This window comes from Ahaetulla prasina, chromosome 4 (assembly GCF_028640845.1).
Source record: "Ahaetulla prasina isolate Xishuangbanna chromosome 4, ASM2864084v1, whole genome shotgun sequence".
In the NCBI taxonomy this organism is placed as follows: domain Eukaryota; kingdom Metazoa; phylum Chordata; class Lepidosauria; order Squamata; family Colubridae; genus Ahaetulla; species Ahaetulla prasina.
The window spans coordinates 131,222,625-131,366,803 of record NC_080542.1 but is presented as its reverse complement, the minus strand read 5'-3'; the positions used below and the strand labels follow the sequence as shown (position 1 = coordinate 131,366,803).

Sequence of the window (144,179 nt, the reverse complement as noted above, 5' to 3'; positions counted from 1 at the left end):
TGGTCATTTATTAATGCCACACAGCTTCAAATGCTGAAAGCAACACAGTTGCTTCTGTCAGTCAATTTGTGCCACATACCTGAGTTTAACAAGTTCTCTAGTTGCCCAAATTTGCTGCTTCAATGCCTGGTTGTTATCAATGTCAGGAAGAAATCAAGGGTTCTGTGCAATCTGCACAATTCAGGAAAAGAGAAGCTGGGACATCATTGAAAAGTTCACTGTGACCACTGTTCGGAAAATAAATGAGAAGATCATAAAAATCTTTAGAAAGTTGGAGTGTGAATTCCCTCAGTCCAGCACACTTAATTATTCAAGTTACATCATTTTTCTTCTCTCCCTCCCTCCCTCTCTTTCTCTTTCTAGCATTTCCAGTGAACAAGAAACCAATTTTGCCTTGGCTGCCCCTGTGCTTAGGTGGGTGTGGAATTCTAGTTATTCAGTTATTTAGAAAGGCTTCCTGTTTATTTTACTGTACATTTATTTGCTCCAATTCTAAAGTTCAGGATAGAATGCAGTAAATGACCCCAAGTGTATATCACGAAGGAAGGTCTTTTTATGCCTCTGAGAATCTATGAACAGAGAATTAATTTGAGTCCCTGCTCTGCATTCTGGCCATTTTCTTCTTACTGGGTTTTACAGCATGGAATTATTTTCCTCCATTGTTTATGTCCATTGAAGTCTGTCACAGGAGTGAATGGAAAAAATGCAGAATACTGTGGAGGGAAAAAAACCCTCTTGGGATTATTTTTAAGTGATTTATTTCAGAGCCTGGAAAGAAAAATAAAGAGCCACCTAATTATTTCAATACTAAATTATGCACTGAGTGTCTTCTGGGTATGGACCCCAGGGCAATTGCTTCCACTAAGATTTCCCTTTTAAAAAAGACATTATATGGAGAGCAAAACTGATTTGAACAAGTGCAACTTAGTGGGAGAGCACATAGTTTCCACAGAGAAAAACCTACATTTGTTGGATCCTAGTAAGTAAGGGCTACTAACATTTCTGCACAAAACTAGAAAAACACTGCTTATCAATGATGACAGTACTGAACTAAGTAGAACAAGGATCTGCCTCTGTTGCATAACACTTATGGTTCATCGCATAAACAGACAGTTGTTCAAATTGGATTTGGTACTACCTTGTCTACCTATCAAGTCCTTTCCAAAGACCTGGGCTGGGCAAAAATGGATATTTGTTGGCATTAAAAAGGTAAAGGTTCCTCTCGCACATATGTCCTAGCAATTCCTGACTCTAGGGGGCGGTGCTCATCTCCGTTTCAAAGCTGAAAAGCCATTGCTGTCCAAAGATGTCTCCGTGGTCATGTGGCCAGCATGACTCAATGCCAAAGGCACATGGAACACTGTTGCCTTCCCACCAAAGGTAGTTCCTATTTTTCTACTTGCATTTTTTACTTGCTTTCGAACTGCTAGGTTGACAGAAGCTGGGACAAGTAACGGGAGCTCAGTCTGGCACTAGGGATTCGAACTGCTGAACTGCCGAACTTTTGATCAACAAGCTCAGAGTCTTAGCCACTGAGCCACTGCATCCTTTTTCTTGGATACACACACACACACACACACACATATGCATATATATACATACATATATGGAGCGAGAGAGAGAGAGAGAGAGAGAGAGAGAGAGAGTGAGTATGGCACATGTTAGCCAGGGATCACCAAAATAGCTGGCTGCCTCTGTGAAAGGGATTTTTTCAGGAAGTGTTACCTTGCACGTGATGCCTGAATGCTGGTAGGCAATTGGGGGAGGCTCCTTTCCTGTTCCTACTCAATTTATTCACTCACGGGAATTGAGCTCCTGACCTCAGTGGAGTGCAGGCTCAGCATCTTACCACGTGAGCCACTGTGGCCCCTGGTATTACAGATATTGTTGCAGGATGTAAGTTGTTCCAAGTAAAGTTGCCTTTTGCAAATGACTGATGGTGAATTTGCCAATGGTGTTCAAAGGGTGTTCCAGTTGTCTTGGGATTACATATCCAAGGCCTCTATTACTTTGCTTTCTTATAGTCACAGTCACTCTATTTCTATTTGCAGGTCTTTGTATGTTGTTATATGAGCCATGGTTTTCTTAAGAGCCATGGCGGCACAGTGGTTAGAATGAAGTACTGCAGGCTACTTCTGCTGACTGACTGCAATTTGCCTGCAGTTTGATTCTCATCAGGTTCAAGGTTGACTCAGTCTTCCATCCTTCCGTGGTGGGTAAAATGAGGATCCAGATTTTTGGATGTGTTTAAGTTGAACAGTTTAGAGCAGTTTACAGAGAGGTATGTAAAACTAAATACTACTGCTATATATAAGCAGTTTATAAGTCTAAGTGTGGTATATAAGTCTAAGTGCTATTGCTATCTTCTCCAGTTCTTTCTCTTCTATTCTGCTGTCTCCAGGTACTGACACATCCACTATCCAGCCGTCTTTGTCTTTCTTGTCAACAATTGTTAAGTCTGGGGTGTTGTGTGACAGATACCTGTCTTTTTGAAATCCAAAATCCTGGAGCATTAATGTGATATAATATCTTATAGCTTATATTTAGTAGTGGGATTCAAGTAATTTAACAACCGGTTCTCTGCCCTAATGATTTCTTCCAACAACCAGTTTGCCAAACTGCTCAGAAAGTTAACAACCAGTTCTCCCGAAGTGGTGCAAACTGGCTGAATCCCCCCACTGCTTATATTGTATTAAGTTTTTTAATAAGATATTATGGTTAAGTAATAGGGGTTCCAGTCTGTTCTGGAGGACCACTCTGTGATGTTGGGTTGATCTTTTGCTGTAGAGCTCAACCTTCCTCAAGGAGTCATGATTACAAGGCAAACTGGAAGATGGGAACACCATTGTAGGCCACCTGGAACTCTATCTATCTATCATCTATCTATCTATCTATCTATCTATCTATCTATCTATCTATCTATCTATCTATCTATTTCTTTATTTATTTTCATCAAGAATGTATTTTATGACATTAAACATAATTATAAACACATGTAAAGGATACAAATAAAAGAAAACATTAGACAGTAGACAGTAGACAGTCTAAGGTTAAAGTTTTGGGGGTTTCGGGAAGAAGCCACAGAGTCAGGTAGTGCATTCCAGGCATTGACAACTCTATTACTGAAGTCATACTTTCTGTAGTTTGGTTGGATCGGTTTACCATGAGTTTGTATCTATTGTGTGCTCTTGTATTTTTGGGTTGAAGCTGAAGTATTCATTGGCTGGTAGGACATTGTAGCAGATGGTTTTATGTACTATGCTTAGATCAGACCGAAGACGGAGAAGTTCTAAATTGTCTAAGCCCAAAATTTCAAGTCTGGTGGCATAAGTTATTTTGTTGCGAGGAGAGGAGTGGAGGACTCTTCTTGTGAAATATCTCTAGACTTGTTCAATTGTATTAATGTTAAATGAAAGGTAGTAGGTAAATATGTAAGTAAATGTTACTGAAAAACGTGAATGCTGTAAACTGTTCAACTAAAACACAAAGTTCAGAACTTGACAAGCTAAACACTTTTATTGAACTTCCATTAACAAAAACTGTTATATATATTTTAGGAAGACTGTTTCATGTTAGTATTCAATGAGGTATCAGATCAAATTTCAAACAGCAAAACAGTGGTCAAGATCAGAGCTCAAAAAGGCTACCGGCAAATCACAGCATCTATTAAATTCTTATTACTTCTTTCTTCCACATGCAATTTTTGATGCCCATCAAAATTCATTGAATGTTTGAAATTCATCTCTCAATTAAAGATTTTAATCCTGCATTCTGGTTTAAATAGATGGGACTCATCACAGTTCAGAATGTTGACAGGTCAATTAAAGCAGTGTTTCTCAACCTGAGCAATTTTAAGGTGTTTGGACTTTGAGTTCCAGGATTCATGGATGGATGAGGAATTCTGGGAGTTGAAGTCCAAATATTTTAAAGTTGCTGAGGTTTAAACATTGGTTTAGAGGAGCTGGTCATGCTGAAGAGATGACAGGCCTGTTCTTCATCTCACTCTTGTATGTCATCATCCAATGCATGAAAGAATCCTATCTATTATGGATATCATATTTAACACTGAAGTGATAAGCTAGAAGACCTCTATATAAATAAATACTCTAATGAGGTGAGTGTTAATTGGATACACAATTAGCCACAAAAATGCCATTAGATTTTCTTTTGCAATATTTTTAAAATATCTGTTTTTATTCCCAGGCTCAGAAAATTCTATCCCATAGTGTACAGTAGCCCTACTGGTGGCGGGGAAATCTAATAGATAAAAGAAACCTGTTTTGTTTTATTTATTTTCCAGGTTCAATTTACAAACTGAGAACTAGTGAGTTGTTTTAAGTAAGCAGGTAAGCGTGTGCTTCTTGATATACAAATAAACTCCAATGTATACAATATAGAGATAAGCTTATAAAATAAAATACAAAATAAGATGCCAATTATAGTAGAAGACTGTATTCGAATATTAGAAGAATATACCAATTATATTAGAAAGCTATCAACCAGATTACATGAACACTTCCTAGCTATCAAAAGAGTGATCCACTATCACTCATGTCAGTCCACAAAGATTCAGAAGGTCACAAATTTGATCTAGGACCACAGTTATAACCCAGGCGAAATCATGGAGAGAAAGAAAATTCCTTGAAGCCTGGTTTTTGACCAATAAGTCAATTATGAGACACATTGACATCCACCCAGTCTACCAATTGCTGAGAACGAAAGAACTTCATCAACCACGATACCAAAGGTAACATTTAAAGTGAACAAACAGGCACCCCACTACAAAATTATAACCCATCGGCTCACAAGAAATAAGACCACATCTCAGTACCAATAGCCAGCCACTCAAACTATGAAACAAGCTGAAACCAGACTATGACTCAGATGCACATAGATAAACAACTCTAATCCTAATCTGCATCACACAGAGATACTGAACTACAGCCCGGCAACAACAGCCAGCCAATCAAACAGTCCAAAATCAAACTATGATTCAGAAAATCCAAACAAACAACATTCAGACTAATTTGCATCTTATAAAAAGGTATTTAAAGACCTGAATTCTGATAGATGAACACAATTCAAAACACATTGACGATGTCTCCTCGAACAGTGACGAAATGTTTGTAACCAAATTGCCAAGCTCAAACCAACAGCCTAACCAATTACATTAAATGTGAATTAAAATAAAGGATTAAAACTAAATTAAAATAAAATACAAAATAAAATAAAGTATAAAATAAGCTTACAAAATAAAAGAATGTTGCTGTTTTTATCTTCCTTCACCTATGGTGTGTATGTGTGTGTGTGTGTCTGTTTATATGTTTATATGAGAAGGAGGGACTCACTGGAGAAGAGCCTAACGCTGGGAAAGATTGAGGGCAAAAGAAGAAGGGGACGACAGAGAACAAGGTGGCTGGATGGAGTCACTGAGGCAGTAGGCATGAGCTTAAATGGACTCCAGAGGATGGTAGAGGACAGGAAGGCCTGGAGGAAAGTTGTCCATGGGGTCGCGATGGGTCAGACACAACTTAACAACAACATTCCACCAGTATCTTGGTAGCATGAATACCCCATAGCAACAACCCTATGAGATAGATTCAGATAACAAATTGACTGGCCCATTGGCCCAAAGTTGACAGAGAACTTATATAGGTGAAGGTTGACTAATACTTTAATTAGTTAATGTCACTTGGATTTTAACTTTGCCCTGCTAATTTCAACCATGTGCCAACATGTAACAGCCAAAGAGTGGGCAGCTCTTTTCAGAAAACCCTTTTCAGCAGTGACTTTTCCATTGTTCAATGGATGGCGAAATTAGTGGAATTGGCTGAGATGTTGAAACTAATTACTTTGATTAAAGAAATATTTGAGAAGTATTTGGACTAGCTTTATTTCTACATGGAAACCACTTCTGGACTTTTTGCTTAAGACGAAAATAAATGGTACATCAAATATTGGGATTTGGTGATTAGAAATACTAATGTGTATTACTGAATATCAGATCAATAGGTTAGTGTGTTTTATATTTTGAACTGTATTGAAAAAAGTTGGAAATTACTGCCGGGGCAAGTAACCAGAGTCACACATAAATGGTCTCAAGCAGAGGATTTATCATTAGTCACCTGTGTTACAAATCAGTTACCAGTCTGACTACATTCCCTTGGAAATGGTCAGATAAGTCTCCAGGGATTCTGCCTATGCCACTTTCTGCAGTGCAAGAATTCTAAGCTTGTCCCCCTCTTAATACCACCCTCTAGTCTAGCAGGGGATTCCACCCTACTGTCTTTTTATTTTCTTTCTCCTCTCTTTTCCCTTTATCCTTTGCAAATTGTTTCTATTTTTTCTTTCCATTTCTTTCCTTTTCAGTTTTTTTTAATATTTTATTCTTTAAAATAATGTATTTAGTAAAAATAGAGATGTAGGAATTTAATAAAAAATAATTTTTAAAAAGTGATTTCAATAGATTAGAGGGTAGATATCTGATATAGTTCAAAGCTGAGGACAGAGAGCAAGGCGCAACAGCTCCATGCACAATAAGTTTTTAGGAACACAGAAGAGAACTAAACTGAGTGGTGTCTTCACTACAATACCAGCTAGTGAAATGAGATGAGACTTAATTGGAGGTGATTAGACTATTTTTTTAAAAAAATAAACCATACATTTTAAAAAATAAACCATACATTTTGATTTTTTTTCTCTCTGTCTTTCTCTATTTAAATCCTTTAAGTACTGAGGCCATGACAAATTGTTTCAAAACGTTGTAATGCTGATCCATGTCATATTTTACATGTGCATCTAATCTTCAGACATGTATTATCCAATCAGTTTTGCATTGAGGCAAATGTTAAATTAATCTGAAAGTAAAAGCTTTGTTGCTATATGCAACTCGATCATGGGTCAACCTCTGAAACGCAATGAATAAAAAACTGTAGGTACAAAAATTCTCTCCTTATATAGTATCATCTGTTTCTTTTACTACAGTTTAACTCCCACTAGGTTGAATGAATGGAATGAAATAGAATAGAATAGAATAGAATAGAATAGAATAGAATAGAATAGAATAGAATAGAATAGAATAGAATAGAATTTTTTATTGGCCAAGTGTAATTGGACACACAAGAAATTTGTCTTGGTGCATATGCTCTCAGTGTACATAAAAGAAAAGATACGTTCATCAAGAATCATAAGTTACAATACTTAATGATAGTCATAGGGTACAAAGAATGAAAAGGAAACTTATTAAAAAGCCAAAATAAAAACCAATGTTGTAAACAGATTAGGGTTAGGAAGAATCTCACATGCCAGTTGTTTAATCTCAATATTAATTCTCCCTTTACTAAAACACAAGCAGGATGTGAACAAAGACACTTATACATTAATTGTAAACGGAAGGAAAAGAATGGTGGAGAGAGGAGATGTTAGAGATTCTGTCACAACCTGTTTCAGGTGATCAAAAGAAGGTAGGGGAAAAGGACAATAAGATGAAACAGGATTAGACCAGGAAGAGATACTCATTTCTTAAAAGCTGTATTTAAAAGGGTGGGAGGAAACTTGGCACACAAGAGTTACACACAAACATACACACACACATACCCTTGCCACCCTCCTTTCAGTTTCATGAACTCTGTTTTCTGCATTTACTGATCTATAATTAAGCATTTCAGACAGTGGCTTGTTTGGAAGAAGCTGTCATTAGAGTTCCTATCAAATTGGCCGGTTGTCTATTAGTCATTATTTTAATACCCCCCCCCAAATAAACAATACCCCATCAATTTAATACAGGTGGTCCCCTAACTTACAACAATTTGTTTAATGACCAAAGTTACAATGCCATTGAAAAAAGTGACTTATGACCAGTTTTTCACCCTTACTACCATTACAGCATCCTCACGGTCACATGATTAAAAAGTCCCATCCAGAAAGCACTGCAGCAGAGAGAAGCAGCCAGGTTGAATCTCCGACATCTCTCAGATCTTGCAACTGCTTCTTCTAGCCCTTGGTATTGGGCAAGCCTCAGTCGATAATGGAGACGCTTCATGTGCTCTCCATGTAAGCAGCTGTTTCTCTCCACCCTGCTCTTTCTGGGGGGGGCATCTTGTGCAGCCCAGAAAAATTTACCAGCAGTGAGCTGTCACTTTGGGTCCTGTAAGTCCCATCTGGAAAGTGTTGTGAGCCTTCTCTCTGCCAGATAGGATTTAGAGGAAAGCAGCAGCTCACGGTTGCTAAATTTCTCTTTGCTGTGCAAGATGCTCTCCCAGCAAGAGCAGCAGTGGAGAGAAACAGCTGCCAACCCAGAGAGCACATGGAGCATCTTCCTGAGTGCCCAAAGCATGCCCAGCACCAACATGAACTGCAAGAAGCAACCATGAGATCAAGCAATATGTTGATGGGTGGGAGGCCTGAGAGAAAATTCCTCCCCCAAGGGCCACCTGCCTGGAGTGCCGCCACCTCCACTCTGGAGCTTGCCCTTGGGATGGATCAGTAAATTCTTGCTTTGCTCCCTGGGAAGGGCTCCATTAGACACTTTCTCTCAGGCATCCCACCTGCAGCAGCAAGAGGAGGAAGTGTGTGGTGGTGAAGGTTGTCCGCAATTCTTGCAATCAAAGCCAGGATGTTTTTATTTATTTTTATTTATTTATTTTATTTTGTCACAACAATATATGTAGGTATCATACAAAAAGATTATATGGTAAATAAACACATATATGGGTAAATATAAGGAGGTATAAGAATATATATATATAGGAATATAAAGGGCCGGAATAGCTTAGGCTGTAAGGAGCCTGTTATTAGAACACAGTAGCCTGCAATTACTGCAGGTTCAAGCCCGGCCCAAGGTTGACTCAGCCTTCCATCCTTTATAAGGTAGGTAAAATGAGGACCCAGATTGTTGGGGGGGCAATAAGTTGACTTTGTAAATATACAAATAGAATGAGACTATTGCCTTATACACTGTAAGCCGCCCTGAGTCTTCGGAGAAGGGCGGGATATAAATGTAATACAAAAAAAAAAAAGGAAGAAGAAGAGAAAAACAATAGGACAGGACGGTAGGCACGTTTGTGCGCTTATGCACGCCCCTTATGGTCCTCTTAGGAATGGGGTGAGGTCAATAGTAGAAAGTTTTTGGATAAAACTTTTAGGATTATGGGAAGAGACCACAGAGTCAGGTAAAGTATTCCAAGCACTGATGATTCTGTTACAGAAGTCATATTTTCTGCAATCTAGATTAAAGCGGTTGACATTAAGTTTAAATCTATTAGTTGCTCTAGTATTATTGCAATTAAAGCTGAAGTAGTCTTTAACAGGAAGGACATTACAATAGATGATTCTGTGAGTTAAACTTAGGTCTTGTCGAAGGCGACGGAGTTCCAAGTTTTCTAAGCCTAGGATTTCAAGTCTGGTGGGATAAGGTATTTTGTTGTTTTCAGAGGAATGGAGAACTCTTCTTGTGAAATATTTCTGGACACGTTCGATTGTATTGATGTCAGAGATGTTAGAGCTTTTTTTGCTATGTAGTTGCAGTGGGCTTTGACACTTAGATCATTTGACATGAAAATTCCAAGGTCTTTGATGGGATGGGGGTCGTCTGTAAGGTAATGTCCATCTAGTATGTATTTAGTTTTTGGGTTCTTTTTTCCTATATGTAAGACTGAGCATTTGCTGGTTGAAATTTGGAGCTGCCAATTTTTAGACCAAGCAGATAGATGATCAAGGTCGTTTTGAATGATAGAAGTATTGTCTGTGGTGTTAAATAGTTTGACATCATCAGCCAAGAGAACACAATTACTTGAGATGTGGTCACAGAGATCATTAATGTATAGTATAAAGAGTGTTGGTCTAAGGACGCTGCCTTGAGGAACGCCACTCTTGACAGGAACAGGATTCGATAAAGCATTGCCAATTTTGACCACTTGTTGTATGTTAGACAGAAAAGCAGATATCCATTTGTGGAGGGGTCCTGAGATGCCATAGGATGTTAGTTTTAGGAGAAGTTTATCATGTACTACTGAGTCAAAAGCTTTGCAGAAGTCTATGTCTGCGTATGTATTAGGTCTTCTGCCTTGAGCAGAAGGTTGAACTATAAGACTTCCAAAATACCTTCTAGCCTGTGATTCTAAAGTCTCCAAAACAAGGGAATTTGCTAAAATTGTGTGTGTGTGAGAGAGAGAGAAAGAGAGAGAGAGAGATGTGGTTTCTTAAGGGTGCATTTCGGATAAGTATCAAGAGAAATGCTAAAAGGGCAATCAGTTTGGGATTAAATTCCAAACGAAACTGGGTCTTCAAGGTAAGGAGATATGAAGAACTTTCAGCTGCAGGTTTCTAAAAATCTTATTAAAATGAATGTCTAGAGGCAGCTCTTTAACTCATTAATCCAGAGGGAGCAAAAGAGATAGGCTATCTCTTAGGCAAAGAAGCAACGTTGAATTGGCCATGCCCACCCAGTCACATGCCCACCCAGCCATGCCCACCTAGCCAGTCCTTAGGGCAGAAAACCAGTTGTTAAAAAATTTGAAGCCCACCACTGTTCTCAGTGCTGTACAGCCCTCTCTAAGAGGTTTAAAGAGTCAGCATATTGCCCCCAACAATCTGGGTCCTCATTTTACCCACCTCAGAAGGATGGAAGGCTGAGTCAACCTTGAGCCAGTCAGGACTGAACTCTTGGTGTTGGGGACAGTTAACCTGCAATGCTGCATTCTGCCTACCATGTCTCCATGAATCATATATTAACAACTGCAGAGATTTCCTTAACACCTGTGGCAATAAAGGTTGAAAATGGGACACAGCTCACTTAACAAGTTTCTTGCTTAGTAGTGGAAATGTTGGGATCAAGACCACCTGTATTCCATTTTTTTTCTTTTTTCTTTTGTTAAACTCTTTTATAAGAGTTTAACAATACTGACCTTGGGGGTTGATGTAGTTTTGTGAAAAGAAAATCCTGCCATTTTTATTTGAGTAATCAGGATTTCTATCAAACTTCTCCTTTAAATCTAAGATATAAGACATTTTAGAAGAGAATTTTTAAAGTCACAGTCTGGTTGTTGGGGAGCCCAAGGGAAGCTGGTCAATAGCACAACTACTATCATGTTATATTATAGCTTATAAAAAGTATAAAGAAGAATGACATGCTGGATGAAGTAGGAGACAGGTTATCTGGAGGACATGTGGTAAGCAGATCTTTTCATATTTAGCACAACAATATATGGTTTTTAAAAATCTGCCATTAACATTGGTGGTGTTCTTAATACTATCACGGGCAGCAGCAGAGCACAAGTGATGCATCGCTGTTCATTATAAACAAGTTATCTGGAAATGAGGTTCTTTTAGGTGCCCTTTGTCTCTCAACCAAAAGCAGTGCACATTCACTGAAATATCACTCTCAAACTTTAACATCTGAAGAGATAGTGGACATTCTATCCATATTGTGGAAAGTACTCCAAAAAACAGTTTGCTACCCCTCTGTATACTTCCATCTTATGGAGAGTGATTCAGTCCCAACAAGTTAGAATATGGCCATATTCAGTGGTAGGATATTTGCTGGATGTTTGGGAACAGACTTATCTTCTTAGAAGTCTCCTTATCTCCAAGAGGCCACAGTATTTATATGGTTTGACTTGTTCACACAGCAGAATTTCTCCATCTTCTACTCTGGAGCTTCTGGAGACTGAGGGATATTGTGGACTTTTTCTTGGGCTACTGAAATGAGGTTTATGGGTTCTGGCTATAGCAGAGAAAGAATGTGAATAGTTTCTACCTTCTAGTATGCAAGCTGAAAGGCAGATCACTTTTGTCAACAACTAACAGTTATCCTGCTCCATAGAGATCAAATATCTATTAAAGCATGGAAAAAATGGAAGAAAAAAGGATCAGAATTGAAGTATTGAATTGAAGGGCCCCTGGTGGCTCAGCAGACTAAGTCTGCTTGCAATTACTGCAAGTTCAAGTCCCACCAGGCCCAAGGTTGACTCAACCTTCCATCCTTTATAAGGTAGGTAAAATGAGGACCCAGATTGTTGGGGGCAATAAAGTTGACTTTGTATATAATATACAAATGGATGAAGACTATTGCTTAACACAGTGTAAGTTGCCCTGAGGCTTCAGAGAAGGGCGGGATATAAATTCAAATAAAAAAAAAGTATAGCATACTAAAATCAGCGATCATTTTACTGACAGAGCCCATACAACTGTTTTTAAGATTTTTTCCCAATCAGGAAAAAAAAACATCTTATTTAGCTGCACCATGTCACCATGTATTTGAAAGCCAGAAACCAAGAACAAATACCCAACCTAGTCAAGACTTGTTGATTTTAAAATTTAAGAAATCATATCAAAGTTTTGGGTGAGTAGTATGAACAGGACACTGCCTTAATTTTAATGATTAATAAAGACAAAGACCCCCTCTTTGGTCATGCTGGTTTACTTTTTACACTGTCTTTTCTTAACTTCTCCATTAAAAAAAGTTGCATCACTGGTTCTATTATGTGATCCATGCAAATTTCTTGATTGGCCAGGATTGAAACCCATTCTATTATAAATATAATTATTGTAAACCACAATTGTTTGCTTAGCATTGTATGTGAACTTAGATTTTTTTTGGTTTATTCAACAAATTAACAAATGGTCATTTAGCTTTAGGGCAGGGGTGAAATCCAGCAGGTTCTAACAGGTTCTGGAGAACCTGTAGTGGAAATTTTGAGTAGTTTGGAGAACTGGCAAATACCACCTTTGGCTGGCCTCAGAGTGGGGTGGGAATGGAGATTATGCAATACCCTTCCCCAGGAGGGAAGGGAATTGAGATTTTGTAGTATACGTCCCCTGGAGTAGGGTGGGAATGGAGATTTTGCAATATCCTTCCTCTGCTACACCTACCAAGCCATGCCCACAGAACTGGTAGGGAAAAATTTTGGATTTCACCCCTGCTTTAGGGTAAAGAATATATTCTTTCTTCTCTTCCCTATTTTCAGTGGTGGGATTCAAGTAATTTAACAACCGGTTCTCTGCCTTAATGGTTTCTTCCAACAACCAGTTTGCCAAACTGCTCAGAAAGTTAACAACCGGTTCTCCCGAAGTGGTGCGAACTGGCTGAATCTCACCACTGCCTATTTTCCCATAAATGTAGGATCTGTGTTTTTGGATCAATCAAGTGATGGTTCTTTGGTTGCAACAGGAACTGGCTTGTCACCTGAGATGTTGTGGCTTGAGACCAAAATCACCCAGCTGGCTTCATGTCTAAGGCTGATCTCGCAGTCTCCTGCTTTCTAACCTGGGATTTTTAGCACTAGCTCTCAGGGTACTGTTGTTGTTAGTTGCATAGTCATGTCCGACCCATCGTGACCCCATAGGCAATGTTTCTCCAGGCCTTCTTATCCTCTATCATCCTCTGGAGTCCATTTAAGCGCATGCCTACTGCTTCAGTGACTCCATCCAGCCACCTCATCCAGCTCTCAGGGTAAAGAATGCGAAATCCTTGTAAGAAATATTGAGCATAGCCCTGAGAAAAGCAATGATTCAGCCAATCATTGGTGAAATTTAACCAGTATTTTGTTTTGCTGACTTGGTAGCTTATTCTTTTATAAAAAGTTTTATTTTTACAATCATATCAAATAATTCATCCAATGTACAGTTATATACAATTAGTCGGGCTTGCCCAGTCACCACCCCCCTTTTTAACACTCTTCCCTCTTCTACCTTCTTCTACTTTCCAGACCTTCCTCTCCTTCTCTTATCTACATCCTCTCCTCCCTCCACCCTACACCTTCCTTCTCCCTCTTCTACCCCTCTTCCTTCCTCTTCTCCTCTTTCCTACCTCCTACTCTCTCTTTTCTCCCTCCCCACCGTTCTAAAATGGTAACTGGGCAGACCCGACCCTGCATTAATTATATTTATACATCTTCAATAATCCCTGTACATTAACCATCACTCCATCTCTACCAAACCCCCAATTCCCTCCCCTTACCCCCACCCCCACCCCGACTTCCCAGAACAAAATGCAGGGTATCAAAACTAACAATCATAATCTAAAATAATTCCTAAATTATAATCTCTAGTCACACCACACTTAGTCACACTCTCAATTCCCTCTCCTTCAAAATATATCTAATACAAAATATTTCCTAAATTTACTCATATGCTATTCGATATTTTTTATCTGATACTTATTTTGAATATAGTCAATCCACATTTTCCATTCTAAAATATATTTTCTAGTGTATAGTCTTTCAAGTAAGCGGAGATTTTTGCCATTTCTGCCAGATTTGATACTTTGAGTGTCCATTCTTCAATTGTAGGTAATTCTTCTTTCTTCCAATATTGAGCAATCAAAAGTCTCGCGGCTATTATTAAGTTCAAAATCAATTTAGTCTCTATAGCTGTACAATCCATAATTATTCCTAGTAGAAAGAACTGCGGAGTAAACTTAATCTTCTTTTTCAAAATATTCTGCATGATCCACCATACTTTAATCCAAAATGCTTTAACTTTTTACAAGTCCACCATATATGATAATAAGTGGCATCTTCAATCGCATCTCCAACATTTAGCCTGTACATTAGGATACATACATGACAACTTTTTGGGGTCTAAATGCCATCTATAAAACATCTTATAAAATTTTTCTCTCATATTTTGCGCTTGTGTAAATTTAACATTCCTCACCCAAATTCTTTCCCAAGTTTCCAACATTATTGGTTGCTGAAAATTTTGTGCCCACTTAATCATACAATCCTTAACTAGTTCGGACTCTGAGTCTATTTCTACTAATACATTATACAACCTCTTAATATGCTGTTGGCCTTGATCTCTCATTTGTTTTAACAAATTATCCTCAGTTTGCTTAACACCTATTTTTTGATCTAATTTCCATCTAGCTTGTAATTGTCCATATTGGAACCATGTATAATTTTTCCCTTCTTCCCCCATCTTTTCTCTGGATTTTAATTGTAATTCCCCCTTTTCCATACAAAGAAGTTCTTTATAGGTAACTACCTCCATCTTTTGATATATATTTATATTTTCTATCATGTGTCTCGGGATTGCCCATATTGGAATCTTTCCATCTAATTTATATTGATATTTTCTCCAAACCCTCAATAATGCATTTCTAATTATATTATTTTTAAATATTTTATCTACTTTCTTATCATATAATAAATAGGCATGCCACCCATATAACAAACCATAACCTTCTATATTCAAAACTCTTTCCTCAGTTAAATTAATCCAATCAGTAATTAATGATAAAACAACTGCTTCATAATACAATTTTAAATTAGGCATTTTAAGACCCCCTTTCCTTGTATCCTGCATTATTTTTAATTTTATTCTTGGTTTTTGCCCATCCATACAAAGTTATTAACCCCTTTGCCATTCCTGTAATTTGATATCATTCTTAAGCACCGGTATCATTTGAAATAAAAATAGAAACCTGGGCAAAACATTCATTTTTATAGCCGCTATTCTTCCCAACAAGGATAGTTGTAACTTCTTCCAACTCTCCATTTCTTTCCATACCTTCTGCCACAATACCTCATAATTATTTTTGTATAATTTAACATTTGAAGCTGTAATATATATTCCTAAATATTTAACCTTTTTAACGATTTCAAAACCTGTAGTTCTTTCTAACTCTTCTTTTTGTTGTATATTCATATTTTTAGTTATCATCTTTGTCTTTTGCTGATTCACCTTAAATCCAGATACTTTACCATACTGACCAATTATATCTTTTAAACCAGTAGCTGAGTATGTTGGTTGAGATACAGTAACAACCAAGTCATCTGCGAAAGCTCTTAATCTGTAATCTTGATGTTTAACTCTAATTCCCTTTATTTGATCGGAGCTACGTATTTTATTCAAAAGAATTTCTAAAGTTAAAATAAAAAGTAATGGAGACAGGGGACATCCCTGTCTCGTCCCTTTCCCAATTTTAAAAGTTTCTGTTAACCCACCATTTACTATTATTTGTGCTGTTTGCTTCTGATATATTGCCTTAATTGCGTGGATAAAATAATCCCCAAATTGCATTTTTTCTATTACTTTAAACAGAAACTGCCAGTCCAATCTATCAAAAGCTTTTTCAGCATCCAAAAAAAAAAAAGCCGCTGAGATTTGGTTGTTTCTTTCCAAATATTCAAGTAAATTTACAATTTGCCTCACATTATATCTCATCTGCCTACCCTTAATAAATCCTGACTGATCATTATGAATTATTTGATTCATCACTGGCATTAATCTATTAGCAAGTATCTTGGCAAATATCTTATAATCAGTATTTAAAAGTGATATAGGCCTATAATTCTCTGCTTTAATACCATCTCGATCTTCCTTCGGTATTAGCGAAATAAAGGCTGTCCTCCATGAAGGGGGAACATCTCCTCCCATTTGAATTTTATTAAATAACTCTTTAAGTGGTTCAACCATCTCATTTTGTAAATTTTTATAATAAACAGCTGTTAAGCCATCTGTACCTGGTGCTTTACCAATTTTAAGTTGCTTAATTGCTAACAAAATTTCCTCTGAAGTAATTAATTGATTCAGTTCTTCTCTTTGATTTTCTGTAAGCTCACAAATATTTTGTTGTTGTAAATATCTTTCTATCTCTATATCATCAATCATATCCCTAGTATACAACTTACTATAATACTCTAGAAATGCTTTTTTAATCAAATTCTTTTGATAAACTTCCTTACCCTATATTCTATTTTATCAATCATTCGTGATTTCTGTTTTTTCCTTATTAAATAGGCAAGCCATCTTCCTGGCTTATTGGCATTATTAAACGTATCATGTTTTACATATTGTAAATTAATTGCTACTTGATCTGCCATCAACATGTTAAACTGACCTCTTAATATATTTATTGATTCTTTTATTTTACTATTTCCTGGGCTATTTATCAATAACTGTTCTTTCTTTTTAATTTCCTCTTCCAATTCCTTTTTCTTTTTCTGCAATTTATTTTTGTATTTAATATTCATTTGTATAAGATTTCCTCTCATATAGGCCTTGCTAGCGTCCCAAATCATCTCTATAGATGTTTCTTTTTTCATATTCATAATAAAAAATTCCTTCATTTGCTTTTTACATTCATTTACATTTTGTTCATATTTAAACAAATTCTCATTCAACCTCCATGATCTCCTAGCCTCCTTTTCCCGATCAATTTCAATCCAAACCGGACTATGATCAGATAGAGTTCTTGAACAAATCTTAGTCTTCTTCACTCTAGAATACAAATCATTAGAAATCAAAATAAAATCAATCCTCGAAAATGATTGATGCCTGTCAGAAAAGAAGGTAAAATCCCTCTCTTCTGTATTATGTTCTCTCCAAATATCTCTTAATTCCAAGTCCTCCATCATTTCAAAAAAAACCTTTGGTAATTTCGCCCTACTTGACATCTTCCTTAAACTTTTTTTATCTTTTTGAGTATCCAACACACCATTCCAATCACCCATTAATATATATGATTTATAATCCCAAAACACTATTCTTTTATATAAAAACTTGAAAAAAATTTCTTGTTGTTGATTCGGAGCATAAACTCCTATTAATAATACCTTCTTTCCCTCCAACAAAAGTTCAATAGCAATGTATCTTCCTTGCTTATCCACCTCAATTAATTTTGCTGATATATCCTTTTTTATATATATAACTAAACCGTTTTTTTTTCCAAAGAGGAGGCAACAAAATGTACCCCCAGTTTTGAGTTTATCAAATATTTCTGGTCTAAAGATCTAATATGTGTTTCTTGTAAACAGGTAATGTCATTTTTAAATTGTTTCAAATAATGAAATACTTTCCTTCTCTTCTGCGGTGAATTCAGGCCATTAACATTCCAAGATAATAGTTTAATTGCCATTATCGGCCAAAGGAAACTTGGAACACCAGCCGCAGATCACATTTTACTTTAGGCCTTGCTCCTCCCACTGTTTCCGTTGTAATAGTTGCCAGTTGTTGTTGTGCCTTCATCTCTTGTTCCTTGCGTTTAGCAGCAGCTCTTGTCAGCCTTTGTTCTTTTGAATCTAAACCCGTCGTAGGTATTTCCAATACTTGTAATAAATCTTCTTCCATCACAATCTGTTCTTGTACCTGCTTCACTTCTCTTTCCTTCACTTCAGCCTCCCTTCTTCTAGCTTCCAATGGGGGAAGACTTCCAACTTTAATGCCCCAACATAAAATTCTCTTGCTTTTCCAACTGTATTGAGACGATGTACTTTCCCTGCATAGTATACTATTATACCAGTTGGAATATCCCATCTATATTCAATCTGACGTTTTTTAAGTTCATTCACCAGGAAGGCAAATTCCTTCCTAGCCCTTAACATTTTGGTGGAATTTCCTTTAATATTAAAATATCTTGACCAGCAATCTGAATCTTCTCCCCCTTATATGAAGCTTGCAAAATCTGATTTCTCACTGTTCTGTTTGTAAAATAAATAACAACATCCCTTGGCAACTTTTTTTGCCTTGCTATCCAAGAATTCACACGATATATTTTATCAATTTGATAAGCCACATCTGCTGGACGAGCTGCTAATATCTCAGCAAATACTTCAGAAAAAATTTCCCTTAAATTCTCTTCCTTATTTTCTTTCAAACCTCGGATTCTAAGAGCAAATTCCATATTTCTATATTGTATCAAAACTATTTCATCCTCTGTTTTTTCCATTTTACTTTGAAATTCATCCATTTTATTTTCTAATTTTAAATTATGTTGCTTAATTTCTTCAACCTCCTCTTCTAATAAAATCACATTCGTTGCCAAACTTCGTACTGCCATTACAAATCCTTCTTTAACTTCTTTATTTCCCACTCTTTCATTTCAGACATCTCATCAGTTATTACTTTAAATTTTTCTTCTATAAAGCCTTTTAAGTTCTCTTGTAACGCCTCTAAATTCAATGTTCTAGTCTCTGCTGTATGAGCTGGAGAGGCACCAACTGATAAAGTTCCAGAGCTCTTTGTTACAGTAGACTTTAATTGTTTGGCTGCCATCTTCTATAAAATTATTTATTTATTTATTTCCAACTTAATATTCACTTTAAATCTTCTTAACCTCTAACTTGGTAGCTTATTTATGTAGTAGTAATTCCCACTGAATCCACTGAAGCGCATACCTGATTACACGTGACTTACACCAACTTTCTCTAGTTTAATGACCTTCAGGTATGTGGAGTTCCTTCTTACTAAAGACTTTCAGTGTAACTCAACCTTTGCAAAATCAATACTTCATCTTGCTAGGGTAATGATTTGCTGGCTTGATTCCTGCAACTTCCTAGATGACTAACAAAATGTATTGTTCTCACTGGTGGTGTGATTAAGGAGGAAAGGGCTGAAAAATGAAGACTTATAACATATTAGCAATTGCCCTGGGAATCTAGCAATTTTTGATCAAGACTGCATTGATCACATCTCCCTAAAAGTTGGGAAGAAGAATAAAATGTATATATTGGGGGTCTTGGATAAATTACTTTATTTTCATAAATGCCAAGGATTGGGATTTAATACTTTAAAATGCAGACAGAGAGCAAGATAAGACCAAGTGATCAAGAACTAACCTTAGGATTTCTTGAATATAAATTATAGGTCAGGAAAGTATCTTAGGCTCGGTGCCAGTTTAACAATCTGGAATACCATATTAATCCCAGTTTAACAATCTGGGATCCCATATTAGAGAATCTACTTTACTTAGCAAAAAAATACAATAATGGTAGTCAAACAAGACAGCTCTGTTCTCTACCTAAGGGTGCAAAAAACAACAAGATCCCTAAAGTTTTACAGATATCTTGTAGTATTCTGAGGAGGAAAACTCCAGTCAATAGAATAGAATAGATAGAATAGAATTTTTTATTGGCCAAGTGTGATTGGACACACAAGGAATTCGTCTTTGGTGCATATGCTCTCAGCGTACATAAAAGAAAAGATACATTTATCAAGAATCATAAGGTACAACACTTAACGATAGTCATAAGGTACAAATAAGTAATCAGGAACCTATCAATATCAATCATAAGGATACAAGCAGCAAAGTTACAGTCATACAGTTATAAGTGGAAGGTGGTGGGTGATGGGAATGATAAGAAGATTAATAGTATTGCAGATTTAGTAAATAGTTTGTCAGTATTGAGGGAATTATTTGTTTAGCAGAGTGATGGCATTCAGGAAAAAACTGTTCTTGTGTCTAGTTGTTCTGGTGTGCAGTGCTCTATAGTGTCATTTTGAGGGTAGGAGTTAAAACAGTTTATGTCCAGGATGTGAGGGGTCAATATAAGTAATATACTGCAAGTAATTTTAATTTTTCAAAACTCGTGGTTGTGTCTTTCTCGTTAATCATAAAAACTGAACTTAGAATGTATTTTTCCAGAATGACTTGAGATTTATTTTTTTACAAAGTCCAAACGTGTAGAGTTTCCTGTTATTAACTTCACATGATAGACAGTTTCAGGATTCTTCACTTCTGCCTTCTCCTTGTTAACCCACCTCCTTTCCTTTGCCCTGTTACACCTTCGATGAGTTCTCCAGGTTCCATTCAGAACAATATTCATCAGTTAGAAACTTCACTCTTAGTATCTCAATCTGAAGACTGGGGGAAGGGAGGAGAGGAAACACAACTTCCTTTTGCTATGGGGGGAAGAAATCTGCAGGGACACAAGACCCGGAGACATCCAAAAACTAATTACCTTGTAGAAATATCATCTTTCATTTCTCTTTACATCAGCTTGGACAAATTATCTGCCTTGCCAGAAAGAAATAATAAAAAAAGCATTAAAAAAATCAGCAGGTTTTGCAGCCAGCAAATCTTGACAGCCTTCCGATACCTGAATAATGGATGAAAATGCTCTGTTTGCAGAACATGTCTGAGGAAGAAGAGAACTGATAAAGCAGATCCCTTTTTCTACTTCCTTTCACTGAACATGGGAATAAGTCTTTGTCTTTATTTCATCAAGCAAAGAGATTCAGGTCGAATCAAACCTTTTATTATAGCCATAACACCAGCAGATAGATGCAAATGACATTAAAATATATAAAGATGAAAAGAAAAGAAATTAGCAGAAATTTTCAAAACCAAGGAGTGTCAGATAGCACATATGGAGGGGAAGAATTGAGCAACTCAGAAATATATATTTGAACAATGGTTGTCCAGGAGAAGTATCAAATAAAAGTTATATTCCCCTCTCTCTCCCTCTCCCTCTCCCTCTTTCCGTCTCCCTTTCTCCCGTTCCCCCATCCTCCCTCCATTCCTCTCTCTCTCTCTCTCTCTCTCTCTCTCTCTCCTTCTCCTTCTCCCTCCCTCACTCTCTCTGCCTCTCTCTCTCCCCCTCCCTCCCTTCCTTTCTGTCTCCCTTCCTCTCTCTGTCTCTCTCTCTCTTCTTCCCTCCCATCCTTTCCCTCCCTCTCCTCCCATCCCCTCCCTTCCTTCCTCTCTTTGTCTCCTTCCTCTCTGTGTCTCTCTCTTCCTCCCTCTCTTCTTCTCCCTCCTCCCTTCCTCTGTCTCTCTCTCTCTTCTTCCCTTTCTTCCTCTCCTCCCTCCCTCCCTCTCTCTCTGTCCCTCTCCTCTTCATCCTCCCTCCGTCTCTCTGTTTCAGTTTGTGTGTGTGTGTGTGTGTGTGTGTGTGTGTCTGTCTTTCTGTCTGTCTGTGTGTCTGTGTGTCTTGTGTGTGTCTCTCTTTCTCGTTCTCCGTCTCACTCACTCTCTTCCCCTCCCTCCCTCCCTTCCTCTCTGTCTCCGTTCCTCTCTTTGTCTCTCTCTCCTTCCCTCCCTCCATTCCTTTTCCTCCCTCCCTCCCTTCCGCTCTCTCTCTCTCTCATCCCCCCTCCCTCCCTTCCTCTCTTTGTCTCCCTTCCTCTGTCTCTCTCTTCCTCTCTCTCCCTCCTCCCTCTCCCTCTCTTCCTCCTCTCTCCCTTCCTCTCCCCCCCTCTCTCCCTTTCCTCCCTTCCTCTCTGTCTCCCTTCCTCCCTCACTCACTCTCTCTCCCTCTCTCTCTATCTTTCTCTCTCTCATTCTCCCTCTCCCTCTCTCATTCTCTCTCTGTCTGAGACATGATTGAATATTGCCACAAGGGAAACTGATAGAAAAACTTAGTGTTCTGCCACACACACACCCCTCTACTTATACCTGAATAATAACAACAATCAGGGCTACACATCTTAGGACTTAACCAGGTCAGGTACAACCAGCAGCTCCCTAGAATGAAATTTTCTTTATGTCTGTTATAAATCTGCTTGGTTTTGATACACAAGATTTATCTACATTAGAAAGCCAAGGTGATTTACAATAACAAATGCTATGTGTAAATGGCCATGGAAAATATCTTCAGACAATGCTGGCTTCCTCAGCCAAAAGAAATGGAGATGAGCACTACACCCTAAAGTTAGACAGGACTGGACAGAGAAATCGTTTCTCTATCTTATGGTAGGGACCTGTCTTCTTCTAGCATAAAAAATGTGATGAGATGCTAAATCTTGATCTTCTTTTGCCCTCATGAATACAAACAGTTAGGGAATCATATTGAAATACATTGTGGTCAACAGAGTCTTATACAATTATGACTTCCTGTTGTAGGCAATAGCCAATTAGAAGTACAATAATGCAACTTAAGCAGGATACAGAAATCCAGACCGTTCGTAAATGGCTGCAAAAAGGAAATTTTACAGGAAAGTCTAATTCTTTTTTGCCTTCTCAAGGTCATTTTGCAGACTGGATGTGCTAGCCCTATCCCAAAACTATCAAGCTGAGGAAAGACAATCTAGTTGTGTATACCTAAAAGGGATGCCTTCCATATGTTCCTTTAAATAATTCCATTTGACAATATTCATTCTTTTGCTGATGCTTTGAGTGGGGCATTTGAACCATGGTTCCATGGTCTAAAATGTGGTTATTCTGATAGACAAATTCAGCCCAATACAGTTTATTTGACAAGCCATGATTAAACATAACCATGTCTTATCACTGTGTTTCATCATAACACCTTGTATTGTGTCCGTGGCTGGACTCATAATACATTCAAGTTATAATAGGTTGTGTTTAGTTTTGGGTGAATAGCTCAACCCAGCCACTCTAGATAGCCAACTGTCTCTGATTTTAAATAAGATTATGACTGCCAGGGTTGGGTTCTACATACATAGGCCTCTGTATGACATCAAAAATTAGAAACCTTTGCTTCCATCTAGTGATCATCCAGAACTTTGTATCCCTAAATGACATGCTAAGCCTATCTGGGTTATTTTGGGTATGACTTAGTGCATTGTATGAACTCTGGTTGCAATTTGTGAACACTTTATGGCTTGGAAAAAAAAATTGGGTCATCACAGTTTCCCATGATGTACAAAATCTATCATTTTATATGTACTTTCTAGAATTTACCTCTTGTTAAGACTTTTGCACTGCTGATATCTCCTTCTCCCTCTCTCATTCTCCCTCTCCCTCTCTCATTCTCTCTCTGTCTGAGACATGATTGAATATTGCCACAAGGGAAACTGATAGAAAAACTTAGTGTTCTGCCACACACACACCCCTCTACTTATACCTGAATAATAACAACAATCAGGGCTACACATCTTAGGACTTAACCAGGTCAGGTACAACCAGCAGCTCCCTAGAATGAAATTTTCTTTATGTCTGTTATAAATCTGCTTGGTTTTGATACACAAGATTTATCTACATTAGAAAGCCAAGGTGATTTACAATAACAAATGCTATGTGTAAATGGCCATGGAAAATATCTTCAGACAATGCTGGCTTCCTCAGCCAAAAGAAATGGAGATGAGCACTACACCCTAAAGTTAGACAGGACTGGACAGAGAAATCGTTTCTCTATCTTATGGTAGGGACCTGTCTTCTTCTAGCATAAAAAATGTGATGAGATGCTAAATCTTGATCTTCTTTTGCCCTCATGAATACAAACAGTTAGGGAATCATATTGAAATACATTGTGGTCAACAGAGTCTTATACAATTATGACTTCCTGTTGTAGGCAATAGCCAATTAGAAGTACAATAATGCAACTTAAGCAGGATACAGAAATCCAGACCGTTCGTAAATGGCTGCAAAAAGGAAATTTTACAGGAAAGTCTAATTCTTTTTTGCCTTCTCAAGGTCATTTTGCAGACTGGATGTGCTAGCCCTATCCCAAAACTATCAAGCTGAGGAAAGACAATCTAGTTGTGTATACCTAAAAGGATGCCTTCCATATGTTCCTTTAAATAATTCCATTTGACAATATTCATTCTTTTGCTGATGCTTTGAGTGGGGCATTTGAACCATGGTTCCATGGTCTAAAATGTGGTTATTCTGATAGACAAATTCAGCCCAATACAGTTTATTTGACAAGCCATGATTAAACATAACCATGTCTTATCACTGTGTTTCATCATAACACCTTGTATTGTGTCCGTGGCTGGACTCATAATACATTCAAGTTATAATAGGTTGTGTTTAGTTTTGGGTGAATAGCTCAACCCAGCCACTCTAGATAGCCAACTGTCTCTGATTTTAAATAAGATTATGACTGCCAGGGTTGGGTTCTACATACATAGGCCTCTGTATGACATCAAAAATTAGAAACCTTTGCTTCCATCTAGTGATCATCCAGAACTTTGTATCCCTAAATGACATGCTAAGCCTATCTGGGTTATTTTGGGTATGACTTAGTGCATTGTATGAACTCTGGTTGCAATTTGTGAACACTTTATGGCTTGGAAAAAAAAATTGGGTCATCACAGTTTCCTATGATGTACAAAATCTATCATTTTATATGTACTTTCTAGAATTTACCTCTTGTTAAGACTTTTGCACTGCTGATATCTCCTTCTCCCTCTCTCTCTCTCCCCCCTCTCTTTCAGTCACACATATCAAATAGTCCTCCATTTACAACAGTTCATTTAGTAAAACATTTGATTTATGACCATTTTTCACACGACCTTTTCAGCATCCCCGTGATCATGTCATCAAAATTTGGATGTTTAGCAAGTGGTTCATATTTATGATGGTTGCATTGCCCCTGGGTCATGTGATCACCTTTTGAGACCTTCTAATAAGCTAAGGGACGTGGTGGCTCTCTGGCTATGACGCTGAGCTTGTCGACCAAAAGGTAGACACTTCAGCAGTTCGAATCCCTAGTGCTGCATAACAGGGTGAGCTCCTGTTACTTGTCCCAGTTTCTGCCAAACTAGCAGTTCAAAAGCATGTAAAAATGCAAGTAGAAAAATAGGGACCACCTTTGTTGGGAAGGTAACAGCATTCCATGAACCTTTTGTATTGAGTCATGCCGGCCACATGACCATGGAGACATCTTCGGACAGCGCTGGCTCTTCGGCTTTGAAATGGAGATGAGCACCACCCCCTAGAGTCAGGAACAAAGAGCACATATGTGCGGGGGGAATCTTTACCTTTACCTAATAAGCTAAGACAATGGGGAAGTCAGATTCATTAAACAGCTGGATTATAATTATCAACTGCAGTTATTCACTTAACAGCTGTGGCAAGAAAGGTCATAAAGTGGGCCAAAACTCCCAACAAATGCCTCACTTAACAGTAGAAATGTTGGGCTCAATTGTGATCGTAAGTCTATCTTATAGACTATCTGTGCAAAGACACCCAAATACAGAGCATGCTGGGTGGAAATACATATAATTTACAAAATGTATTAGTAGAGTCTTCAACCAGATTCAATTATGAAAGAGTTCCCTAAGATAAAATAAGCCATTCTGTTTCTCCTGATAAATCAACTTTTTTTACATTATTCAAAGCACTGGGAGAGGAGGCAAGTTTCCCATTAGCTTCCCTGCTGCTTTGTTTCAGCTTGCCAAAGAAGAGATATCTTTCATGTCAGGAAGTTGTCAATTAGATTCCATTCCCAAGCTTTATCTGCACCAGGAAATCCATTTAGATTCTTTAAAAATATTAAAACCAATCAAAATAATAAATTGTTTAAAATCCTATTCACTCAGAATAAGTAACAGGATGCTAATTCAAATCAACTCAATTAGGAAGGTGTTTAAGCGAAGTTGACTCTATTTGCAATCTCTCTTCAGTCTTGAACCAAAATATGTCCAGTCTGATGATGTTTGCTTGAAATCCCCAAGTCAACTAGTTCTGAGGGGTGGGACAAAGCCAACATTAGGTCTTCAGCATGGACAAAAGATCATCATTAAAAAGTGGCTAGCACCTTTAAAGTTGTTTTCTTCGTTGCAATTAGAGATCACCCCACTTCTGCCGATTTTCTCAATAGCAATATAGGCAGCCCTTGACTTACAACCAGAATTTATGTTAAGTAAGTTTTTCTACATTTTACAACCTTTCTTGACACAGTTTTTAAGTGAATCATTGCAGTAGTTAACTTAGTACCAAAGTTTTTAAATGAGTCTGACTTCCCCATTGACTTTGTTTGTCAGAAGGATACAAGAGTTGATCACATGACCCTGGGACACTGCAACTGTCATAAATATGAGTCAAATTTCTAAGAATCTGAATTTTGATTATCCATTGGGATGCTGCAATGTTCATAAATATGAAAAACGGTTGTAAGTTACTTTTTTCAGTGTGGTTGTAACTTTGTATGGTCACTAAATGAATGTTGAAATTTGTGACTACCTGTAGAGTTCAGAGGCTGGGTTGATTTAATAGTTCCTAAGCCTTATGTGAAAAGACAGCAAATCTAATCTTTCATCTTGAAGCTCTACAGAGCTTCTTGGAAATCCATTCCCATTTTGCTAGGAACTGTCTTTTCATACTATCTCCTAAATAACCTTCCCCTTTTCCCCAAGATATTTGTTGTCATGCCCAGGAGAATGATGGTAAGTTGGCAACTTTATGCTTCTTTTTCACTGGGTAATGGAAATTATGGATTTTGGATGTTCTAAGAATTTAGAAAATGGATGAAGCATGTCTACAATCATATACCATGTATATATCTGCTCAGAAATAAATTTTCAGAGCCCAGTGAACCTTATTGCCAGATATATGGACTTGTCCTATGTAATAGTCTATGTAATAATGTAATATGTAATAATGTAATAGGGGTGCGGTGGCTCAGGGGCGCAATGGCTCAGGGACTAAAACATTGAGCTTGTCAATCAAAAGATTGGCAGTTCAGCGGTTCGAATCCCTAGTGCCGTGTAACAGGTTGAGCTCCCATTACTTGTCCCAACTTCTGCCAATCTAGCAATTCGAAAGCACGTTAAAAATGCAAGTAGAAAAAATAGGGACCACCTTTGGTGGGAAGTTAACAGCATTCCATGAGCCTTCATCATTTAATCATGCTGGCCACATGACCACGGAGACATCTTTGGACAGCGCTGGCTCTTTGCTTTGAAACAGAGATGAGCACCGCCTCCTAGAGTCAGGAACAACTGGCACATAAGTGCGAGGGGAACCTTTACCTTTACCTTTTTTGTAATAGTCCTGTAGAATATCAACTAATGAAAAAACAGTGAGAGTCCTTACTTGTGATTATTGCCTTTTCTGTAGTGTCAAGTCTCCTCTTGAAGGACTCCACAGGAAATTGTAAAGCACATTATCTCTGGAAGTCCTGAGAATGGACACCTATATTGGGGCAAATGACAATCATGAAAATGTCAATATGCAAATGTCATGACTTACATTCTTGCCTTAGGTGCTGGGACACAAGTATTTATGATAAGATATCACCTTGTTTTACTGTGGACATCATTGGCTTTGAGATACAATAGGAAGCACCTGCTCTGTAAAGCAGGGGTCCCCAATCCCCAGGGTGTAGACTGGCACTAGTCTACAACCTCCCAGGAACCAGGCCATGTAAGAGAGCAAAGTCCTACCTGCACATGTGCAGGATTCAGATAAGAAGCAAAAAAAACATGTCCCACAATCCACCTCCCACAGAACCACCTTCCCTGGATCCCAAAAGGTTGGGAGGGTCTGTGCTTATTAAAGGACATCTTCCTTAACTCAGTTCTTCCAAACAACATTTAAACTAATTTGTGATTTATGATTAATATCTTCTAATCTTATCACTATTAGTTTATGATTCCATGAGTTGCAACAACTGGGACAATTAGCTTGGTTCAGTAAATCTTAGTTAAGTAAGCCCTATATTAGCATGAGAGCACAGCTCAGCTGATGGTACAAGAAGCTGTACTTGAAAACCTATCATATCTTAATGCATTAGTCACTAGGAGGGGAAAAATGATTAAATTTTGGAAGATACCTCAAGAATTCAGCTTTAATAGCCTTAGTTTTAGGTTTCTAAAGGAGATTCTCAATCCTCTAGGTCCGGAGTCCCCAACCTCCAGGCTGAGGCGCACTATCAGGCTACACCCTGTTTGAAACTGGGCCATGGAAGAAATGGGCAAGCATGCATGCATGAAGCGCTACTCACACAAGTGGCAGGCAAGCAAGCGCACAAAGCTCATGTGAGTAGAGGGCACATGTGCCAAGTTCCACTTGCATGTGCAGAGGGCATTTGCACATGCACAAGTGCCCTCTGCTCAAGTGCCTTCTATTCACATAAATAGAGCTTCATGCACGGGCTTTGTGCATGAGTGCAAACATCCTCCACTCACATGCAAAGCTCCATTTGTGCAAGCAAGGGGCACACGTGCGCACCACTCACACAAATTGAGCTGTGCACATCAGTAGTGGGTTGCCCCCAGTTCAGACCGGTTCTTGCGAACCGGTAGTAAAACCAGGGGAGGCTCCGCCCACAGACTCTGACATCATCAGGAAGATTCTGCTCATGTGCAGAAGCAAGCAAGCACGATCTCGCTGTGAACCAGTAGTAAAGGTAAGTAGAACCCTTCCCTGGTGCACACACATGTGCACCTGTCATTCACACACCCACCACCAGGCCATCCTGCCAAGCTGGAAAGGTTGGGGAATGCAGATCTAGGTCATAGCTGTTCCAAAAGTGTTTTTCCAAAAGCAACTGGAGCGTCTTGGGTTTTTTGGTGTTTTTTTTCCTTGGAAACGTTTCTCTTCTCTTCTAAGAATTGAAAAAGCATCTTGGATGAGAAGCAAAACATTTTCAAGGAAAAAAACAAGGAAGTCCACTTACCTTTTGGAAAAGCACCTTTGAGTTTCTAACAAATTTTGTCTTCCACTGAACTTTTGATTGTTTGATTAGCTTAGCCCATTACTTTATTGTATTCTGTGTCTGGACTGTTTCTACAGGTACAGTTTTGAACTAAGCAGGACATTCAGTCAATTTATTTTTCAATTGTTGCTGGGGAATAAGAGAATGAGAGTGCGATATTGCCTTCGTTACGTTCCTTATATACCTTCTGGAGACATCTAATTGGGGAAAAAATGCTGGACAATGAGTCTCCTGAATATTTGTCACAACAGTAAACATCAACATAAAACAACAACACATCATAAAAGAAAAACATATATATAAGTAAAAGTATGCAATAACTATATTAATTTGATATAATGAAAGGGAACAATAGGACAGGAATGGTAGGCACTTTTGTGCTCTTATGCACGCCCCTTATAGTCCTCTTAGGAATGGGATGAGGTCAATAGTAAAAAGTTTTTGGTTGAAGTTTTTGGGATTTTGAGTAGAGACTATAGAATCAGGTAGTGAGTTCCAAGCGTTAACAACTCTGTTACAGAAGTCATATTTTCTGCAGTCAAGTTTGAAGCGGTTGACATTAAGTTTGAATCTATTGTTTGCTCTTGTATTATTGTAATTGAAGCTGAAGTAGTCTTTTACAGGAAGGATATTGCAATAGATGATTCTGTGTGTTAAACACAGGTCATATCGGAGTCGGTGGAGTTCTAGGTTTTCTAATCCCAGGATTTCAAGTCTGGTGGTATAAGGTATTTTGATTTTTATGATTTTATTATGATTTTCTTATTTTAGCAAAGCCAAGTAGGTGCTTTGATTCTAACCAATCCTGTTGAATGTTGTTTTTGGCTTAGTTGCTATGTCTATTATCAATGTTCTTTTGTAAGTCTACCATTTTACAGAGGAACTAGAATAAATAATCACTGTTGCCAAAAAAAAAAAAATACCAAGAGCACATCTTCCTTATGTGTTGTTTACAAATTAGTACATTTATCAGGCTCTGATTTACTGTCTGTTAGTTCTAACTTTTAAAACTGCATTTCAGGAAATGGAGACGTGGAAGGAGAAGAAGAAATATGGTTACCAGCCTCAAATGTTTGCCTACTTTGATTTATCAGTTGAAGGCATATGTATCACAGCAATAAATAGGAGAAGGGAAGGCTGGAAAGAAGAGATCCTATAGAAAATAAGTGAGTTTTTCTTAAGTCTAGTCATGAAAGTTTCCATATATTTACAGTGCATGGAAACTTTCTATAGTCATCCAATATCTACTGACCCCTTACATCCTGGACATAAATTGTTTTGACTTCTACCCTCAAAATGACTCTATAGGGCACTGCACACCAGAACAACTAGACACAAGGACAGTTTTCCCAAATGCCATCATTATGCCAAAACTGTCAAACTATGGGAGTCGGGCTGTTCTCCAAAGCACCTGAGGGTAGAACAAGAAGCAATGGGTGGAAACTGATCAAAGAAAGAAGCAACTTAGAACTAAGGAGAAATTTCCTGGCAGTTAGAACAATTAATAAGTGGAACGACTTGCCTGCAGAAGTTGTGAATTCTCCAACACTGGAAATTTTTAAGAAAATGTTGGATAACCATCTGACTGAGATGGTGTAGAGTTTCCTGCCTGGGCAGGGGGTTGGACTAGAAGGCCTCCAAGGTCCCTTCCAACTCTGTTGTTATATTATTTACTAAGACTGTATTACTATTATTCTTCTCATTCATCCTATTACCTATCTCCTCCCATTTATGACTATAACCTTGTTGCTTGTATCTTTATGATTTATATTGTTTTATTTAGTTTCCTAGTATGATTTGATTGCTTATTTAATATCCTATGACTATTACTAAGTGTTCTATCTTATGATTCTTGATGAATGTATCTTTTATGTACACTGAGAGAACCAAAGACAAATTCCTTGTTTGCCCAATCACACGTGGCCAATAAATAATTCTATTCTATATTCCATCCCAGGTTCCCAATTGAAAAGTTTTTCCATTAATTTTTTTCCCCCAATAGTCTTCTTCCAAGATCCCGAATGGCAGTTTTGCCACACACATTTGTCTATTTTAACTTCATTTATTCTAGTTTTAAAAAGTATTTGCTAACTTGAAGATAACTATCAACTATTGCTCTCAAAGGCTGGTAGGATGAATGCTATATAAAGTAACAATCACACCCAAGTAGCAGCTTCCTTCCATTCTTCAGGCACTTCCCTTTGAGAATGTGGGAATGATTAAAATAAAAGTCTTAATATATTAAAACCAAATAAGTAAACAAATAATAAAGCAATATATTTTAAAAATAACACCATTCGAGCCAGATGTTGCTAATCTCAGTCATGGGAAGTTCATTTTGCATATTTCTAGCCCCCAAAGAGTTCTACTAATCTTTCTGAGATGTTTTGACATTTTTCCAGAGAAATCTCCTCTGGAAGATAAGACATCCTTTCCTTAACCACAAGGTCAAAGTCAGCCATGAATTTATTACTTAGATTCTGAAATAGAGGTGGCCTTGCAGAACAGTAGTAGCAATCTCAAGAGCCTTTCTATTAAATGTCCTAAAATGTATCCAAAGTCTCCCAGTTCATTGTACACCAAACGTTTATCAGTGATTCTGAGCAAAAAATGTAAGAGAAATGGAAAGCCAGATTTTTTTTTTCTTAGAGATCTGCTTGATCTCTTCATGGAGACAGCATGGAGAAAATGACAGCTGTCACTACAATCAAACACAAGAGCTTCTAATATGCAACACACTAGCAATGTATCTGGCCAATAAATCCTTCACTGCATTGTCTGAATCCAACCATTGCTATTAGTCCAGCATAGGAAGAACATCTAGGTAACTAATTCAGTTAATTCAATATACCAGGGGTGTCAAACTCAATTTTATTGAGGGCCGCATCAGGGCTGTGGTTGACCTTGGGAGGCCTGGCGGGCATGGCCAACTGGGTGGGCATGGCTAGCTCGACACCATTCCCCAAACTGCTGGCATGTTTCCTCTTTGCATTGTGTAGACCGGGCTGCAGCGACATGGGTAGCAATATAGGTAGACCAGGCCAAAGCATTGCAGGTAGACTGGGCCAAAGCAACACAGGCCAGCCCCTTACATTTTCCATGGGCTGGATCCAACCACATCGCAAGCCAAATCTGGTCCATTGGCCTTGAGTTTGACACCCCTGCAATATAATATTAAATTACAATTCAGATAATGATGGAGGTTGTGTGTGTAATGTGTACAGAGCCCATGGTCTTTATGTTCCTTGAAAGTAGTATCACAAAAACATTCCCTTACTGTATGTGGATTTATGTTTTTTCCCCCACTCCTTTAGACACCTAAAAATATTTTTATGAACAAATCAATTTACATTTGATTAGGAGAAAGAGAAATCTCTACTGTGGTAATGTGGGCAACATTAGGAATCTCTGCTTTCTTTTGTTCTCCGTGTATGGCTCTTTCTTAAAATATTTTTCCTTACTAATTGAAGAAAACTTCCTATTCTCCCTCCACTTTTCTGATAATTTATACAAGAAGCTTTTGATTTCTAACGTGTGACAGGTTGGAATGAAACTGGTGGCTGAATTAATTAAAAACAAAGATGAGAGCTCATCCTTCTCTTCCCTTACTCCACCCCTACAATTATAACCCCAACAAACGCTGGCAGGCAATGTTCCACTTTAGAACTATCAACTTGTTTTAGAGGTTTTTATCACTCCAACAGCAGCTCCTGGCTAAAATCTAGAGTTGAAAGAGAGGTGGGTGGAAAAGAATGAGCAGCCTTGGACAACAGAGAGGAGGGGACAGGTTGGAGACAAGTCCCAAGTACCGTTTTATAAAGCCCTCAATGAAAAACAAGCCAATTTTTCTGTTACTAGCCCTTTGTTTTGTTTTCAGTTGGGAGAAACAGAACAGAGGAAAATCAAATAAGTAAAAAAGGATGTCTTTTTATTTCAGTTCCTTACTGAGGGGGGAAATGTTTAATTTACTTTTAAAGAATTAGGCATGTCAGGTGAGATGAAAGAACCACCAGGGATGATTTGGGGTGGGAAGAATCAGGTTTAAATCCATACATTACTCTTGGGTAATGTACTTGGACCAATTTTTCTCTCTCTCTTCCTCTTGCAGATCAGTCACTGAGTTGTTGTGCCTTGTATGACACGTTGAATGTCCTTTAGAACAGAGTTCTCCAACCTTGGCAACTTTAAGCCTGGTGAACTTCAACTCCCAGAATTCTGGGACTTGAAGTCCTTCAGTCTTAAAGTTGCCAAGGTTGGAGACCACTGCTTTAGAAAGACTGGGACTGGGACTGGGACCGAGGAAGGGAGAGAGGGAGGTAAGAAGGAAGGAAGGAAGGAAGGAAGGAAGGAAGGAAGGAAGGAAGGAAGGAAGGAAGGAAGGAAGGAAGGAAGGAAGGAAGGAAGGAGATAAATGGAAAAGAAGGTGAATTGGTACATTCTTCTAGGGTAGGGTCAAGCTTTATCTTGGTAGTTGCATAATTGTTCTGGGAATCTGACAGGCTCAATGAGCAAGATATTATATAACTCTAACAGGCCTTTATCAAAGAATTAGATTTCATTTTAAAAAAGAAGCTACATTATAGTTTAGATTTCTGGTATAAACCTTGTCTGTTTCCCATATCAACATTGAAAGAAAGTATAATTGGCAATAAAAGAAAGCCTTGAGGAGTAGCTCAATCATGTTCTAAGACAATGAAGAGGCCACTAGTTTTTGGTATTCTAGTGTCTATAAGAGGCATGGGGAGATAAGTAATGCATAACAACATAAAACTGCTTCTTTTGTAAAATGATACTATGACATGCGATCTTTGGGCAGATTAAGGCCTTTAATATCACATTCCTCGGTCTCTTATCTTGAGATACATCTCAATGAACACCATGCAAGATTGCCACTAAGCCAAGCCACTATTGAAGTTTTATTTGATTCTTCCTGCATTACATTTCCTTTCTTCTGCATCCAGTGGATTACATGGCAACATCTAGGAAATTATCTACTATATTGCATTTCCCATAGCTTCCTAACATATTACAGGAATCTTAAAATGGCAAATAGTTGTCCTGATTGTGCAGTGGCTAAGTCATTCATCAATGTGCTGCTAGATTTGTTAGCAGGTGTTGCCACCAACTAGTAGCCTGCCAAGGAATGGAAGAAAGATGACCAATTCAGACAAACAGTAAACAACAACCTAATCAGGAAGCTACCAAGTCCCACCAACACTAAGAGAGCAAGTTACCGTTTATAAAAAGAAAGCAAAACCAACTCCCTTATAACACTGAAGATGTTACCTAGTTGGGTAATAAAATGTCTGCAAGAAAATAACCAAGCACAAAGAGCACCAAGACCACATAAACCAAGGAATACTTGGAATACACTACCTGACTCTGTGATCTCTTCCCAAAATCCCCAAAGCTTTAACCAAAAACTGTCTACTTTTGATCTCACCCCATTCCTAAGTGCATAAGAGCACAAGAGCACAAGCGTGCATAAGAGCACAAGCGTGCCTACCGTTCCTGTCCTATTGTTTCCTTTCATTATATCCAATTAATATAGTTATTACATACTTATATATGCTTATATATTGTATAGTTATTTCATGCTTATGCTTATATATACTGTGTGACAAAATAAATAAATAAAATAAACAAACAAACAAACAAACACTAGTGCCAGTCATGTTAGCAATTCCTTCTAGCAAATATCCATAAAATTAGGTGGTGTTTTCTTAAAGCATTGTCCTTAAATTCATCCTGCATTTTTTGTTATAATACTTATTTTCTATGGAGATTCTCAGTCATCTAGGTCATGGTTATCCCAAAGGTGCTTTTTTCAAGCAGCAATTAGATGTTTCGCTTCTCATCCAAGAAGCTTCTAGAGCTGAAGAAGCTTCTTGGATGAGAAGTGAAACGTCTTCAAAGAAAAACCAGAAAGTCATATAATACTTATTGTTTCAGGAAAGGTGATTCTTCTGACTTATTGTCAAATAAATTATGGTTTATTTTAGCTACTTTCAAAGAGAAATTGAGTTTGAGTTAAATTCTCTTAGTGGTATCCTTGTTCAATGTGGCCAACGTCTCTTTTTTTATAATACAATAATACGTCCCTCAGTCTGCTGTCTTCTTGACTTCCCATGTTTCAGTTAAATCACATTGTGATCAGACCTTCCAGTAGGTTTCTCAGCTAGCAAAGGTGGACAGCCAGAGATCCTTCGGATTAATAAAAAGGATGTGCACCAGGAAATGACACTAACAGTCATATCATCCTCCACTTGTAACAATAAAGTAAGTTCAGGCTTACCACCCAGGGAAGTTGAAAGGGTCCCAAGAATAAGGTGGAAAAACAGAAGCTCCTTTCACAAAAGGAGAAAACTTTTGAAAAAGAGCCAGGCTGATTTTGGCACAACATTAGTTCTTTCTTTGTTCAGGCTCATCTCTCACTCCCTTCCAGCAAGAGTTACTTATTTTCAGATCTCTCAGACTTAGAACCCTTTTCCCATTACAAGACACATCTCTGCATGCCCTTGTGATGGAGATTAGCAGCAAGAAGCCTGCTGCAACATGTTGCAGTTGCCTGCTTTCCTCTGCAGGATATTCCATCGTATTATTTATGGGCAGAGTTCCTGTCAGCTAAGGCGGGTGTGTGAGAGGAGTCACAGTAGTGTAAATATTTATCTTACCATTCCCCGCCTGTTCACTGGCTCCCTCCAGAGATAGTTAACAATCTCCTGACCTTTGAGAATGAGGCCAATGTCTATATATCTCTCTCCACTCGCTTCTCTGCAGGAAGACTTCTCTTCCCAACATGCATAGATATATGTATATATACATACATGGTTAGTTATACTCACCAACATTTCACAAAGGAAAGTGATGTTCTTGTCACCTTCATTTCTACATAGCAAATGTATACTCCTCATCTGTCACCGGACACCTATGTCTCAATCCTTCCATATCAAGGACTCATTGTGAGTTTCAATCCTTGCTGTTCTGATAGACCAGGGGTGTCAAACTCGATTTCATTGAGGGCCGCATCAGGGTTATGTTTGACCTCGGGCGAGGGGGGTATTGCCATGGGTGGTGGTGGTCAGCTCGCTGTCATTCATCAAGGCTACATTTTTGGCTGCAAGGGCCTCCTGCAGCCCTCTGCCAGCAAAAACAGAGCCCAGGGGGCCACATGCTCCACCTGGGCTCCAGGTGACTGCGACAGTCTCCTGCAACCCTCTACTGAACGGTCCCCTAAAACTCTCTACTGAATGGTCTCCTGCAACCTTCTAGTGCAGAAGCACCATGGGCTGGTCCTTCACTGTTTTCAGGATGGCCCCATGGCTCAAATCTAAGCACCTGGATTCAGCCCGTGGGCCTTGACACCAGAGGTGAAATCCAGCAGGTTCTGACAGATTCTGGAGGACTGGTAGCAGAAATTTTGAGCAGTTTGGAGAACCGGCAAATGCCACCTGCAGCTGGTCCCAGAGTGGGATGGGAATGGAGATTTTGCAGTATCCTTCCCCTGCCATGCCCAACAAGCCACAGAACCGATAGTAAAAAAAAATTGGATTAGCACTACTGCTTGACACCCTTGTGATAGAACAGCTTGAATGACAGTTATCAGCCTCATTTGATAGTTTAAGTGTAATTTTTTTTCCCTTTTAGAATTTAGATAATTACCAATAGTCCTCTAGTTATGATTACTATTGGGGTCAAAGTTTCCATTATTAAGTAAAGTGATTCTCAGCTGCCTAATTTTACGAACATTTTTGCCACGTTTGTTGAGCGAATCATCGCAGGTCTTAAGACAATCATGCAGTCATTGAATGAATGCGGCTTCCCAGTAGTGAAATCCATTTTTTGTTTACTACTGTTTCTGTGGGCGTGGCTTGGTGGGCATGGTGTAGCTTGGTGGGCATGGCTTGGTGGGCATGGCAGGGGAAGGATACTGCAAAATCTCCATTCCCACCCCACTCTGGGGCCAGCCAGAGGGTTCTCTGAACTATTCAAAATTTCCGCTACGGGTTCTCCAGAACCTGTTAGAACCTGCTGGATTTCACCCCTGCCCTAAAGCTAAATGACCATTTGTTAGTTTGTTGAATAAACCAAAAAAGCTAAATTCACATACAGTGCTAAGCCAACAGTTGTGCTTTACAATAATTATATTTATAATAGAATGGGTTTCAATGCTACTCAAAATTTCTGCTACCGGTTCTCCAGAACCTGTCAGAACCTGCTGGATTTCACCCTGGCCTTCACACATTGCTTGTTAGAGGCCAGCTGGGAATGTTGCAAATGGGGATCACATGACCCCAGGACACTGCAACCATTTTAAATACATGCAGGTTGCCAAGCACCTGAATTTTGATTGTGTGACCATGGGAAATGCTGCAGTGGTCTTAAGCGCAAGGACCAGTTAGACACTTTTTTCAGTGCTTTGTAAATCTGAACAGTCACTAAATGAGTGGTTGTAAGTCACAAGTTATCTGTAACCAGTCAGGAATGGGATCTCAGTTAAGCACATATTTTGAAAAGGTAAAGGATACAGTCCCATATAGGTGATGAAGGGGGAACATGGGACTAGCAGAATGGTCTATTGCTGTTGAGAATTGTAAGTTAGATAAAGGAATCTTTTCTCCTCTGATCTTTATTACAAAATATGTCTATTTTGGCATTCAGAGTGGAGACTGCTAATAAGTAGATTGCAACTGGCCTTCCTTCCTTGAAGGAACAGCTTTAATAGAGATTTGAGGGAATTTCTGAATGAATTTTATCATGTGGCATATTTCCTGAAAAAGAAAAAAAAGAATGTTTCCCTCAAAATGCGTGTTTAATATTGAACAGCAGTCTCAGACTTCCTGAATTTGATAATGGAGACAGACAAGTATTTTTCTATCTAATCTTCCTTTTGAATGAGGGGGGTCTTAAATTCAGAGTTATCTTCCTTTCAGGTAAATATAGTTGGTGCAATTCAAACGTATAACTTGTAATATCTAATTTTTAATGCTAGCCCTGAGCTAATGCTTCTTCTGAAGCAACTTTTCACTTCAAAGTGGATGGGAAAAGAAGTAAAAAAAATAAAAGTTCATTCTTTTCCTTCCTTGAAAAGATACTTTTTACCCCCCATTTTCCTGACTGTCCTTGGAATGGTGCTAAATCATATTACAGCTTAATTCCTGGAACCTTAGATTGAAGCCCTTATTTTAAAAAATTGGTCATAAACAAATATATTTTAGAGAAGAAGTAGTCCCGCAAAAGTACCCAGTATCCTCTAGCCAAGAATAAGAGAGAGAAAACTATTAAACATGACTTTATATCTACTTTTTCAATCTGTTATCTAACAAATAATTGTAACTCCAAATCCCAATTACTCAATTATCTTGTGATTTTACTGCTAAATAACTAGCAAGCCCTTCAAATCAAGGTGCCTTTGTACAAATGGTTGTCTCCTGAGCAACAGATAAGGATGGAGTAATTATAATCGGAGCTTTAGGCCGCAATAGGGGACTATGATACTATAGGTGCTTGATGGACCAATAAGATATCCTACTCCCCACTACACATCTTGCTCTCTCACTTGCAATCTTTTAATTGTAGTTTTCTATTTTTATTGCTACTAGATATTTTTTAATGGTTTTACTGCTTTTAATGTTGTGAGATGGCCAGAGTTACCTCACAGTAAAATGGGTGGCAAACAAATTTAATAAATAAATAATTTAGATTACCAGCATGCATTCAATGGTTTATCTATAATATTGTTATCTGATTATTCACTCTAGTTATTTTCATCATTAATATTTCCTCCATTCATACCTCACACATGTCAAATGTATTAATCTTAACTTTATAATGTTCTTCAACCAGATTTTCTTTAACTAAATTAAATCTTCTATGATTTGTTGTTGATTATTCAGATCAAGTTCACATCCCACTTATCCTCTGGAACTCAAGCATACACAATAATCCATCTTTCAATTCTTTCTCATAAAAATAACAGCCATATCAAATAGAATTAACTGCCTCAGAGGGAATTAATGAAATTTCATGGTTGAGGGTACATTTAAACCAAGTCTTCATTCTTTGAGCTTGACATCTGAAGCACCATATCACACTTTAGTGAAACCCAACACTTCCTCAGAGTAGGCAGTTTAATGAGTATCCACTCTAACTTCTTCCCTGTGTGTGTGTGTGTGTGTGTGTGTGTGTGTGTGAGAGAGAGAGAGAGAGAGAGAGAGAGAGAGAGAGAGAGAGCGCTTTTGTGATTACACAATAACCTGCTAATAACAAACCTTATTCTACCCTTCCCTAATAAAACCTCTGTGTGGCTTTGTGTTAGTCACAGAAGGCTGAATACAAAATATAATACAAAAATATAAAATTTGTATTATTCTTATTCTTTTAAACATTTCTGTAATAAAAGTGTAAAATTTAATATTCATTTTATAAATTTAATGTAATTAGATGATAGATGAGTGAGAGAGATGATAGATATAGATAGATAGACAGTGATAATTATGAATGATAAGAAAAAATATAGACGGGAATGTTTTATACGTTGTTTTGAGCTCTTGAAGAAGGGGAGTAATATTCCTCTTTTCTAATTAATAAAATGTGTGTTTATTGTCAGGACTAAGTCAAAGCAAGCTATTCTATAGTGTATTTAACAATCTTATAAGATTTATGACAATTTAGAGATGAAGCTGCATCAGTGAAATACATCTTGTGAAATGTATAGTGGCATGTAGTTCCTGGAAAATCTGCCAAATTCTGTTTGGCAAATCTGTCAATACAGCTTTATTCTCAGAATCACTTAGCCTAATTAGTTGATGAGTTTTATGGTTGAAATTGTCAATGGGATGGGATCTTTAGCTGTAACTAGTCAACTTAAGAACTTTTTTAATACTGACCAATGCAATTGAATCTTACTCATGTCTCTTCCTTATTCATTATCCTAGAAAGAACCAACAGCCACTGCAACTTTCTTTAATATTGAGCCAAATAAAATTGACTGCGTCATTTTAAGAACTGGAATATATTTCCTTTCGGGCCAAAAAAGGAAAAGAAATGGTTGGATAGTAAATATCTGATAATAAGGTGTTGCAAAATACAGGCTAAGTAAAAGAATAAATTTCACAGTGATTGAAATAGCCTTAGTGGCAACCCCTTAGTTCAGAAAGTTTGGTTTCTTTGTCTATGCAGCATGAGTGAAACTTATCTTCTTGATCTCAAATTCTTAGTATAAGCAACATGTCTAGCTGTTTAATTTTTATTTACTTCCATTCTGGCACCAATTCCATGTGACCACCAGCACTCCTGAAGAGGGAAATTAATTGCAAAAAAATCATCCCTAGATGTGCCTAACTGATTAGGAAGCTGGAGTGCTGTACAAGGAAAACACATCCAATTTAATGACATTCAAAGGAATGAATGTTTATTTACGGATTTAAAGTATCAGAAATGATTGGCTGCTCACAAAATCCCGACAGAAAGTTTGTTTTGCTTTTTTAGATGTTTCACTCCTCAGAAAGAAAAAGGAGGTTGAAGACATCACTTTGTAAGTTGAAAGTAGGACGAGGGGATCTGCTTTCCACAAAAAGACAGCTGGAATGCTTTGGAGTCTTCCAATTCTGAAAGGGAACATGCAATATACTAACAAAGTCTGAAGTCACTCAAATGTTGCCTCTGATGAAGAAAATGTAGAGTCTTGGAACCACCATCCTGTCGCCTCTCTGATGGGTGCTTCAAATGGTAGGAGAAAATCAGTATGTTTCTCTCTTTGGCTTCCTTCATGAGTATAAATTCTCTTGCTGTTCATTTATCATAATTCATATTTATTCATATATCAGAATTCAAATTATTTCAGATATTATGTAAAAGAAGAGCAGGTAGAACAGAGGAGAGCGGAGTTAAGCAAATCATCAGCTAGAGTCATTACATTCCCACAAAAGGTCTAAATCCAGCCCCTCTTGAATTCCTTAGTAATATCTAGTGCCAATTTAGCACTGAAAGTTAGTTGAATAGATTTTAGTATATAGGCTTGAACAATAAATCTTCTTAACTGCAATTTAATGTATGATTCTTTGTTCCTGACAATTGTCACAACCCAGACTTTGGAGCAACAAGTGCACCATCTCACCTATTATCCTGGATCTCTAAAAGAACAAGTGAAAAGAGATGGATGGGCAAAATTGATATCAAACATTTCTTGGGTTTAGATATTTCCTCAGTCAATGTATGAACACAGGGATAATAGGGCTTGCCTTGTCTAGAAATTGCAAACTCCATTGTTGGTTATTGCTGCTAGATTTTAGAATTGCTTGTAAAAGAAAATCCCACGTTTGTCATGCCAGCAACCAAATATGACAAGTGTGTGGCTGGATATTAAGAGAAACATCTTTACAAAAATAGTAAGCAAAACTTTATGAAGTAGAAAAATGTATGATTTAGGAATTTTAGGATATAGGAGATCTTTTCTCCTGGACATATATCAGGACATATAGCTCAACAATGAAACATACAAAGGGATTTCTAACCTTACATTTTAGTTGTGGTTTAGTAGAGTTCAGACTGGCTGGTCATAGGATGAAGGAACAGCCTGCAAATTCCAGAATGGTTACCTGGATTGAGGAATCAAAAAATATTCCAGAAGAAGAAAATAGCAAATGACTTCCATCGTGCTGCCAAGAATACTTGTCAAGTATAAGGTCACTAGGAGTTGAGTGCAACTCGAAGGACTCTTTCAATTTTAAACTGCCTTGAGAAGTCAATTAACTAAAAAATTGGGATAGTTTTAAAGACCTATATGCACATAAGAAAAATGCAAGTTCTGAAAATGTTAACAGGTTGTCTCAGGCTATGAATATGGACTATTGATAGTCTATTGACTATTGACTATTGATAGATCTAATTCTCTCTGGTGTCCAATGTAATTCTCAATTGGTATGCACACTGTAACTAACACAACATAGTCAGCAATGTGCTCACGTATACATATTTTGGCCCACTACATGCGCCATCTTACCTGACTTTTCATGTCTAGAAAACAGTTTTTATCTTTAAAAATATTAATGGGAAACTGGCTTGGTCTCAAAACAAAGTATAAGGTCCCAGTTTTATTTTGATTTTTCAGCATATTTTTGGTCTCATTAAAAAATGAAAATGATAAATGAGAATACACTATGGAAGATGCCAAGAAATTCTTGTAAACTTCTCCTAACAAACAGGAAGCAGCAGGTGAAGCTAAGCAAGATCACATCAAATATCTGTACAATTAGCATAGGGCCCCCCCAAGGCTGTGTGCTCTCCCCACTTCTCTTCTCTCTGTATACCAATGGCTGCATCTCCAATGATCCATCTGTCAAATTACTGAAGTTTGCAGATGACACAACAGTGATCGGTCTCATTCGAGACAATGACAAATCCGCATATAGACGAGAAGTTGAATGACTAGCCTTGTGGTGCAACCAAAACAATCTGGAACTGAACACGCTTAAAACCGTAGAAATGGTGGTAGACTTTAGGAGAAACCCTTCCATACTTCCACCTCTCACAATACTAGACAACACAGTATCAACAGTAGAAACCTTTAAATTTCTAGGTTCTATCATATCGCAAGATCTAAAATGGACAGCTAACATCAAAAACATCATCAAAAAAGGACAACAAAGAATGTTCTTTCTGCGCCAATTCAGTAAGCTCAAACTGCCCAAGGAGCTGCTGATTCAGTTCTACAGAGGAATTATTGAGTCTGTCATTTGCACCTCTATAACTGTCTGGTTCAGTTCTGCAACCCAACAAGAAAAACACAGACTTCAGAGGATAATTAGAACTGCAGAAAAAATAATTGCTACCAACCTGCCTTCCATTGAGGACCTGTATACTGCACGAATCAAGAAGCGGGCCGTGAAAATATTTACAGATCCCTCACATCCTGGACATAAACTGTTTCAACTCCTACCCTCAAAACGACACTATAGAGCACTGCACACCAGAACAACTAGACACAAGAACAGTTTTTTCCCGAAGGCCATCACTCTGCTAAACAAATAATTCCCTCAACACTGTCAAACTATTTACTAAATCTGCACTACTATTAATCTTCTCATCGTTCCCATCACCAATCTCTTTCCACTTATGACTGTATGACTGTAACTTTGTTGCTGGCAATCCTTATGATTTATATTGATATATTGACCATCAATTGTGTTGTAAATGTTGTACCTTGATGAACGTATCTTTTCTTTTATGTACACTGAGAGCACATGCACCAAGACAAATTCCTTGTGTGTCCAATCACACTTGGCCAATAAAAATTCTATTCTATTCTATTCTATTCTTTTTACCTATGGTAATGTAAAAGATTTGAAATGGACAAGACCACTAATAGTCATATTTCAATATCGCTGGTTTTTGAAATGCTAAAATATCCCAATCAGCGTTAATAGTTCTAACTGATTGTCAACATTTTAACTAAAGAACTTGCCCAGTTTTCTCTCAAAATATTGCAGATGAAATCACAACTCTGTCTGCATTCTCAACCTTTGAACCATGAGTCTGGGTACATATTCATATGGTCATGAGAAATTGTAAGGCATAACTGCCTACAACTGCTCTTGATCATCTCAAGACAAGAAGAGGTTTAAGCAAACTCCAGAGAGATTTTAGTAACCGGAGATGTATAATGTGAATTTATGTGAAAAATAGAATTTGGAAGAGAAGTTACTTGAAAAATACGGCTTAGCAAGACTTAATCCATAAGTACATTTTTTCACATCTTGCTCAAGAATAGAATAGAATAGAATAGAATAGAATAGAATAGAATAGAATAGAATAGAATAGAATAGAATAGAATAGAATAGAATAGAATAGAATAACAGAGTTGGAAGGGACCTTGGAGGTCTTCTAGTCCAACCCCCTGCTTAGGTAAGAAACCCTACACCGCTTTAAACCAATGGTTATCTCACATCTTAAAAACTTCCAGTGTTGGAACAGTCACAACTTCTGGAGGCAAGTTGTAATATTTATTAATTGTTCTGTCAGAAAATTTCTCCTTAGTTCTAAGTTGCTTCTCTCCTTGATTAATTTCCACCCATTGCTTCTTGTCCCACCCTCAGGTGCTTTGGAGAATAGCTTGACTGCCTCTTCTTTGTGGCAGCCCCTGAGATATTGGAATACTGCTGTCATGTCTCCCCTAGCCCTTCTTTTCATTAAACTAGATGTTAGATTCGGGCAATAACGAGGCAGGAGACCAGGATAGTGACAACAGCTCTTTACTATATGGTGAACCCAGCAACCAGTGCTGGGAAAAACCTCTCTTTATATACAGTTTAACTGGGGGCTTCAACCAATCAGCAACGTGCTATTTTCCCGCCAAAACTTTTAAAGATACATTACACTCCTTCCCTCCCAGAAAACACTTTACCACTATTTACATGAAATTAACATCTCATTTGTCAACGTAGTCACGCAAGTAGACTGGGCGTCTCCTGACTCTTTCGGACCTGCGCAATGCATTCTCTGGGAGTGAGTCGAGCTGACCGGAGGGACTGTTCGTTCCTCTCAGCTCCTCCTCTAGGCCATCCGGCCCTGGATTATTGGCAGAGTCGTCCCTGCTGTTTTCAGGAGGAACCGGTTGGCGTCGCTGGACTTCTTGGAACTCAGATAAGTCCCGCGTTTGCTCCGGGTTTGAGTCAGCTGTGTATTCATACATTGAATAGTCAGGGTCTGTGTTATCAGTTATGCGTTTCCTTATTTGATCTATGTGGCGCTTCCATACCCTGCCATCCTCTATCTCTACTAGATATGATTTTGGCCCTGTTATTTCTAGGACTTTTCCTGCTAACCAGGTCGGGCCCTCGCTGTAGTTGTGTGCCCACACTAGGTCGCCTATTGCCATCTCTCTTGTTTTACCGTGTGCCCCTTTGTAACCGTCTGGTGTGTAGTTTGGGTTTAAACGGTCTAGTGGGCACCTAAGCTTCCGACCCATTAATAGCTCGGCCGGGCTGCGGCCAGTTGTTACACAGGGGGTTCTGTGTTGGACTGCTAGATATGTATCAATTTTTGTTTGCCAATCACCTGGCTTGATTCTGGACAATGCTTCCTTTGCGCTCCGAACGAAACGTTCTGCAAGGCCGTTCGTCGCAGGGTGGAAAGGCACCAAGAGGACATGTCGGATGCCCTCCTCTGCCAAGTACCCCTCAAATTGGGTTGCCGTGAATTGCGGGCCGTTATCGGAGACTAAGGTGTCGGGCAACCCGTGGGTTACAAATAGGTGCCGTAGGACTGAGATCACGGCCTCGGCTGTCATGGATCTCATGAGAATGATTTCCAGCCATTTGGAGTAGGCATCGACTACTACCAGAAAAGTTTGGCCGTGGAAGGGGCCGGCAAAATCGATATGGATCCTAGACCAGGGGCTCTGGGGTCTCTCCCATTCCCGAATCGGGGCCGTTGGGGGTAGCGGTCTGGACTCCTGGCAGGCCTGGCATTTCCCTACCCTCTCAGCAATTTCCGAGTCCATTAAGGGCCACCACACATAGCTTCTCGCTAGACCCTTCATCCTCACGATCCCTGGGTGACCTTCGTGAAGGAGATCCAATACCTTTTTCCTCAGTTTCTCCGGGATCACCACTCGATCCCCCCATAGCAGGCACCCCCCTTGAGCCGAGAGTTCCCCACGTTTTTTTACAAACTCTTTAAAACGCTCGCCCGGCGCAGCGGGCCAACCTCTTTGTACCCAACCAATTACAGTTCGTATTGTAATGTCCTTATACGAAGCCCAAGCCACCTCTTTGGATGTGACTGGGCCAGAGTCCAAAGAGTCAATTAGCAGAACTGGTATCCCCGGAGTGGGGTCTTTGATAGTCTCTGGTAACGGGCATCTGCTCAGGGCGTCTGCATGCCCTAATTCCTTTCCTGCCGGTGTAGTAATTTGTAAGAATACGCTGCCAGGAAGATAGTCCATCGGGTCAGTCTTGGCGAAAGTGCCACGGGCGTTGGGTGGTCGCCTGCCAGCAGACCTAGCAAAGGTCTATGGTCCGTGATGATTTCAAAATCACGACCAAATACATACTCATGGAATTTCTTTACTCCTGAGACTATAGCCAAGGCTTCCTTATCAAGCTGGCTATAATTCCTTTCAGTTGATGACATGGTTCGGGAGTAGTATGCAATAGGGGCTTCTGTGCCATTTGGTAACCTGTGGCTGAGCACAGCCCCCACCCCATAGGGAGATGCATCGCAGCTTAACACTAATGGCAGCGTGCCATTGTATTGGATAAGGAGGCTATCACTCGTTAGGAGATTCTTTACCCCTTCGAATGCCCTAGCTTCCGCCTTTCCCCAAGACCATGCAGCCGACTTTGCTAGTAATTTATGCAGCGGCTCGGCTACTGTTGCCTTATTCCTTAAGAATACCGCGTAGAAGTTGACCAGATCTAAGAATGCCTGTAACTCCGTTTTGGTTTTTGGAACCGGGGCCTTCCTGATGGCCCGTACCTTGCTCTCAGTGGGGTGAATCCCTTCCCTGTCTATCCGGTAGCCCAGGAATTCCACAGACTCAACCCCGATCTGGCATTTGTTTAGTTTAACCGTGAGACCGGCAGACCGGAAAATGCCCAAAACTTTTCGCAGCCTTACCCCTAATTCCTCTAGATTTTCAGCGGATACCAGTACATCGTCAAAGTATGGTACCACCCCTGGGAGGCCCTGCAATAGCCGCTCCATCAGGTTCTGAAATAACCCTGGAGCCACACTAACCCCAAACTGTAATCGGGTACACTTAAAAGCCCCTCTGTGAGTCACAATTGTCTGCGCTTCGGCTGTGCTGCTGTCTACGGGCAGCTGTTGATAGGCTTGGGCCAAGTCTAGCTTGGCAAAAACTTGCCCTTGCCCCATTGAGTGCAGTAAGTGCTGTACCACCGGGACGGGGTAAGCACTCTTTTGCAACGCTTTGTTAAGCGTTGCCTTGTAGTCAGCGCAAATCCGGACCGATCCGTCCGGTTTGACTGGGGTGACTATAGGGGTCTCCCACTTAGCATGGTCAACTGGCACTAGAATTCCCTGGTTTACTAGCTTGTCCAGTTCCCGGTCAATCCTGGGCTTTAGGGCGAACGAGACCCTCCTAGCCTTTAGACGGATAGGGGCAACTTGGGGGTCTAAGTTAAAGGAGATAGGGGTCCCCGTGTACTTGCCCAGGCAGTCTCTGAAAACGTCCCCAAATTCTTTCACGAGTGCGTCTTTGAGGTCGACTTCGTTTCTGAAGATTCCAGTCACTCCCATGCCCAATGCTCGGAACCAGTCCAGTCCCAACAAGCTTGGCAGGGTCCCATCGACGATGGTGATGGGCAGAGTTTTCTTGTATTGTCCATACTCGACATGGACGGACGTTACCCCTCAGACGGGGATGCGATTCCCCTGGTAGTCTTGTACCTTTAATTTCTGTGGTTGCAGTTTGCGCTTTGCGATGGCGGGTAAGGCTCTCACGAGATTGTCCCAGGACATGATCGTGATCGATTAGCCGGTGTCCACCTCCAATCGGCACGGCACCCCCTCAATCTTTGCCTTTGTAAAGATTTTTTTTCTCTAGGCGAGTTGATGCGTGACCCACTCTCACGACAGTCTGATTCAACTTCGCGCCTTTTTTAAACTGACCACTCGCGGGCCGCTTCGCCGTTCCCGCGCTCTGATTGGCCGGTTTGAATTTTTGGCGGGAAGATTGGGGAGCTCGACAGACCTGTGCTAGGTGCCCCTTCCTTTCGCATCGCCGACAAGTTGCATCTTTAAATCTGCATTGTTGTCGTTGGTGTTGCCCTCCGCAACTCGCACAGTCACCATGGTCTTCATTTTCCGGCCGCCCGGTGTGGAAGACTCCTTCCTCTTCCTCACCCTCCGACTCGGCCTGGACCTTTTCATTGTGGACCGGGGTTGATTTCGCACCAGCCGTTGGTGTGACTTGCTTTTGTAGGGTTTCCGCCGCTTGGGAAGACATCTCATGAGCCCTGGCTTCGTCCAGGGCATTTGCCAGCGTTAGGTTGCTTTTAGACAGCAGCCGCCTCCGCAAACGGATGTCCCTGACCCCGCGGATGAGTTGCTCCAGCAATGCCTCATCCAAGTCTCGATACTCGCAATGTTTTGAGGCTTTCCGCAGGGCGGACATGTATGCGCTGATGGACTCGCCCTCTTGCTGTCTGCGCTCCCCGAATTCGAACCGTTGCACGTACTTGGACGGCGTTGGTGCGAAATGGGTTTTCAGTAAAGTTTGCAGAGTTTGCCATGGTACCGACTGTACCGCCGTTGGCTCAGCCAGGGATTCTGCGGTGTCGAAAACATCTGGACCGCAGTGGCTCAGGAAATACGCTCGTTTCCTGTTGTCTGAAACTCCTTGAAGTTCGTTCGCCTCGAGGAAACACTCGAAACCAGCCATGTATGACCCCCATTTTTCTTTAGCTGGGTCGAATGGCGCTGGCGGTGTGTAGCCGGACATCGCTGCTTTCCGCCCCTTGTTTGCTGGGTTCGCGTCTTCCTGGTGAGTTCAGCTCTTTTCCTGGCGCTCTTAGCCTCGAGATCCCACCCTCGTCGCCAGTGTTAGATTCGGGCAATAACGAGGCAGGAGACCAGGATAGTGACAACAGCTCTTTACTATATGGTGAACCCAGCAACCAGTGCTGGGAAAAACCTCTCTTTATATACAGTTTAACCAGGGGCTTCAACCAATCAGCAACGTGCTATTTTCCCGCCAAAACTTTTAAAGATACATTACACTAGACATACCCAATTCCAGCAACTGTTCTTCATATGTTTTATCCTCCAGTCCCCTAATCATCTTTGTTGCTCTTCTCTGCACTCTCTAGGGTCTCCACATCTTTTTTACATTGTGGTGACCAAAACTGGATGCAGTATTCCAAGTGTGGCCTTATCAAGGCATTATAAAGTGGTATTAACACTTCAGGTGATCTTGATTCTGTCCCTCTGTTTATGCAACCTAGAAATGTGTTGTCTTTTTGGCAGCTCCTGCACACAGCTGGCTCATATTTAAATGATTGTCCACTAGGACTCCAAGATCCCTCTCACAGTTACTACTATTGAGGAAGGTACCTAGGAATATTTATCTGATTTCACAGTATATTTGGCAACAGACCAACCAAGAAGTTGATTTGGGAAGCCAAGCAGAGATGCTGGACAACTGCTTGTGATCATATTTTTATTCTTGGTTGCATCTGCCAGAGCAGTTTCTTTTGATATCTTGTGACATAATTCCATCAGGGGCCTTAGAGAGAAATCAGATATGCAATTAGATGTGGGATCTTTGATTCCCAAACACTGTAAAATAGGGTAAGATCAAAATGACAAGTGGAGAGCAGGAGAGCATCACAAAGTTCAGAAAAGGATATAATTTTAGGTGATGATAGCTAACAACACTGATTAAAGCAGAAACTGTTTCAGAACGGTTCATTGCATGCAGTTAAATCTCTTCCTTGCTTGCCAGCAGGATCTAGAATTATCTTTTTTTTTCCTTAGTTCCACAAAAGTACAAAAGGGCACTGAGTAGAAATGATCTTCCCATGCCAATTTTACCATAGAAGCTTAAGGACAAGAAGCATCTGGATTGGTTCAGTAACAATGCAAGCTTTTAAAAAGAAAAACAAGGTTGAAATTTTGTTCTATGCTCAGAGTGACTCAAACTCTTAGTTGGTAGAAAAAAGCATTAGTGCATGAATGTTCCCAGGAATTAATATTCCCTGTGTTCATTGTTCATATACGAACATAACTGACCTATCCAACATATGGATGTGAGCAGAAATGTCACCTCAATCAATACAACTTTGTCCAAGATTGTTGTTTTTCGTTGCAAAGTCATGTCCAACCCATCGCGACCCCATGACAACATTCCTTCAGGTCCTTCTGTCTTCTACCATCCCCTGGAGTTCATTTAAGCTCATGCTGACTGCTTCAGTGACTCCATCCAGCCACCTCATTCTCTGTTGTCCCATTCTCCTTTTGCCCTCAATCGTTCCCAGCATTAGGCTCTTCTCCAGTGAATCCTTCCTTCTCATTAGGTGGCCAAAGTATTTGGGTTTCATCTTCAGGATCTGGCCTTCTAAAGAGCAGTCAGGATTGATCTCCTCTAGGACAGACTGGTTTGATCACCTTGCAGTCCAAGTGACTCACAAGAGTCTTCTCCTGCACCACAGTTCAAAAGCTTCAATTTGTGCTTTCTTTGTGCTTAGTCTTTCTTATGGTCCAACTTTCACAGCCATAGATTTTATTTATTTATTTATTTATTTTATTTATTTATTTTGTCACATAGTATATATAAGCATAAGCATGAAATAACTATACAATATATAAGCATATATATGAGTATGTAATAACTATATTAATTGGATATAACGAAAGGAAACAATAGGACAGGAATGGTAGGCACTCTTGTGCTCTTATGCATGCCCCTTACAGACCTCTTAGAAATGGGGTGAGGTCAATAGTAGACAGTTTTTGGTTGAAGCTTTGGGGATTTTGGAAAGAGACCACAGAGTAAGGTAGTGTATTCCAAGCATTAACAACTCTGTTACTGAAGTCATATTGGTGTGATTGGTCTCATTCGAGACAATGACGAATCCGCATATAGACGGGAGGTCGAACGACTAGCCTTGTGGTGCAACCAAAACAATCTGGAACTGAACACACTCAAAACCGTAGAAATGGTGGTAGACTTTAGGAGAAACCCTTCCATACTTCCACCTCTCACAATACTAGCCAACACAGTATCAACAGTAGAAACCTTCAAATTTCTAGGTTCTATCATATCGCAAGATCTAAAATGGACAGCTAACATCAAAAACATCATTAAAAAAAAACAACAAAGAATGTTCTTTCTGCGCCAACTCAGTAAGCTCAAACTGCCCAAGGAGCTGCTGATTCAGTTCTACAGAGGAATTATTGAGTCTGTCATTTGCACCTCTATAACTGTCTGGTTCGGTTCTACAACCCAACAAGAAAAACACAGACTTCAAAGGATAATTAAAACTGCAGAAAAAATAATTGCTAAAATAACCTGCCTTCAATTGAGGACCTGTATACTGCACGAATCAAGAAGAGGGCCATGAAAATATTTACAGACCCCTCACATCCTGGACATAAACTGTTTCAACTCCTACTCACAAAACGACACTATAGAGCACTGCACACCAGAACAACTAGACACAAGAACAGTTTTTTCCCGAAGGCCATCACTCTGCTAAACAAATAATTCCATCAACACTGTCAAACTATTTACTGAATCTGCACTACTATTAATCGTCTCATAGTTCCCATCACCAATCTCTTTCCACTTATGACTGTATGACTATAACTTGTTGCTGGCAATCCTTATGATTTATATTGATATATTGACCATCAATTGTGTTGTAAATGTTGTACCTTGATGAACATATCTTTTCTTTTATGTACACTGAGAGCATATGCACCAAGACAAATTCCTTGTGTGTCCAATTACACTTGGCCAATAAAATTCTATTCTATTCTATATTTTCTGCAATCAAAATTGGAGCGGTTAACATTAAGCTTAAATCTATTGTGTGCTCGTGTATTGTTGCAATTGAAGCTGAAACAGTCTTCAACAGGAAGGACATTGTAATAGATGATTCTATGAGTTAAACTCAAGTCATGTCGAAGGCGGCATAGTTCTAAATTTTCTAAACCCATGATTTCAAGTCTGGTGGTATAAGGTATTTTGTTGTACTCAGAGGAGTAGAGAACTCTTCTTGTAAAATATTTCTGGACACATTCAATTATATTGATGTCAGAAATGTGTTATGGGTTCCAGACAATCGACAGTTTGTCCAAGATACTCCCGCAATATTTCTTTTTTCCATTGGTTTTCCACCCTTGTTTTATATGCTGCAGTAATCCCGCACACTATCAAACTTTTTGAGCTGATTCTGAAATCTGGGTCTGCTGCATTTTTTTACTCTAAAATAAATCTACCATTGTATTGAGTTTACAATGTTTGAATACTGCTGACTTTACATGAATGCCCAGCAGTTTACAAGAGTAGTCAAGAATTAGTAATCATTAAAATTAAAGTGCAGTGTCTACCTAAGTGATTATCTTCTAGTAAAATCCTCAATAAGATCCATAACATTTTTATTTTTTTAAAAAAAAACTTTGTGTAAGAGCTCAGTAGTGGCCAAAATTGTGGAAACCTTTTGGGAAAAGTTTATTTTCTAAAACTAGCTAATAACACCACTTTTTTGGGAATAGTACCATAAAATTATATATCAATGGAAAGATAATTTATTCAAGAATGTAACGCAGTAACTTTTATGAAGGATTTGCTATTAGAATAGCAGTTACAGTATAAAGAAGAAAAATGAAACATGTAGAAAAAAACGAGATATACAAAAACTATCACTATGTCAGTTAGTTGGGTAACCTTTAGCGTGAATTATGGCCTTACAATGTCTTCCCATGGAGTGAACCAAGTCTTTTAGTTCTGCTGCTGTTATAATGTGAAACCAAGATTGAATGATTGCATCTATTAGGTGGGTTTTATTGCTGGGTCGCTTCTGACTAACAAATTTCTTTAGTCAGCTCCATAGATTTTCAATTGGGTTAAAGTCTGGCCTATCCCCCAGGCATTCCAGCAGTGGAATATGATTATCTTGAAATTCAAAAAAAAAATGGTGTTATTAGCCATCAAACTTCAAAAATACACTTTTCTCAAAAGCTTTCCACAATTTTGGCCACTACTGTAATTTAATTGCCTTGTTAAACATCATCATGTTTTGGGAGGGCAATCTTAAGTACCATCATCTGTATCTCTGATATTATGAAATTCCACAGGGTTAGGGTTAGGGTTATATACTAGGGAACACTGTTTTTGCTCCCTTTCTTCTAAACTCACACTAGGTAGGAATTGTCAGCTCCTAAGCTTCTAACAGATGCTCCAGGTATCTTTGTCCTACCTAAAGAAGGCAACCCTACAACAAACAAGTGACAGATTTTTAGGGCTTAAAACCAGCCATTTGCACAGATGCTTATTGAAATCCATTGTAAAAGCTTGTATTGATAGTTCTCATTCATGCACTACATGGGCTGCTAGTATTGTACAAAATGTAGTTTGACTCGGTATTCCAAGATAGCCTCATGTAGAGAGTGTTGCAGAGTTGATTGATGTGTTAATTGAAGCCAAGGTCTCATGCTCCATAAAAGGCCATAGCTAACACATCAGTTTACAATGGATCAAGGACTTCTTAGCCGCAGCCTTCCTGTTTCTAACTGACAGTTTTGGTGCTCTCCAGAGTCCAACTTTTAACCCTTTAAGGTCATTCATACAAGAAATATAAACTATGAGTACATTATTTTTATACTAAGGTTGCATAAAAAGAATCTTGCAAGTCTGAAAGTATTCCTCCTCTCTTTTGCTTTTATTTTTTCAGAAATCTAGGGATCATTTCCATTGAAGCACTTCCCAGGTCTCCCTTGTTTTTTTTGGGCTGAGGTTTTTTCCCCCCATGATGGTTGTCTATTCTGAGACCCTTCCTCCTGCCTCCCAAGGTCATTCTCCCACACCATCACAGACTTAATAATTGCCTTGCGGGAGTGCATAGAAAACAAGGCTTCAAAGAATCAAGTTGGTAAAATGGCCTCATGCCCACTATTTCAATATGCATGACATATATGTCAGGTTCTGAAAACCTGGTGAATTTTAGGAGCTGAGGTCCCTATATGGTGGGTGCCAGATTGGGACAAGGATGCCCTAATGAAGGCATGTTTCAAATGAGCCTCATATTATATTTCTGCTGGGGAGTGGTGTTCCAGGGAGGTTTCCTATAATGATACAGGCATTTCCCACTATCTTCAAGATTTCTCCCAGATTTGTTATATTTGCAACATTAAATTTTTATATAATAATATATATTAGTACATATTATAATATTATATGAACATTATATTTACTTGAGTAACAACAACTGAAGTTCAATGAAATGGAATTTAATGAGATAGAGATGAGAGAGAGACAGAGATGGGAGGGTAGGGAGAGGGAGAGGGAGAGGGAGAGGAATAGAGAGATAGGCGCTCAGCCTTCCTTATGGTCCAACCTTCACAGCCATACATTGCAACTGGGAAAACCATAGCCTTGACTATACACACTTTTGTTGGCAGGGTGATGTCTCTGCTTTTTAGAAAGCTATCTAGATTTGCCTTAGCTAGATTGGTAATTTTTTTGCTGCAGCCCCCAGCTGCGGTGATCTTGCCAGGAATATAAAATCTGTCACTACCTCCATTTCTTCCCCATCTATTTGCTAGGAATTGAGAGAGCCAGATGCCATGATCTTAGTTTTCATAATGTTGAGTTTCACCTCATCTATTTTCAGATAGGTAGGTACGTAGGTAGGTAGGTAGGTAGGTAGGTAGATAGATAGATAGATAGATAGATAGATAGATAGATAGATAGATAGATAGATAGATAGATAGATAGATAGATAGATAGATAGATAGATAGATAGATAGATAGATAGATGAGGGAGGGGGAGAGGGGGGAAGAGAGAGAGAAAGATTCTTACTAGGTTCTCAGATACTAGGTTCACAAATCAATCAATATGAAGGCAGAAAGGAAGGGACCATGACAAAGCACATACTATCCACCAGCTTTGTAAAACAAATATCTTGTGGCCGATTATAAACTGCTAGTTTGGATCCAATCTTTCAGGGCAGATGTCAGACCTAGCCCTGAAATTAACACCACTGATATGTTGGCTGCTCAATCTGTCTCAGCCATAGAGTTGTACTCTGAAGTACAACTCAGATGGTCACAATTAAGCTAGTCCAAATTATTGGAAAGGGTCTAAGGAAAGACAGTGCAGATGGGATGGGAAAAGAATACCTTCCTTGGGACAATCAGATCAAGAGGCCCAGTTTACGCAAGCAGTGCACCCATGGAGAAATTTGCTTTCTCATGGAGCAAGTTCAAAGGTTGCTCCTAGTTCTCCAAATTCTCCCTCGTGTCTGTGTATTTAAACACTCTGACTTATTTAATAAGGGAGGTAGAATTCCTCTATATCAAAGGAATGTTGTTCCGCAGCTATTTGTGCCATTCAGAAAATGGTTTGGATCAAACACATTTTCACAGATGCATACAGAAAAGGCACTGAGCCCAGGTTCTCTACTCCAAAACAACATACCAGTTCCTCACCATGATTAATCTACATAATCCAGAGAACTCCCCTGGAGGTTGTATGAACAGAATATTATTAACAATCTAACTAATAATGTCTCTTGCCCTACAGTTATTACTAGGTTTGGGTTTCGTAAGTGTTAAAACCGCAGATTTTGCTTGGCCAGCACAACTGGGAGAACTTCTGACTCAAGATATCGTCAGAAGTAAATCAGGAATCATGGTTTGTCTCCTGTCCAAACCACAGTCATTTATAAATAGAAACTTTATTAATTAATGTGGCCTGACTCATTCCATAATGCAAAGATTTCAACACTGTCTGAATATCTAACAAGGACCATTATGGTCTCATTATCCCAGTTGTAGGCCAAGATGAAGAAGCAAAAACAATCAATAGGATGTGAAATCATTGTTTTCAAAAGACATTCCATAGCTATATAACTAAGAATTCATCATAAATCAAATGTTATAGGCACTTGGATATTCTTTGGCTACCCCTTCAGAAGTCCATAAATTCAGTTCTATGTCCAATGCTTCTGTGAAAAAGCTTTTCAAAATTAAATAGGTGACATTTGGAAACTACTATAATGGTGTCAAATTCCCTTCTTTTATTGGGATGATGGCACTAGGCATTCCAATACATTGCAGGAGATAATGTCATCTTCTAAGAGAGAGCAGCTGAATCCATCTTCTTCTTCACCTGAAGAGTTTCCATTCCAATTCCAATTAGTCATGCAAGTAAAACTAAGAAATTTTAAGAATTTTATTAAAGTTCCTGATTTTTTTCACCTTTTCTTATTTCTTTTGTTCTATATTTTCCATCTTTTGAACTTTAAATAAATAAAGAAAAGTAAACTTGGTTTAGATCTTTAAGACAAACAATTCCAAGAAAGCATAACATGGAACTAAAAAGTCATCACCTCAGTGGTTTGAAATTTGCTTTTGCGCAGGAGTAGTTTTTTCTTTATAATATCTCACTAATAATACTACATATTTAGAAATAAAACTAAATATAAGCAATAAGGCATTTTTTAATTTAATGCCATGGGAAAGGAAAATCAATGCCTTCTCTTACTAGTCCTGAATTATGTACTTTGATTAAAAGGTTAATTGTGAGAAGTGTCTGCAAAAGATTCACATTCATATGTGAGTCATTTTATAATGAATGCCACTGCTTCATTGTTCCATTCCAAGGATACTGTGATTAGTGGTTTTGTAAGTGTTTTGTTTGGGATTAAGGGTTTCTCACCCAAGAATAGTCTCTTGTATTTACACACAGTCAGCTCCTTTCAGGTGAGAAGGATAGTGATTGCTTAAACATACCTAGAAAAATAGGTTAGGTAGTCATAAACAATTTTAAAATGTTGGTACCAATTTATAAAAACTTGGAAACAAAGTTCACCAGAAGTGGATGAGAGAGCATTAGAATTCCAAGACTGAAAAAAAACAGCAACTGCAATTTGGAACTGATACCGGAGGCTAATCACAAAATCTTAAGTCCAAGCAACACAAGAATGGAGAAATAATGTATTCATCTGAAAATCCATCTCTGCAGTTATGTACAGAATAGAAAAAAAGTGTACTTTGTTTTTGTTTGTTTGTTTTTAAAAATATATGAGGCTCTTCATTAGGAATTATAATGTTTCGTATCAAGTTTACTCTCTGATTTTCCCCACTATTAAACTATTAAAAATGTGCCTTATTAAATCAAACAAAGCAAAGCACCTATCTGTACCACCACTGGAATGATTGATCAGTGGCAGAGAACAATCATTTGTCACACACATGGACAGAATGATAATCTTCTATCCTTGCTGTTCTCCAGCACCTGATAATCTAATGTCAAGTGCCTATAAAAGGCCACACAGCCATCAAGATAAGTAGTCAGTGATTGCCCATGAATATGTCAAGAAATTTTATTTTTTAATTGTTTAAGCTCTGTGGTATTCACATCTGGTAGCAGCAAGTTTTATTAAACTCTGTCTGGAGTAAAGATCAAATAAAAAGATCTTTAAAGATAAAAATTATGATTTTGAGAAAGAATAGAATAGAATAGAATAGAATAGAATAGAATAGAATAGAATAGAATAGAATAGAATAGAATAGAATAGAATAGAATAGAATTTTTTACTGGCCAAGTGTGATTGGACACCCAAGGAATTTATCTTGGTGCATATGCTCTCAGTGTACATAAAAGAAAAGATCATCAAGAATCATAAGGTACAACACTTAAGGATAATCATAGGCTACAAATAAGCAATCCGGAACCAATCAATATCAGTATAAATTGTAAGGATACAAGCAACAAAGTTACAGCCAAAGTTAAAGGGTTAGACAAGAGCAACAAAGATAATAAACAGCTGAAGGCTAAACTCTACATTGAATGATTAAGGTCTAGCATATCAAAGAGAAGAGTTAGGGGTGACATGATAGCTTAGTGCTCTAGAACTTGAGGGCTTATCAAGGAGGAGAAAGAGACAATCTATTCTCCAAAGCACCTGAAAGCAGGACAAAGGAGCCTTCTTCCATTGATGGAAGATTATTAAAACGAGAGCCAATCTAGAACTAAGGAGAAAATTTGTGACCGTGAGAACAATTACTCAGTGCAGCGGCTGACCTCTGGACATTGTGGGTTCTCCATCACTGGAGGTTTTCAAGAAAAGACTGAACAACCATTGTCCAGAATGATATAAAATTTCTTGCTTGAGCAAGTGGTTGGATTAGAAGACCTCCAGCATCCCTCCCAACCCTATTACTCCATGTTCTATATTATAAAGACACATCTCGTATAATGATGAAGACTGTCCTTGCATTTCATTTTATCAGTTAACCACAAGTCAATTGAGAGAGGAAGAAAAACTCCTTTTTGTTTGCATTTTCTACAGGATATTTGATCTTATATATCCAGTGTTTCTCAACCTTAGCAACTTTCAGATAGATGGACTTCAACTGCCAGAATGTTCTAGCTAGCCATATTAAAATTCTAAAGGTTGAGAGCCCACTCTTAAAGTGCACCCTTCTTAAAAGTTGCCAAAGAAATACTTTCTGCTAAATTAGAGAGGCTGAAATGCTGTAATCCTCCATCTCCCGGAAGCTTTTTTTAGCTGTTTAATCATTTGGTTGCTACCATCTTTATTATTCATTTTGGCTCAGAAGAAAGGAGGTAAGAAGGATTATAGATAAAGGAAAAAATTAGTGCTTCATCCATGTAAAGGAAATAGATTCACTTGCTAAGAAGGTGGGTTTAAGTTATTTTCAGTACCCCAATCAGTAAAGAAATCCTTTACCCCAGAAGAGCCTGACTGACTCCAAGTATTATCTTTCATGGCAGTATAAGTATCCTTATCACCTCTATTTTATGTTTTAAACAGAAGAGAATGTATCACAGTGTGGAAAGTGATAAATTAGGAGAAAACAGATCAGATTCAAGTTCCATGGAATTCGCTAGGTGAATTCTGGCCAATAACTCTCAATCTTCTAAAGTTATTTCTGTAGTGATTGAATGAGAAGAAACCTTCACATATAATATGCAGAACTCCCTGAGCAAAGTCTGAACTTCATACAGCTCTATATTTTATTATTTTTATTATTATAGTAAATATAATTATTGTTGTACAAGGTTTATTTGAATCTATTTTCATGTATATCTACACTGTTATATGCATATGCATTTTTGACACAACGGAATGTTATGGAAAAGTGGGTGGATGTGTATTAGTATATGTATATTTTTCAGCTCTTTCTCAAGGAAGGGTTTGCGCATGCGCAGAGGGTCCGCACGGCACATGCACTTCTGAACCTGTAGGGAAGATAAGTAGATTTCATCCCTGGCTATAATCCATATTTTATAGATCTCACCAAAAGGACGAAAAATCCTGAGCTTTTTAACAGGTTATCTGTAATTTTTAACTTATTTATAAAAAGGGAAATGAAGTCCAACAGAAAATGCCTATAAAGCTGATTGTAAGACCACAATTTGTTTCTGTTTGTGTGGATTAATGTTCACACTGTTTCCTGTTATAAGAGATGTATTAGTAATGTTTGAAATGTTTAATTTTAACCAACAAGCTCAGGCTGAAGAATAGTTTAGGGAAGTCTTTCCTGAGTTCAGCTGAGAAAAGATCAGAGGTTAATTACGCAGCTACAGAATTTCCTAGCAAATAGCTACCTCCTGCCTTCACTTGACTAGACCTAATGACTATAACATCAAGTCCAACACTCAGGATACAGCTAGGGAGAGGCAGTGTGATTTGGGGGAACAAGATAGAAGAAGGGGGGTTAGTTTGTCTTAATATCTGTATCAAGTGGCAAAAAAATTTGAATAGCAGAATAACAGAATTGAAGGGACCTTGGAGTTCTTCTGGTCCAACCCTGCTCAAGAAGGAAACTTTATGCCCTTTCAGATAAATGGTTGTCCAATCTCTTCTTAAAAACTTCCAGTGTTGGAGCACCTACAACTGTTGGAGCACCTACAGCTGAAAGAAATTTGTTCCACTGATTAATTGTTCTGACTCAGGAAATTTCTCCTTATTTCTAGATTAGTTGTCTCCTTGATTAGTTTCCATCCATTGCTTCTTGCCTTACCTTCAGGAGCTTTGGAAAATAGGTTGACTCCCCTCTTCTTTGCCTTAGATATTGGAGCATTGTTATCATGTCACCCCTAGTCATTCTTTTCCTTAAACTACCCAATTCTCACAGCCATTCTTTATATGTTTTAGCCTCCAGTTCCCTAATCATATTTGTTGCCCTTGCCTGCACTCTTTCTAGACTGTCAATATTTTTTTATATTGTGGCTTTTTTTGGGGGGGTAGCACTTTGTAGGTAATCCTATGTAACTCTCAACGGCTGCTATTCCCATGGATCATTTCAGAAACAATTTTGCAAGAAGACAAAAGGCACAAAGAAGGACAGAGAGATAATTATTAATTTAAACTTAATTAATTTAAACTATCCATCAGAACACACGTGCTTGAAAACAGATTGCCTAGACTAAATGTAGAAGAAATAAATAAGCATTTCCCCCAATGGAGCTAGAAGGAATTGCATAACTTATCTATACTTCGTGTGAAAATTCATGTGATAAGAATTAGGAGAAACCTTTAAGAATACAAGGAAGAGCTGCAACTGAAGTCAGAAATAAGAATCTAGAGTCTGGGACAGAAAAATAATTTGAGAAAGCATGCATCATGTAAGCCAGTCTGGTCAAGTGACTAAAGTAGCTGGACTATGAGCAGAAAAATCTGAATTGAGACCCCATCGTGAGCACAGAAGGCAACTGGATTACTTTGGGCCAGTCATTCTCTCTCAGCCCTAGGAAGGAAACCATACTTAAGTATGGTTCCAAAAACCATACTTAAAATTTGCATGGATATAGCCAATACTAACTCAAAAGAACATATACAATATTAAACTATTGCTTACTCCCACTGTGTTGTTAATACAGAATATTCCCTGAATCACTGAAACCAAAGACACTGGAAATTTGATAAAAGTGTTGGTCTCTTGGTTAAAGCAAAAACAATGAAATAATATATCTGTCATCAAGGATGCTCAGAGCACTATATAATGATTCAGATTAAAAAAACATTTTTTAAAAAAAGGTATCCATGAGATAAAGATTACTGAGAAAGAAATGAATATTTTTTTAAAAAATAAAATAGTTTTTCCAAAAATTACAGGTGACCGACCTTTTCATCTAGCTATAGTATTATCTTTCCATCAAAAACTATACTTTATAACATTTCTGAAAACATGAAAATGTATAATATATAAAATATATATAAAGCTCTCATCTACCATTGTAGAATGTTAGAATAATTAATTAAATCTATTTAACTGATTTCAGCAGCTTCTGAAATTCCAAAATTAGTATCAGTACTAAAAAAATGTAGGAAGTGGCAAGGGCACCACTTCCAAAATTTTGCCAAGAAAACTGCAGGGACTTGTGTAGGCAGTCACCAAGACTCAAATGTTTGTGTGCATAGACACACAAACACACGCACATAGAGGAATATTGGAAGGGAGAGTGATCACTTCAAATATTTTTTTATTCTTGGAATAAAAAGTTCTTACTATTGACAAACTAATGACTAGGAATCTCCACAAATATTTTGAATAGAATAGAATACCAGAGTTATAAGGGACCTTGGAGGTCTTCTAGTCCAACCCTCTGACCAGACAGGAAACCTTATACCATTTCATATAAAAGGTTGTCCAATCTCTTCTTAAAAACTTCCAGTGTTAGATCATTCACAACTTCTTGTTCCACTGATTAATTGGTTCTAGAGGTGTTCTCAAACTTAGCAACTTTAAGATGTGTGCCTGAACTCCCAGAATTAATTCTGAAAATTGAAGGCCACATATCTTAAACAACATGTCTAGATGAGAAACATCTAGCAAGGAAAAGTCCAATCTCTTCTTAAAAACTTCCTGTGTTGGAGAATTCACAACTTCTGGAGGCAAGTTGTTCTACTGCTTAATTGTTCTATCAGGAAATTTCTTCTTAGTTCTAGGTTGCTTCTCTCCTTGATTAGTTTCCACCCATTGCTTCTTGTCCTGCCCTCAGGTGCTTTGGAGAATAGCTTGACTCCCTCTTCTTTGTGGCAACCCCTGAGATATCATGCTATCATGTCACCCTAGTTCTTCTTTTGATTAAACAAGACATACCCAATTCCAGCAACCATTCTTCATATGTTTTAGCCTCAAGTCCCCTAATCACCTTTGTTGCTCTTTGTTGCACTCTTTCTAGAGTCTCAACATCTTTTTTAACATCATGGCAACTAAAACTGGATGCAGTATTCCAAGTGTGGCCTTACCAAAGCATTATAAAGTGGTATTAACACTTCACATGATCTTGATTCTATCCCTCTGTTTATGCAGCCTAGAAGTGTGTTGGCTTTTTTGGCAGCTGCAGCACACTGCTGGCTCATATTTAAGTGATTGTCTGCTAGGGCTCCAAGATTTGTATATTTCTTTTAATGAATCATAGCGATTTGGCAAAAAAAAAAAAAGAAATATGCTTATTGGGCGCCTGGCAGTCATAGTTATTCTGGAAATGTAAAAATATCTAGGGGACATTCATTCATGTCATCTTTTATTTTATTTTAATATACAGATGTTCATTAGTAGGGTTTTAGAAAGAGCCCTATGAAAGTTCTGAAGGTGATTTTGATTTATCATACATGTGGTACATCCAAAACAATTACTCTTAAATGGTAAAAGAAAGTGCAACCCTGATTTTATGATATGTGTTCACTCTCTGATTATGGATTCAGTCTTTGTTAATATAATGAAGGATTGGTCCTTATTAGTCGGTGTGATCGTGGTTGAAGGGTCTGTTTAAAATCTGGCCTGGTTTTTATTTGAATTTATAGTGGTCCTTTTTCCCTTTCTATCCTTCTGTATCTTTGTTTTTCTTTCCCGTTTTTGTATGGCTGGGTAACTTTGGGTTAGTCATATTTCAACTCTAAGCCGAAAGGTCAAAAAATATCTATATAGAGAATTGACTGAATTCCATAACTTCCCAAAAAAAAAGGCTTCATTTGAGCTGTTGATAATAAGAAAATTATTATTTTATCGATCTGCCAAAGCATACAACGTTGCTTTCACCTTTGGTGTCAAATTTGATACCTAAACTTTTCCAAATCATTTTTCCTTAAGCCTCAGACTGTACATTTAGATGGACTGGAAAGCCAAGCTTTATTGAATTCCCAGACAGCTGTCTTGAATACTGTTTCAGAAAATCCAATCCAAATTAAGAATGCAATGTATCCCAAGTTCAGAATTCTTGGACAAGGGCTAGCCAAAATACGTTTTTCAACAATAAAAATATAAAAGAAGCTGTTTCCACTCAGTATGAACCCATTTTTTTTTCCTGGCCATCATCTGATTTATCACTCTTCCATAGTTTAAAGTCCCCCAGAGATTAGATGCACAATCCCTCAAACATGTTTAATTATTTTTCAAGACTCTACATTAACCTTTGGGATAAAAACACAAACTATTATCCATCTTCCTTTCCCTCGCCCCTCACGTCCATCACTCTTATTGTTTGCAAGACCAAAGTTTTATTTCCATCCCCTTATTTTTATCTGTCCTTCTGTTCATCTGTCTCATATATATCACCCGCTGCTGGCCCTGAAATGACAACAGTATAAGAAATATTAGCAGTGAGATATTTACATAAGAATTGTGAAAGAAGCTTGGCTTTTCCAAGATCTCTTATGGTGGAAAATTAAGTGGAAATTCTTCTTTCTTAACTCCAAGGCTACCTCAAAATTTTCCTCCTCAGCAGTTTTAAACCTGAAAACAAAAGCACAGAGTGAAAAATAGCTGTTTTCCCTGAAATCTGAGTAGTGCCAAACAAAATTATTATTGATTTGGAGATCTTGAGAAGAGGAGGTGAAGGAAGAAGGAGAAAAAGAGATGAATTCTTTTCCTCCCTCTGTGTGTGTGTGTGTGTGTGTGTGTGTGTGTGTGTGTGTGTGTGTGTGTCTCACTCATTTAGGCAAACTATTATTCCAATTAGGAAACAGCTGGAACATTGCTTATCTGGAAGCAAAATGAACAGTGTGTCAAGTTTCTCAGTTGTATGGTAAAGATGTTCAGATGACAATATTCTACACCAACATCAAATAAGTCATAGAATACAGAATAACAGGGTTGGAAGGGAACTTGGAGGTCTTCTAGTCCAACCCCCTGCTCAAACAGAAGAGTATTCCGAACAAGTGGCTGTCTACTCTCTTGTTAAAAGTCTCCAGTGATGGAGCACCCACAACTTCTGAAGGTAAGTCTTTCCACTGGTTAATTGTTCTCACTGTTAGAAAATTTCTCCTTAGTTCTAGGCTGGTTCTCTCCTTGATTAGTTATCATCCATTGTTTCTTTCTTTCTTTCTTTCTTTCTTTTGTCATAACAATATATATAAGCATAAGCATGAAAGTAACTATATAATATATAAGCATATATATATAAGCATAAGCACGTAATAACTATATTAATTGGATATAATGAAAGAAAACAATAGGACAGGAATGGTCCTATTATGCATGCCCCTTACGGACCTCTTAGGAATGGGGTGAGGTCAATAGTAGACAGTTTTTGGTTAAAACTTTGGGGATTTTGAGAAGAGACCACAGAGTCAGGTAGTGTATTCCAAGCATTAACTTCTGTTACAGAAGTCATATTTTCTGCAATCAAGATTGAAGCGGTTAACATTAAGTTTAAATCTATTGTTTAAATAGATCTATTTAAATAAATAAATTATTTATTTAAATAAATTTATTGTTTATTCTTGTCTTGTCTTCTGCTGCTTTGGAAAATACATTTTGGTTTAGTGTGTTTGGCATTAACCTTACCACTGTGCTTTCTAAACAATATTTATGGTTTAGCATGTTTTGTGAAGCCAATCAATGGCAGTTTAATTCATAAATATTAAGCTAAAAATATTAAGCTAAAAAATTGTGAAAAGTTGCTATTTGTATGATATTGAAGAGAAGGAAATGCATTATAAATAAAGGACAAACGAGATGGCCATCTTACATAAAATATACATAGACTAATTTCTATTTATTGATCGAAGTTGGAGAGCCTATAGACACACTTTATATTCCTGACAACTTATAACTGAAATTATGGGCTTAATTAGTCATAAATCAAGTGGGAAACATTTTGACCAAGTAAATTTCTTTCTTGTTGAATATGGTGTCCAGACACTCATTAATGTTAGACAAACTCAAGTGTACTACTGTTGTTCCTTTGTTTAAAGATCCAGTTTGGACTTATCTTGAAAAAAATGCATTTTCTCCATTTCTCCATCCATAGAAAGAGTGCTGCTTACACAGGAATTTTTTTAAAAAATCAGCACTTTAATCCCCTTGTAATGATGTCATGTGACCAGGAGTTGCCCTTCATCTGGAAGATCTCCAGTCATCCATAACCACTTCCAGCATAGAATTTGAGATTCCATCTCTAATAGTAAGTGATGTCTCTTTTTAAAACCAACCTGATAGAAATTCTTGTTGGAGAAACAAATATACTTTGCCACTCCTTGCTTTATCCTGTTGTTTTTTTTGCTCCCTTACATAAAATGCTAAAACTTTTGATGAAGGAAGCAAGAAAACAGCTAACCTTGTTTCAGTTTTTTAATAAAATATCCTAAAAGGCAACTGGACTTTCTTGGGGTTTTTTCCTTGAAAACATTTTATTTCTCATACAAGAAGTTTCTTTAGTTCTGACCAGAGGTGAAATGTTCCCGGTTCGGACCGGCTCACGCGATCCAGTAGCAATGGTGGCTGCTGGTTCAGAGGACCGGTAGCAAAAATCCCTGGCCCCGCCCCCCCACCTCTGCTGAGGCGCACCATCAGCAGAGGGTTTTGGTTTTTTTCCTTTTAAAAGCAGGTTTTTCTTCAGCCGAAACATTTCTTTAAAAGTAAAAAAAAAGCCTTTGAGGATCCCGCCCCTCAGCTGAGATCGGCAGAGCCTTTAAACTTAAAAAAAATTTAAAGGCTCCTCTGCCGATCTCACCTGAGTTCCTCATCAGCAGAACCTTAAAAACATATTTTCTGTAGAAAACATGTAAAAAACCTCCTTTTAAGAGATTCTAAGGCACTTACCTGATTACTGATCCAACGCATGGCTTTTTTCCCAGCCCGAAAGCCCCATTTTCACTTTCAGCACCAGACAGAATCAGTTGCTTAGCTAATCTATTTTATCACTGAGCAACTAATGCTGGCTGGCTTTGCTGGCTGAGGAACTCTGGGAATTGAAGTCCACAAACCTTAAAAAAATAAAATAAATTAAATAATAAAATAAAATAAAATATTTCTGAAGTTTTCTGAGATTTGGTGTGTTTCTGTAGTATTTCACTCTAACTACACAAACACACAAAATCTCAGAAAGCTGTATGTGGTATTGTGTGTGTGTGTGTGTGTGTGTGTGTGTGTGTGTGTGTGTCAGTTGTGTTGTGTGTGTGTGTAAAGTGTGAAAGTTGGTTTTTGAGCTTTTTGTGGCTGTGTGAAGTGTGAAGTGCAGCTGCTTTTACATTGTGTGTGAGTCAGTTGTGTTGTGTTGTGTGTGTGTGAAGTGTGAAAGTTGGTTTTTGGTACCTCTTATTGTTTTTTATACTTTGTTTATTATTTTTATTATTTATTGTTATTAGTTACACCCATCCAGTCATCTGACCACCAAGCCACACCCACCAATTAAGCCATATCTACAGAACCGGTAGGGAAAATTTTTAGATTTCACCCCTGGTTCTGACTGAATGGTGGGGAATGGAAGGATTTATATTCCCTAGCAGTCATCTGGTCCTTAGCACTCTGCAAAACTGAGGTTAACTCTCTGATAATTGTTGAGGCCACTTGGGGGTTTATCTGTACTCTTCAGATTATCTGAATCAGAGTGCAAATGGGTATGGAATCTTCTAAGGACTGTCTTTTGAAAAGTACCTTTGGAACAACCATGATCTGAATGATTGAGAATCTCCATAAATATATTTACAAAATGCCATATTTTCTTCAAGTTAGATTTTGGGCCTGGTTCCATGTTCCAAAGATTGGAAGTTCTAATACATCCTCCTCATCATCATCATCATGATAAGGAGAAGGAGGAGGAGAAGAGGAAGAGGAGGAGGAGGGGGAGGAGGGGGAGGATGAAGACGAGGATGAGGACAAGGACGAGGATGAGGAGGAAGAAGAAGAAAGCTAGAAAAGAAGTGATTGCATTACAATCCTTAACAACTAAATTGTGATAAGATTATTTATCATGGTTCAATTGGTTAAATACAATGAAGAATGGTTAAAGAGCTGGGTAAGTTTATCCTTAAAAAGAGAAGGCAAAAGGGAGACATGACAGAAGTCTTTAAATATTTAAAAGGTCATTAGAGGGAAGAGATCTCAGATTTATCCTTCATTGGTTCCTAAGAATAAAATTGAGACCCAACAGATAGAAGCTTTAGAAAGGGAAATACAAATAAGGAAGACTTTCCTGACCAAGAGTACTACTAAAGAATGGAACAGTCTTCTTCCTGAAGTCATGGATGCACCATAATTGGTTTAGTAAAGTTTAAACATCTTTTATGAGAACCACTTTGGTGTAGTAGTTAAGGCATCAGGCTAAGAACTGACAGACTGTGAGTTCTATTCCTACCTTCATGACAAAGCCAGCTGAGTGATATTGGACCAGTTACTTTTTCTTAGACCTAGGAAGGAGACAGTGGCAAAATGCTTCTGGGGGAAAACTTGCCAAGAAAGCTTCAGGGATTTGTCCAGCTAGCCTCCAAGAATTGGACACAAAGAAGTAAAAGAAAGGAAAAATGTTACTTAATGGTGTGGAATGTTATGAGAATTCCTGCCCTGAACTGACGGTTGGATTAGAAGACCTTTCCTCTTATTCTTTGAAAGTTCCTTCTATTACTTTCAAATAAATTAATTGGGAAGCAAATTTTGGGTGGATTCTGGAACTATATGGTCCCTGGTGTCCTGTTGTCTTCAAATGTTCAGAACCAATGGACTGGGAAGAGAAACACATGTTGCAAATGAAATTAACTTTGAAAAACCAAGAGTACATGGTGCTCAGAAAAAATAATCTGAGCATTGCAGAGAAGAAAAAGGATTATCTTGCACAGATGATCTCTTCTTATTTCTTATCTCTTATCTCTTATCTCTTCTTATTACTCTCCAACACTATTTGTCTGAAATTATGTATGTGTTTGAGCAGGGGGTTGGATTAGAAGACCTCCAATGTCCCTGCTGATACAGTAATCTCTGTTATTCTGTTAGATCTGGGTATAAATTCGCCAAGATTCTGAAAACTATGGAGAATTGATAGATTCACTTTTAGCCAACTACTGGTATTATCTAATTTCACTCCTGAGAACTTGAAGATGGAGAAGTCCTTTCCTCAAATAAATGTTTGCCACAATCTACTTTGACAGAAAGGCTGTTTCCAGACTCAAGTAGAGTCTGCCTTGAGCAGAATCGTTGGCAAATAGAACCAATCTCTTCCTGATTAAGTCTGTTTTGAAGTTAAACAAGTCAAAGACAGGAATATTTATCGATGAGTGGATTTATTTGGAAGTAAATATCATAGTTTGCTACTTTAAGGAAAACGGACAATTGTCTTCAGAGTATTTTGTTATCAATGGCAGAACTGCCAACTTGGTCAGTGTATTCCATACACCAAGGTTTCAAGTTTCTAAAATTCTGCTGGGCAAAAATGAGGTAGGGAAGACATTGTGGGGGGAGGTTTCCCCTCTCTACAGCAATTCTGTCATTTATTTGTTTTTCTTTCCTCTCCACTGAAATCCAATGCAATGGATTACTTTGGGAGGAGGAAGACAACTGGAAGAGTTTGAAAGACTCTGGATGTACTGGAGCCTTTCTATGCACCCAGGTCCATCTGCGAACTATCACTTTTTGACCCTCTGCAATGTCAGTCTTGCTAATTTATCAGAAAGAAATACAGAATTGCAGTAGTGAAATAGGGCTTCCAGTGTTGGGCATCCTACTCTGAAATCTGATGAATTCTAACAATTTATGACTCTACAAATCTATGACAGCTTTTGGGGCTGAAGTGGGGGAGCTCTCTGAGAGAAGGCCATCTACAAGGGACCCCATCTTTTTTATGATGAGTCCCTTCTGTTGGACAGTTTACCTTCTGATTTGACACACACACTTCCAAGTATTGTAATAATATTCAATACCATATGCAGTAGAATCCATAAGTGGAGCGCACCATGTTAGGGAAGCTAAACAAACAAAATCAAGAACCTAAAAGGGTTTCCAGGAAACCTTTTGGACCACGTAGTATTTCCAGATCTATTTCCGGGAAGGATTGGCAGAATCTGAAGAGAGAGTTAAAAGAGGGATCAGCCTACAATCCCTGTGTAGCCACAAGCAAACTAAATTCAATCTCCCTTGAATTCCTTTGATCGTTATCGAATTCCAAGCAGCTGCTAACCATTAGTTGAGAATACTAAGGTCAGGTCTAAAATAAACGTTCAAATAAATTGATTTATTGCCAGTCATGCTTATGCACGGGAATATTCTTAATTAATTGTTAGCAATCAATTAGACTCAAATCAAATTATTTGAACAACATCAGTCCTACAATTATTTCTTCCATCCACCCATGGCAAAGCTCTCAGGAGAACCTGTTAGTACTTCCTCAGTTTTGTGACATAAAGACAAACTCCTCTGAAAAATTCAAGTAAACCCAACCTTATTAGACGATGAGACATGATTAAAAGAAGATCTGTTCAAGTGAGTTTTTGATGTTCAAACATAAACATCTTGTTACTTATTTCTTATCATTTTTACTGGTTCTTGTTAGAACTTATATTTTGGGTGTAAATTTGAGACATTTAATCTTTGGCTGTTTACTTTGATTTACTGCACCACAGATAAATTGTTGATTTATCCATTGAGAACTGACAGATAGAAATGAAAAGAAATTAAAGAAATCAAGAAATCAAATCACCCAATCCCCTGAGATAATCAAAACATTTTGGGACTACCATGCATAGTCCAGCAACCTTTAAAATAAAGTTGTTAATCGCCAGAGAAGAAATCAGCAAGTGGCCCACATCTATTATTTAATAAGGCCTGGAAATAAATCTTGCAGGATAAAGAACCTAAATATTACAACTATTAATTATGGAAGATTAAATTATGATTTCTGGTCTAATAAAATAAGCAAATCCTAGACATTCAGGACTTGGAATGGCCAGCCTTTGGATATACTGAAAATCAAGTATTAGAGGAAATGGTTCATTGGTGGGGGCGTTTCTGTCATTGATACAGATTCTTTCTAGCTAGAGTTGACACCTAACGTCAAAAACTACATTTTCCCAGTTTCAGAAAACCAACCACCTGTTTTTAGCTCCTGCCAAATGATGCAACATTTAAAAGTATCTCATCCCTACAGACCAAATATTATACTGTGTTTTTCTATCACACAGTTGACAGCAGACCTTCTTTTGCTGTTGCTTAGCAGCTGTAAAACATAACAGGGTTAGAAATGGATGATACTGTGGCCAGCAAATCTGTCATGTTAATTAAAGGAATGAAATCAGGCTAAAGATTTCAGAGTCCCTGGTCTACAATGTGTTGCCTCTAGAGATGTTCTCTACATGAAAGATTGAACTGTGGATTCCTTAGTTGGGATGAACGTGAAGCTTTCATATATATATAAAAAAGAGGGGTATGAGAATACAGTGATTATGAAAAGCTATGTTTCTAATTGACTGAACGTAAGAACCTAGAAAGAATTGTGGACTTAGAAGAGAGGGAACTATTTAAAAAGTATGGGGAACATAGCAGACCCTGCCTCAGACTGCTCATATTTTAAAAGACTGTCTGATCTTTTATTATATAAGTCCATGTTTTCTCTTCTTTCACATGTTAGAGTGGTAAGCTGTAGTAGATCTTGGAATCCTAGTGGACAATCACCAAGCCAACAGTGTGCTGCAGCTGCCCAAAAAAGTCAATGCAATCTTAGGCTTTAAGAGAGGGATAGACTCAAGATCATATAAAGTATTAGTATTGCTTTATAATGCCTTGGTAAGGCCACTCTTGGAATACTACATTCAGTTTTGGTCACCACAATATAAAAAAGATATAGAGAGTCTGGAAAGAGTGTAGAGAAGAACAACAAAGATGAGTAGGGGACTGGAGGCTAAAATATATGAACAATGTTTGCAGGAATTGGGTATGTCTAATCTAATGAAAAGAAGGATTAGGGGTGACATTATAGCTGTGTTCCAATATTTGAGGGGCTGCCAAAAAGAAGACAGGGGTCAACCTATTTTCCAAAGCACCAGAAGACAAGATAAGAAACAATCAATGGAAACTAATCAAGGAGGGAAGCAACCTGGAATTAAGGAGAAATTTCCTAATGAGAACAATTAATCAGTGGATCGACTTGCCTTCAGAAGATATGGATGCTCCATCACTTGGAGGCTTTTAAGAAGAGACTGGACAATCACTTGTCTGAAATGGTATTGGATTTCCTGCTTCTAGCTGGTCTAGAAGATCTTCAAGGTCCCTTCCAATTCTGTTATTCTGTTAATCACCAAGAGTCAATTTCATCTTGAAAGAGCCATTATGTTTACATACAATCAGTATAAATTAAATTCAGGAGGAGACAATTACCTGCCAAAAAATAAAATCTTGTTAACCATGTCAAATGCACTGTCATAACAAAAGGAATACGTAGCACATGCAGTATTACAATTTTACAAAAATCAGTTCACATACCAGTTGATCCATACTAGTGGTTTCCACATATCAAACTTTTGGAATGAGGTTGGAGTTGATTTAGTTGTATGTATTGCAAAGATATCCCAACATTTCTCCAATAGTTCAAAATAGTGCACATGAACCCCAGTAATTTATCCACACCACAATCTTGCAGAGTAGCTTAGATCCTGAACTATCAGGATCACCCCCAATGTATTTCTTAGTTGGTTGAGGTTTAAACCTAATTTCCCACCAATCCTCACCTTGTAAAAGCCACATAATCCTTTTGTGGTCTAAGAATAATAACAGTGATTTTCTGTCTTTTGCATGGGTGCAAACTTTAATAAGTAGCTCTTTCAGATGAGGCCCTGTACAGATGAGAAAGCTTGGTCTAACTAGTAAGTTTGTTCCTGCAATCACCTGATCTTATTTAATGTATTTTTGATTTATTTATTTATTTATTTTTCATATTTATATACCGCCCTATCTCCCTAGGGACTCAGGGCGGTTCACAGGCAAGTAAAACATATAAATACAGACTAAAATAACAATTAAAAAACTTATTCTAATAAGCCAGATTATTAAAAACAATATAAATAATAAAAACCCATTAAAAATCAACAAATTTAAAATCTAATCCAGTCCTGCGCAGATGAATAAGTGTGTTTTAAGCTCGCGACGAAAGGTTCGGAGGTCCGGAAGTTGACGAAGTCCTGGAGGGAGTTCGTTCCAGAGGGCGGGAGCCCCCACAGAGAAGGCCCTTCCTCTGGTGTCGCCAGACGACACTGTCTCGCTGACGGCACCCTGAGGAGTCCCTCTCTGTGAGATCGCACGGGTCGGTGAGAGGTATTAGGTAGCAGTAGGCGGTCCCGTAAATAACCCGGCCCTATGCCATGCTTCTTTGATGGGGCTATTTTTTGTATTTTAATTTGTAAGCTTCATAAAATAATATATGTGAGATGGGCAGCTAAATAAATCAAATAAAACAAATCCCTGAGAGGCTTCTGTTCACTATGCACCAAGGAAAACTACCATGGAAAGAATAAACCTTGGAAAATATATTTTTTGTTGGCAGTCAGTGAGGGCAAAGTTGAATAATACTGAGATTTCATTCTGTTACTGTCAAGAGTTTTTCTACCAAGCATTGTCCATTGTGGTGACATCTTACCAGGCAGACTTCCTGCTGAAGAAAACTTATTATTTAACTGGATCACCTTCCCCCAGTTTGCTTTATTTTTTTCTTACCTCTTGGCAGCAAACATCCACAATTCTAAGTGATGTTTCTTTCTTTTTTTCTTTCCTACCGTTAATTCCTTCTGAACACTTTGGCAAATTAGCCCTTGGAAGTACCCTGAGAAAACAAGGGATCTCCTGAAAGGATTTAGAAGACAAAAGCACCTTAGATTATTTTTCTCTTTCAAACAATCCCAGTTTTTATTTTAGTTCTGTCTTGTCCATAGCTCAGGAAACAGGTTTGATTTTTTTTTTTAATTCCTACTTGCTTAGAGCTTGTAATAAACTCAAGAGAAAATTAAAGTAAACAGGAGGTTGTTTCATTTTGTTTTTTTAGGATGAGAAAGTTGTGTTCCAGAATTAATCATTAAGAAAATACTTTACAAATACATGTGTTTTAAAATCACAGGCACCCCCAAACTAGCAACCAGTTATTGAACTGAGACCTGTAGCTGAGTTAACTTATTACAGCACAGATCAATTACTAAGTCCACAAATCCAACATACTTAGTAGAGCATGACTATGTTTAGAGCCAACTAAAATAGCCCAAGAGTGTGCAAGCACTTGAATTCTTCAGACTCTTTATCCAGCAAAATATTATAAAAGACAGAAGAAAGATTAAGAGGCAAGGAAATCCAAAATGTTGATTATGATAAAACAGAAACAGGTCTCAGTAGGTGGCAGTACCTGGCTAATTTTGTTACTTTGGGTTTGGGAGATAAACAAGATTGGACATGGTTAGGACTAGACTTGGTTAAACATGGTTAAAATAAGGTTAAAATGTGAGGCAAAATTGAAACCACATCAGTATTATGTAGATGTCGTGTAACTAATGAATAAATAAAATACGAATTTCACCCATTAAATATGAAAGGTGGCAGCACTTGTGATTTCATGATGCATACTCTGCCTTCCTGCTTTTAGGAAAACATTGTTCCAGGGTCAGTTACTCTCTCTCAGCCCTAGGAAAGAGGGCAAATGACAAACCACCTTTTAAATTTTTTGGCAAGAAAACTGCAGGGATTATTCCAAGCAGTTGCCAGGAGTCAACAATGACTCAAAGGCACACCAAAAAAAAAGTTATTTTAAGTAAGCAAACCATTGATCATTAGGGAATGGTTTTTTTTATTTTTATTGCTTTTCCCTTTTGCAGCTACTGGTTTCAATTTCTTAATTATGCACATATAAAATCATTTTTCTCCCAGCAAGAATGCCAGCTAATGAGCTGAATCCTGACGCAGTAATAAGAACACTACCTTCCCAGATACTTATTTATAATGAAACCAGGACACCCAAACAAGAAGGTTCACAATAACAGTTTTCAAGTATAAACTTTCCTCCTTTCCTCTACTTTTCTTCCTGTCCTGGTTAACAATTACTGTATTTACTAGCAAAGCTGCCCTGAAGCAGAACAAGCATGAAACAAGCAATGAAGACACGTAGCTTTCCAGTTAATAATTAAGTTGCAAGTTTTCATGCTCTTTTACAGGCATACTTTGCTTTTCCACCAAGAATATAGATAAGTAGGTGGCTTAAGTAGGGAGTCTGCCAAACAGGCAGGCAGGGAGATCTTCAAGAGCTTACAGAGCAGGAAGGATGGAGTTGTCTTCAAGCAACTTAACATCCACTCTATATGTTATTGAAGTTCTAATTATTTTTGTTGTCATTTAACCCTGGTTAAGCTTTTCATGACAGCCTTGAAAAGTTGGCCTACAATTTCTGCAAAACTTTGCTTCGTTATTTTAAAAGTGTAAGAACAGTTAAGCTGGTTCGTATAAAAAGTCTATCTAGATCATCCACCTCTTTCTTCAGCAAACAATCAAATGTTTCCAGGAAATGCACAACTAAAATAGAAAAAGTAATAGCTTCTTCTGCTTGTATCTTCCTGATATCTTAATATTACCCTTCCTACTATTAAGTAACATGCCATCTGTGGTCATAGATATTATAGCCTTCCATTGATGTAAATTATATTTCCCCCCAACTTGGTGCGTTCCATGCCTTTAGAGATTACAACTCCTATTCCAGGCTGAGAACATATCTCAAAAGCACCAGGTTTAGGAGAGAAGATCTGTCATTTATGTACCTGTAACAACACGAGTGACAGGGCTAAGGGTTACCTTGGCCTTTGGACCAGAATGCTGAGGACTATTCAGACAATTTATGACTACAATTGAGCCCAACATTTATATTGTTAAGTGAAATATTTGTTAAGCGAGTTTTGCCCCAATTTACAACTTTTCTTGCCACAGTTGTTAAGTGAATTATTGTAGTTGTTAAATTAATAACATGGGTGTTAAGTAAATTTGGTTTCCCCGTTGATTTTGCTGGTCAAAAGGTTGCAAAAGGGGTTTACATAAGCCCGGGACACTGCCACCATCATAAATATGAGTCAGTTGCCAAGAGCCTGAATTTTGATCACAGGACCATGGGGCCCCTGCAATGGGCATAAGTGTGACAGTCAGTTTTTTCAGTGCTGTTATAACTTTGAACATTCACTAAATGAACTGTTCTAAATCAAAGACTAACTGTACTCCAAAACATGGATAAGGGCATCTATTTGGATTGGATTTAATCTCAACTGAATTGAAAGTTAATTCAACAAAGTTCATAAGAATGATTGGCACAGTATATTTAATTGTTGTTGCCTTCTATTACTTTAAAAGTTACTATAGGAATTGTTGAAGGGAAAGAGAATGTCCCCAAGGCTATACATATGGGCCAGGAGTTTGAGGATACACATTTTTGACAGAGTCCAAATGTTTATAAGCTATTTCCAAAGTTCTAGATCACAAAAACTAGTTATGGAATGGGTATATTGATTTATGAACCTATTTATTTATTAAAAATAGAAGAAGTGCTTTTAAGAAAACTACCATTGGGGGCACTAAGGAAAGAACCTTTTCCTAAATATCTCTCTCTGATATGCAAAAATAATAATAATAATAATAATAATAATAATAATAATAATAATAATAATAATAATAATCCCAAATTTATATTGCAAGATTTCTCTTAAGGTCACCTTTTAAATTATTTTAAATGAACACGATAGTTTTTTTTAATTGTGTCTTTTTGTCAGATTTGGTAGTATTTTGCAAAGCAACAACAAGAAGAAGAACAATAAAAACATTCATTACGATTCTGCTGCAACATTTATCAGCATAAAATATGAGGCTCACCTAAACAATCCTAACATGTCTGTTTGCATTATCAAGGAACATAGCCTTCCATCAACCAGATTACAGAGATGGGAAAGGCCATTGGGCCAAGGCCAATTTTGGGGCCATCAAGTGAAAATCTGAACCATCAATTATAACAAGTGAGAGTAGAACATCTTCACAATTCCTTGTATTTCTAAGGCACTCCTGACTCATCCCTTTATTTGCATTGGGAGTAGGACTAGACCTGAAGCAGAAGTCAAATCCAGATCCCAAATTAAGGATGGACATTTCAGCCCAATCTTCCCCCATTTTGCAATTTGATGGGATTATAGAATCTAAGTTCATCAAGCATTAGGTGCAGATGAGAACAATATACCAGATTCTTTGTGGCTCTTGTTGTTTATCACTGTTCCTCTTAGATTTGGTGTTCGAAGACTCAGCCTGAGATGGTTAATCACAATACATACACCTCACCACTTTGGAAGAGCTTTCTGTGTAATTGCCAGCATCATTCTTCCCAATTTTTATCAATTAAATATGCCAGGGTTTGGTATTCAGGATGGTGAGATTGGAAATTCAACACACCTGCAGAGCATAAGGTTGGAAAAACCTGTTCTACAAAATTCAAGTGTTTCTTAAATTGTATTCTGTGGAAGGATAAACCATTGTTTCTATATGGTCATTGCATTAATGGAACTCATGAATAAGATAAAAGCATGAAGACAAAACAGAAACACAAAGATTACACTTTTCCTCAATTTCAAAAGGCAGCTGCTAATTGCTTGAAAGGGCTGTTAGTACAATTGAAAGAGAAATTTTGTCTCAAATCAAGACCCAAAGGACATTTTCTCGCACGTTTTGAATACATGGTATTTCACTGGCCACATGAAGTAGTTTATCCATGAAGTAATTAGTCTGATAGAACTTTGATCAGACATCTCAGAAAAAATTATTAGAACATTTTGGGATGAAAGTTCAGAGACAACACAAGCTTTTTAAGTGAAAAGATGTTTTTAGCACTCATTTTAATCAATAATGACTACAGGCGATCCTCAACTTACAACCTCAATTAAGCCCAAAATTTATGTTACTAAGCAAGACAATGGTTAATTGAGCTTTGCCCCATTTTATGTCCTTTCTCACTACATTTGTTAAGTTAGAAACATGCCTGTTAAGTGAATAGGCTTTCCAATTGACTTCCCTTATCAGATCTCAAAAGGTGATCACATGAACCTGGAACACTGCGACTGTCATAAATACATGCCAGTTGCTAAGTGTCCAAATTTTGATCGTGTGATCATGGGGATGCAGCAATAGTTGTAACGTGTGGGGAAACAGTCACAAGTCACTTTTTTCAGTATTGTTGTAACTTCGAACGGTCATTAAACAAATGATTATAAGTCAAGGATTACCTGCACTGAAATAGCTGAGTTTCCCAACTCTTAGAATTTCTTTTTTTTAAACAAAATCTCATTCCTATCCCAACTCATTTATTTCATTAAGATTTATAAATACAGTGCTAAATGTAAGAGAAAATAAAACAAACATTTCTTCTTTTTTCCTTGGTTTTTTTTTCCTTTTGTTATCCTCTTTTTTAAAAAAGCTCTCTTGTAGTAAGCTACAAAAGCTTAATATACACTCTACCAGAGCAGATCCAAATCAAAACTGATAAGGGTTCTAGTTAAAATTGCAAAATTTATCAGTCATGAGAACCATAAAACTTCATATAGTATTTGGGGAAATTTGCAGTTATGGTTAGGATAGATCAATGTTTCACAACCTGGCAACCTGAAGATATCTGGATTTTAACTCCCAGAATTCTTCATTCTGGAGAATTACTGGCACCACTGAAGTCCCCACATCTTCAGGCTAGTACCAAGGTTGAAAAACCCTGGGATGGTTGAACAAATAATCAAACTAACTTGTTTCTATACATTGTTGACCCATTTTTTTGTCTTGTGCTACAAGCAAAGTATAGTGTATCAGATCTTCTAAACAGTGTTCCAATATTTGAACACTATTCAATGAGTCCTTCGGGAGAAGGGCGGTATAAAAATTTAATAAATAAATAATAAATAAATAAATATTTTCCAAGGCACCCAAAGGCCAGACAAGGAATAATGGATGGAAACTGATCAAGGAGAGATTCAACCTAGAAATAAGGAGAAATTTTCAGACAGGGGGAGCAATCAACCAATGGAACAGCCTTGCCTTCTGAAATTGTGGGAGATTCATCACTGGAGTCTTTCAAGAAGAGATTGGGCTGCCATTTGTCAGAAATGGTATAGAGTCTTCTGCTTGGGAGGGGGGTTGAACTAGATGACCTACAAGGTCCCTTCCAACTCTGTTAATCTGTTAATCAGTTGCTTCTTTTCCCCAGATTAGGACTTTATCCATCAAACCTTGCAAATAAAAAGGCAAGCTTACTTAGTTGGCTTGACTTAAAATCCTGAAAGGATGCTGCTGAGACCTCAGCACTAAATTCACCTTTCTCCTATATATACAGAATGTGTATAGAAATGTCACATCAACTATCTCAATCTTCAGGAATTCAGTAAAATTGTGAAATGTGCATATACATAAATACAAAGCAAGTGAAAATAGTAACTGAGTGTTCAAGAGATACCAGAGAATACCTTAAAATGTAAACTAATGTAGAAATATTTGCTCAGTTGATCATAGTCCACTTCAGCAGATGGCTGTTGGAAAGTCATTGTAGATATGTTACATATACAAGCAGCTGTTGTGGAGGAAAAGGAAGGATGGGGGAGTAGTGATATGAATTTTCTGTACTTTAGCCAAATAAACTGATGTAAATGTTCACTAGTTCTCCTTTTTAAGGAAATATTTATGTTCTCTGATAGGACATTCCTAACTTCTCATTGTATAGGAGTGAAAAATAGTTCAGCAGTTCTGTCTTTTCTCAAGTGTGATATACAACTATTATGACCTTGTTCCTGTCTAGAAAATAATTAGATACCCAACATATTTAAAAATATTTACCTTTTTAAAAGCTCAGACAGCATTTTCTCACCCTTTGAAAATGTTTTGATAACTCAAGAATGGATGAAATTGCATAAGTATCCTGTGTTGAATCTATCAGCCAATTTATAGAGGTTCTGAATGAGGTAAAATATTAAAATACACACAAAAAATATAAATTGACTATAATGAACGACACTTTAAATTCCTGTAACAAGAGGTTTGTTTTCAATGACAAACATCTTTCCAGATCATTTATTTTTTCTTTAGATTTATATCCCAACTTTCATTCAACGTGGCCTCTATTGTGTTCTCTTCAGCCTCACAGGTTGGCTATAGCTGAGAAATTAATCAGCGTAATGATGTACTATCATTAGCCTTTGAATGAATTCCACAATTAATGGCAAACACTGGTAGGGTTTGAAAAAACATCTAAAAAAAGAACATCATATCAAACTTACAGTTTGATTCGCCAAAGAGTAATGCTATCAATCAAACAGCACAATTATCCAAGACTTTGATCAGTCAGCAGAGAGTATTTTATTTAAGTGGCATAGTTTTCATCATATACATACACGTATCAGTATTTGTAAGATTAATGTGATTTTTCTAAGGGAGAGAGGAGAAAGAGGGAGGGAGGGAGGGAGAATTTATATATGGTAGAAGAGCAAGAAGATAATTCTAAGATAGGGTAGACTTAGATGTTCTATTTTTGTCTTATTTTGATTCTTAAAATGGCATTTTGAGTCATGAAAACTTATTAAGAAAAATAATTATTGGGAGACATTTAAATTACTGCATTGTCAAGAATTTTGAAATTTGAGAGATATGCAAACTTTGTCTCAAAGTTGTATAACAAGTTTACCTAATTGGATATTCCATGTAAAAGATGACTTTATGTCCTAGAATACATAGCCAACCTGGAATGGAAGTCTAATGCAGAGTTGGTGATCACCACTTTTAATTCTTCAGCCAAGACCAACAGTCATCCAGACATACCATCTCCAAATCAAAATAAAATGGGCAGAAGGTAGACTGAATATGGAATATTTGGACAAAATATAAGAGATTTGTTCCCATCACTTGGCCTCAGTTCTTTATGTATAAAATAGAAAGTGACAACATATCAATAAGGTGAACAATCTTACTGATATGTTCCAATATGCCAATTATATGTATTTAGCATATGATGAGAAAAGGACAAAGAGAAATGGACTTATATATATATAATCCATGCCCATGGAAAAGTCCAACAATGTTAATAAAAATGTTAACTAATCTTACATCAAAGATGTCAGTGATGTAATAAGTAAAATAGAAAAATTTATGGCAAATTGATTGGAGATCGATTGTCTCATTTCAACATTGTATTTGGAATTTGCTACCTATGGAAGAGTCCAACACATTGATGTAGATTTCAGATCTCTATCTAATTCACTATTTTTGATGTACCGATTATAGCACAGAGAGCAAGGTTTTTGTAACAGAACACTTAGTGCCTCCAGTAGCAGCAGCAGTAACAGCTCACACTGTTAGATAGAAACCACCTTATTCCATTGTATGCTTGGCAAGAAATAGGATCTTCACTCAACAGTCTTGCTGTGTGTCTGTCTAATACAACAATTTTAGAAGGAACATGAATTAAATAGAAACAGATGGAGAAAACCTAACCATCCCCAAAATGAAAAAATGGCATTTTATAAAGGAAAGCATAAAGTGGGTGAAGAAAATCCTACATTTTGGTGTAGTAGAAACTCAAATGTAGTGGTAAATTCAAATTATGTGATTAAAAATAGAACAGTCATTATAAAAAGGCAAAATATGAAATAATTATTAAATTAATAAATAATAAATTAATTTGATTAATTAATAATTAATTTTTCGGGGGGGGTTTCTCTCCTTTGCCTTCCTTTGTCTTTCTTCTGAAAAAATATTAGTGATTGGACCTCCTTTTTCTGCAGATCCTCCAGCAGAACCAACATGACCTTGAAGTTCTGTAGTTCCAGTAAAAGAAAATATTTGAAGATGCAAAGTCTAGTGAGATAAACATTAAAGAAATTAGAATCACAATGACATACTTCTTTCCTTTTATCATATCCTTAAGAATTGGGGGAGCAAATAGATTAGACTGCTAGGAAGAAAAGCAGAAATTATATTGAAACACCTTCTCACATTCACCCAACTTCAATTGTGTTCTAATGTCAGATGATACATAGACTTCTGTTTCCATACCATCTGCAAAGCAGTTCACAGGAGCTATTGTCTACATTTTTATGTAGAAAAATATGGTATATTCTCATTTGTGACTTAAAAAGAAATGGAGGCCAACGACAGGAGCAAGGACAGGGTGGGGGAATATTGTCAAGATGCAACGAAATCCATCTTCATTTTTTACATGTCTTATGCAATGCACATAAAAATGAGGGGAGGTCAGATTGATTAGTCATCATCATCATCTTCATATTTTGACTTCTCTTACCTTACAGATGGTAAGGTATTTCTCAGCTGCTACTCTAGTCTTGTGGAACATCCCACTCTGGAATTATGACTTGTTCCATCCCTTCTAAGATAAAATTATTTGGAAGACCATTTGGCTGACGAATCTGTTCTGCCTTTAATTGATAAAGTTATTTAAATACTGGTATTATTTTCATCATGATTCATTTTATTCATTTTTTATCATTACCAGTACAATATTAGGATGGTGCAGTGGTTCAGTGGTTAAGATGCTGGGCTTTTTGGCTCGTTAAGACCCAGGTGCCACATAATGTGATGAGCTCCTGTCCTTGCTCCAGATCCTGCCAACCTAGCAGTTCGAAAGCATACAAATATCATACAAAGTAGATAAATAGATGCCACTTTGGTGGGAAGGTAACACCATGCTGGCCACATGACCACAGAAATGTCTTGAACTGTGCTGGCTCAATGGCCTCAAAATGGAGGTGAGCAAGCCCCACTATAGTCAGCAATGACTAGCAAAGTAAAATCCACAGGGATTTCTTTACCTTTTACTAATTCAAGCTATAGATCCTTGTTTAGAAATTTTATTAAATTATTGGTTCTTTTAATTTAGTTACATTTACTGTGGATATTTTCATCAATTATCTATGTTTTTCTGATTATTTTATAAATATGCTGTGTGGTGGTATAAAAATATAATAAATTGATAGCAATAATTAATGTGTCTACTAAATTAGAATCGTGTTAATATGGTAATTGTACTTTTGCATCACAACATAGGTATTTAGAATACTATGTTCTAGTGACTGTTAAGCCAAAATAAATGATCAATTCTCTATTTTGCTTAGACTCTTTGATTTACTGAGTCTTTTTTTTTACTTAGGTGTTAATAAACATTATATTGAAAATAACATCGTGAAGTGTTAAAATGGAATCAGGATGTGCTATAAAATCATTCATACTTCAAAAGTGAGTGTAAAAAAATAAACACATGTACACAAAAAAGAGACAGAGCTTCACTTACACAATTGCAGCCACTGCCTTGATTATTTTTATATATCTGAAGATAGGGTAGTGGAACTACTGCATAGTTGGCTAATATCTCAATCTTGCATGTATTCCATTATTAAACCAAATAAATGAACTGCAAGGAGAGGCAATATCATTACGTCAGAAAGTGTGTATTCTTCCAGATGTTGCTGAACTCAACATCTAGCAAGACCAGCAAGCATATGAAATGCAGAGAAATGCTAAGAGTCTGGAGAAGCCCAGGTTTCCAGCTCTACTTGAAATGGTCACTTAAGTACATTTCTTTATAGCACCATAATTAAATCATTCTTAATTACTTCCCATGATGAATATCTTGTTCCTTCTCTAGTCATAAACATAAATTGCACATAAGCATTCTAAGTCATCTAACAAGTTTATTTTCCCAAGGCTAAGAAGGCATGTTTTTTTTTTCCTTAAATGAATATCCAATATGAGAATGGTAAGGTAAAGGTAAAGGTTTCCCTCGCACATATGTGCTAGTCGTCCCTGACCATAGGGGGTTGTGCTCATCTCTGTTTCAAAGCCGAAGAGTCAGCATTGTCCAAAGACGTCTCCGTGGTCATGTGGCCAGCATGACTCAACGCCAAAGGCGCACGGAATGCTGTTACCTTGCCAACAAAGATGGTCCCTATTTTTCTACTTGCATTTTTTACGTGCTTTCGAACTGCTAGGTTGGCAGAAGCTGGGACAAGTAACAGGAACTCACCTCATTACGCAGGACTAGGGAATTAATGCACTGAACTGCCAACCTTTCAATCGACAAGCTCAGTATCTTAGCCACTGAGCCACCACATCCCTAACGAGAATGATACATTATGAAGGATAGTTCTCCAGAACTGTTCATAAATGCTGCCAGTTTTCTGGTGTATCATCAAAAATCTTGCTGGTCTTAATCCATACCTTGGCTACTCTCCAACTACAATATTATTTCTCTTCAACTGGTCACCTCCACTCCTGGACCACACTAGACACTTTTGCAGTCCCAATTTGTAGCTATTTTTAGTTTAGTTTATTATATCAGATTAGTATTTTAATCATCAGAGTGGCCTGAAAATCCTAATTTCCCCCCAGTTTATTTACCCTATTTGAAAGGTTCGGTTTTGCCTGTCATTGAGAAATATGCTAACATTCTTAGGAGAAAAGAAAAGACACACATAATATTGGCTATTCAACATCCCATTAGTGCCTTCAAATATTCCTTTGCCATGGACACAGTCAATACTGCAGCTAACACATCAGTGAAAGATATAGATAAGCAATAAGAATGATATTAATGCAACATTATACAAGACATTATATTGCTTCCTTCTTTAGCTATCTTGGTTAACTTTAATGTTGATATTTACCATTGTAATATTTCAATGTTTAAGATTGTATTTAAATTTATATTGAATCATTGAAGGAGATGGTATATGCATTTTATATATAATTTTATGATGTTCCAGCAGGCTAGAAAGCAGGCAACCATGAGTTCAAGTCCCAAACTAGCTGGATGACTTTGGGCCAGGGGTGTCAAACTCAAGGCTTGCAGGCCAGATCCAGCCCGTGGGATGCTTAGCTCTGGCCCACAGGGCTGCCCTGGGAACAGTGAAGAACTGGCCTGTGGTGCCAGCAAAAACGGAGCTCGGGAGGGTCGCATGAAGCCCTCCTGAGTTCCATTTTCATTGGTAGAGGGTTGCAGGAGGCCATCCCAGCTGAAAACAGAACTTGCAAGCCTACTTTCACTGGTAGAGCACTCGAGTCGCCATAGGCACCCCTGACACAAGTGATGTCAAACTGGCCATGCCCCCCCTGGCTCCCTGAGGTGAAAGTCAACCCTAATGCGGCCCTCAATGAAATCGAATTTCACACCCCTGTTTCAGGCAGTCACTTTCCCTCAGTCCAACTCACCTCACAGGGTTGTTGTTACGAGGAACATAGAAATAATGTATGTTGGATATGTTTGCAATGTTCAATTGTTTTAAAAATAATAAAAGTGGGATACATATAAATAAATTAATAAAAGAATAATTTTCAATTATGTGAGTATTCTTATCATACAGAAAATGTTATATCAGCTTAAAACCTTTACTTAATAAAAATAATACAGAAATATCTCTTTCTGAATAAAAGTTAGCACACATCAACCCAACCAAGCAAAGCAGTTCTTCAAAATATCTCCAGACATTGAAATTGTACCCTGTTTTTCTTCAGAGAAGTCCCTCACAGAGTAGCAAAGCCTTCTGGGTATTTGCAGCACATGCACATGTGATGCTGTTTTCAAGGTGATGCTATATGTCTTCAAAAGCCAAAGCACTCAAACTAGGTGAATTACTGTATCTACTCAGTGGCTAAGATGCTGACCTTGTCGGTGGAAAGGTTGGCAGTTCAGCAGTTCAATTCCCTAAGCCTGCGTAATGGGGTGAGCTTCCGTTACTTGTCCCAGCTTCTGCCAACCTAGCAGTTCGAAAGCACATTAAAAAATGCAAGTAGAAAAATAGGGACAATCTTTGGTGGGAAAGTAACAGTGTTCCATGCGTCTTTGGCGTTTAGTCATGCTGGCTACATGACCATGGAGATGTCTTCGGACAGCACTGAAGCTTTGAAACGGAGATGAGCACCGCCCCCTAGAGTCAGGGACGACTAGCACATATGTGTGAGAGGTTACCTTTACCTTTACCATCCGTGCATATCTTCTCAATATCTACTGGGCTGATTTTCGTTGGAAAGGCACTTGATACTTATGCAACTGTGGCATGAAGTGTAGAAATTGAGTAAGTGAGATGTTTGCTAACAGGAAGAAACAAGGATGAGCAAAGCCACCTCTACTACATGGATATGTGCAATCTGATGCAACTGCTCAGCTCTCCCCCTTCCCATTGGTCATGTCCATCAATTTCCTGCAGTCTGAATGGATTCTTCCTAAAACACCCACTATAGATATATATGTCTTGTCTTGTCTTGAATATCTTCAGTAATATTTGGGGTTGCAAAATACCCCTTGGCACTGTGTTCTATTGCTTAATTCTTCCTGGAATTTTTTCCCCCTTAAAACAGAAATCTGATAAATCAGTATTCAGGGATATAATCTCAAATGGAAAATCTTCCAATTAGCTTAAATTTGAAGGTTTTGTTTTTCCTTTCTGTGAGACTGTCTGGCTGAAAACTTGAGACACAGACACAAGAGATACTCGCAACAAAATATTACACTATGAACTTATCCCTTCTCTCCGTGTTTCTCCCATAAGCCTTTCAGCATTCTAGAAATGCCCTTATAATTCCTTGAGCATTTATAAAAGTTGTGTTTCCTGCTCTCATGCTCTTCTGCATTTTTTCCTTTGGGCATGATGGCCATGTTCCCACAAGTTAGTAAATCTTAAATCTATATTCTTATCTAGCATATTCACATAACATGCCACATCCAAATGTATTTCCATTTTATCTTGTGTGTTACCTAATTTTTGTCTATTCTTCCCTTTCTCTAATTTCTAAGTTTATTTTTTTAAGGTTTTATTTGATGATGGATATGTTGACTTTGCCAAATTTAGCCAATATTTCTGAAGGGTTTTTTTCCCCCAAGTTTTTCTCTTTACAGGCTGCAATGAAATAAATTTAGATTTGGATTTGATTGTTCTTACTATGTTCTTACATCTTAATATGACGACTAAGATGATGCTGTAGACCTTGTGGTTACTGAAATAGCAGTTGGAGGGTCCTGGGGCAATTGCCCCAAGCTCTATGCTTGGATAATGAACAGGTTCTGGCAACCAACTCCTTGCCCCCAATGGTCTTCTGTATCTTTTCCTTTGTGCAGAATGCTGATGCCTTGGCATCAGAAGCTATCACCATCATAGCTGAAATATTGGAGATCTGGTGGGGCAGTGGTTAGAATCAGTGATGGGACACAACTGGTTCACCCAGGGTCAGGATGGCTGTCATGGAAGGTGTGGTCCATCCCCGTCCTCTAGCTCTGCCGCACATGCAGGATGAGCTTCCCGCAACAGCCAACCTGACCCTGGGCAAACCAGTTGTTAAATTTCCATCCTTTTCCAAAAGGCTGTTTCCAAGAGTGCTTGTCTGCACGTTGGTCTCGCGGCAGTTTCAGCCTTCTGGATGTGGCTCCTTTAAAAGGCGAGGTTTCCGAGGAACAAGGAGAAAGGGTTACCATAGAGATAAGGAGTTGATGCTCCGGAGAGTTCGTTCAGGAAAGTGAAGAATTGAGGGGAAATGGAGGGAGGGATCCCCCACTCCCTGTGGAGCTGCACGCAGGGGGTGTTGGTCCTTCTGTGAGCAAAATTAAGAGGGGCGAGGAATTAAGTTGGCAGCATGATCAAAGCTGAGCCCAACGTAGGGTAGACTGTGGGGTTAACAGTCCAGACACACACACCACTATCAAGGTAGATCCTGGGCACTGCGCTGCACTGCAATGGAGAAACGGACAATAGAGTGGCTGGCACAAGAGAAGGAGGAAGAGCAGAGAGAAGAAAGAGGGAAAGTGGCATTCTTCTTTCCTCACAATAGCTGCTCTGTTTCCCGTTTCTCCATTTTATTTTATTTATTTATTTTATTTATTTATTTTGTCAAACACAACAATATATATAACTATAAGCATGAAAAAACCACACAAACTGAATACAACCAAAAGGAACATTAGGACAGGAATGGTAGGCACGCTTGTGCTCTTATGCACACCCCTTACAGACCTCTTAGGAATGGGATGAGGTCAACAGTAGATAGTTTTTGGTAAAAGTTTTGGGGATTTGGGGATGAGACCACAGAGTCAGGTAGTTTATTCCAAGCATTAACAACTCTGTTACTGAAGTCATATTTTCTGCAATCAAGATTGGAGTGGTTCACATTAAGCTTAAATCTATTGTGTGCTCATGTATTGTTATGGTTGAAGCTGAAGTAGTCTTCGACAGGAAGGACATTGTAAAAGATGATTCTATGAGTTAAACTCAGGTCATGTCGAAGGCGGGGGAGTTCTAAGTTTTCTAAACCCAGGATTTCAAATCTGGTGGCATAAGGTATTTTGTTGTGATCAGAGGAGTGGAGGATCCTTCTTGTAAAATATTGCAGCACAGTGCCCAGGATTCACTTTGATAGCGGGGTGGGAGAGTAATTTAACAACTAGTTTGCTTGAACTGGTACGAACCAGCTGAATCCCACCACTGGTTAGAATGCAATATTGCAGGCAAGCTCTTCCCAGTCTGAAGTTTGATCCTAACAAGGCACATTAGAAATAGCATAAATGAGGATGAATGCAACTTGGCTGCAATGGAAGGAAATGACTAGAGTTCTCCATGATAGACCTATAGCAATTCACTTAAAATTTAAAATAAAATTTAAATGTAAAATGATGGTCCGCTTAATAGCACTGAGCGCTAGCCAACCACCAAAAGCCCTGAGCATCCTTTATATGCCATGCAGATGCACATGCTCCATTGGTCATAAGGCATTTTCCTTCTTCACCAGATCAGCAATGATACAATCTGGCAGCAGATAGGAATTACACTAATGACAGAGAAAATGCAGTAAAAATATCTACAATGGTTTTGTCCACATCCTACAAGCAGAACCCCACATTATCACCTGCACCACTTACCATTTTAATGCTGATGGTAAATGAAGGGTCCTTGGTGCTCTCTGCACTTGTTTGTTTTCTTGCAGATATTTTATTCCTCAAACCAGATACCATCATCAGTTCCAGTGATTAGCATTGATGATTTTACCTTGAGTCTACAACAAAGCAAGCAACTTCAGAGAGCAACAAGGACCCATCCTTCCAGCCCCAAGCTAAAAATATTCTCCTTTATTGGTACTGATGGCAAATGTAGGGGAGTTCCAAAGCAAAGGTGGAAACACACAATTAATCATGAACATGAAAATTATCTGGTTGGACTCAGTTTCTGCATCTGATTGTATGAAATGGGATTCATTGATCCAGAAAGCAGACCTTGCATTTGTGCAAAAATGCTAGGATGAAGATTTTTCACCTTTTGAACAACTAAAGGCAGCATATTAAAGGCAATATTTCCTATTTCCTCCTATATTTCCTTCTATTTTTTTTCACAGTGGCAAACCTGTGAAGTTAAACTGTAGAGAAGAGTGTTTGTATTTTCTTGAAATCCTGCATTTTCTCTTCCAGATCTGCAGTTACATATTCACCTACTCTACTGCTGAAAAAGAGGGAATCGTCTCTTAAAGGGTTCCTGTAACTAACATGGAAGTTAGGAATTTTTCCCCCAAATCAATGTGTCCATTTCTACATACAAATGAGAATGGAAAGGTTATCCTATGAGACAAGTTCATCTGTCGTACAGATAAGCAAACTAATGGTAGTGATTTAAACTGATTCACAAAACCAAAGCCACTGTTGATATATCCTCATCACTGACTAGTGGTTTCTCTGTTATTGATCTTCTATTACAAGCATCTGTTATTGATCTTCTATCAGAAGGCACTCTGCCGCTCCAGCCCTGTCTCTTTGTGCTGACAAGGGATAGAGGGAAAAAGAAAGAGAAGGGGAAGGGAAGGGAAGGGAAGGGAAGGGGAAGGGAAGGGAAGGGAAGGGAAGGGAAGGGAGGCAGGCTGGGTGGGTGGGGCTACATTTGGTGTATAAATTTTCACCCTCTTTTGGGGGAGTGGGAAGGTGCGTCTTATACTCCAAAAAATACAGGTAGTCATCTCCAGAACTTCTCCTTTCAGAGTTCTACATTAAACAAGGTATGAAGAAGAGTAAATTGATTACATGAAGAGCCCACTTGCGATATAGTTGCCAACTCATCCTCTCTTGGTCTGCTTTCCCTTCTCAGCATAAAGATGTCTCTGGAGTGCAAAAAAACTTGCATCTGAATCAGTTTCTTTGTCCATCTTAAAAATCATGGGAGACTCTCTCCAGTGAAATCTTGGCTGTGGACAGAGCATCGGTCATCAGTTAAAGAGCAAGCAAGTAAAGTTCACTATACTAAGCTTGTCCAAAACCCTGGAGATGAGGGGTTGGATTGAAGAGAGAGGCAGCTGACTTTGGACTAGCCCAAAAAAATGTCTAATTTTAGCATTATCTGCTTTCCCATCCTTTGGCTAAGATACCTATCCAACAATTCTGTTTCAGGAAGCATTCATCTTCCTAGTAACTTGCAAGTTCACTCCCTTCACTGACTGCTTTGTTGTTATTTCCAAAAGCACACACAAAAAGAAGATTGCATGTCAGGGCAGTTTTACAGATTACCATCACCCCTGGGTCACAAAAACTCAAGGACATTTTAGTTTTGGAAAGTATCCTACTATTATAACAAAACTACTCCATTTTTACCTAATAAAGCACAAATCTCATTTTCCCTTGATGGCTGAAAATTGTCAATCAGTGTAAGAAAGATCTATTATTTGGGCTCACACAACTGGCTCTGGCTGGTTTATTTTCTTATACTATTGGAATACTAAAAAGTCTCTGATGAGCTCAGGCTATTTCTAAATGAGACCTATAGAGTGAGAGAGCAGATTAACATTTTAGACTGTTCTATTGGCAAGTATCAGCCAACTTACTTAACAAGGAATAAGAGATTTCAGTTGCAAACACTGTCTCTGTTGCTACAGACTAATGGTGTTGACTCTATGTGGACAGGATAAAGCAAAATGATATACCGTATTTTTTGGACTATAAATGCTCCGGATTATAAAACGCACCTAGTTTTTGGGGAGAAAAACAAGAAAAAAAATCTGCCTCTGCCTCTCAGTAATTTGCCTCCGTGCAGCAAACAGCCTGGTCAGCTTCAGCACAGCCTGATTTAGTATGAGCAGCTGATTGGCGGTTGGATCAGCCTCCCAGAATACCACCTATCAGCTGTTCCAGGCTGTGGGGATCGGTGCCACTCATCACTGCTGTCGACGCCCATCACCGTCGCCACCTATTGCTATCTCTGCATGCCCCATTTGTCGTGTCCCACTCCTCCGCTGACGGCCGGGTCGGGGAAGTCCGTATCAGGCGTGCCTCTGCAGCTCTGCCAAAGTCCTAGCAAAGTTCTCAAGGCAGGCAGGAGACCAGGAAGTGACTTCAGCAATATAAGGTAGACTTTGCCTGACTCAGAGAATGCCAGAAAGCAGATCCTTTATATAGGCCATGGGGTGTGGCTCCATGACTCAGCACTTATCCAGGCCTGCCCCTCCCTTCCTTCTGTTGACGCCACCTATCAATTCTCCTGAAGCGAGGGTCACTCCAGGCTCCAGCTGCTGGTAATTGACCTTCCTCAGGCTCACATGCTGTGGGGGAGGGGGAGGGGTCTAATTGCTCTGTTTGCCTGGGCATGGAGCCAGGGCTGGGGGCTGGAAGTACTTCTTCTTCCTCGGCCTGTCTGGGCATGGTGCCAGGGCTGGGGCCTGGAGGCATGCCAGGACATTCCTCAGCGTCCGGAAGGAGATAAGAAGGGCTCGGCTGCAGGGAAAGTGAACGAGACACAACACCATTTTTGGCCTCCATGCATCCCATTTTTAGCCTCTACATGCCACATTTTTGGTCTCCACATGCCACATTTTCAGCCTCCGTACGTCTCTTTTTCAACTCGTTCATCTCCGCCACCTGGAACGGGCTGAAAATGGGGCATGTAGAGGCCAAAAATGGGTTGCACAGAGGCTGAAAATGGGATGTTTAGAGACGGTGATAGGCAGAGGTGGTGGGCAGTGGCAGCAACGATTATCCTCGCAACCTGGAACAGCAGATAGGCAGTATTCAGGGAGGAAAATCCAACCCCCCAATCAGCTGCTCATGCTAAATCAGGCTGTGCTGAAGCTAACCAGGCTGTTTGCTGCAAGAAGGCAAATTGCTGGGAGGCAGAGGCCGAAGAGTGGGGGCCAGTGGGTGACCGGGGATTCGGCAACATTCACTCTATAAGACGCACAGACATTTCCACCCATTTTGGGGAGAGGTTGTCTTAAACACGAAAAAATACAGTAAGTTACAAGGTATTTTCACTTTTCTCTTTCTTAATGACTATTCAGAAACCTTTTCATTCTTTTAAAAAAAATTGATTTATTCTACTGATATATCATTCTGTCCAATTCTCCAGCCATGAGGCCAGCATAAGGGGGCACATTCAATTGATATGGACCATGGAATGTTCCACTTGTGTGATGGCCAAGTAACACAATTCAAATTAGTATGTGTTCAAAATGGGAGCTGGAATAAATCCATGTGAGTGAAGTTCACACCGTTGGGTTCATTTGTTATGTGGTTTGTTTGGTTTTGGTTTAGCATGATAAATGTTTCCAGAAATTATGGTTGTAAGTCATGGTTCATGGCTGTGCTATATAAACTAACACACTAACAGAGAAAGATAAAGAGGGGGAGAGGGAGGGAGGGGGAGGGGAGGGGAGGGGGAGGGGGAAGGAGGGGGAGGAGGGAGGAGGAAAAGGAGGAGGAGGTAGCTTTTTCCACATTCTTCTCTTAATGGATTGTCCTCTGTAGGTACCTGAGGAACAAATTTTCTAAGTCACAGTTCTTCACTTCCACTGTTTTTGAACAGCATTTTCCTCAGGATTAAGTTAGTTCTGTCCTGCTTAACTTTCTGAAAAGCCATTTAAAAACTAGTTATTTCAGAAGGCCTTAGATATGGAATCATGAATGGAAATTCCACTGACAATAACTCAGGTTTCCTCAGGCATAACAGTTCTTGCAAATGTCCTTCTTCGTTTGTTATAGATATATTGTTTTTAACTCTCTTAATGTAGAGAGCCTTTGTTGATAGGAAAAGACCAGTCCTGTATGTAAGGTATGTAAGTTAGTAAGTAAAATACTGTTTTCAGCCAATAGAACTCAGTTTAGATGTGATGCTGAGCTCCACTTTAGAATGTTGCATGGAAGACAATGTGTGGTCCCTTGAACATGAAAATGCCAAGGCTTATACCCAATGATGGAAGAGAACTCTTACTTCCTATCTGTACTTGTAAGTTTCCCAAATGCCCATAACTGGTGGCTACATGGGTTTTGGGCATGATCCAGCAGTTATCCCTTTATGTTCTTAAATTTGTATGATACTTATCATCGTTGCATGCCAAAAACCAATCCAACGAGTTTAGCAGCATTTCAGACCATGGTTGTATGACCGGAAGCCAAGGCTGAATGAAAAATGCAGTTAAAAAGAAAATGGTATATATGAAGGAAGAGGCCCCTAGTTAAGAGTGGAGAAATATTGCTATCAAGCCAAAAAAAAAAATCTGAAAACAATTCCACTTGATGACATTTTCCTGTGTGGAAATTAGTCATCTCCCCTCCCAATAAAATCAAATGCCTAAATATGCAACTAAAATCACGGTTTCCTTATTCCAATAAATCAAGATCAAAGTTAAGCCAGGAAATCAGTCAGTATTTCCAGCTGTATGCTTTCTCTGTATTGTATGTTTGGCTCTATTGTGGTTATTTTTTATCTGATTTGAAAGCTTAACTAAGAAGCTTGTCTATTTAAAAGCAACATTAATATTTAATGGCAAGTGGAAGTCTAAAGAAATCCATTCAAGTTGATGGACTCAGTGGACCTCTGTAGAAGAAACTTCCAGCAATGGATTTTTTAAATAAAAGCTTCCATGATCTGTCTTAAAGTATTTGGTCCACATATTAACATGGATGTTTTAACCTGGTTTACTTGGTTGAACGATAATATTGACCCTGACAGATGACCACACATGAAGTTAAGCTTGCAAGTGATGGTTATTCTTGTATAACTTAGTCATGTACATTACAATTTTCCATTTATTCACTTCTCAAATATCCTGGAATCAAGATTTATGGCTCTACCATACAATGTTTGTTTTATAAATATATTCCATTTTACGTCTTCTAGTTATGCACATCAAGCCTATGTACATAGACCAGAATTCTTAGGAATCTATAACATTGTCCATTTTCACATCAACATAAATTCTTCTTCAAGTTAAGTTCTATCTTGGGAACTTCATGGTGTAGGAAGTTAAAATCCGCCCTCTCCTAGAAAATGAAATATTTTAGGAAATATTAAAAGGGCAGAATATTTCCCCTAAAAGGGAGGCAGAAACTCAGCTCCCCCCCCCCACCTTTGTCAATTGGCCATTAAGGCTTGAACCAGTTCATTCTACATAACAAAAATCTACCTCCTTCAGGCAGAGCCTTTTAATTGCCCATCATTGCACCGCCCAACCAGATTCAACCAAACTTAGTACACAGACAATCTACAAAGCTAGCCATGACCTCTGACAGCAACCAATCAGGATACTCTTCCTGTGCTCCAGGAAGTTCAAAGCCAGAGAGGATATAAAACCCAAGGATTCTCAGCATCTCTTCCCTTTTTTCACCCAAGATCTTCAAGACATGTGATCCTGCTCATCAATAAACCTTCTTTCCATGAATCCAGTGCCTTTTTCCCCACTTGGAACTGAACCCAGGAGGATATTTCTTCAAATAATGGATCAAAAGAGCCATCATTCCACTCTATTGAATATTGAATTCTGAGTAATTCAGCTTAGGAAAGACATTGACAGACTACAACGTCCACCAATATTATTAAAACCCTTGAAGATAAAATTTCTGAAGAATAGTTGCCAGAAAACATGTATGTTTAGCCAGAAAGCAGAATATCTTAGGGAAGACATGATAGTTGTCTTTAAGAAACTGAAAGACTATGTGATAAAATAAGAGGAAGAATTATTCCGAGCTATTGAGAAGGCAGGATGAAGAAACAAAGGATTTAAATGATAAGACTTTGTTTGGACATCAGCTTACAAATTCCTAGCAGCAAAAACTGTTCAATAACAGAACAGGTTGCTTCAACAGATACCAGAGTTTCTTTTGCTGGAGGTGTTTAATGGCTGGATGGCTACCTGTGAAAAGCACATACATTCATGCATACTGTTGGAAGAAATATCCATCTGGTTCCGTTCCAAGTCGGGAGAAATACACTGGAAACATGGAGTCTGATTGGAAAGATAGTTTAATGATGAAGCAGAGCCACCAAGCACATGGTTCTGGTGCAGCTGAACACATGGGGTTGAGAGTGGTGGGGGTTATACCTTCTTTTGGGCTTTGCACTTGAGCTTCCTGTTCCTATTAAAGAACATGTACTCTATTGACTGTTGTCAAGACTCCCATGGGTCCAAGTACAAATCCTAGGAGTTTGTCCTGAGCTAAGTTTGATTGACGTTTCTGAGGGTGATACATTGAAGAGATGTTGAGCAATTTCTATTGTGGCTGTGGGTTAATCCCACTTTTGCTGGATCTAGGGTGAGTGTATTTGCTTATGAATAGGGCTATCTATCTCTTTATCTCTTAAGGCCGGGCTATTTACGGGACCGCCTACTGCTACCGAATACCTCTCACCGACCCGTGCGCTCTCACAGAGAGGGACTCCTCAGGGTGCCGTCGGCGCGACAGTGTCGTCTGGCGACGCCCAGGGGAAGGGCCTTCTCTGTGGGGGCTCCCGCCCTCTGGAACGAACTCCCCCCAGGACTCCGTCAACTTCCGGACCTCCGAACCTTTCGTCGCGAGCTTAAAACTCACTTATTCATCTGCGCAGGACTGGATTAGTTTTTAAATTTATGGGTTTTTTAATGGGTTTTTTATTATTTATCCTAAATTTTTTAATCTCGGCCAATTGAATAAGTTTTTTAATTGTATTTTAATTGTATTTATATTGTAATATTATTGTGTATTTTTATCTGGCTGTGAACCGCCCTGAGTCCTTCGGGAGAAGGGCGGTATAAAAATTTAAATAATAAATAAATAAATAAATAAATAAATAACTGCTGACATCTGCTGAGGGCTTTTAAGAAAGTTGGGTGATGCTTTCCAAGAGCATGTTTCTCCATTTCTCATCCAGGGAAGAATTCTGCCTTTTTAATACTTCTCAAAATGTTTCGTTCTTCTAGGAGAGGGGTGGGTACTAACTTTCTATAATACACATGCATACAAACATGCATGTTTATTCAAATTTAAATTAATGGCCTCTGCTATTCAAGACCACTGGAAGATGTTATTCTCTGATATACGAAGGGCAACTTGTTCTACTTTCTTGGCTCTACCATGATTTCTAAACCCTTTAAAAGTGTTCCAAAAACTTATGAGTTTGTCTTGGTTTTTTTTAATAGAACGAGCATCCTAAAGTAGTCTGAATTAGAGTGGATTGATTTTTTTCACTTTATACTTTTTTGTATTGATTTTGCTTATACATCCCTTGTTAATGTTTTATATTTTATTCATGCTGTTAGGTTGTGTGTGTTTTTTACGAATTGGATCAAAAGGCTAGGGTTTTTTTTTATCAATGCAATTTTGCTTATTTCTTTGGTTAAATTCAACATTACTTTGTTTAGCACTATAAATGCCTAAATGGGATTTCAACACACATATCTCTAGAAGCAAATGGATCAGGTACAAGTTCTTTCCATACAAAGCTGTAATCTTTAGAACAAACAAACTGGAACATTGTCAAAGGACACAAATACCTAGGTTAGTTCAGCAATTCATTGTGTGTTTGCAGTGTACCACCCAATCTATTTGTTACTACCAAAGTGCTAATTACTCCTGCTAATTACATGCAAAACATTCATTATCACCTATCTGTGGAAGAGGACCCCTCAGATTCCTGTGACAAATTAATTACTGTGTTTGCCTTTAGAACATTACTTTTAGACCATCCCAGCTATTATCTCAGAAATAAATTGGCTTAGCAGGAAGTTTTGTCTCTCAAAGCACTTTTTTTTTCTTTTTGCAAACAGAAAAGCAGGTTTACAAATGCCCATATTAAGTTTTCCTCTCTCTGGCATTCCCAGGCAAGTATTTCCTGAAGTTCTCAAGAGTTGCAACAAGACCAATTTTACAAGCTCCTAATCCTCATAAAGAAGCCCATGTATTGCTGAATGGTATCTTGACAAAGGATTAATATTAATATATAGAACAATACAGTCAGCTGGGAGTCGGCCACTCTATAGAGGCCACAGAAATACTCTATTACAGTATTTACAGAATATACAGAAATACTGTATAACACTCATAAATTGTTTTACTACTGTATAAGGTTTGCCCTTAACTCCAAAGCTCACGTATATATACATCAATCTGGTCCAAAATGGCCTTGAGTGATAAAGAAATGGTTCTTGAAATCAGGTAGATTTCTCTTGAACTATTTCTCAGTGTTTAATGGCCATCAAATCTGAATTCCACATTAGTTGGAAATAGATTTAATATAAAACTGTTCTTTCTACAAATACAAATAGTGTGGACTGTTATTGTTCAGTTGCTAAGTCAAGTCTGACTTTTGGTGATCCCATGGACCATAGCAAGCCAGGCCCTTCTTTCCTCCTGCAGTTTGCCCAAATCCATGTTCGTTGCCTTGATGATAACATCTAACCATCTCATCTTCTGCCATCCCCTTCTCATTTTGCTTTCAATTTTTCCCCAACATTAGGGTCTTTTTCAATGAGTTCTTTCTTCTCATTAGGTGGCCAAAATATTCAATCTTCAGCATGGTGAACTGTTTAGTTCACTGAAACTCAAAAGAGTTATTGGAACAATGGAGATAAAATAAGGAGGGCAACCAAAATTATTAGAAGAATTGTGCAGAAAAACTCCCCTAGAAGTAAAAAAAAAAACCTAGTTTGGCACCTTTTTTTTTTTGATAGAAAGTGAATGAGAAAGGCATGCAACCATGATTGGATAGAAAAATAAGATAGTGAGAGAGAATCCAATAATCTGGATGACAAGACCACCACGTCTTCCTATTTCTTTTGACTACCTTCTCTCTCTTTATACCTTCAAGGTAGACTTTTCCACCATGTATAATGAAATCTAATCTTCTTCCCTTGTGCAAAGGGTTTCATTAGTTCCCATATTGCTTCATAGAATCAGGATCATAGAGTTGGAAAAGAACTTTGAGCCTTCAACTTCAGCATCTTCCTCTGGATGAGAATCCTCATCTGATTCCAGAAAAAATCCAATCTTCTTGAAAACCTCCAGTGACAGAACACCCGTAACAAACAAAACAGTCTTAATACCTGTCTGCTTATTAGCCGTTTAATAATTCTCACTGCTTTTAATAGCTCTCACAGACAGGAAATTCCTCTTACTTTCAAGTCTGCATCTTTCTCTGGAAATCTTCCACTTATAGGTTCTTGTCTCACCTTCAAGCGCTTCACACCCTCAGCCCTGTGACATCCCTTCCTGTATTGGAATACTGCTATTATCTCTCACCTATTTTTTAGGTTAAATATACCATGTCCTTTATCTGTTCCTTTCGCCTCCCTATTCCTTGCCATCAGGGGTGGGTTTCAGCAGGTTCTGGCCAGTTCTGGAGAACCGGTAGTGGAAATTTTGGGTAGTTCGGAGAACCAGTAAGTACCACCTCTGACTGACTCTGCCCCCATCTATTCTCTGCCTCCCAAGTCCCAGCTGATTGGGAAGAAATGGGGATTTTGCAATAACCTTCCCCTGGATTGGGGAAGGAATGGAGATTTTTACAGTATCCTTTCCCTGCCACACCCACTAAGCCATACCCACTAAGCCATGCCACATCCACCAAGCCACACCCACAGAGCCAGTAGTAAAAAAAATTGAAACCCACCACTGCTTGCCATGTTTATCATTCTCCTCCCTATTCCTGCCAGCTCCACAGAGTCTCTTTGTATAGTGGCAATAGAACCAGACACAATATTCCAGGTGTGGTTTGAAGTACAGCATGGAATGGTGCTATCACTAATCTTAACACTCTGTTTGATCCAGACTCAAACTTCACTGTCTCTTTGGACAGGTGCCACACACCGCTGTCTCATGCTTAATTTATGAACTACCAGGATCCCCAGAGTCTTCTTGCAAAGTACTACTTCGATGCCAGCTACTGCCTATCTTCTACCTGTGCATCTGGTTTTTCCTGCCTAAATGCAGAACCTTACATTTCTCACCACTGAACAACATTTTGTTAAATAGAACCAAATGTTCAAACCTATCAAGATCATCTTGTCACTTGAGCGTTTTTCCTAGGGTGTTAGCAATCGCCACAGCTTTGTATATATGAGCAACCCTTAGGTTTGTTCATCCAAATCATTTATGAAGATGAAGATATATGAAGAACAGTGCTAGACAGGGGTAGTATTCCCTTGCCTTCAATACCAGTTCACAAATGTGAGTGTGCTTGAATGCGCAGGACCTCTGTGCATGCACAGGACCTGCATACATGTGCAGAAGCTCCTTGCATATGCAGGACCTCTGCACATGTGCAGAGTGTCAAAAATGGGATGCCTGAACCAGATAAAACCAGCTGAATACCACCACTGGTGCTAAGCCAAGGATAGAACTCTTTGGTGCCCATTATTTGCCTCCTCTATATAGACATTAAAGACCATGCATTGGCTACAATTGGCTACAGTTCGGCCGATTGTGCATCCATTTGAAATTAGATGTTCCATCCCTATATTATTCCAGCATACCAAAAAAAGGATACATTTTTTTCAAATCCCTTGTAGAAATCTTATTACATACATGCCCAGCATTCTTTTGGTCACTAATCTAATCATATTGTCAAAGAAAACAATAAAAAAAAATCTGACATGAATTAATTTTGATAATCTGTACAGAATAGAAATAGAAGTAGAAGTAGAAATAGAAATAATAGAAATAGAAATAGATTAAATAGAAATAGAAATAGAAATACTAGCAATAGGTGAAATAGAAATAGAATAGAATATCTATATCTTGGGCTTAAACTATGGGAGTTCTTGATGCTTTCTGAGCTCAACTGTTGGCTTGCAGTTGTTACCCAGCTAGATAACATCCATAGCAGCCAAGAGAGTTTCCAATTGTAAAGCTTCTGAGACTTGCCTTTTCTAGATTACTAGATGACATTCTCCCTCTTCCTCAGTCAGAATAACTAAATGGGGGGTGATTGAATTAGGTCTGAAAGGAACATCTGTATTATGATGGCAAGCATACATTTCAGGGATGAAATCTAAAAATTTTCCCTACCGGTTCTGTGGGTGTGGCTTGGTGGGTGGGTGTGTCCTGTGACTGAGTGGGCATGGCCAACTCAATGTCACTCACAGCCATGCCCACTCAATCACAACCCCCCCCACCTAGCCACGCCCATAGAACCGGGAATTTTTTTTTTAAATTTCTATTCTGCCTTTTCCCTTTTTGCAAGATGCCTGCAGCTGCAGCCTCTCCGCCTGCTTAGCACTCGTTCACCCTTCGCCTTGGGTCAGGGGCCGAGGCCCAGGGATGCACCATTCCCCAAGGCCCCAGAGCTGCCACCTGCCTCAAGCATCCAAAAGTTACCGGAGCCGCTCTCCTTCTTGAATATGCAACTGCCATCGCCACCTTGTTCCATGCGCAATCTGCCCAAGCGCACACCCAACCTGCTAATAAATGAATGAAATAAATTGTGTGCGCTTGCATAGCTGGTGCATGGAAAGCGCTGGCTCCTTCAAGGAGGAGAGCAGCTCTGGTAACTTTCAGACACTTGCCTTTCCTGGCAGCCAGCCACTGGAGGAAGGTAAGTACATGCCATGTGGCAAAGGAAGAACGGGCGGCAGCTCCGGGAAAAGGCCAGAGTCAGGGAATGGTGCATTCCCCAACCCGGTTGAAGCAGGCGGCAAGCAGGTGGTGGCTCCGGGGCCTCGGGGAATGGGCCCCGGCCCCTGACTGAAGGGTGAGCAGGTGGCGAGCGGGTGGTGAGCAGCCTTCCCGGTGTCCTGGTGTCCAGCTTGTGAAGGCTGGACTGCGGGCCATGGACTGGTTTGAGGGCGTGGCCAGCCGGCAATTGCTACCGGTGTGGTGAACCAGACCTAATCTCTGCTATCTACTCACCCGATCTGGTCCGATCTAGTAGCATTTCACCCCTGATACATTTGTGCATCAATAATTTAATGAAAGTACTGGAATTCTCATCCTTGTTTAAACCAAGAGATACATCCCTACTATCAAATCTTAGATAAAGAATGTCACAAAACTATTCTGCTAACAGACAGAAGTTCCACAAAGTCTGCTCTTCAAAGTTTTCACCAATGTAGAAGTCTTGCCAATAGTATATTTTTTATAGGCGGCAGAAGCCTAAGTAGGCTATTTTCTTATTATGCTAGATTAGGTGACTTGAATCATTGTATATTCATGTAGTGTTAGTTTTGAAGAAGACACAAATATTGGGAAGATAAAAACACTTCAGAGGACAGTATAATGCAGGAGGAACTTACCATGGTGAGACAAATGCACAGAAACCAAGAAGATGAATCACAAAAGTAGCAATTGCAATATTCTTGAGTAGCAATAGCACTTAGACCTATATACCGCTTCACAGTGCTTTACAGCCCTCTCTAAGCAGTTTATACTTACAGTTTACAGTTTACAGATTTTACTGACCTAGTAGCATGGAAGCTGAGTCAAGCTTCAGCCAATGGAACTTGAACTGCCAAACTGCTAGCAGCCAGCAGTCAGCAGAAGTAGCCTGCAATACTGCATTCTAACCACTTTGCTATCACAGCTCACGGCACCACAGAGTAGGAACAATTAAAGACATGAGTACAGGTTGGGAAAACCATACCATTCAATGGATCATGTCAAAGAGATCTGAATATAGGTAGTCCTCAGCTTCTAGTGAGTGTTCAAACTGCACTGAAAAAAGTGACTTAATTTTCACACTTATGTAGCATCCCCACTGTCAAATGATCAAAGTTCAGAAGTTTGGCAACTGACTCATATTTATGACAGTAGCAGTGTCCCAGGGTCACGTGATTTGTGACCACCTGACAAGCAAAGTCATGGGAAGTCAGATTCATTTAACAACCATGTTGCTAACTTAACAAGTTCAGTAATCCACTTATTAGCTGTGGAAAAAAGGTCTTAACGTGAGGCAAAACTCATTTAATAAATATCTCGCTTGCCAATAGAAATTTTGGGCACAGTTATGGTCATAAGTTAAGGACTACCTGTACTTAAAAAATGAATGAACAGTATGACGCAACTGTAAAAGAATAATCACAAGGTAGAATGCGAACCAACTGTATAATACAACTACATACAAATACAAATACAACAAGCAACTACAATTCCAGGCTGCAGCAACAGAAGATAATTGCAATCTGGATACTCTCCATTCTGTCGTGATAGATTACACCTGGATTGTTACATTTAGATATGAATACTTCATTTTAGGATAGACAATGACAAACTGGAGTATATCCAGAGAACAGCAAGCAAGATGATAATAAGCCTGAAAGGAACACTTATGAATTTGGAGATGTTGCATATGTTTAGCTTGGACAAAAGAAAACTCAGGAAGTTGTTTTCAGTTATCTAAAAGAACTGACATGTAATGTACAAAACAATAATTGTTCAGAGTTGTTCCAGAAAGCCAATAATAAAAAACTGTTCAACAATACAACAGTCTTTCTCAAGAGGTGGGGGAGCCTGTCCTTTGTTTGATATATTATCACAGCTGAATGGCCATCTATCAGAAATATTGTAACTGTGACCTAGAGCAGTGTTTTTCAAACTTGAATTCTTTAAGATCTGTAGACTTCGATTCCCAGAAGTCCTCATACTACATGCTGATTAGGGGATTCTAAGAGTTGGAGCCTACACATCTTAAAATGGACATGTATGAAAAACAATGACGCACAGCAGTGTTTCTCAATTTTGGTAAATGTTAATATATGTGGGCTATAATTCCCAGAATTTTGCAGCCAGCTATGTGTAACTATGGTGTTTAGCTATAGGTTGAAAAATTCTAGAAGTCCACATGTTTTAAAGTTGCCAAGGTTAAAAAAAAACTGACCTTAAGAGTATTTCCAAAAGTGTCTCCAAATACTTTCATCTGTTTCAATCCTTCAATATATTCATAGAAGGGCCCCTGAACTCCATTAGACAGGAGCTGGCTATGTTATTTTCCTTCATATTCTTATCAATGGGAATTAATTTTAAAGAAAAAAAAATAGTGGAGAAAAAGGACACTTCTACCTTCTGTATTGGTCAGATTATTAGTTCTTCTACTACAACAGAATGCATTGTCCCTTAGCTCTGGATAGTTAATTACTCTCTAAAGACCACTCAATAACTCAGATCACCTTGCTATAATGAAACAATGAAGATAAGCAGTGATATACTGAGTCATATATTTATGCAAAATAAAACAATAACAAGTCCTTAATGTTTATCTGCCCCAAAAGGGTGAAAATACAGAATGTTACTAACTCCCTAATAGTTCTAAATAATAAATCTTATCAAAGATGTTTTCACAGTGAAATATGGGATTGTCCAAAGCTTAACATCCAGGATTAGCATTGTTACTTTTTTTTTTTCATTCCACATTTCAATGTGCTATAGGATTGAGTTTTAAAGGGATTCAACAAAATAAACACATTTAATTAAACAAAATTGGTCTACTTAATTTTGTTTAGAAAAAGCATCAAGTGGCTTCTTGTTCTTTTCAAAATTTTGACATTTTTGTTAATGTCACCTCATCCAATTTAAACATGCACAATCCATTTCCTCTTGACAACAGGAACAAAATTAACCTCTGTTTTGTAAAATGCTGCTTTATTCCATTGCTGTTGTTATTCTGTGTTGCTATTTTGTTTGCTCAGTCCGTATCTATTTAGTAAGACAGGGATTTCCAGTGCACAAAACATACAGGAGGAAAGGGCATTGCGTAATTTATTTTTTTCAGATCATTTTTGATAGAGGAACTGATAAAACAAAAGGTCAAAATATAGCATTAGATACACAATTTCAGCAGTAATAAATCAGTGTTGGTGAGCCTTGTTCATTTTCAGCTTTACGTGGTGTACTGGATCCGGAAATCCAGTAGCTCCACATAATATGGGTGACATCAAAAGTATATTTCTATAATCTAGTCATTGTTTGATTTTGCTAGATCAGATATGGTAGTATTAGATAAAAAAAATTGGAGTGACCTATGGGTTTAAACCCCAAAGATGCAATAGCATTGTTATTTTTTAAGTTCTCCAAATTTTTTTCAGATATAAGGACTCATCTCTGGCCTTGTCATTGGACAAACTGAGGTAGGAGATTCTCCAATCAACAGCACTATAGAATGAGATTCTATGGAGGGAGGGGAGGGGATCTGAATTTTGATAATCCTGTTCTGAGTTAAGACTCACCATTACTTTACAGAGAGAAGGGAAGGGAAGGGGAGAGGAGAGGAGAGAAGGGGAGGGGAGGAAAGGGGAGGGGAGAGAAGAGGAAAGGGGAGGGGAGGGGAGGGGAGGGGAGGGACGGGAAGGGAGGAGAGGGTTAATCCAGGGAATACTGCAGAGTCTTCTTGCTGAAGCAAAGCAGACTTGGGTCTTCTCCCTGTCATTTAATTTGCACCCTTTGCTTAAAACATTTCTAACCTATTTTCCTACCAAAAGCCATCAAAATTATCAGAGACTAACAGCACCAAGCTCCTAAGACCTAGACAAGATCAGTTGAAGATTGACGGAATGAATGAATACATGAGTCTAATTCTGGTATTCTTTTGAAGGCAACGAGCAGTCCTGCTGTGGCACAGTTCCTCCAAAACTGACTTTTCTGTGTTCACCATCATTAGCTAAATATGGTTTCCAAGTCACATACAATCAAGAATCTTGCTTAACTGTATGGGTGTCAAATTTGATTTTATTGAGGGCCGCATATGGGTTGTGTTTGACCTTGGGAGGGCAGGGTGTGTGTAGCCAGGATGGGCGTGGCCAGGGTGGGCGTGGCATGCTCAATGTCAGAGGCGCCTGTGGTGGCGTGAGTGCTCTGCCAGCGAAAATGGGTTCCTGAGCTCTGTTTTTGCTGTGAGGGCTTTCTGGAACCCTCTACAAGCAAAAACGGAGCTCAGGAGGGCCACCTGCAGCCCTCCTGAGCTCCATTTTCACTGGTAGAGGTGCCATGGGCCAGATCTAAGCACCCTGTGGGCCAGATCCAGCCGCCGGGCCTTGAGTTTGACACTCCTTCTTTACGGGAATCCCAACAGCGTAATGCCATCTAATCTCCAGCCTTCTGTTGAGGGCATTCTATGAGTACATTCCACTAAACACAGAGTGTCAAGAGTTGCAGATAAATGGACACAATCTAAAAGCCTGAAAAAAGCTACTGTGCTTTTTCATTCTAATAATTTTATAATTACCAGTAATAATCTCACATCAATTTTGGTATATGTTACGACCAGCTGGAATTAATTCAGGTATTTTTCTCTCTTCAATCTTTACGACATGTCTCAAAAATTTTGTAAAAGCTCTTTTACATCCAGAAAACTCCCTGGAGTCTTTTTGGATAAATAAGCAGATGACTCAAATGAACACCTACTGTCATGGAAATAGAAGGGATTTAGAAATATCTTAATATTAATTTTTTTGCTTTCATACTGTTAACAGTGAACCTTCAGACTGCAATTAAAATGGAGGAAGCTGAATTGGAAAGAGAAGTGATCATAATTTTCCCATAGCTCTGGGAATCCCCTTTCTCAAAATCTTCAGGATTTATGGAAATGCAAAACCAGATATCAATATGAAAACTTGAATGTGGCCAAATCCAAATCCTAGACATATAACAAGCAGATGACATCAGCTGGCAGTCAGTCAGGGATTAAAAAGAATTTTCCCAGACTTGCTTTAACAGTAGTTCCTTGTAAATTGAGTTAGTGCAGAGTTCAAGCATCCTCAGATTTATGTTCTTCAACGCTCAAATTGTCAGCAAGAACAATGCTGGCTAGAGAATTCCTAGAGTTGGTCTATACATTTGAAGGTTGCGCAGAAGGACCCCTCTGCTTTAAAAGAAGAAATTTAGGGTTACCCAGGAAATATTTGAGCTATTTAACAAATGACGAGCTGTTTTATGGTACTGATTGGAGCCCTGGAGTAGGAGATGGCCAAATCCACCAGGATGATAAGCACAGGGTTACAATTGCAACTCCACTCCTTTTACACAGGCAGGATGTTCAATCACATTTCTGCAGATGTCACCCCGTAAATTTTCACTCCCAAGCTATAGATACCTGTGAACCGGTACATAACTATGTGGGAAGCCATCCTTACAACCTCTGATATATCACATTCCAACAAAGGGAAGAATGAACCATTCCTGCCCAATTCCCTTTGGAAGCACTGGTCAACGGAGATCTCCAGGCATCTCCTCCTTTTTTTAATGGTCTTTTTTGCTTAAAAAAAAACATACATACAATAGCAATAGTAATTAGACTTATATACCATTTCACAGTGCTTTACAGCCCTCTCTAAGCGGCTTATGGAGTCAGCATATTGCTCATATTACTGACCTGGGAAGGAGGGAAGGCTGAGTCAACCTTGAGCTAGTAAGAAACAAGTATGAAACAAAACTCACAGAATATAAAAAAGCAAATACACAGAATTAAGGGGGGGAAATCACTAAGCAACCAAAAATAAGAAATCAACTCCCTCCCAACATAGAGTTATATAAATATTATAGCTCAATTTTTAAACAATAAATTAAATCTCGATCACACAGCATCATGTTGTCCAGCCTTTTTCATTATGTTGACCAAGAGCCAATTCAAAAGCTGAGCATGATACATTTCTTTAAACCAGCCTTTGGCATCTGTCTTCTAGGACTCTTCCAAGAACATATAATCTGTTTTACAACAGTCCAGGCACAATAGATCCAAAGTTTTTCATAAATAGATAAATTTCAAATATTAGGAATATAATTCAACTACAGGCAACTCATACCAAGAATTTATAAAATCATTTTTATTCTATTTCAACAGGTCATTTTTCATTTCTTTTTCTCAATATTGCCCATTACAGTTGTTGCTATGGCATTTTCCACTAGGCAAGGTACAATAATTGGACAATACCACCACATCTTATATAGTTTGTTGTACCAACACGATCAAAGATCTGCCGCTTTTTTTGCATGTGTCATGAGATACCTTAAATAGAAGTGGGGCTTTTGACTGCAGAGTCTCGCAGACATCTTGACTTTTTTGACATAATCACTCACTATACGCTATAGACGCTATAGACGCTATAGAGCACTGCACACCAGAACAACTAGACACAAGAACAGTTTTTTCCCGAAGGCCATCACTCTGCTAAACAAATAATTCCCTCAACACTGTCAAACTATTTACTGAATCTGCACTACTATTAATCGTTTCATAGTTCCCATCACCAATCTCTTTCCACTTATGACTGTATGACTATAACTTGTTGCTGGCAATCCTTATGATTTATATTGATATCTTGACCATCAATTGTGTTGTAAATGTTGTACCTCGATGAACGTATCTTTTCTTTTATGTACACTGAGAGCATTTTTATTTTTTTATTTTTTTTTATTTTGCATTTATATCCCGCCCTTCTCCGAAGACTCAGGGCGGCTTACACTATGTCAAGCAATAGTCTTCATTCTATTTGTATATTTATATACAAAGTCAACTTATTGCCCCCCAACAATCTGGGTCCTCATTTTACCTACCTTATAAAGGATGGAAGGCTGAGTCAACCTTGGGCCTGGTGGGATTAGAACCTGCAGTAATTGCAGGCAACTGTGTTAATAACAGACTGCATTAGCAGTCTGAGCCACAGAGGCCCCCCTGCATATGCACCAAGACAAATTCCTTGTGTGTCCAATCACACTTGGCCAATAAAAAATTCTATTATATACTCAGAGATAAGCGTTGTTTGTCCCAGGCAATTGGACATAATTAAAGAAGAAAATCTATTGATATAGATAGTTCAGCAAGTTTCTGGAATTATGTTTTATGGACCCGTGAGACAAAAGTGGACATTTCCAACATGAATGAGAACATTATATTAGCACTGCATTTTTAAAAAAAAAAAAGTTCATGCTAATTAGGATATGATACAGAACTGTGGAATTATCATGACTCATGACTTTACTAACAGTCATTGATAAAACAATGTATACTTGACTATATCAGAAACTTTTTAAAAAGACATCACACTATCCATTCATAAGCTGCAACTTAAACCAATATGGATCAGGAAGCACAATAATATTAAACACTAAACATGCAGTAACTGTACCACAGAAGGGCTGAAGCAAATTTTGGAATGACCAAATCAGAATTTTGACTGTAACCCAGTTAAATGTCATGGCATGACCTCAAGCATCAGTCCATGTATGCTTATAAAAATACAGTATAAGAGAGCAGAAGCAGCTCTATAAAACGGTGTGGGACAAAATGCCTCAAAATCAAGAAAAAATTGGTCAAAGTCACTTCTTCTAACAGTGATGTCAACAGATTTGCTAAATCTAAAACTTCACATTTTTTTGCAGCAAAAAGCATCAATGTTGGCTCAGCCAATACAACATGACACAGGACATTGTTTGCTTCATTCATGGGTTAGATTTATAATCTTGTCTTTCTTTAAGGAGCTTAAAGTAATGTACACAGCACTTCTTTTTCCCATTTTCTCCACAACCATGTTAAATAAGTTGGACTAACTCCGTATTATGTGTTGTTTGTTTAACTGGAATCTCTTTAGCTATAATAGGATTTAGAAGAAGCTCAGATCCTGTTGTAAATCACAGTACTGTAGAATTGCAAATATTTTTAGTGGAATCACAGGTTTTTATCAGCACTGTAATTCCTGACCCTCAGATTACTGAAGTGACTGAAAGGACCCACCATATTCCAAATTTCTCCAACATTATATTTTTAAAAAAAAAAGAATTTCTTAAAGAAACAAATTTTATTTTATCAAACTGAATGCAAACTGGTAGGAAATAAGACCAGAACATTTGAGCATTTCATGATCATTTGATTAATTTATGATTTTGCTTCATATATTTCTCAGAGAATGAATGGAAACTTCACCCATTGAAAGCAACCTATAGTAAAGCAGTAACACCTTGCCTTTTTAAATGTAAGGTCACTTCATAAAGCTGGGCATACCTTACAAAAAAAATGCACATAAGAGCTACTGGTTGCCATGAGAGCTGCCCTTTTTTAAGAAAAAAGAGGGAGGAAACCCTTATGATTATTTGCATACATTTACATATGTTAAAAAAGCACAGCCATTCAAAAGAAACAAGACTGCATTTTCCAAAGCAAACTCCCAGCCTATGATTGAGTGACAGCTCAACACAAAGCCAATAGAAAAACTATATCGGGTTTCTTCCATTCATTTTACACTTTCCCAATGACAGCAAGGTCAGCCAAAAGAGATGTGCTAGGTCATCCCTTTTGCCAAGATTATTTCACTGTGGTTTTATTTGAGTATTTCAGAGCAACTATTTCAAAAGAGGCACAGAATATTTTTTTTAAAAAAAAATAGGAACCACAGTTTAGTTGAACCCAAAAAGCATAATTCTTAGATTTGGGAAGTTCCACCTAAACATAATGCTTAGATTAACAAAGTTCCACCTCTCCCTTGTTCCAAATAGGAGACCCAACCAGGGGCTCCTTGCATGAGATGTACATATTTCTCCTCAACAATCTTGTAAGAAAGCATATCAGCAGGGCATTTCTTGCAGCAATGACAATAGTAACCCTTCCTTTCAGTCTAACAGGTCCTAAGCTTTCTCCTTTGTCTGCTGATTGTCTGCTGATTAACTGCTCTATTCAAAAAAGCGGCTACTAATTGCATGCTCTTTAGCGGTTCCCTACATTACAGCAAAGTACTGAGACACAATTACAGGACTCTGAAGCCCTAGGCCTGGCTAAAAGCAAAGACTTCAAGAAAAAAAGAAAGAAAGAAAAAGAAATCCAGTCTACTGTTCACAGGGTGGGGGGTTGTGGGGAGAGACTGTTTAAAAATGTGTGTATACTGGAAGCTGTTTCATCATTAGGCCTTAGAAAATTGTGAAGAAGGTGGGAGAGGAAAAAAAGGGGAACAATAGGACAGAATGCTTGAGAATTGGTATTCACTAACAAAAATCAAAGTAACAAAATGTCCCCTTAGCAAAGAAGAGGTGAAGAGCGATGGAGCAATCCAGAGTCAAAAGCAGAGATGAAATCAGAAGGAAGGGCAGGTCTTAAAGAGTTCCTTCTAAAGCGTACGCAAAACTGCAAACTTCGTTTTAAAATTATAGAAGTTACAAGATATAAATCACACATTGGATCCATCCTAAGATTTTTCTTGCCTTTTCTTTCTATCCACATCTGCATTATTATAAAATAAAGAAATTTGTTTCCGGGCTGGCTGACCTGTCTATTAGATTTTTTATCCAATCTTTATTATGCGCTTTATGAATACTGCAGACTACTTCTGTTGACTGCCAGCTGCCAGTAGTTCGATTCTGAGTGGCTCAAGGTCGACTCAGCCTTCCATCCTTCCAGGATCCTCTGTAAAATAAGGAAACAGATTGTTGGAAGCAATATGCTAACTCTGTAAACTACTTAGAGAGGTCAAGCACTATGAAGCAGTATATAAGTATAAATGCTATTGCTATTATTACTTTATAAGTAACTAAAGGCAGCAAACATACCTAATATTCCCTCTTCCTCTTCCTCTTTTGTTTGCAACAACAAGCCTGGGAAGTTGAGTTGAGAATGACAGCTGACATAAATAAAACCCCAAAGGTAAAACCCAAATAAGCATCACCTCCAGGTTTTAGCATATTGAGATTAACAAGGGATAAATTTACAGTTTAAAGTTGTCCTAATCTTAGACTATAGGTTCCTTCATTGTTTTAAATCACAGGATTATGTTCTTGCATTGTCACTCGGGCATTAAAAAAAACCCTGGCATGCCATATTTGGCTTATCTATATACTTCTGGGAGAGATGTCAACATGTCCATCAATTAGCACTATGTCATACCTATTTATGTTTAGGTGTAATACAAACTTTTGTCCAAGTTACAAGAATGTGTTAGTTCTTCATTGCTTAACAGAAGTGACAACACAATAAAATATTTTTTACATCAGAATGCTAGTATCCTTGTAATAATTATGCAAGCCATTTTTTTAATTTGGTAGAAGAGGGGCTAAAGTGACAATGAGTTCTATCTCCTTGTGCACAATTTGGAACATACTCCTCATCCAGTATGTGGGATCTAACTTTATTTGGTGGATGTTAAGATGAAAATCAAACCGAACCAAAAAACATACTTTGCCTGCTTAAATTCTGCCCACACTTCCGCTTAGCTTTACTTTCTCCCATTCATGTTTACTTGACCAAAATGCAAAAATATACAAGAACTAACACAAAAGGCAGAGATAATCATTGCATATAAATTCTGTTCAGTGTCTAAGAAACCAGCAGTGATCTTGTATAAAGGTGGACAGCTCTGCCGGTCTTGGCTCAGATTCATGGAAAATTGATATTCTCTTCTGATGCTGTTACTCACAGTGTCCCCTGCTGATCATCACACATCCTTCCCTGCTGAGCATAAATGCTTTCAGAATGTAACACTCTTGGCAGCACGAGACAAAATGAGTTCCCTGCAGAAGATGATTGTGCTTTACTCATCATGCACTCCACTTTCTCAATTGATGGCTGCAGGGAAACCCACCAAGGAGGTCCTAAATACGTTGTGTTAACTTTGCTTCCAGCATGGCCGGAAAACAAGGAAAAGAAGACAAGAACAAGCTTGGCTCTGTAGGGAAAGATGTAGGAAATGTACCTCATGAAGGCAGAGTTGAACCGGAAGTTAGAAGTCCTAGGAATTCATTTCCCCTCTAACTTTGAGGGGCTGCCAAAGAGAGGAAGAGGTCAAGCTATTTTCTAAAGCACCTGAAGGCCAGATAAGGAAAAATGGATGGAAAGTGAACAAGGAGAGATTTAACCTGGAAATAAGGAGAAATTTTCTGACAGTGAGAACAATCAACCAGTGGAACAGCTTTGCCTTTGGGAAAGTTGTGGGAGCTTCATCACTTCAGATTTTCAAGAAGAGATTGGATTTCTATTTGTCAGAAATGGTGTAGGGTCTCCTGCTTGGGCGGGGGATTGGACTAGATGACCTACAAGGTCCTTTCTAACTCTGTTAATCTGTTGTTACTCTCTTTTATCCAATATTCCATTATTACTGAGGCAAAAATAGTTTAACTTTATTTCCCCTTTGAATTTTCTCCTTCTGCAACTCGGCATGCAACTGGCTTCCAGAGATGAGCTAAAAGACAGGGGAAAGAGAGCTTACATCACTTAGCAGAAGGAGGTCACCAAAACTACTGAGACGGACCAAAACATTTCAAAGAAAATAATTGTTGGCATGCAGGAAGCCTTCCTTTCACTCCCTCATGATCTACTTAAAAGAGTCAGTGAAAGAAAAGGAATCCAAGAGACAATAGACAGCTGCTTTCCAACCTAGTTCAAGGAAAGTAGACTGAGACAGTAGATAAGGAAGCAGCCAAGGATCAAGGAGAACCAGTTCAATTTGCCATAAGCTTTGCATGTGACTTTTGGATAGTCACTGTGTCTCAGACCAAACTTCTCAGGTTGTTGATTAAGGTAAAAATCGGAGAAGGCAGTCTTTTGTTTGCCACACATGTTTTGGAGCAATGGTAGGGTACAGACTGGGAGGAGGAGGAAGGCCTGGTATAAAGCAGATAAACAGGTAATCCTTGACCTCTAATCATTCATTGTAACTGTTTGAAGTTACAACAGCACTGAAAAAAGTGGCATGACCATTTTTCACACTGTTGCACCATCCTTATGGTCATGGGATCAAAGTTCAGACACTTGGCAATTGACTCATATTTGTGACAATTGCAGTGTCATGGGATCATATGATCTCATTTTGTGACTTTCTGACAAGCAAAGTCAATGGGGAAGTGAGATTTACTTAACAACCATGTTAATAACTTAACGACTGCAGGGATTCATTTAATTGTGGAAAGAAAGATCGTAAAATGGAGCAAAACTCACTTAACTGTCTCCCTTAGCAACAAAATTTTTTGGCTCAGCTGTGGTTGTAAGTCAAGAACTACCAGCAATGTATTTATTTCCTTACTGTAGAAGTATCTTCCCCAAATCAAAATTAAATGAAACTAAAATAATACGAGCGGCAACACCGAAGCTTCAAAATGGCTTTCGTCAGGTCAGCTTCAGGGTTGACTTGATGTATTTGGGATGTTGAAAACAGTCATCAACCAACTTAAAAGAGTTACTGGAAATGAAAGGTGAAAGGTGAATGTTCAAGGAAAGGTTCTGGAGAGCAAATGAAGTTCAGGTCTATGCTTAGAAGATGTACTCTGCCAAAGTCTATCTGGTCCAGCATTCTTCCGCCTCAGAGGCCAACCAGATGCTTCTCCAAAGCCAGAAATACTATATGAGTCTCTTAATAACATCATCCCACTCTTGTTTCTCAGCAACTGAAAGCAATAAACAAACTGCTTTGGGATACTGGCGATAAAATATAGCCATCACAACCAGCAGGCTTCTCCTCTGTGAATTTATCTAATCTCCTTTTAAAATAATTCAAGCTGGCGGAAGCAAATTCTATATTGTATCTTGGGTGAAAAGGAGGCTTGCTTTGTTTGTTGGATGACCCTACTGCCTCATAGTATTATGAGAACAGAAAAACATCTTCCTGTCTGCTTTCTCTGCACCAAACTCAATTTTTATATACCTTTGTCATGCCCTGCTTTAATCTGTTTTTTTCCTCAGTTAAAAAAAATGTTGAAATATAACAACCTTTGCTTAGAGGAGAGATAATTTAAGCTCTTTGATCATCTGGCTTCTTTTCTGAATCAAAATTTCCAAGACTAGCAATAGGTTTTCCTTCCCAAAACTTGATTGTAACTCATGCAACACATCATCAGTTTATTGCCATTTTTTTCCCGTTTTTAACCTGCTCCAAACTCCCACACACACACATTCATATCATTCAAATTAGAATCGTTTCATAAAGGCCAACTAAGGCAAAGTTGGATTACTGGTTCAGGACATAAACCTGCATTTCATACCAAATTTGGGATATTGTTACGTACCCTATGACTATCATTAAGTGTTGTAAGTGTTGTACCTTGATGAAGGTATCTTTGCTTTTATGTACACTGAAAGCCTATGCACCAAGACAAATTCCTTGTGTGTCCAATCACATTTGGCCAATAAAGAAAATTCATTTATTCATATGTCAATGTTTCTCTGGTAGTTTTCTTCACTTGCTTACATATTTGTTCCATGGATGGTATCAACGATACGGCTACCTCATTTCTGCTGCTAGCTTTCACGCTCATACTAATAAAGCCAGTTATCAGTTTCCCATTCCAGGACTCTGCCCTTGGAAAAAGCTCTTGACAAAAGGGATTTCTTTGAATCCTGCAGCTTTTTTGGGAAGTCAGAAGAGATGTGGGAGGCAATAAATACTTGCAAACTTAGAACTTGGATAAAATATCAGTAAGGGAAGAGCTCTCAGAGCTATCTTAAATTGGAGGCAAAAGACTCCTTAAAAAATCAAGTACACCTAGTGCTTGACTTACAACCACAATTGAGCCCAAAATTTACGCTGTTAAGTGAAACATTTGTTAAGTGAGTTTTGCCCCATTTAATGATTTTTCTTGCCACAGTTGTTAAGTGAATCGTTGCAGTAACTCGGTTGTTAAATGAATCTGGCTTCCCCATTGACTTTGCTTGTCAGAAGGTCACAAAAGGAGATCACATGACCTCGAGAGATTCCAACCATCATAAATATGAACCAGTTGCCAAGTGACTGAATTTTGATCACATGACCTGTCCATGGGGAATGCTACAATTGTTGCAAGTATGAAAAATGGTTTCTTTTTTGTAATTTTAGACAGTCACTAAATGAACTGCTGTAAGTCAAGTACTACCTGTCTCTTACAGTACTAAATTTCCCCAGCTTAGAAAATGAACCAAATGTTTAAATATTCGTAAGTGAGAAAGGAATTCTGAAATGTATAGATTTCCAAAGTTTAGCAATGGTATAAGACACCCTGAAACACCAGTTCCATTTTGCTAAGAAAGTTCACGACAGCATCCCAGTATAAGGAATTTTAGAAAATGCAGCTCCCACCCAAGATATCCAATAATTTTACTGAATATGAGGATCCCCTGAAAACTGCATATCCCAGGTACTCTACTTATTACCATCATTGTTTCTATGTTACAGGAAGAAATAATTGCTATAGTAGCCACCACCAGATTAAGGACTCCTACAGCAAAGGTGAAGGATTCAGAATTATATTTGTAAGAAGGTTAAGGAAAAAATTCAGGGCCTACCCAGTTTCAAACAATATCATCTGAAATATGGTGAGGTTTCAATTTTAGAGCAAAATATTGTGTTGAGTTCTGGATCTCAGGAAAACATGCCTATCCATGGTTACGTATTTTATAATAGGATCAAGAAAGCCCTCATTAATCAGTAAAAAGCTTTGGCCACTTTATTGACTTGCTAAGCCACCCAGCCTCCTAGGAACATTCTCTTGTTTCACAATACCCAAATCCTAAGAGGATAAACACAGCAGTGTCAAAGTATTTCCAAGATTTTAAGACAGCTTTAGTAAGAGAAAACGTGGTGACAGCCAAGTCTCTCTGTTGAGACCTGTGAAAGCAAACTAATAGGTTAGATGATAAGAACCTGATGTCATTTCCCTAAGGCCAAGACAAACAACCCTATTCTGCACTTCTGAGATTGCCAAGCCTGAATTCCAACTCACAAGTGAACACCTCTTTAACTAGAGTTTGTCATCGGCAACCCAGATCTTCCAAAACATATTTATCCAGATGGACAGAAGATAAATTTGTTAGAGTTTGCAGCAATCCAACCAGCACACAAATAAATAATTCGGGAGGATTCATTTATAGAAGAAACTTCTTTATATACAACAGTGGTAGTCAACCTGGTCCCTACCACCCACTAGTGGGCGTTCCACCTTTCATGGTGGGTGGTAGGGGTTTTGTCCGATACCGAAGCACTTTCCTTTTTTTAAAAAAAATTTAAAATATTTTCATAGCATTATTTATAAACATTTTCATTAGGTTTTCATAAAATTCCCCGTGACAATTTAAATTTCTGAAAATATACTATTTGTCTCGCCCGCGCATAAGTTTAGTTCATGTTACGTAAGTGAAACTAAATGGCGCTAGAGTGTGACCACAAACAAAAGAGCCTCATCCCAGAATAGCTCGCTCATCTCCCCCAACAACACCCAGCTGTAACAGACAAGCAGAGCTGGTAGCCGGCACCCCCCCACAAACCCAATCCACAATGCACGAGAGGCATGCACAGACGACGATACACGGCGCATTACTGTGGAACCGGTGGGCGGTTAGAAAATTTTACTACTAACAGAGATACAAAAGTGGGCAGTAGGTATAAAAAGGCTGACTACCCCTGATATACAATAATATAAAATATGATGCATGTATGTAGAAGAAGCCAGAACCAGAACTCAAAATCCAGAAGCACAGAATCGCTAAGCCACGCCAAGGCTCCGAGACACAGCTCACAACAGATCCTGTTTCTTAGTCACTAAACAGTTCCCATTGGCTGACTTGTTGTTATGGCTATCCCAGCTCATAATTTCTTATACGCTGACCAAATTCCCATCAACAAAAAAATGGTATTTATTTTACTCTACAAAATGTGAAAAGTTTGTCACAGGTTCATAACAAATTAAAAATATTGGAATTAAGATGGTAATTTCTGTCCCCACAGTCAAATTGGTTTGCTTAGATAAGAGTTCTTCCACTAAGTTTCCCCTTGCATTTCAAATTACTTCTATTTGCTCTACCAGTTGAAATTCTTGGTCTTGATACTAGGATAATTATGGGAAGCAACTTCCTCTTGACACACAGTATTGGCACATAAGAAACAACTGTGAAGTACCTGCTTCACTTCTCTTTCCTTCACTTCAGCCTCCCTTCCTCTAGCTTCCAATGGTACAAGAACAGATTGTGATGGAAGAAGATTTATTACAAGTGTTGGAAATACCTACGACGGGTTTAGATTCAAAAGAACAAAGGTTGACAAGAGCTGCTGCTAAACGCAAGGAACAAGAGATGAAGGCACAACAACAACTGGCAACTACTACAACGGAAACAGTGGGAGGAGCAAGGCCTAAAGTAAAATGTGATCTGCGGCTGGTGTTCCAAAAGTTTCCTATCTTGGAATGTTAATGGCCTGAACTCACCGTAGAAGAGAAGGAAAGTATTTCATTATTTGAAACAATTTAAAAATGACATTACCTGTTTACAAGAAATACATATTAGATCTTGCTAAATGTTGGAGATGCGATTGTGAAGATGCTACTTATTACCATATATGGTGGACTTGTAAAAAAGTTAAAGCATTTTGGATTAAAGTATGGTGGATCATGCAGAATATTTTGAAGATGAAGATTGACTTTAGTCCGCAGTTCTTTCTACTAGGAATAATTATGGACTACACAGCTATAGAGACTAAATTGATTTTGAACTTAATAACAGTCGCAAGACTTTTGATTGCTCAGTATTGGAAGAAAGAAGAATTACCTACAATCGAAGAATGGACACTCAAAGTATCAAATCTGGCAGAGATGACAAAATCTCCGCTTACTTGAAAGACTATACACTAGAAAAATATATTCTAGAATGGAAAATGTGGATTGATTATATTTAAAATAAGAATCAGATAAAAAACTATGGAATAGCATATGAGTAAATTTAGGAAATATTTTGTATTAGATATATTTTTGAAGGAGAGGGGAATTGAGAGTGTGACTAAGTGTGGTGTGACTAGAGATTATAATTTAGGAATTATTTTGGATTATGATTGTTAGTTTTGATACCCTGCATTTTGTTCTGGGAAGTCGGGATGGGGGGTGGGGGTAAGGGGAGGGAACTGGGGGTTTGGTAGAGATGGAGTGATGGTTAATGTACAGGGATTATTGAAGAAATATAATTAATGTAGGATCGGGTCTGCATAGTTACCATTTTAGAACGGTGAGGAGGGAGAAAAGAGAGAGTAGGAGGTAGGAAAGAGGAGAAGAGGAAGGAAGAGGGATAGTAGAGGGAGAAGGAAGGTATAGGGTGGAGGGAGGAGCGGATGTAGATAAGAGAAGGAGACGAAGGTTTGGAAAGTAAAAGAAGGTAGAAGAGGGAAGAATGTTAAAAAGGGGGGTGGTGACTGGGCAAGCCCGACTAATTGTATACAACTGTACATTGGATGAATTATTTGATATGATTGTAAAAATAAAACTTTTTATGAAAAAAAAAAAAAAGAAACAACTGTGAAGGCGCACATCAGGGGATTTTAGTGCTCATGGACCCACAAAACAATTATTAAAAGTAACTACCACCATGGAGACAGAATATTACACTAGGCGAACACAAGTAAATTGTCTGCTAACTTTGACCAAAGAAGGAATGATTCACACCCAATTTTAAGAGTTTTTTCACCCCCATCATTAAGTAAATGTCACAGATGGTAGGTGAATCTGGCTGTTCCCACTGATTTTGGGAAGCTTGTTGGAAGCTTCTGGGAAAGTTGTAAATGGTGATCATGTGACCCTAGGATGCTGCAACTGTCATAAGCTAGTTGCCAAGCACTCAAGTTCTGATCATAGAACCATGGGGATGCGGCAATGGTTGTAAGCAGTAGTGGGATTCAAGTAATTCAACAACCAGTTCTCTGCCCTAACGATTTCTTCCAACAACCAGTTTGCCAAACTGTTCAGAAAGTTAACAACCGGTTCTCCCGAAGTGGTGCGAACTGGCTGAATCCCACCACTGGTTGTAAGTACAAGGACCATTCATCCATCATTTTGTTCGGCACCATCATTATTTCAAATAGTCATTAAATAAATGCTCGTAAGTCAAGGACTACCAATATTGGAGGTATTTATAGGTAAGTTGTTCAAAGAGTTAATTGTTGTATTTGTTTTTGAATTCCACTAAGGCCAATGGGGCCTTCTCTGAGGACAGCCTTGAGACAGGAGCCAACCTTATAACATTTACTGGCAAAAAATGGATGATCACCCCAAGCTTCAATAGATGGGGAAGGGGCAGAAGGACATCAGAATTTTAAGGTCATCCATACAATTCCTTGAAAATGTGTCTCCTCCCATCTTCAAACCAAAGGGAAATATGTTGTTCTGAAAATTATCAAACCCATAGATCAGAGGTCTTCAAACTTGGCAGCTTTAAGACTTGTGGATTTCAACTCCCAGAATTCTCCAGCCAGCTGGCTGGAGAATTCTGGGAGTTGAAGTCCACAAGTCTTAAAGCTGCCAAGTTTGAAGATTTCTGCCATAGATCTTCTGTTATTGCACTTCCAGAACAAGGTAACCAATGATTGCCCTGACATGAAAATGTTCCTTTTCTAGGTTGTAGGAAATGTATTTGCAAAGATGCATAGCTGACAAATGGCAGCACCAAAGCAGAATTCCAAAAAATGTGATCAAGTTGAGACTTCTGAGACGTGGAAATGCTACCCCACACCAAAGAAACACAGGAGGGATTGAAGGGAGTATTTATAATTCAAGATTGAAGTGTGGGATCCTTGATGCTGTCCGAGCTTGGGTTGTTTGTTTGTTTTCAGACAAAATTAGCACTTAGACATATATCACTTCACGGTGCTTTACAGCCTTCTCTAAGCAACTTATAGAGTCAGCATATTGCCCCAAACAATCTGGGTCTTCATTTTACTTATCTTGGAAGGATGGAAGACTGGTTCAACCTTGAGCCAGTGAGATTCAAATGGCTGAACAATGGTAGTTAGCAGAAGTAGCCTGCAGTACTGCATTTTAATCACTGTGGCACTACGGCTCTTGTTTCCTTGCCAAACTAGGTAATATCAACAGTGCACTGATGATGTTACCTAGTTTGGTAATAGAATGTCTGCAAGAAAACACAACCAAGGGAGCACCAAGGACCCCACAAATACAGGACTATGTGGAAAGAGGACAAGAAAACAGGCATTATGGGAACCTATTTTGCCTGCAGAATCTCATCTGGAAAGAGGGTTGAAGATGATTTGTTGATAGCTGCCCACAGAAAAAGGGAGGGATAAAGAGGACATTGAACAGCAATTCCAGAGCCCCGGTCAATTTCAAGACTCTTGGATAAACTGAAGGAACTGATAGTGTGCAGCAGCAACTCAGGGCATCTGTTTGCTTACTTTTATTTTTTGTTCGCAAATGGAAATCTTGACCATGGGAATATTGTGAAAAGATCTCTCAGGAGGCTGATATTCTCCTGACAAAAACAAAGTTGATTGCCAAGGAAAGTACTCTTCTCTCCAAAGCAAAAACAGTCCTGGAGGTCCCGAGTCCTGCAGCCAGATATGAGGGCCAATTAGAGACCAACAGGTCACCAACACCCTGAGGACTGTGTGAGAGAACGTCTCCTATTTTCTATTGGAAAATGCCTCTTTCCTGCTAGACTACCACGATCCAGTTTGATCCATCCATGGAGCAGGGTAGCTGATGTTTCCTCAAGAAACATCCTGGAGCCAAGGGGAGGCAGAAAGAACTTGGAAGAGAATGACATAACCAAACCTCATGGGCCTGTCTCTGTGAATAAGTATTTCCCCCAGGCTACTGTGAACATTGGGAACACGTGATAGGAATTATAAAAATATTTAAGTCCTTCAAGTTCCCTGAGAACTTGGGTGCAGTTCCTACAATAAAGGGGAATCTTTCTCTTTATTGATCTATTCACTCTGGGAAGGTTACAACACTTCACTCCTGAAAGTCACTGATACGAAATCATATGACACCAACCAAGCAGTAGCTGGCGTCCTACCAAAACCTTAAACGTTAGGGAGGTCATTTAACCAGGGCAGCTTCAGAACATCCAAAAGATGACATGCCAAGCAAGAAGAAAGCTTATTCCCTGTAGTTTTTGGAGGGGCTGCCAAGTTACAGCAAAAGCAGTGTGGTTGTTTCAACAAAATCACAAGGCTGCCTCTCATAGCTGGGCCTCCTCAATGCTTGTGGGAAGAGCACAAACAGGAAAAGCAATGTAGACAAACATTTTTCTGTCTTAAGAACAGATCATCAGTTCACAAAGTGAAAGACATTTAGAGAACAGTTCAGTGGCTGTAGTGAGTCTTCCTGAAAGTTTTAGCTAAACCCAAATGCCTATTAAAAGGCGGAAAAAAGGACTAAAACTTGTGATGTAATTAGTTCCTTTTAGCTATATATTCTATGGACAGCTGAACATAAATCCTTATTAGCTGTCAGCGACAGTTTCCTTCTATAAAATGTGGACACTGTTTAGCACTTGTGCTATTAGCTATTAGTCAAAACGACACTATAGAGCACTGCACACCAGAACAACTAGACGCAAGAACAGTTTTTTCCCAAAGGCCATCACTCTGCTAAACAAATAATTCCCTCAACACTGTCAGACTATTTACTGAATCTGCACTACTATTAATCGTTTCATAGTTCCCATCACTAATCTCTTTCCACTTATGACTCTTTCCACTTATGACTGTATGACTATAACTTGTTGCTGGCAATCCTTATGATTTATATTGATATATTGACCATCAATTGTGTTGTAAATGTTGTACCTTGATGAACGTATCTTTTCTTTTATGTACACTGAGAGCATATGCACCAAGACAATTTCCTTGTGTGTCCAATCACACTTGGCCAATAAAATTCTATTCTATTCTATTCTATTCTATTCTATTCTATTCTATTCTATTCTATTCTATTCTATTCTATTCAACTCAAAAGACTGTTAAAAGTTACAACAGAATTGAAAAAAGTGACTTATGACTGTTTTCACCATTCAATCATAAAAAGCATCCCCAAGGTCATGAAATCCAAATTTGGACACATTGCAATTGGTGTGTATTTATGACGGTTGCAGTATCCCAAGGTCATGTGATCACCTTTTTGTGACCTTCTGACAGGCAAAGTTAATGGGAAAACTAGATTCACCTCGCAAGTGGGTTTATTAATTTGACAACTGCAGCAATTCACTTAAGAACTGTGGCAAGGAAAGTCATAAAATGGAGCAAAACTCACTTAAACAATATCTTACTTAGCAGCATAAATTCTGGGCTCAATTGTGCCCATAGGTTGAGGACTAGCTATATCAGCATTCACAAACTGGGACCTCTTGTCAAAATTAATGGCTCTATTAGTTTCCCACCCAATGTATGGATGTCCCAATTTATTTTCTCTAGTCATATCGCAGTCTTTCAAATATCTATCTATCTATCTATCTATCTATCTATCTATCTATCCCTCTCTCTCTCTCCTATCTCATCTCATCTATCTATATCTATCTATCTTCTACCTATCTATCCCTTTGGTTGTATTCATTTTATGTAGTTATTTCATGCTTATACTTATATATATTGTTGTGTTTGACAAAATAAATAAATAAAATAAAATATCTCTGTCTCTAATCTATTTATCTACCTCTCTCTATCTCTATACACACACACACACACACACAAATATACATGCATATATATACATACACACACACACACACACACACACAATATATATATATATAGGTCTTTGGTTGTTCGGGTTTTCTCCCGTGTAAAATTGGAAGTGTCTTGGTGACGTTTCGAAGTCTCATTCGTCATCTTCAGGCTTCAACCGTGCTTCTGGGAGCAATGTGTGATCGCAGCTGTTTCTTCCTTTTAACTGCTAGTGGGGTTTGAACTGATTGGGTGGGAGCTTGGCTGTGCTCTGATTGGATGGGGTTTTCTGTGCTCTGATTGGATGGGGGTGTGTCCTGTGTTGGTGGGGGCTTGGTTGTGCTCAGTCTAGTCTGTGCTGCAGGGGGATTTGAGCTGGTGAGCTGCATAGCTGTTGTTTGGCTTTGTGGTCGTGCTACATCTTCATAGTGGGTGTCAGTCTGCTGCATTAATGGATTGGAGGGGTTTGAAATGGCTAATGTTGCAGCTGCGGTCTGGCTTCTGGTCCTTGGTCATGCTTCATGATCAGTGTGGGTTTGGGTCTGCTTTCTGGGTGGATGTGCGGTGGTGACATCCTGTGTGGACCTTGTGAGTGTGGGTCTGGTGTCATTCCTCGTGTTAGGGACTCGTTTGTCAGTAAGGGCAGGTTTCCAAATGGCTGGTAGGCGGGAGATGTCATCTCGTTTGTTCATGCTGTGTGGGCGTTTTTCTATCTCAATGGCTTCTCTGATTATTCTGTTGTTAAAGTGTTCAGTTTTGGCGATAGTTCTGGTCTTTTTAAAGTCAATATCATGTCCTGTGACTTTAAAGTGTTGGACCAGGGAAGAAGTTGGTTCCTCTTTTTTGAATGAGTTCTTGTGTTCTTTAATGCGTGCACTTATTCTTCTGTTGGTTTGTCCAATGTATGTGGTGGGGCAGGCGGTGCATGGGATTTCATTCGTCATCTTCAGGCTTCAGCTTCGTGCTTCTGGGAGCAAACACCCGTGAAAACCTCAGAAAACACATATATATACATATATATATATATATATATATATATATATATATATATATATATATATATATATATATATATATATATATATACATACATACATACATACATACATACACACACACATACATACATACATACATAAAAAGGTAAAGGTTCCCCTCTTACATATGTGCTAGTCATTCCCAGCTCTAGGAGGTGGTGCTCATCTCTGTTTCAAAGCCGAAGAACCAGCGCTGTCTGAAGACATCTCTGTAGTTATGTGGCCGGCATGACTCAATGCCAAAGGCACACGGAACGCTGTTACCTTCCCACCGAAGGTGTTCCCTATTTTTCTACTTGCATTTTTTTATGTGCTTTCAAACTGCTAGGGACAAGTAACGGGAACTCACCCTGCTGCGGGGTGGGATTTGAACCACTGAACTGCCGACCTTTAGATCAACAAGCTCAGTGTCTTAGCCACTGAACCACTATATCATATACACACACACACACACACACACACACACAATATATATATATATAGGTCTTTGGTTGTTCGGGTTTTCTCCGTGTAAAATTGGAAGTGTCTTGGTGACGTTTAGTCTCATTCGTCATCTTCAGGCTTCAACCGTGCTTCTGGGAGCAATGTGTGATCGCAGCTGTTTCTTCCTTTTAACTGCTAGTGGGGTTTGAACTGATTGGGTGGGAGCTTGGCTGTGCTCTGATTGGATGGGGTTTTCTGTGCTCTGATTGGATGGGGGTGTGTCCTGTGTTGGTGGGGGCTTGGTTGTGCTCAGTCTAGTCTGTGCTGCAGGGGGATTTGAGCTGGTGAGCTGCATAGCTGTTGTTTGGCTTTGTGGTCGTGCTACATCTTCATAGTGGGTGTCAGTCTGCTGCATTAATGGATTGGAGGGGTTTGAAATGGCTAATGTTGCACCTGCGGTCTGGCTTCTGGTCCTTGGTCATGCTTCATGATCAGTGTGGGTTTGGGTCTGCTTTCTGGGTGGATGTCGGTGGTGACATCCTTGTGGACCTTGTGAGTGTGGGTCTGGTGTCATTCCTCGTGTTAGGGACTCGTTTGTCAATAAGGGCAGGTTTCAAATGGCTGGTAGGCGGAGATGTCATCTCGTTTGTTCATGCTGTGTGGGCTTTTTTCTATCTGAATGGCTTCTCTGATTATTCTGTTGTTAAAGTGTTCAGTTTTGGCGATAGTTCTGGTCTTTTTAAAGTCAATATCGTGTCCTGTGACTTTAAAGTGTTGGACCAGGGAAGAAGTTGGTTCCTCTTTTTGAATGAGTTCTTGTGTTCTTTAATCGTGCACTTATTCTTCTGTTGGTTTGTCCAATGTATGTGGTGGGGCAGGCGGTGCATGGGATTTCATTCGTCATCTTCAGGCTTCAACCGTGCTTCTGGGAGCAAACACCGTGAAAACCTCAGAAAACATATATATATATATATATATATATATATATATATATATATATATATATATATATATATATATATATATATATATATATATATATACATACATACATACATACATACATACATAAATACATACATACATACATACATAAAAAGGTAAAGGTTCCCCTCTTACATATGTGCTAGTCATTCCCAGCTCTAGGAGGTGGTGCTCATCTCTGTTTCAAAGCCGAAGAACCAGCGCTGTCTGAAGACATCTCTGTAGTTATGTGGCCGGCATGACTCAACGCCAAAGGCACACGGAACGCTGTTACCTTCCCACCGAAGGTGGTCCCTATTTTTCTACTTGCATTTTTTTATGTGCTTTCAAACTGCTAGGGACAAGTAACGGGAACTCACCCTGCTGCGGGGTGGGATTTGAACCACTGAACTGCCGACCTTTAGATCAACAAGCTCAGTGTCTTAGCCACTGAACCACTATATCATATACACACACACACACACACACACACACACTCATACATATGTCTGCATTTACATTGTTTATACATTGCTCTACTTGAACACAATTCTGAAGCTCACCTCCAGTATCTTATGGCAGAAGGAATGGTCTCTCACCAGGATGCCCTACTGATTTCTGAGGCAAGAATATCAAGCAAGATCATTCGCAAAGGGCCAGCAACATAGGAAATAATCGAGCCTTAAGCCTCCAACAATTAAACTTGGCACATTATTTTTCTTAATATTACATTATTTTACCTCTATGCCAGCCTGTCAGAACTTTCTGTCAGCTGCTCCCACAGGTTTTCCAAATCTGTTAGACCAAAGATAGTGAATCTTTTGAGTTCAGCATGTCAAAAATTCAGAAAAATATATAAAATAATGCTTTATATATTCATTTATTTAAAAATTACAGTCCAGTTACGTGTAGAGCTATGTATTATATAAACCAGAGGTCTTCAATAGTTGGCTGGAGAATTCTTAGAGTTGAAGTCCACAAGTCTTAAAGCTGCCAAGTTTAGGGACCCCTGATATAAACAAACATCAAATAATTACAAAAATGAAATATAAATAAAACAAACTCATTTTCAGAGGATCCAGAGAATGGCTGACAGCATACCCCAAGGTTCTCACTTGGCCTCTGCAGCCTCCAAAATTGTGCAGGAATTTGCAGGAATTTGGGAAGCACCCTCAAGAATGGTTTTGTTAGTTGGCTGGTATGTCACCCCCAGATGTCATTGTGTGCCACCTTTAACCCGCATGTGATAGGTTTATCATTGCTATAATAGGTTCTTTAAAGCTGACCTTTCTATCTAATCAACTGGCCTAGGCTGTCCTGATTTTTGGCACTCATCCTTTCCTGGTGCTGAGTACTTCATCTCTACTGCTCTTTCAGACCAACTACTAGCCCAGGGGTGTCAAACCCGAGTCGTTTGGTGGCATCATGTGACATGTCGCATCTTTTTTTCCCTTTGCTAAACCAGGCGTGGTTGTGGCCAGCGCATGATACATTTGGCCCGCGAGCCACGAGTTTGACAGCCCTGTACTAGCCTGTTGGAATAAGATCCTGGTGGCACCACCAAAGCAGGGGTGAAATACAGCAGGTTCTGGAGAACCGGTAGCAGAAAATATGAGCAGTTCGGAGAACTGGTAGTAGAAATTTTGAGTAGTTCTGAGAACTGGCAAATACCACCTCTGGCTTGCCCCAGAGTCGGGTGGGAATGGAGATTTTGCAATATCCTTCCCCTGGAGTGGGGAGGAAATGGGGATTTTTCAGTATCCTTCCCCTGCCATGCCCACCAAGCCACGCCCACAGAATCAGTAGTAAAATTTGGGATTTCACCCCTGCCCCAAAGCAAGCCTATTTGGAACCTGACTGATGGTAAGGCATGACTTAAGGCAGTCAGTCTCTTTATACAGCCCAATGATCTGTCCATTTGAAGAAATGCTTATGTGAGTTTAGTCTAAAGATTCAAAAATAAAGCAGGCTGTCAGTATAATGGGCCTCTGTGGCTCAGGCTGCTAATGCAGTCTGTTATTAACAGCAGCTGCCTGCAATTACTGCAGGTTCTAGTCCCACCAGGCCCAAGGTTGACTCAGCCTTCCATCCTTTATAAGGTAGGTAAAATGAGGACCCAAATTGTTGGGGGCAATAAGTTCACTTTGTATATAAATATACAAATAGAATGAAGACTATTGCTAACATAGTGTAAGCCGCCCTGAGTCTTTGGAGAAGGGCGGGATATAAATGTAAATTAAATAAATAAATAAATAAATAAATAAATAAAGATGGAATGGAACACAATAATAGAGTTGGAAGCAGAGGTGGGTTTCAGCAGGTTCTGACCAGTTCTGGAGAACCGGTAGCAGAAATTTTGAGTAGTTTGGAGAACCGGTAAATACTACCTCTGACTGGCCCCACCCCCATCTATTCTGTGCCCCCCCGAGTCCCAGCTGATTGGGAGGAAATGGGGATTCTGTAGTAACCTTCCCTGGATTGCGGTGGAAATGGAGATTTTACAGTATCCTTACCCTGCCACGCCCACCAAGCCACGCCCACAGAACCGGTAGTAAAAAAATCCCACCACTGGTTGGAAGGGACCATGGAGGTCTTCTACTCCAACCTCTGCTCAAGCAGGAGATCCAATGCCATTCCAGACAAGTGGCTGTCCAATCTCTTCTTAAAAGCCTCCAGTGACGGAGCACCCACAACTTCTGAAGGCAAGCCATTCCAGTGGTTAATTGTTCTCATTGTTAGGAAATGTCTCCTTAGTTCTAGGTTGCTTCTCTTCTTGATTAGTTACCATCAGTGGTGGGATTCAGCCAGTTCGCACCACTTTGGGAGAACCGGTTGTTAACTTTCTGAGCACTTTGGAAAACTGGTTGTTGGAAGAAATCATTAGAGCAGAGAACCGGTTGTTCAATTACTTGAATCCCACCACTGGTTACCATCCATTGTTTCTTGCCTTCTGGTGCTTTGGGAAATAGGTTGTTCCCCTCCTCTGAAATATTGGAACATGTAGATTAAATGAAATACTTGGATTGCTATTTCTCATTAAATTATCCATTTTTTCCTAATGTTTTTGTTCTCCAGAAGAATCTAGCTACTACAGTTGCTATATAAGGTTGCATCTCCTTTTCCTCTTCTATAACCTTTCTTAATTTCTTTATTTTCTTTTATTTCCACAATGCACTGAACCATGCATTGAAACAATGTATCACCAACATCTTAAAATTAATATTAACCATAAACATATTAAAAACACTGCCTGAACTCTCTCTCGGTATCCCTACTATAACAGTGGCCTAACATATTGGTTCATTTTAAAGATTATCTAAAAAATTTTCCCTAACAATTAAAACTCATTAGTAGTACATCAGTCCAAGCTGTTCTTTACTCCCTTGCTTGTTTTTCTATCTCTGCTCTATCTGGGCTGGTTTGGCTGCTAGAATTATGGTCAGTCCTGGGATTTTTCTTGAGGTCATTTTAAAACCTGCTGTTAATGGTAATGAATGCATTCTATTCCAGCTGATTCTTATAATGTCTTAGAAATGCAAAGGAGAGAGAGAGAGAGAGAGAGAAAGAGAAAGAGGGCACAAACTCCATTACTAGTTTCCTTGCCAAGCAAAAAATAAAAAATAAATGCTGCTAGATGGCATGGAGTGACAGGGGAATGAAGTGAGTTAACGCAGAACTGTCGATCAGGTTTTAATTGAGTCTGATCTCAGACACATGCAACTGCACCAAGAGGAATTTAAGGGTACGTTGGTGTTAGTGGTCCCCCTTCTGGAGCTGCTGCTATGGAAGAATCCAACTTTTGCAGGAACTCAGAGTAGCTTAAATTACTGCTGGAGAAATCAAGTTTACCTCTCTCTCCCTAGGGATACTTGAAAGGGCCCCCCTGGGTTGCTGTGGACTTCAGATTAACTCGTTGTAACCTCTTGGGGAAAAATAATTGGCTAGAATTGGCACTATTTTTTTCAAAGCCCAGGGCTCTTTCGTAGACCTAATTCTCAATTTAAGGGAAAGTAAGGTGGTTGCTACTTTTTCCTCAGAGTTCAGAGGAGAAACACAGCAGTTTAATCACACTGGAGCAGAAGCCTGAGCCTTCCAGAAATTGGTACTTGAACGGTGGGGCAAGAGGAGTAATGGCTCCTGCCAGCAATACCTCAATGTAGCAAACTCCACTGAGTGTACCAGGAGAGGTGCTAACATATTCATAGATGATTGGAAAGAATTCAGCTGCTTGGATACACAAGTAGCTGTTGTTCATATTCACACACATTTCCCACTGTAAACCCATTCTCTACAAAATGCTAGTCTCCCTTATATGACTTGGGAGTGGGGGTGGGGTCCTTCTCCCCAAAGCTATGTTCACACAACTGAAAGAATAATCTTGCATGTGATATGAACCCAATCCATACTGTTAGTTTAGGATTTGGTGGGTCATGCTACTTAGTTAAGTATTCAATGAACTAGGAAAAAGTGTGATAGCACAACCATTACAAAGCAATGCTACTTCTTTTTTATTATTTATATTTATTCAGATTTTTTTTCACAGAATAAAAGAGGGAGGGAGGGAGGGAGGGAGGGAGGGAGGGAGGAAGGAAGGAAACTTCTGGTTGTCTTTTCAACAGACAATTACAATCATATTATTCCTCTTCTTAGATATAATGTAAATCCTTTCAGCCCTCAATTAATCCATGTCTTTTCTAATCTTTAAATCCATAAATCATCATGTCATTTCCATTTTTTTCAACTACACATCTATATAAGATTTCCAGTCTTTCAGGAAAGTTTTTGTTTTTTCACTGACCAAACAGGTCAGTTTTGCCATTCCATCTTCTGTCCATTCCTTCACTGTGGGAATTGCAGCATTCTTCCATCATTCTGCATACAGTAATCTTGCTGGAATTATCATATACACAATCAATAAATATTTTCTAATTCATTGCCGCAAGTCCCAATAAAAAGAATTCTGGTTTCAGAACAATGCTACTCCTGAGTGGAATTTGTACACTAGCCGTCAGAATTCCAGCCAGATGTTTTATTTTTACTTAATGATTATTATATTTCTTTTTGAGATTCTTCTCAAAACAGCCTTCAAAGAAATATAAACAATTGCAAACAGCAATGCAATAAATATTTTGAAAACAAAGAAATGCCCAGAATTCTTCCCACAGAACAGGTGGTAAACAAAGAAGAGTCTACTCCTATAGCTCTGCTCTCAACACTGTCAAATGATTTACTAAATCTGCACTACTATTAATCTTCTCATCGTTCCCATCACCAATCTCTTTCCACTTATGACTGTATGACTGTAACTTTGTTGCTGGCAATCCTTATGATTTATATTGATATATTGACCATCAATTGTGTTGTAAATGTTGTACCTTGATGAACGTCTCTTTTCTTTTATGTACACTGAGAGCATATGCACCAAGACAAATTCCTTGTGTGTCCAATCACACTTGGCCAATAAAAAATTCTATTCTATTCTATTCTATTCTATTCTATTCTATTCTATTCTATTCTATTCTATTCTATGGCTTTATGCTCTTTCTAACATTGCCTCTCCTGATCTCAGTCAATGACCACAGACAATTCAAGAGTGGAACAAACTAACCATGACATCAACTCCTAGAGATCTTCCAATACAGGTAGCCCTATATTTACAACTGCAATTGAATCCAAAATTTCTGTTGCTGTGTGTTGCCCCATTGTACGATCTTTCTTGCCACAATTGTTAAGTGAATCACAGCAGTTGCAAAGTTACAGTTGTTAAGTGAATCTGGTTTTCGCACTGACTTTGCTTATTGGATGGGTTGCACAAGGTGACCACATGACCTTGGGACACTGCAACTGTCATAAATATGAGTCAGTTGCCAAGTATTTGAATTTAGATCATGTAATCATGAAGATGCTACAATGGTTGTAAATGTGAAAAAGAGTCATGGGGGGGGTACTGTTACTAAAAATGAACTGTTGTAAGTCAAAGACTACCTGTACATAAAATATTAGACTCTCTACCTCTCACCAGGCTTAAAACTAGATGAAGATATGGAACCAGTTTGGAATAACATATCACAGTCTTACAATCTAGATGAAAAAAAATGGCAATTAAGATGGGCTCACACTGTGTTGGACCAAACATATCCAACAAATCCACTTCCAGGAATGCAATTGCTTCGAAAAACATGGAGCCACTTGAATAGAATCAGGTTAGGCCATACCAGAACTAAGGCAAAAAGCTTTTCAAGTGAGGAATGGCCAAGAACCCGCAATTCGACTGTGATGTGCCAGAACAAACTATAACACATACAGTTAAGGTGGCCCTCTCAGGAAATTTCAAGGCCCCTGGGAAGATCTAACCCCAGGGGTGTCAAACTCAATTTCATTGAGGGCCACATCAGGGTTGTGTTTGATCTCGGAGGGCCAGGAGGGCTGACCAAGGTGGGCATAGTCAGCTCGATGTCACTCATCAAGGCTTCATTTTTTGTGCTGACAGCCTCCTTCAACCTTCTGCCAGTGAAAATGGAGCTCTGTTTTCGCTAGCAGAAGCACCATGGGCTGGTCACTGTTTCAGAGCAGCTCTGCAAGCCAGGTCTAAGCACCCCACGGGCTGGATTCAGCCTGCGGGCCTTGAGTTTGACACCCCTGATCTAACCACAGAAGGAGTTACATTTGCGGATGCCTTATTTAAACTAAAGGGATGTGGTGGCTCAGCGGCTAAGATGCTGAGCTTGTTGATCGAAAGATCGGCAGTTCTGAGGTTCAAATCCCTAGTGCTGCATAACGGGGTGAGCTTCCGTTACTTGTCCCAGTTTTTGCCAACCTAGCAGTTCGAAAGCACATAAAAAATGCAAGTAGAAAAATAGGGATGACTTTTGGTGGGAAGATAATAGTATTCCATGCGCCTTTGGCATTTAGTCATGCCAGCCCCATGACCATGGAGATGTCTTCAGACAGCGCTGGCTCTTTGGCTTTGAAACAGAGATGAGCACCACCCCCTAGAATCAGGAACGACTAGCACAGGGGTCTCCAATCTTGTCAATTTTAAGACTTGTGGACTTAAACTCCCAGAATTACTTAGCCACCAAAGCAAAGCTGGCTGAGGAATTCTGGGAGTTGAAGTCCACAAGTCTTAAAGTTGACAAGGTTGGAGACTCTTGGACTAGCACATATGTATGAGGGGAACCTTTACCTTTACTATTTAAACTAAATTCGTATATCAGTGATTGCATGACCTCTATAGATGCCATACAGTAAATAAATAAATCAGGCTTCTGGAGTGACTGCATACTACTTTTATCCATTCTTATGACATTGTCCACAGTGGTTCTGTTATAACTCCTCCATCCATAGCTAAATAAATGCTAAATTGGTAAAGGCCAGTTGTGCTTTTTCCCAAATAATCATCATAAAAACTGAAGGCATTGCAGGATAGAGAAATTATTTATTCCCTTGTTTTTATGTTTCTGGCAAACATAAAATCTGAGGTTGCTACTTATCTCTGAGGTTGCTACTTACAATTTAAGGGAAGTTTCATCATAACCTATGGAGGACATTAGTCATCATACTATAAAAAAGATGTTGAGACTCTAGAAAGAGTACAGTGAAGAGCAACCAAGATGATTAGAGGACTGGAGACTAAAACATGTCATGAATGGTTGCAGGACCTGGGGATGACTAGTCTAGTGAAGAGAAGGACCGGGGGAGACATGATAGCAGTGTTCCAATATTTGAGGGTCTGCCACAGAGTGAAGTAGGTCAAGCTGTTTTCTGAAGTACCTGAAGGCCAGACAAGGAATAATGGATGGAAACTGAACAAGGAGAGATTCAACCTGGCAGTGAGAGCAATCAACCAATGGAACAGTTATGCCTTCAGAAGTTGTGGGATCTTCATCATTGGAAGCTTTCAAGAAGAGACTGGACTGGATTTTTGACATCTGTCAAAAATGATGTAGGATCTGCTTGGGTGAGAGGTTGGACTCCTTATAAGGGATGACATATAAGGTCCCTTCCAACTCTGTTAATCTGTATCTGATATACAGAGCAAGTATTAGCTCTAGAGTAACAGACAACAAACTATGGAAAGCAGAAAAAAATGATGTTTCCTTGCAATTTCCATTGTCCAAGGTAACACAACTACTGTTCTTTAATATATATATTTTAATTATACTGCAGCCTACTGCTAGATTATACTGGAACATTGCTATCATGTCTTCCCTGGTCCTTCTCTTCACTAGACTAGTCATCCCCAGTTCCTGCAACCATTCATGGCATGTTTTAATCTCCAGTCCTCTAATCATCTTGGTTGCTCTTCACTGCACTCTTTCTAGAATCTCAACATCTTAACATCATGCCATCAAAGGCTCCTTGCCACCTTTGCCACTCACAGAAATGCTGGTTATGATTAGTTGTCCCAACTCTACCTACCATTTGTTTTGAATAGTCAACCTACTGCATTCCTGAATCCCTGATTCCTGATTCAGGAACTGTACCAATCTTTTCCCTTTTTTTCCATGGGCCATCTCCCTCCCTTATAAAATTGTCCTAAATGAAGTCAAGTGAGGCACTGCATTCAAGCAATTTAACAAATTGGGTGGATGGTGCAGATAGGAGTTAAGGCATCTGCTCAGGTCACATTCCAGAGTAGTTACACTTCCCCAGCTAGGAAGATTTTATTTTAGTCATCCAGCAGCTTGAAGCAAAGTTATACGCTGAAGCAACCTTAGAGGAATAACCGTCTAAGTAAAATAGCATAGTGCTGCACTCTAAGATTAAAAATTATAACTGGGTCTATAGTACAATGAATTAAAAGTATGGAAGTAAGCTAAACCAGCCTTTGGTTCCTATTCATGACGATCATCCAAAGTCATTTAAAAAGGTGAGCAGTCACTGCAATTTAGGATCTTCATATTGATTGGTTCTGATTAAATCTAATTAGTTCGGTCATTATTCAAGTACAGAAAGCCAAGAGGATGCATGATTTGGCCGGTTCGTCGTAGCAATTGTACCTTGCCAAAGACCTAAACTCTTTTTCCTCAATGCATTTATTGGCACAGTTAACCTAATGTCTCATTAAGCAAAGAGAGATCTAAAATTAGCTTGTTAACTTGTTCTAAGGATAATGATTATACTATAATTACCAATTAATCTTTCATATATTTCTTCTGGATTAGGTAAAGATAACTGCACATCTGCTCTTTATGGAGATTTTAATTTACAGCTGCATGTTTCTTGCATGTTCCTTTCCGCACAGTTTACCAATACAGCCAAATGTTGGGATTAAACAGCATATACAGTATGTAAAGCCACGCCACAAAAATTCCATTCTGTAAAATGATGGGATGGAGAAACTCGGCTCATCCCAAACAGTAATTAGATTGCATCATCATGTAAAGGACACAGATGAATTCCAAAATAGTGGTTGGACCAGAACTAAGGACAATACCATTCAAATTGTCATTTAGACTAACAGCTCAGTAGGTTATTCAATATCAATATTTATGCCTCACCTTTGTAGAACTTCATAACCTTTTTTCATAAAGTTATGATTAGGATAAAACTTTGGAGGAACGTGAGTATATTGCATGCAATTCTCTAGGAAAAAATGGGGATATGAAAGTAAAAGCCAACTTTCATGTATATAAACCTACCAATAAGTAGAGATCGCCAGCTGAGGACTTGTTTCTAATATCTTGAATAGAGCCAGCCCTGCTTTATACTTTTAAACATCAATCAAGAGAGACCAACCTTCCTTAAATTGGCATCATCCAGATGTTTTAAAATCATAACTACCCAAACGTTGTGAATCCAGCTTTCAGATGGGCCATGACCACCTGCCTGGAATAGGGTGTTATGTTTACTAAAGTTTTCCATGAATGTTCTTTTGGCATGACACCCAGGACCAAGTTTTTGTTTCCATGGAGGAAATAAGTAATCATGACAGGCTGTTTTTCCTAGCTAAAGACAAAAGATACATTCATTAAAGAGGCCAGTGTTGTAAAGGGCTGGCTGCATTTGCCCAAAACTGCCAATCAGCTGCCTATCAAAGCACCATAATTTACTATCAACACCTGCAATCTACCTGATGCCAATTTGCATTCTCGACATACATAGCAATATCTATTGCAGTGCAATAATTGCACAATTACAACATTCATTTCACCCTGGGGAATAATCCTGCATATGGCTCCTCCTTGGTCAACTCATGGAAACTACAGTACTGTGGAGCTAGTGGATTGGTGCCAGAACTGCTAGTATTGGCAGATACTTGGAGAGATTATCAAAGGAAAGCATTTTTAGTAAAGTGAAGGATATGATTCTGTCCTAAGATCTGTCATTAGTAGGATAGTTATCAGGGAGAAGAAAAACAAACAAGAGAAAACTTATTAACTTATGTAGCGTCATCATTGGAAGGATTCCAACAAATTATCTTTAAGTAGCTAGCCTTCTCAAGGTTTTACCAATGTTGTTGTTCCTCTTGTTCTATCTAGACTAGGGTATCAAACTCACATCGTTATGTTGTTGTCATGTGACGTATCAAGACATTTTCCCCCTTCACTAAACTGGGCATGGGCATGGCCAGCGTGTGATGCATCCGGTCCACGGACCGGGAGTTTGACACTCCTCTTCTAGACCAAAGGTGGAGAACTATGGCCCCTTTATGACTCGTGGACTTCAACTCCCAGAATTCTTGATCCAGCCATGTTGGCTCAGGAATTCTGGGAGTTGAAGTCCACAGGTCATAAGAGTCATTGTTCCTCTCTCCATTCGAGACTACTCTACCTCCACTCCTCTGTGTTGTAATTATCCCAATGTTTTAGACCCACAATAGCAGTGCCTACCCATCCCATCATGAAATATTACTTCCTGCTTTTTCTACCTTTACCAACACACTTTTCTCTGATCACCTGGTACACGTGGAAAAGATGGATAAATAGACAAATCAGGAAAAACATCCACTTGTAATGGGAGCTCACTAGCATCTGAAGCAATGCTAAAGTCAATTCCCTTTGTTTATCACTTTGCTTCCTTCTTCTCTAACTCCTTCTAGCCCAACTATCAATATTTGGACTGCATGCCCTTAAATCAGAGGCCTTGCTTTTTTTGGCTGTACTGATATGTCTATCAATGGCACTACATAAATAATCTGTTGAATGTGCGCCCGCAATTAAACTTTTCTCCCATAACATAACATAACATAACATAACATAACATAACATTTCATTTCATTTATCATGGAGGTATCTATCTATGAGGACCCTGGAATTCAACAGTTCATCCAAAATCTCAACTTTCTCTTTCTCTTCTGTGGTAGCTCCACTTCAAAGGGAACAAGGTTAGAAGTCTATTCTTATCACAGACATGTCAATGTAAACAGCATAAAATTATATTTCCATTAGTTAAAGTGGTGGGAGGAGAGGGCTAGAAGATTGCCTCTTTTCTCTAGAACATATAAATGCTCATAATTAAACTTTTCACCTTTCCAAGTAGCTGGCTGTGTATTCCTACACAGTGGGTGGTTTCCTCTGCAGACATATTGACTTGGAACAATATACAAAGAAGGAATAATTGAATAGAAGTCATCTTCCAATGTAACTGGGCAACATTCACCTTTTCATTGCATGAAAAGACGTTTCAACATTTTACCCCCACTCCTTCCCTTAAATTGGCATCATCCAGATGTTTTAAAATCATAACTACCCAAACGTTGTGAATCCAGCTTTCAGATGGGCCATGACCACCTGCCTGGAATAGGGTGTTATGTTTACTAAAGTTTTCCATGAATGTTCTTTTGGCATGACACCCAGGACCAAGTTTTTGTTTCCATGGAGGAAATAAGTAATCATGACAGGCTGTTTTTCCTAGCTAAAGACAAAAGATACATTCATTAAAGAGGCCAGTGTTGTAAAGGGCTGGCTGCATTTGCCCAAAACTGCCAATCAGCTGCCTATCAAAGCACCATAATTTACTATCAACACCTGCAATCTACCTGATGCCAATTTGCATTCTCGACATACATAGCAATATCTATTGCAGTGCAATAATTGCACAATTACAACATTCATTTCACCCTGGGGAATAATCCTGCATATGGCTCCTCCTTGGTCAACTCATGGAAACTACAGTACTGTGGAGCTAGTGGATTGGTGCCAGAACTGCTAGTATTGGCAGATACTTGGAGAGATTATCAAAGGAAAGCATTTTTAGTAAAGTGAAGGATATGATTCTGTCCTAAGATCTGTCATTAGTAGGATAGTTATCAGGGAGAAGAAAAACAAACAAGAGAAAACTTATTAACTTATGTAGCGTCATCATTGGAAGGATTCCAACAAATTATCTTTAAGTAGCTAGCCTTCTCAAGGTTTTACCAATGTTGTTGTTCCTCTTGTTCTATCTAGACTAGGGTATCAAACTCACATCGTTATGTTGTTGTCATGTGACGTATCAAGACATTTTCCCCCTTCACTAAACTGGGCATGGGCATGGCCAGCGTGTGATGTATCCGGTCCACGGACCGGGAGTTTGACACTCCTCTTCTAGACCAAAGGTGGAGAACTATGGCCCCTTTATGACTCGTGGACTTCAACTCCCAGAATTCTTGATCCAGCCATGTTGGCTCAGGAATTCTGGGAGTTGAAGTCCACAGGTCATAAGAGTCATTGTTCCTCTCTCCATTCGAGACTACTCTACCTCCACTCCTCTGTGTTGTAATTATCCCAATGTTTTAGACTCACAATAGCAGTGCCTACCCATCCCATCATGAAATATTACTTCCTGCTTTTTCTACCTTTACCAACACACTTTTCTCTGATCACCTGGTACACATGGAAAAGATGGATAAATAGACAAATCAGGAAAAACATCCACTTGTAATGGGAGCTCACTAGCATCTGAAGCAATGCTAAAGTCAATTCCCTTTGTTTATCACTTTGCTTCCTTCTTCTCTAACTCCTTCTAGCCCAACTATCAATATTTGGACTGCATGCCCTTAAATCAGAGGCCTTGCTTTTTTTGGCTGTACTGATATGTCTATCAATGGCACTACATAAATAATCTGTTGAATGTGCACCCGCAATTAAACTTTTCTCCCATAACATAACATAACATAACATAACATTTCATTTCATTTATCATGGAGGTATCTATCTATGAGGACCCTGGAATTCAACAGTTCATCCAAAATCTCAACTTTCTCTTTCTCTTCTGTGGTAGCTCCACTTCAAAGGGAACAAGGTTAGAAGTCTATTCTTATCACAGACATGTCAATGTAAACAGCATAAAATTATATTTCCATTAGTTAAAGTGGTGGGAGGAGAGGGCTAGAAGATTGCCTCTTTTCTCTAGAACATATAAATGCTCATAATTAAACTTTTCACCTTTCCAAGTAGCTGGCTGTGTATTCCTACACAGTGGGTGGTTTCCTCTGCAGACATATTGACTTGGAACAATATACAAAGAAGGAATAATTGAATAGAAGTCATCTTCCAATGTAACTGGGCAACATTCACCTTTTCATTGCATGAAAAGACGTTTCAACATTTTACCCCCACTCCTTCCCTTAAAAAAATGCAACAGCCACTCAAAAGTTAACCACCAAATCAAATTAAATACTTCATTTCTATAATTTCTATAATTTTGTACCTGGAAGCCGATCTTACAGATTCAGTGTATTGTTTAGGAGCCACTAATTTTTCATGTTGCAAATAAAACACTTTATTTTGAAGAAATACGTAAAAATAATCTTCTGAATAAATGGGGGCTATTTTCTTTGAGAACCAGTGAACAAAATAAATAATTTTAATTCAAAGACTTCCAGAGGACAGCTTGTCCTCAACTTACAGGAATTCATTTAGTGACCGTTCAAAGTTACAACAACTTTGAAAATAGTGAGTTATAACTGTTTTTCCACACTTACCACCGTTGTAGCATCCCCAAAGTCATGTGATCAAAATTCAGATGCTCAGCAACTGGTTCGTATTTATGACATTTGCAATGTTCCTGGGGTCATGTGATCACCTTTTACAATCTTCTGAAAAGCAAAGTCAATTTGTAAGCCAGATTCACTTAACAACCATGTCACTGAATTAACAACTTTAAAAACATCTCCCTGCAGTCAAATGCAAAAATTGATAACTTTACCAATGGCACTCCAGAGGATGGTAGAGGACAGGAAGGCCTGGAGGAAAGTAGTCCTTGGGATCACAGTGGGTCGGATATGACTTCGCAACGAACAACAACCACCACCCATGGCACAATTGAATGGTAGATTTGGGAACACCTTAATTTCCCTCCAAAGTCAATAAACTCTTCTATTGACTTGAATATTTTTTTAAAGGAAATCTTACATGAGTAGGGTACTCAATAACACATCTGCTGGTTTTGGGAGACGTAAAACTGATAGAAAAAAGAACTGTATGAATCTCTGCCATAAAGTGCATTTAAACTGTACCATAAATCAAGCCCTATTGACACTAGTGCAGTTATTTTTTTCTCAGTAAATAATCAGACAATGAGCCAATTAACCAACCATATTAGGAAGAAACAAGGGTGTGTAGCTTGTTTATCACTTATGCAGTTTGTTTATAATCTTCTCTAGCTTAAGCTGAAAGGATTGTTTCACTTCCAAAATGGGTCAGGTTATAACGTGTTCATAACTGATTAATGTGTATCACCTAGAATCACTTCTGGTGAGATGATCTACAAATTTGATTAATAAAATGAATAATAAATAAACTTGACCCATATTGCAAGAAAGACCAATGCAAAGTTCACAGTGACTGACAATTTGAAAGAAGCAATAATGCAATTCTCTTTCAACCTAGTATTTATCTATGGATTCTGTAGAAAATACGAGTAAGGCTTAAATTTTTATTTTATTTTTTACTTCTTAAGCATTGCCAACATATCTGCAGACTTTTCTCCCCAGTTTTCTTAATTATTAGCCACAACATTTTTTTTCTCCCCATTTTTGGTTGTTATTTTTTTTAATCATCTTCCACAAGGCAGTTATCCTTTTGTAAAGCAAACTTATGGTAAATCTAGCTTGAGGAAGGTTGGGGTCCCCAACCTTTTGGATCTCAGGGACCACTAAATTCATAATTTTAAATCCCACAGGACACTAATATGATCTGCCTAATGACCAGCTGGGTGGGCATGGCTAGGTGGTCATGGGACTGGGTGGCCATGATCAACTCGATGTCACTCACATTGAGGGGTGCCTTGCCGGCCTCTACTCACCCATCCCCTGCCAGCCACTCCTCACCTCCCCATCCGGGTTCCTTAGGGCCCCAAGAGGAAGTAGTTGTTGGAGCTAAGCAGCCACCATGAGAAAGAGTTGGTTGGCAAAACAGCTCAGTTCAAATTGGATCTGACTGAGAAGGAAGCTCAGCAGAAGGCTCACCTCACTGAAGACTCTGAGCATAGACTTTCCAAGCAGAGGAAAGACTTGTGGGAGTGCAAGGCCAGGTCACAGCACCTGGAAGCTCAACGGTCTGAGATGGTCAGTCAATTCCAGGCTGGCTCTTCACCACCAGTTTCCTCCAGCCCAAAGCCCTGCACCAGGAGGCTGAAGCAGACCCTAAATCACAATTTCTTCTCCCCTCTGACCCACACAAAAAGACCCCAAAGGGGAAGACACTGCAGCAACACAAACGTTCATGGCATGTATCCAGCCCAGGGACCTTAGTTTGATGACCCTTAATTTAGTCATATATAAAAAATGCAAATTATTTTGCTGCAGACCACCAAAATGTTCTCACAGACCACCAGTGATCCAGGGACCATCAGTTGGTGACCACTAACTTAGACATCATGACTTTACCCTCCAGTCAGTGTCTGCTACTGAAGAAACCCCTCAGTTTCCTCTGATTGGACCAGCCCTGTGGGTTCATCAGATGCTTTCTGGAAGCCCATCAGGATCCTGTGAAAGTAACCCTTAGAAGAGAAAAAGACAGAAGGAACTCAGGAATTTTTCAAAAGGAAGATATGTTAAAGTCCAGATGTCATTGATGAAGATCCCTTTTTGCACATCAGATAGCTTGATATCTGAAGACCATGGAGGAGAACCTTCGTTCCTAACTACAGGGGAAAATATCTAAACCTACTTAGATACCTAAATCCATAATGCGTAAAGGTACAAAATTTGATTTTTAAATTGGGGCCAGAATCAGAACACAAGGAAAAACTATTTCAAAAAAAATAATCCCAACTTCTCTGTTCTTAGTGTCAATTTACTAGCTTGTTAAAAGAGCCTTCCCAATCTAATGAGAGATCAGTACCATGTAGTTCATAATATTTGACCAAGACCTGATAAACCAATGAAAATTAAACCAGATGTTGGAAAACTAAGACTATCCTTCAATAAAGTTAGATTTACAGAGCAATTTCTATCTAAACAGAATTGAAAGATGGAAAACTATTAGCCCCATCTCCCATCTAATAACTTCACATATTCAAATCGTAGAATAAAATTTGAACTTTATTCTGCATTTTAGCTGACACACCATCAACCAAAACCATGAAACCAAAACTTCTGATTCTTGGAGACTGCTTGACAAATTCCTGCAAGATTCCTCAGAAGTGGAGGAAATTACCATTGCCTCCTTTCTAGGGTTAAGAGAAAGTGACTGGGCGCAGCTGATTTTGTGCATAAGGCGGAGCTAGAATTCATGGTCTCTTGGTTTCTAGCCTGGTGTCTTAACAAAACTGACTCTCTTCATTAAAAACTATACTTATAATTAAAATTTCATCATTCTCAAAGCACTATCTAATTTAAAAATGGGAAGTGGATAGGAAATCTGAAATGACCAACTGGGCCTTTATCTTGGCATTTTTCATATTTAACCCCTTCAGTCCGAAAGAAAAAACAGAGTGTGAAGGTTCAGCTCTTCCTTTTAGCTCTCCCTAATATGGTATTTCCTTTACTTTCAATGCCTGTCAGCCAGTTAACTTTTCTTTTGCAAAAATTATCTGTTATTTGCATAAGCTATCAGCCTCCCTTTGTCCTCCAGGCTGGAAATACAAGAGTCTTCTTTTATTCCATATGATGTCCCACAGTAAGGATTCTATTGTGGTTAACTCCAGGGACCAATTACAGGGCAGAAATTGTCCTTTCCCACCAATTTATGTCTTTTTATTTAACAGTTTGGATACTGTAAGTCTAGCTATAGTCAGGTAACTGTCAGCATTAGGGGTGATTAAATAATAAGCTAGTAATCCAAAAGGGAGACAAAGGACATGTTTTGATATGTTAAAAAAAGTCAAAGAAGAAGAATGTAAGTTACTTGGAAGAAAGATCAAAATCCATACCTATAAAACAGTTAGAAAGATTCCCATTTAAGCAGAACACATAAGACATTAAAACTCAAATATCTTTTCTGATTTACATCTGAATTTATGTAATTTTCAATTTAATTACTGTCAACATACATATGGGAAGTTGTAATATTTGTTTTTATTCTAGGCAATCTCAACATTAGATCCAGAGCAACCTTCTACAATCTGGTGTTCTTCAGATATATTGGTTTTCAGCTCCAAGAATTCCTAGCTACCTGGAATTTATTTGAAGACGAACAAGCTAAAAGGAAGAGCACAATGGCTGGGAAGGGGCTTCTGAGTACTAATACAACTATTATTGTAATATGTGTCCAGCTATAAAACAGATTTAATTCAAGAGTTTACTGCTGTGTAGATTACCTAGAAATTTTCTTCTACACTGCAAATAGAGACTGGATTAAGGGAATGCTTCACAGCATAATTATCTAGCAATAAGATCCTTTAATTTTAATTAATCTAATTCCCCAGTTAAGTGAACAGAAGTTTGGATCTTTAGTCTATATTTTTCTGTCTATAGAACAAGGTCAACAGTCACTCATCAGTTACCACTTTAACTGCTTTAAGCAACCAGGATTATGAATCTGATAGCTATTAAAAGAGAAAATGAACAGCACTCAAAATACGTGCTTGGCTGGATTACATTTCACATGATTTTCTGGCTACATTGAATATAATAAATAGTTTGTTCTGGGCAAACATCTTGACAAGATTTGCTTTCCCAAGAGTGCAAATAGCCAGTTTCCATTAGGACACAACTAGACTGGGCTCTATCTAATCGATCAATAGTTTGATAGAAGGTGGCAATAAACTGGAATACTTTCACCTGCTTTCTTTGCTTATTATTCCTTCTGAGTGGACACCTATAGAGATTCCCAGTCATCCAGGTCATGGTTGTCCCAAAGGTGCTTTGTCAGGAGACAAGAATTCTTCTATTCCCTAGTAGCCTTTCAGAGCTGAAGCAGCTTTTTGGATGAGAAGCGAAAAGTCTTCAAAAGAAAAAACAAGAAAGTCCAGTTGCTTCCTGAAAAAGCACCTTTGGGACTTCTGAGTGAACATTTGCTCTCAAATACCTACAACAGTTTTCTCTGTCTTTACCAATTTCAGGATAGGTATTGCAGTCCCACACATTTGGAGGGCACACATTTAGAGGGCACCAAATTCAAATTAAAGAAGTTCAATGGGACAAAACCAATTTGACCATCAAGTGATTCCATTTGTTTGGTGCATGAATTCACATTAAAGCATCTTTAATAAAGGATTACGCAGGCACATCTAAAAGGAGAGCTCACCCTTGCCAGAAATAATTGGTAACAAGTATAAATCTTCTCTTGCTATTAGAACTTTTTTTCCCCAAACGTTCAACCACAATTTGGTACCTGAAAACCACTATCCCATACTCTTTCTTCCAAATCAGAAATGTTTTTCTGCATGTTATACCTTCAGTCAGCATATTTCAGCCACAGTTATTTTTTTTCAACACTAAAACTCATCTATTTTAATCACTTCTGCTTTTTCTAGTTCTCTATCACCCTGATCATTCTTCTTATCCTTCATTGCAACTGTTTCCTCAAATGCCTCCCAAAATCAGAAGCCTAGGTTAGATAAGACTGCCCTGGAGAAAGTTATAATCATGCCATCCTAAATGTTCCAGAAAACGAAAGCAATGAACTAAAAGACAAGTTTAAAAATATGCCTTTCAGACTTTTCAAAAATTGCTCTGGAATGGCCCTGAAATATTTTCTATTTAGCAATTAATAAGTTAGACTGGCAAAATAGCCTATAATCCTGCCTAGCGGTATTGAGGGCCAAGTGAATAGTATCTTAATTAAATATATATGCAATTAATATGTCATTTATACATGTAGATATCATGAAGTTGGCAGGGGACGTGAGCAAAAATAAGACAGTTGGAAAAATTTAACCCTTTCACCCCCTGCTAGGATGCTAACATAAATCCTTTTCATTTTCCTTTCTTCCTCTTCACAGTTAAGACTCTAGAAGGAAGCTCTAAATCAGGGGTCACCAACCTTTCAGACCTCAGGGACCACTAAATTCATCATTTTAAATCCCGTGGACCACTAATATGATCTGCCTAAAGATTGGCTGGGTGGGCGTGGCTAAGTGGTCATGTGACTGGGTGGGCGTGGCCAACTCATGTCACTCACATCGAGGGGCACCTTGCCAGTCTCTACTCGCTAGTCCTCGCCTGCCCACCGGAGCTCTTTAGGGCCCCAACGGGAAGCAGTTGCCAGAGCTAAGCAGCCACCAGGAGAAAGAGTTGGCAAAAGAACAGGCTGAGTTCAAATTGGATCTGACCAAGAAGGAGACTCAGCAGAAGCACCTCACTGAGGACTACAAGCATAGGCTTTCCAAGCAGAGGGAAGACCTGCAGGAGTGCAAGGCCAGGTACCGGCGCCTGGATGCTCAGTGGGCTGAGATGGTCAGCCAGTTCCAGGCCATGATGCAGTCCCACTGAAACAAGACCCTCCGGCTCCTTGCCACCAGCAGCACTTTTCTCCAGCCTTCGCTCACACCAGAAGGCTGAAGCAGACCCCAAGTTGGAATATCTGTCCCCCTCTAACCCACAAAAAAGACTCCAAAGGGGGAGACTCTGTAGCAACACAAATGTTCATTGCATGTATCCAGCCCAGGGACCTTAGTTTCAGGACCCCTGATTTGGTGCAATATAAAAAATGCAAATAATTTTTCTGCGGATGACCAAAATTTTCTCACGGACCACCAGTGGTCCACAGACCACCAGTTGGTGACCATTGCTCTAAATGACACCAGCTGAAGCCTTGGTCCTAGGTAGGCTTGAAACAACTC

The 144,179-nt window shown here is 38.7% G+C and overlaps 1 long non-coding RNA gene across 1 annotated transcript; it reads right to left on the bottom strand.

Annotated features, from left to right (window-relative positions):
* Positions 1 to 79,271: 79,271 nt before the first annotated feature.
* On the bottom strand, positions 79,272 to 140,084 carry LOC131197778 (uncharacterized). Its single transcript, XR_009155028.1, has 5 exons — positions 139,840 to 140,084; positions 137,935 to 138,048; positions 124,766 to 124,820; positions 109,473 to 109,610; positions 79,272 to 80,877 (listed from the first exon to the last, which is right to left on the bottom strand). It is a non-coding gene; the product is annotated as an uncharacterized LOC131197778 (long non-coding RNA).
* Between the last annotated feature and the right edge of the window lie 4,095 nt (positions 140,085 to 144,179).